General features: G+C 37.2%; 2 protein-coding genes and 1 long non-coding RNA gene across 5 annotated transcripts; all 3 read left to right on the top strand.

Moving 5' to 3' along the window:
- Positions 1 to 18,308: 18,308 nt before the first annotated feature.
- Positions 18,309 to 27,101, top strand: LOC139147420 (GLIPR1-like protein 1). The gene is made up of 5 exons (XM_070718518.1): positions 18,309 to 18,628; positions 23,590 to 23,832; positions 24,566 to 24,675; positions 25,940 to 26,061; positions 26,412 to 27,101. Exons 1-5 carry the CDS (start codon positions 18,362 to 18,364, stop codon positions 26,495 to 26,497), a joined length of 828 nt encoding a protein of 275 aa, XP_070574619.1. The 5' UTR covers positions 18,309 to 18,361; the 3' UTR covers positions 26,498 to 27,101.
- Positions 27,102 to 36,207: 9,106 nt separating this feature from the next.
- On the top strand, positions 36,208 to 85,267 carry LOC139147419 (uncharacterized). Of its 3 annotated transcripts, none has more exons than XM_070718517.1 (5): positions 36,208 to 36,241; positions 80,225 to 80,261; positions 82,665 to 82,978; positions 83,460 to 83,558; positions 84,212 to 85,267. In XM_070718517.1, the coding sequence occupies exons 3-5, from the start codon at positions 82,667 to 82,669 to the stop codon at positions 84,371 to 84,373; spliced, it is 573 nt and encodes a 190-aa protein (XP_070574618.1). In that variant the 5' UTR covers positions 36,208 to 36,241; positions 80,225 to 80,261; positions 82,665 to 82,666; the 3' UTR covers positions 84,374 to 85,267. The 3 variants fall into 3 exon arrangements, with proteins under 3 accessions (XP_070574618.1, XP_070574616.1, XP_070574617.1); XM_070718516.1 differs by lacking the exon at positions 36,208 to 36,241 and adding an exon at positions 79,617 to 79,689; XM_070718515.1 differs by lacking the exons at positions 36,208 to 36,241; positions 80,225 to 80,261 and adding an exon at positions 79,579 to 79,689 and having other exon boundaries at positions 82,643 to 82,978.
- On the top strand, positions 49,054 to 50,572 carry LOC139147418 (uncharacterized). Its single transcript, XR_011555719.1, has 2 exons — positions 49,054 to 49,356; positions 50,352 to 50,572. It is a non-coding gene; the product is annotated as an uncharacterized lncRNA (long non-coding RNA).
- Positions 85,268 to 103,799: the final 18,532 nt, after the last annotated feature.

Raw genomic sequence — 103,799 nt, 5'->3', positions numbered from 1 at the left:
CCAATACGTTTTCGATCCGAATGAGTTACTCCCATGTTTCGGCTACAATATATTGTATGTGTCCAATGGTAAGTGAACACTGGTCCGACGTAAGAAGGGCAGTCTCCTGCCTCGAGGGTACAAAGTCCCTTGTTTGGGCTATAATGTCCGTATTATATGCCTGTCTTACATAGTTTCAGTCTATTGTTTTTAGATCACGCACAAATGACCGCCATCTGCCAGTTTATTTCCATGTTAGACGAAATTTTGTCGAAAAAATAGAACAACTTTTCATCATCCACTAGCGCATTGATATTAAATCACTGCTATGCGATTTATAAAAATGGTATTTCCTATGTAAAACTTGTAATTTTATAATTTTTAAATCCCGAAGTTGTCGAGTTGAAAACAGTTCAGGTTCACTTAAAATGATGAATATGTGGCTCGCGAAGTCACCAACAAGTTAGGGAGCCTTCAGTCATTATAGAGGGGTGGGTCGGGGGAATTCTGTGCGCATCTGTACTGTATATGTGACCCTCCCCTATCCTTAAATCTACAATGTAACCCTCCCCTTAACCGTCATTTTAAAACTTGACCTAGACTTGGTTCAAGTCGGTGAATTTAAAAAAAATAAAATCATTTATAATAGTTTCTCTCGTGTCTCTCCTATTTCATACAAACCTATCCGGAATTTGGCAGCTCACGCCAGGTTTTCCCAGCGATTGAATGCGTCACGTTTGAGTCTGCGCAGTAGTGAGTTAGTTTCTGCCGGATTCACCGGTGATTCCGGGTGAAACTCCGCTGTATAGCGTTCACTCCACTCATCGCGTTCACCCTACTCATCGCGTCCACTCACGCGCGCGTTTCACATGAAAGCAGAATACAAATCATTGCGTTCACTCCACTCAAACATTCACAAATCACAGACTTGGACCAAGTCTAAACTTGACCCTTCCCCAAATCACTGCAGTATTCTCCTCAGGAATAACAGTATTAGCTAATTTACATAACAATTACTCTAATTGTTATGTGAGTTACAGACAAAAATTACAGGGGGAGGGCTGGCGTTTTGGGAGGGAGATTGCAATTTATTACGAAAGCATTTTTGAAGGGTCATGCATTGGCGGGACGGCCATATTTTGCGCAACTATAAGGCGGCAAGATGTGGATTATATAGTACTTCACCCAAAAATATCAAATCATAATACATGGGAAACTATTGACAATTTTGCCAAACACAACAAGCTATATCTGTACATTTATATATGTTTGATAATATATATGTAAATGTACTTTGCTTGAAGTGGGAAGTAAAACGTGCATGTGTGTACAAGAAATTTGATTTTTGGATTTCATTGAAAATGTTGATTTACTATACATGGTAGTCTATGACAAAACTATGAATATTTTTTCCCAATGCAAAAATAGGTAAATCTGTGTATTTATGTACTCTTGATTATTCATATTAATGTACTTGATTAGACTAGGGTGGTTACAAATGGATGTGTGTGCAAGAAATTGGAGTTTGGAATTTCACCGAAATGTTGATTCACTATACATGCTATTCCATGATGAAACTATGAATATTTTTAGCCAATACAAAAGAGGTAATCCGTGTACTCATGTATTTTTATAATGATGTACTTGATTAGACTAGGGTGGTTACAAATGGTAACAAATTCGATTGCAATTTTGCTCGTCAAAGCTTGGACAGTATCATTCATTACAACATAAACAGTATAAAAACGCAATAAATCGAAGTTTCCCGAAGTGAAAATAATAAGGTGGTGTTTTCAAGGCGTATTCTGCCTTAAGAATATTTCACCAATTTTTATAATTTTTATATTGTTACGTGCAGAGAAAACGAACAAAAGGGTGAACTCAGCAGTTAACGTTTAAACAAAATTTATTACGAAAAAAAAACTAATTGCTAAGTCAGGGATAGAGTACAAGCTTTAAAAGTGTACAGACTACTTATCTCAGCTGGGACGGCAAAGCTCCAGTCTCAGAGTTGTAACAGTCAGTTGAATGAATGAACAGTCCTTGCAGGCTTGCAGCTGCACAAAGTCCACAGTATAAATCCAGCGTTGACAGTGAAGGTCTTGAAAAGTCTTGAGAATGACTACTGCTGGAGTTTATAGTAACACACAAGAGACACGATCCCAAAAGTCTGACTGGAAGCTGTGCACGTCCCTTTTATAAAGGCATATAAGAACAATCTAGAACTTTTATTGACATGCTAATTACTGTTCTAAAATTATCTCCCTTACACAACTAATCAACTTTCCAGAACATTCCAAACATGACTAATTGAATTCAAGGTTGTGAGGTCATCAAGGCAGTGACCTTGGGAATGTTCTAGACTAATTGAACTCAGGTCATGATGAGTGTGGGGGAAATGACCTACATAACACACCCCCTCTTCAAAAAGAAAATTTTTCAATGAAAAATCTTTCTTTTACAAATGTAATCTTAAAAGTGTGAACAACAATAAGTTCTAAATACGAGAGAGACAGTCTGCAATTAAATTGTCTCTGCCTTTGATATGTCTAATATCAAGATTAAACTCCTGTAACATTAAACTCCATCTTAGCAATCTCTGATTTTTGCCTTTAAATTTCTGCAGAAAAACAAGAGGGTTGTGATCAATATAAACCACTATTGGCTGATTTGAAGAAGTAACATAAACTTCAAATGCTGTAAAGCTAATATCAAAGATAAACACTCTTTTTCAATTGTAGAGTAGTTTCTCTGGGATTTGTTAAATTTGCGTGAAAAATAGCAAACAGGATGATCTACCCATGACTATCCTCTTGCAATAAAACAGCACCAGCAGCCGTATCACTAGCATCTACAGCTAATTTGAATGGCAAAGTGAAATCTGGTGCAGACAACACTGGGGCACTTTGCAGTATGGCTTAAGTGTATCAAATGCCTGTTGGCATTGCTCTGACCAAACAAACTGTACTTTCTTTTTAAGTAAGTTAGTCAAAGGCTCAGTAATTGTGGAGAAATTTGGACAGAATTTTCTGTAGTAACCAGCCATACCGAGAAAGCGCATCAGTTGTCGTTTGCAGTTTGGTATGGGAAAACTTGAAATGGCACTGATTTTGGCATCAACAGGTTTTACCTCACCCTGTCCTACAGTATGTCCGAGGTAAGTTACCCTTGCCCATACAAACTCAGATTTGGCAAGGTTGACAGTCAACATTGCTTTACTCAGTCTCTCAAAGAACTTCCGCATGAGCTTGATGTGTTCCTCCCAGGTGTCACTATACAGAATGACGTCGTCAACGTAAGCTGCACACCCGTCTAGCCCGGATATGACGTCGTTGATCATCCGTTGGAACGTTGCCGGAGAGTTCTTCATTCCAAATGGCATCACCTTGTACTGGAACAATCCGTCTGGCTGTAACAAAGGCGGATATTTCACGAGCACGATCTGTCAGAGGGACTTGCCAAAATCCCTTCAGTAGGTCAAATTTCGTCACATACTTGCTTTCCCACTCGGTCGATGCAGTCATCAATCCTCGGGATTGGGAAAGTGTCTGTCTTTGTTAAAGTGTTGACCTTCCTAAAGTCCGTGCACATACGATAACTGTGATCTGGTTTGGGAACAAGTATGCACGGCGAACTCCAGTTACTTTTACTGGGTTCAATAAAGTCATTGTCCAGCAGGTATTTGACTTCTTCCTGGAGATATTTTGCTTTTGTTGGATTCAGTCTGTATGGATGTTGTTTTACAGGCTTACTGTCCCCAACATCAACGTCGTGATAGATGACGTTTGTCCTCGTTGGAACATCTTGAAACAGGTGTTTATATTCGTGGAGCAGTTCTTTCACCTGTTGTTGTTGTTCTGGCTGGAGGTGTGCCAACTTTGTAGACTCCAGCTTCTCCAGGATTTCTGAGTTCTGAAGCTTGACCGAGCCCAGCTTTGAGTTTAGAGTATTTTCACTCAAGTCAGTTTCAGTATCACTATCTTCATAATGGCCAGAACTGACTGTACTGACAGGCTGAGTTATAGTAGGATTATCCCTATCCAAATATGGCTTAAGCATATTTATGTGACATAGCTGCTTTTGTTTTCGCCTGTCAGGTGTTATTATGATGTAATTTAAATCACTCAATTTCTTATCGATTAGATATGGCCCAAAGTAACGAGCATGGAGTGGTTTGCCAGGAATTGGAAGTAGAACAAGAACTTTTTGACCTGGTTCAAACTTCCGTTTTGAGGTGTTTTTATCGTATTTGGTTTTCATTGACTGCTGAGATGACTCAAGATTTTCTCTGGCTAATTCACATGCTTTAGAGAGTTTTGTACGAAAATCTGACACATATTGCAAAATATTCAGACAATCATCATCGTCTGATAGGAATTTCTCTTTAACGAGCTTAAGTGGGCCACGGACTGTATGTCCAAATACAAGCTCAAATGGGCTAAAACCAAGAGACTCCTGAATTGACTCTCTAACAGCAAAGAGCAGAAAATGAATTCCTTCATCCCACTGTTTCTCTGTGTCAAAACAGTAAGTCCTAATCATGTTTTTCAAAGTTTGATGAAATCGCTCAAGAGCACCCTGACTTTCTGGATGATAGGCGGATGACCTATACTGTTTAATGCCTAGCTGATCCATTACTTGTTGAAAAATACCAGACATAAAGTTGGAGCCTTGATCGGATTGGACACATTTAGGGAGGCCAAATAAAGTGAAAAATTTGACTAAAGCTCTCACTATAGTCTTTGTCTTTATATTTCTCAGTGGTATGGCTTCTGGGAACCGAGTTGATGTACACATAATTGTCAGCATGTACTCATTTCCTGATCTTGTTTTTGGTAGGGGCCCAACACAGTCTATTAGTATCCTACTAAATGGTTCTTGAAATGCAGGAATTGGCTGTAAAGGGGCCTTTGGAATGGTCTGATTTGGCTTTCCTACCATTTGACATGTGTGACAGGTTTTACAGAAATGTGCTACATCCTGCCTGAGATTAGGCCAATAAAAGTGACTGAGAATTTTGTGATAAGTTTTCCTTACTCCCAAATGACCAGCCCAGGGGGTTTCATGGGCTAGGCGCAATATTTCAGCACGATAGGGCTTTGGAACACAATTTGATGTTTTATAGCCCAATCGTCATCAACCAAGACATCTGGAGGTCTCCATTTACGCATGAGAATACCAGATTTTGTATAATAGGAAACAGAGCTATCTGAAGTTTTACCTTCATCATCTACCCTGTCAAACAAAGACAAAATATCTGGGTCTTTGTGTTGTTCTGCAATGGATTTGATCTAGAAAATGTCTGACTTTGGTCAGCAGAAGTTTTACTGGAAGTTTCAAATCCACGAGGGATAACGGAATGATCCGTGTCAAACACCTGACTGAGAAAGGTGTCATTTAAGTCAACATCTGTGACATTATTTTTGAGAGTATTTTGATTCTCGGAAGTTTTCTTTGACATGGCTCGAGTAATGGCACATGATGGGAAAAGGCCGGGAATGTCTTCCTCTATTGGCTCTGGATTTTGATCTAAACTAGGATTATCAGTCACAAGTGGATTAGTAATGACCTTGTCCCCAGCAAGGTCGTTTCCAAGAAGAAGGTGAATCCCTTCAAAAGGCAAAAAAGGCCTAATACCTAAAGCCACAGGTCCAGAAACAAAGTCCGAAGACAAATAGACATTATGGAGAGGAACAGGAATGTAGTCATTACAATCTACCCCCTTAATAAGAACTTTAGAACCTGAAAATGACTTTTCAGAAAACGGCAGGGTATCTGCCAACAAAAGAGACTGGGAAGCCCCGGTATCTCTTAAAATTTGACAGGGGTAGCGGGGAGAGAAGAGAAATCACTAGAAAGTGATATAAAACCATTATGAATAAATGGCTCGAAAATACCCATAATGCTATCTTGAGAAGAATTGACCTTGACCTCATTAATTGGGGATGAGAGGGGTTTAACCTCAGAAAATGTGTTGCACACATTATTAGACTCTAATTGAGTTGATGAAGAAATAAAGCCGTGGTGGCTTAGATCCACTTTGACCACTTTGACCTTCACGTTTTCTTTTCAATTTGAAACACTCTGACATTAAATGGCCGTCTTTCTTGCAATAATTACAAGAAAGTGTACCGAACTGTTTGTCAGAAGGAGATTGAGACTTGGGATCTGATGATGTGGGAGTGTTACTTGAACTCTGTGAACTGTTGTCATTTGATTTCCTACTCTCCTTTGAAAAATTCTTGGATGAAAAGGAGGAGTTAAATTTACCTGCATTGTTTCTGTATGAAAAGGACTGGGATGGTTTGCTGAGAAATGAAGATTTGTGGGTCAATGAATAATCATCGGCCAAACGTGCAGCAACCTCCAATGTATCTGCCTTTTGTTCATTGATAAACGTCTTGATGTCACTCCGAATGCACCTCTTAAATTCTTCAATCAAAACAAGCTGTCGTAATTTGTCATAATTCTGACTGACCTTTTCAGAAGAGCACCAACGATCAAACAGTTGTTCTTTTGTTCGAGCAAATTCAACATAAGTTTGATCCTTCACCTTCTCACAATCCCTAAATTTCTGACGGTAAGCTTCAGGCACCAACTCATAGCCCTTGAGAATTAATTCTTCACAGAATCATAATCTGAAGCCTGCTCTACTGACAACTGAATGTAAATTTCTCTGGCTTTACCCACCAAAGCACTCTGCAAAAGCATAGACCAGGACTCCTTAGGCCAATTCAGACTCTGAGCAATTTTCTCAAAATGAAGGAAATATTTATCAACATCCTTTTCTTGGAAAGGGGGAACTAACCTGAAATGCTTAGTGATGTCAAACTTGTCTGAAGGGAAGAATTTTCCTGATTGTCCAAGCTCTAAACGTCTCATTTCTAACTGTAGTCGATGTTCTTCCAATTCTCTCTCCTTTTCTCTCTGTCTTCTTCCATTTGTAATTCTTTGTCTTTCATTTGTAATTCTTTGTCTTTCATTTGTAATTTTTCCTGCCTTTCCCTTTCTTCCATTTGCAATTTTTCCTTTTCTAATTCCAATTTCTTAAGCTCCAAATCTGCCTGTATTTCTAATTCTAATTTTTGAGTTCGAAGGAAGACTCAGGCTCATAATCTTTTAAGGCAGACTCCTCAAAATGGCCAGAATTAACTAAATGTTTTGCAATCTTGAACTGAATTTCTCGCTTGCGCATAGATCTTTTGACATCAACTTTAAGGAAATTTGCCAGTGCTATGAGGTTGTCTTTTCTGAGGGAATTAAATGTGTCCTGATCAAGGTCATCCATAAATTCGTCTGGCTTGAATTCCGCCATGATTGAATTTCGCTGAGTTCACAGTATACAGTAGTTTTGAAAAGGCTGTCAAAATGTTTCAAACGGCTCAAAATATTCGTCTCCCGGACGAGCCCCCAATTTGTTACGTGCAGAGAAAAACGAACAAAAGGGTGAACTCAGCAGTTAACGTTTAAACAAAATTTATTACGAAAAAAAAAACTAATTGCTAAGTCAGGATAGAGTACAAGCTTTAAAAGTGTACAGACTACTTATCTCAGCTGGGACGGCAAAGCTCCAGTCTCAGAGTTGTAACAGTCAGTTGAATGAATGAACAGTCCTTGCAGGCTTGCAGCTGCACAAAGTCCACAGTATAAATCCAGCGTTGACAGTGAAGGTCTTGAAAAGTCTTGAGAATGACTACTGCTGGAGTTTATAGTAACACACAAGGAGACACGATCCCAAAAGTCTGACTGGAAGCTGTGCACGTCCCTTTTATAAAGGCATATAAGAACAATCTAGAACTTTTATTGACATGCTAATTACTGTTCTAAAATTATCTCCCTTACACAACTAATCAACTTTCCAGAACATTCCAAACATGACTAATTGAATTCAAGGTTGTGAGGTCATCAAGGGCAGTGACCTTGGGAATGTTCTAGACTAATTGAACTCAGGTCATGATGAGTGTGGGGGAAATGACCTACATAACAATATCATATAAATTTTTTGTAAGTTTAATAATTTTGTTGCCTAAATTCTCTCGAATAGAATTATTACATAAGTCGGTAGTTCCATCTACGATAGTTTTATGATTAATGGCAGTCCAGGAATTAAACCTGAATAAAAGGAAAAGACTCTCAAATTTTTCTTGTACGTTTCAACATCTTATGGCAGCTCATTTTAAAGCTCCTGGATTAAGAAAAAAACCGTTTCATGAAAATCAAAAATGTTTTCCCTTATAGAAATAACTTAGAGATGGCGGCCATATCGACATCGATCAAATATTGGTCAATATTGGGTAATTTGTTTCTCAAAATCCAACGCCAACATTTGGGCTGAAATGTAGATTTTTTGAAACCCCCTGCCGATATTAAGGGAGTTCGTGCTTTGCGGTTCGAACTATCCAAGGGACACCTGTGCTAAAATAAGGGGAGAGTGCCGACCCCGGAGCTTCCTGACTGAGGCTTTCGGCCAGCGGCGTCATCGACGTGCTTTGTAACCGACTGTCCGGCATCGAAAAGTCAGATAGAAAACGGTCACGGTTCTACAGACAGGCTAGTCTAAGATTTCGTCAGTCAGTTGCACTGTTGTATCATGCTGAGAAAATTACGGACTACATGTATCTGCAGTCAATTCCATTTATATTGTGGTTACATATTTATTTATTTGTTTATTTATTTATTTAATTTTTCTCAACTTTTGCGAGAGGTGTCCTACCATTATATCAAGTTTGTCGAATTATGAGTGTGTCTAATAGTGTAACCATGTTGAAATCTTATTCCAGCTATGTATTAAGTATGTTGCCCCAACAGATTAACGATCCGAATGAATATAGGAACGGGTTTTCCGAAATCGATTTTCATATGTAGTACTTTCAAGCCCGTCCTCACGGGTGAAAACATAAATGTCCGTGATTCAATGAAATGGAATTTGCCCTAGCCAAATAATACAATCCTCCCCCTAGATGAAGCATTAAGTTAGGTGCCGGATGAGAAACAGTGTCAAGAAAACGATTAATGAATTTCACGAAAACGTGGAGCTAACTCTTTTCTAGATCCCCGGCAAATGCACGAGATCACCTAGGTAGGACTAGGCCGTGTCAGGAAGTTAACTGTGAATGGAGGAATGAGTCTGCAAAATTTCGATGACAGATACAATAGATAATAGTGTGCTTTTGTGAGGCCAATCAACCGGAAATAGATTACTAGTATTACTCCATCAGCAATACACGTAAAAAGTCAAAGCGCCCACATGTCTACTTCAAACTCTACAAATGTTACACAGCCATAGTCAAAGAAAGTGATTTACTTTTTTTTCTTTATTGTGAATTATTCAGTTTCTTAGCAGTCGGTCTAAAGACTGAATTTTCAGTGAAATATGCAAATCATAAATATTATCTCCTTTTTTCATGGGTCGTGGTGTATGTTCAGTGTTTCAACGGATTGCAACCAGAGAATTCATGGGCGCACACACGCCGGAGGCGCAAAATGTTTTGCCCTCAATGTCAGCTTGACAAGACAAAGCAAATCAAGGCAATTCATTCGCCTTTGCTTCACAAAAAAGTCAGAACGTTTTCCATTCAGTTTGTCAGCTTATTTTTATGTAATTGTTTGTCTAAGTTTTGCACTACCGTTTGATAATATGAGGTGATGTTACGTGAGAGTAGACGATGATAGATGCGTACGTTGGTATGTGTGTGTGTGGGGGTGTGTGCGATAGGGAGACAGACAGAGATACCTTATACGGATATCTATATTGTAAGTCATCAACGAAGACTTGTGTTAAGAGATGAACAGCAAATATGGCTCCTTGTAAACGTCCTTAATCATTTATAGTCCAGTCAATTTATGGTTAAACCTAGGACTAATTGCAACAGAAATTATTTCTTCACCATGACTTTCCTTATGGTCCTAGAAATGACATACTAAAAGTATAGGAAAATCTAAGCGGTGCAAATAGGTCTAATTTGCATATATTCAAATTAGCAAGTATTTACCGATAAAATGACAATAGAGCCCAGAATTACGCTATCTACATTGATTTTTATTGATTTTTTTTCTTCACTGACAACTTTGGCAGGATCCTGAAAGTTACCTACTAAAATATTATCAAAATGGCTGTTTCCAAATAGAACTAATTTGCATATTTTGGAAGAAATTCACCATTTATAGGTATGAAATGACAATAAAGACCTGAATTACGCTATCTACATTGATTTTTATGCAGTTTTTCTTCACTGACAACTTTTGCAGGATCCTACAAGTTACATACTAAAATATTATCAAAATGGCTGTCATTCAAATAGAACTAATTTGCATATTTTGGAAGAAATTCACCATTTTTACGTATGAAGTGACAATGAAGACCTGAATTAGGCTATGTACATTGATTTGTAATGATATTTTCTTTCCTGCCAACTTAGGCAGGGTTCAGCAAGTTACATACTAAAATATTGTGAAAATGGCTGCCATTCAAATAGAACTAATTTGCATATTTTGGAATAAATTCGCTATTACTATCTAATTACGTCGAAAGTCACACGTAAAAATCCAATCGAGAACGATGTTTTTGGTATTTTACCTTCTTGTTTGCAAACTTTAAGAGATGAATATCAAAAGCCTAGAAAAATACAAATCATGTATATTAGTCTAATTTGCATTTACTGTCTAATTTGCATACATAGGTCCAGGATCAAGTTATAAAATTTTTGTTCTTCTCTTTTATTTGCTGAATAACAAGAAAAGTTTACTTCAACTTTTTTCATTTGCATTATAAAGACAAAGGAATGAAGTTTTACTATTTCTGTTGATTAAGATATGTTTATATTTGTATGAAATATAATGCATACAATATTATTATCTGTTATAATCGTTTTACTAAAATGTAAAGAGTAATTTTAAACATCCTTTACTCGAATTATGTTGATATCAATCAAAAGTGACAAGGCCCATGTCTCCTGCATACTGTATTCAACAATATCATACAAGAAAACTGTGCAGGAATATGCAGAATTATGAATGCCTGAGCTCCTTAGTGTCAGAAACACAATAATGCAGTTATGAATTAATAAAGGAAAGCCCTTATGATTGACTGATTTATGCTTGTCAGGCATACTTCCTATCACGCAGTTCTCATTCTCATTGACACAGTCACCTGTAGAATTTTTCTCATGGACAATTCATTCTTCATCTTCCTCCTCGTCTTCATTGTCATCGTCGTCATCTTCTTCTTCCAATATTGCGGCATTAGTACAACCAGAACCCTTACACTGGCCACAGACAGCTGAACACTCGAGATTATGCTTTCTGCAAGTGCATTTTAGGCTGCTGCAGTCCGTTGAACAGTTGCATCTAACTATATGCAATAGCTTTTCCGGGGCTGCTTCTAGATCAGTCATAACTGGAGTAAGGTGTCCATCAGTGAACACCCAACCCCATTCTTCAGCAGACAAGACCTCACCAAATCCTTTCCATTGTTGTACCTGGAAGTAAACACGTAGGCTGTGGTATTTAGCTGCTGCAGATGTAGGAGGCAAACTTTGTGGTTGTACATGTGATAATTTCGTTGCAGCCTTTTCGCAAAATCGCCTGTATCGAAGTTCATCAAGCCTATCTCCAGTCTTACCATTGTAAAGACATACCAAAGCTTTCTCTCCCGCAACTATGACATCCTCCATGGAAGCAAGGGGATGATCAAATACCTCGGCCTGCTCACGAAATTGGTCACTTGTGACAAACTTCTTGAGAGAGGCACCTTTTCCAATTCCAAAAAGACGTCATGTTGTGTCACATCCAAGAATTGCATGAATGAAAAGAATGTGATTGCAAATGTTTTCTCCAAGCTGCTCCTTTACAATCTTGATATTCCATATTCGGAGTTTTTTTGTAATTCCCTTTGGTTGAGGTTGGAAATGCAAGTCAAAATCCTCAGGGTTTGCATGGTAACAAAGTAAGATCAAGAGATCAGTGTCATCCCCTACAAGGACTGTGTTGGTACTCCTTGCAGAATCGACAGCTTTCTGTACAATGAGTAGATCAGCATCAGCTTCAGCATGATATACCTTGCATTTTTCCCTTTCCAAAGATTGTCCAAGCAGTGTAATAAACCTCTGTTTGTTGCTTGCATTTGATAGAAACATATCTTTCTTCATTGTGAGTTTCATATTCTCAGAAAATGTGACAGTTGCACCAACTTTACCAGCTGCCCGTCGCTGCTGTGTCATGTGCTTGGTGGAGGTCCTTTGATAACCATCAAAAACAATTATTGCTTCACCATACCTCTTCTTTACATAGTTGCAATATATTATACAAATTTCATTGTACGTTGGGAATCCTCGAGGCCAGGGTACACGGTGAATAAGCGCACCGCCATCAAGGACATATTGGACTTTACTTTCCGGCCCTGCAGAATCAGCCAATGATACCATAGCCCATATGGCATCAGCAAGTAGAGGCTTCTGTGGTTGCCTTAACATAAAAGGGAAGAATCAAAAAGTGCAGTTGGGTAACTGCACAGCTCATATTTAAAGATATCTTCCATATTATCAGATGTCTTGCAGGTCATGATAAGCCGTTGAAACAGGAGAAGTGGATCAACCTGAACTTTTTGATCATCAATTTTGACAGATGATTTTACACCAAGTGTGATGACCTCACTGCGTTTGAACGTGAAATTTGCAACTGATTGTTCATTCATAGCTTTGAGGATTCTCTCCCCTATGTCTTTAGCCCTATCAACATTCACAGAACTATCTGCATGGACACCACTCATAATGTTCCTAAATCCTTGCTGAGGAGTAAAGGGATTTCTGTCAATGAAAGAACGCAACAGGATGTTGATGTCCTTCATATCTCGTAACTGTCTTGCTTTTGCCATTTCTTTGTTTTGCTCGCCAGTGCTATATTTTATGCCCGTCAATTCCTGCATAGCTCGATTAATCTCAGCGCAGGCTGGCATTGACAATAGCCAAGTCAGACGTTGTTGTTCAGTCATACCACGCCCTCTTGTCAGACCACCACTTGTCTTTAAACTTCTCATCAGTACTTGCTCTATTGCAAGGTCTGTGGATAGGCCTGCCCATTTCCGATCGCTTCTTCTAACTACGTGGTATCCTTCCTCAAAGCTTTTGTAAACATCTGGATGTTCCTCTTCAAGGCAATACATTGATTGCAGATATAAGCGAGCTGATTTGCTGTATAGATTATGACCCGAAGCAGCTAAATATGGTAGCATTTCTGATACTGATTCAAGATGCAGATCCCATTTACCAGTACGTTCTGCCTTCAAAAACTTTCTAAGAATGTCTACCATGTCCATATACTGTAACCAGACTTTAGCTGTTCTATTAGAAGTCATTGACTCTTTATGACGATTGAGTTTGTCTCTGATTCTTTCCAGAACAGGAGCTGCAGTAGCCTCCTCTGCTGATTTTGTCCCATCCATTACTTCTTCATACACTGCTTTTGCTTCCCGAAGGTCATTGTTGTCCAGTGTTAATTCATATGATATAATAGCTGGCTGAAATTCAGGATGTGTTTCATCATCCTCTCCGGGAATTTCATCTTGGTGATTGGCAATAGTAATTTCCATAGCAGCAGACAGAATGAGTGCGTTGAGAACTGCATCAACCAGAAAATGTGCTCTTACTGCTCGTGCAATTGCTTTGCCGGAGAAAATCTGTTCAACTGCTTTTGGAGCATATATTAGTTCAAGGACTTCTCGTAGACCAGAACCAGCCATCAGATACCCAATACTGCCTAGAAAACTCATTTCAGTGTGCAATCCACCAAGGCGTAACACTGTTTTTCGTAAATCACTATCCAAAGGAGCTGAGACTACAATATTGAAAGCTTTCCACCACAGGGGCTGGTCAAATGTTATTACTGGTGTGACATTGTGTTGCCTCGCGTGTCCAGAAATGAAATTAAGAGTGGAAAAGATACATGAAATGTCACTTGCACTCATATCAATCATTGGAAGAAACACAAATGATGATTTCCCAGGATGATTACCGCGGTGAACAAATTTAACTGCATCATACCGGACCAATTTGGTCTAGATGAACTAAAGAGGAGTGATGTCTTCCATAGGTTTGCAGTTGGATCAAGAACATTTTGGGCGACCAATCATTTGTATTTAATATCTACCATACTCTGACCTTCTACCCTGTGGTACTGTATCTGAATGTGCCCAGTCGTAGATATATCATGCGGGAACACTTTCTCTCTTGGAACAGGATCACGCTCTTTAATTGCTGGAGTAACAGTAGCTATGATACCCATGCCATGAAATGTATCATATCCATCTAAGGTTCTTATATTGTGATCTACATTGTCAGCAGCATATTGGACAAACTCAGAAGTCAAATGTGGTATATTTGTTCCCTGTGACACAGCTGCATTTTGGCCAAATCTCTGTACCTCTTGGTAAGAACTGCAGAATCCATGAGAATGGAGTGTATCGATTAGAAAACGTGATGCAAAGTGGTGATGGAGCTGTACAGCTAATCCAAGCTGAAGTGGCGCAAGAATTACCCTTGGACGGGCTGCTTGGATGATGGCTTGCCCAATAGAGGCTAACTTTAATGTTTTATCATTTCCCACAAACATCATTTGTAGGAGGAGTCTGAGACTCTCTGGTATAAAATTGACACACTCCTCTTCAGACTCAATTTCATATGATGCAGGATATGATTCATAGCATGTTTTGAGTGATTTAATGTCTTCCTTTATCAACTTAGCAGCAGCTTCTATTATGTGGTTTTTCTCCTTTTCTGGTTCTTCAATGTTATGAGTATGCAAATCATGGAGAACGGACTCTGCAGTATCGCGAAATGTAACAACATTGCTTTTACCATTAATTTCCGTTATTATAATTTTTTCCCCAAAATGTTCTTTTAGTTTCATCTTCATATGCTTATGGCTATATGCTGTACTTTCTGTGTCTATCAAAAATCTGTCCATTAGTTCCGTTAGGTCGACCAATGTTATTTGCTCATCATCATTATGTTCTAGAAAATTCACAACTTGCAGAAAGGCATCGTTTCTTTCATCGTCAGGTGGTCTTCCGACTCTTTTCTTTTTAGAAACATTTTTATTAGATCTGTATTTCATTGGAACATACTTTCCCGTACGAAAATTAACACTACATGCCTGATGATACATAGCATCGGCAGCAGGCAGATCATGCACACTCAGAATTCTATCTCGTACACTATTTGCCCAATCATCTTGTCTTTCACTACATATTGCTAGAACTGAATCTTTATAGTCAAGAGTGGTAACAGGAAACACATCTTGACACTTTTTTCTCTGTTTTTCTAACTTTATTTGAGTGCCACAGAAGAAACAATCAGTACTAAAACTGAAGGCTTCTTCCGCTGATCGTAATGTGGTGCGTTCATTATTTGTTTTTGCACTCTGAGTAGCCTCTTTCTTTGCTTGGGCAATTTTAATTGAATTACAGTGTGTACGACGACATTTTTGATGTACTTGTTGCCCAGGAACTGTGTTAATAGTTGGGTCATTTCGTTCTTCACTTGCTCTGTTAACACTTTGACTCCCTTTTTCACGTAGGGTGACTATCTGTAAATTCTCACTACGAAGAGGTTCCTTACATATGACACATGAAGTATTCGCTTCCATTGTCTGTTATGTACTATGATAGTACGACTGACAGAAAACGAGAAGGAAAACTATCAAACCTAGTTGTTAGAATTATCAACACGTCTCCAAGAAGTGAAAATGTGGCAAAACATATATTTTAATCCACTTTGTTACAGCTACGGTACCTTATCGTACTAGAGTGTTTCAAATACTCTAGAAAAGTAGTATGTAAAAACGCCTCTGCGGTACTGTAGACGTAGTTCACTTTGAATATGCTTTCAAAAATTACTTACTTTCTGAAGGGGACTTAACTAAAATATCACACGTTCATACCTTTATACAGGCATTGAAGACTGAGTCGTGATGAATATTATCAGTTTTTATTTTATAATTAGAGCAGATGCTTAGGAGTGCACATCTTCTTGTTGAAAGAATGCAATGGCTAAGTTCCTGAAACCTTTAGAGAATTTCTAAATGCATTAGTCTGTGTTCATCACATTAGGTTGAGGACAGTTGATTACCTAATTTAGCCACAGGGAGGTGGAAAATTCTTTTAACCACAAGAATTAGCACTCGTCCATAAAACTGAATCTCTTAAAAAACGCACGATGAAGAAATAATCCCTAAACTTCTAATGATATTATAACATATAATTATTTATCATCAATGAAATTCAGTGGTAATTGAAATGTTATCATGAAAAATGACCAATAACCTTACATTCGGTGAAGACTAAAACTTGACCATGAAAACAATTTGAATAAATCAATGCATTAATTGTCATGTTTGTATCAGATTTATCTTTGAATTTATTTAAGAACTTAATATTCAAAAGATAACAAAGGACTAAAATCACAAAAACAGTAAATGTTAACGACTGGCTAACGGGAGCGTCAGGGAATGAGGGCAGTTGCCAATCCAATCACAGAAACTTTATCAACAGCTGGTTAATATCAATGCTTGCTTTTAATGTTAATTCAAATTAGGCTCTATTGTACAACTTTGGTTTTTATTGTATTGACTTATAGGATGTCATTTCTCGCAAAAGTGTATATTGAGAAAATAATTTGTTGCATTCGATCCTTTTTAAATTATCGTTTACTAATTTTACTAATTGTTAACTTTACAGGAAAATGAGAATGTCATGGCAGCCGCGTTTGATTAATGACAATAATGAGATTTTCTTAAAAGTAAACCAAATTTAATAAACATTTTTCAAACATTAGAATAATTTCCACCCCGTCAACTGTACTCAATAAATTTAACAAAAATCATTTAACAGCTGCAATTTATAATCACAATCTCCCTTGAATTTATGCAAATTAGGACCTGGTACACAATTTAGATTTTGTTTGATTTTTAGTCTGTCATTTCTGCAACCTTCCCTAAATTGCATGTTAAAAAAATATTTTCTGTTAGAACTAATCCAATGTTAAATTTAGTGATTCAATTGGTAGGCTATAAGGAAAATTTGAATTTTATGGCCGCCATATTGGATTTATGGAAATGAGTTTTTTAAGTAATAGTATAACATATTCAAAAACACTGCCCAAATTGTAATAACAATAAATATTCACCAAATATCCATAATAATTCAAGTTTAAATCCCTTCATCACATAGAAAGTGCTTACTGATAATGAAATCATGCAAATGATTCCCTTTTGTGTTTATGCAAATTTGAACCTGTTGCACCCTTTAGATTTTTTTATACTTTTAGGATGACATTTCTCGGACCTTCCAAAATTGCATGAAGAAGAAATAATTTCTGTTGCAATTAGTCTTAAGTTAAATTTAGTCATTTCATCAATGGATTAAAAGGAAAATTTGGATTTTATGGCCGCCATATTGGATTTATGCAAATGGGGAGTTTTTAATTACAGTAAAATTTATTCAAAAACATTGCCTAAATTGTAATCACAAAAAATAATCATTAAAAATCCCTAAAAAGTCAAGTTTAAATCACTTCATTACACAGAAAGTGTTTACTAGTAATAATATTATGCAAATGATTCCCTTTTATGTTTATGCAAATTAGGACCTGTTGCACCACTTAGATTTTTCTATACTTTTAGTATGTCATTTCTAGGACCCCAAGGAAAGTCATGGTGAAGAAATAATTTCTGTTGCAATTAGTCCTAGGTTTACCCCTTTTTTGGCTTAGATTGACTGGACTAATAGGAAATCGGCCGAGTCATGTATTTCTTCAAGCGTGCTTGCTTTTTATCGTGCTTTCTTCTACAAAACGTAATACACGTCGTCGCTTTTATAGGCCTATAGGAAAATGGGCCGTAGACTGAGCTGATATGTATAGCATTGACCAAATAGGAACTAGGGATTTATAAGTAACGAATTTGTTCAGACCACTGAACAGGGTAGTAAGGTGAGTAAAGTAAAGCAAAGATTAGCTTCCGTGAATTTAGCAGTCCAAACTTCTGTATTTGGAACCTTCAGGACCCCGGTTTGAGGAACATTTGCTGGTTGTAAAGGGGTACAAAAGTTGTTATCGTTTAGTCAGACGTCAATTGTGTCACTTCACCGATGAATATGAAGTGTTCCATTAGAACCATTTTTTCAGTGTAGGGCTGTTCAAATATCAAATTCCCTACTCCTCAAATGCTACAATGATGACTTGACTGGTATAGTACACAAACGATTTAATGAGTCGCGCCCCCTGGCGATAAATGTCCAAATTGAAAAATTTGCCCACATTTAAAAGTGACACAGTAAACACTTCCTTGTTTGAAGTCACGCGATACCCTGCTCTAACCCACTTTCGCAAATATGACCTCAGGAGTACATTCGCGGATTTTGCTGCTTTTGGCTGTGACCACTCTGTCGCTGATCTCTGCAGATAACGAACCCAGTGTTGAGAAGTCAAACAAGTCATTTTTCAATGTAGGAAGCCAAGAAAACGGTAAGGGATCAAGTCATCAACGTCGAGTCAAACGTTCCACCGACTTCACTTCGGATGAGATCAGCACCATGTTAGCACGGCACAACTATCACAGAACAAACGTCAACCCCACAGCAGCCGATATGAAGTACATGGTAAGAGTGTCCTCTCACTGAAACTATGAACTGTATACAAGAACTTACGATAAAAGTGCAATCTTTTTAGAGCTGATCTATTTTGGCAATTTTAATATTTTAAGTGGCGCAATTTAAAAAAGGGAAACAAATAGCGGAAATAAACATGAACAGTGATAGACACTCTGTCAAGACTGCTTGTGAATTACATAGTGACACAGAAAGTGACACCGAAACTAACATCGAAACAGACAATTGTTGTCACCCAATGAACATTCGTATACTCAATCGACAAAACGTTGTAACTCAGCTAGAGATAGACTAAGAGGTATTTTTTCGTATCCGGACTGTCACAACACAACACACAGTAAAGGTTGTTTTGCATGTAGCTGGGTATGCCAAGTAGGGCAAACATGTTTCCCGAGGTATCCAGGGTAAACACTGTCGAGGATTATTTTTCAAAGTGACACTCTTTCCGAATGATATAAACAAAATCTAAACACAATATACGTAGAATTCCAATACCCTCTTCAAATTGCTTCATGCAACGGTTAGGAAGTGCGACCACTTGTGTATGCTAAAGGCTGTATCAGGGACTCAAGGGCTTATCGCGATGACTACAGATAGCTTTGGTCTAGCATTTTCTATCGTCCATGTTGACCTATTGACATGGCATGTACGTATCTTTTCATGTAGGCGGAACATCGTTAAAATATGTTGAACAATACTGACGCAAGATAGCGCATTAACTCAAAGTGTTGCCAGTTTTATCGATAAATTAAACCTTGTTTTGTTGTCACTTTCATCGTCACGGTTGTTGAGTAACCGTGTCAAAACTTGCCCCGACTCCTTATGTGTTGTTTACAGCTGTAAAACGGAGAATTTTCTGCAGCTCGCGATTACTGAAATATCTGGAAAGTTACATGTAATCCTCGCCAATGCACTACATCGAACATAACATGTCACAACCCAACACCGTAAGAGATATTAATCAATTGAAGAGATGTCGAAAATTCCCAACACAGAGGCCTAGTATGAATATTATTATTTGTCAGTTTGATTATCCTTTAGTACTGTGATTTCTGTAAAATGAGGTAATTATTCGGACATTTACACTGCGTGGAGGGCGAGTCTGAAACAACATTTCAAATGATAAAATAACGAATGCACATGTTCATAATTTATGATTGAACGATTGCTGATATGTCGGCTTTCTCCCAGTACTGAATCACTAAATAGGATTTCGATGAGTCTCGCCATTCACGATTATTTAACGGCGATTGTTGTGATGTCACATGTTGATCGACTGCTGTGCGCAACGACAATTTTCTCAACTCAGTTTTGCAAGATCACATCAAAACTGGGGGATAGGTTTCGAGACTTTGGAGTCAGGCAAGCGTACGAAAGAACTTGTCTTTATTGTCAATCTCCTGGCACCACAACACGTGTGGGATGACATTTCCCTGATTTCCCTATCACGAATCCGCGGAAAACTGACCATGAACACTCCCATGATGGACAGAAAGTCACGAAGGGAAACGTTTCAATCCATTCCAAGGAAACCTGACTCGTCTTCAACTTTGAAAATATGTCAGGGCTCGAAATTAACTTTTTTTCCCCGGTAGTCCCATTGGGCTACCATTTTCTGAAGTTGGTAGCCCAGTGACAAGGTCTGGTAGCCCATGCATGTGTGAAGAGTTATTTGTAAAGGATATTTTTATTTATATCTGGACAATGAAAGATTCATTTTTCATGATTCTATCCAGAAAGTGAATTTTCTAGTCACTTGACATCAATACCCGCAGATCATAGCCCTAGGAGAACGGTATAGCATGTGTAGTGGACAACGGTGACGCCTTAAAGTTTGACGAACTATTCACACATAAGAAGAGCTTATATGCAAATTTTGATATTCGCCATGACAACGACTTTTCACTCAGCACGTGTAAACATAACATGGCTAAAATAAGTTGGCTATGAATTTCAGGATGACAACTTGGTACAGTCATATTCCTAATACTTTCGTGGCAATTTTGGCTATATTTCTCCACCATAGTACACTATCATGGGATGAGACTCGTACACTTCGGAACCGTCATCTTTTTCTTTGCAGTTTGAATAATTTTGTGTTTAATTGTGATTGATACATTGTGATTACATAACCATGAAAATGGATTTTCATTGGCCATCATTTCCCGAGCCTGTCATCCAAGTACATCAGTCCAGATAATATTTTATTGAAAGTTTGTCGCAACAAATTCGATTGCTGTGTCCAGCTGCGCCGACAGTATGAGCGTCGGTCATCTCACAGAGACCAACATCATGTCGCCCACTCGGTAATTTTATGTCCCAGGCTTTGGTAGTCCGTGTGGGCTACCATTGCATAGGTTTTGGTAGCCCCAGGGAAAAGTTGGTAGTCTGTGGACGCGGGACTACAGCTAATTTCGAGATATAGTCTTTTATAACTGAAAAATTGGACAAGTAAATTTAAATTTAAACCGTTATTTTGATTTCCCGCCTTTTTTGGTAATATTAAAAAAAAAATAGCATATGGTGTCCCAGTGGAAAACATTCAGCACTATGTATATATTATATTGGACTACTCTGTTTTGTCTGTGAAGATTCCAATGCATATATGCACTGCGTACTGTGTTTTTGCTTTATCTGCATGAGGGCGCCATTTTATGTTTGGGCAAACAGTTATTATTTTTCTTGCTCAAAATTTCACATGTAGTCCCAGTAGACAGTTTATTCTACCTGTATAAACACCCCTAAATGAGTACATTCCCATGAACTTGTTTTAGTTTGGAAATAAAATCACAAAAAATAATGCTAAAGGATACAGCTAACGGGCCTTAAAGTTCCACGATATCAATGTTGCAAGTATGATCGCATTGGGAGACCTGTGGACGGAGATATGGTATCGATGCTGCAGGGATTTAGCAAGATCTAGTTTGTACAAATGTACAAAGGGCAAAGTTATCATATCATGCGTATCACTTTACCGTTTTACTTCAGTGTATAATCTTTACGGCCCTGATACGGCTTTTGCGGCCCGAGGTCGTACGGTGGAAGGGCCCGAGCGTGCGCGGGGCCGTACGCTGTACGACCAAGGGACGTAAAGGTTTTATCATATACCTTATGAAATGATAAATGTGTGGTTCACATAATATTCAACATTGTTTAGGCGATAAAAATGCGTGCGATATAAAAACTTCATCGCCATTTGTGTCAATTTTTCAGAAAAGCGATGGCCGCTTCGGTCGCGAACTGACATATATAATGACATCATTTGTTTACCGCAGAATTCTAGAACGCGCAGAGCAACATGCATACTGGTACGTGCCCAACAAAGATCTAGGCTGCATTCGAGGTGTAAGAAGGACAAAAGCGTGATGTCAATGTATTGTAATTTATTCTGAACACGCACTTAGTATACACAGGATTTCACTAGAATTCAGAAATATAAGCCGATGTCACCACAGGGGACTCGTGCTTGTTGTTTATTTGTGTCTGTTTGTTTGTGTGTATGTGTTTGTTTTTGTTTATTTGTTATTTTTAATAAAATAACAGCGAAAAGCTGTTTTGTTAATATTTGTCAATAAAGAGCAGTTTATTTATTTGTTTGTTTGTTTATATATTTGTTTGTTTGTTTGTTGATACGTATTTCCGATGGTTAGGGTTAGGGTTAGGCTTAAGTTAGGGTTAGGGTTAGGGTTAGGCTTAAGTTAGGTTAGAGTTAGGGTGTAGGCTTAAGTTAGGGTTAGGCTGTTAGGTTAGGGTTAGGTTAGGCTTATTCACTCCCTCTCAATATATGGAGGGAGTGAATAAGCCTAACCCTAACCCTAACCCTAACCCTAACTTAAGCCTAACCCTAACCCTAACCATCGGAAATACGTATCAACAAACAAACAAACAAACAAACAAACAAATATATAAACAAACAAACAAATAAATAAACTGCTCTTTATTGACAAATATTAACAAAACAGCTTTTTGCTGTTATTTTATTAAAAATAACAAATAAACAAACACAAACACATACACACAAACAAACAGACACAAATAAACAACAAGCACGAGTCCCCTGTGATGTCACCGGCGCAGCTCCACTGTCGCCACGCGCCACTAAGCTTACGATCTGATCTCGCGCTGGCTTTGTGTATACGGATGGAACGTTTGCAGATAGCAACGTGCGTAGTAACCAGAGTCAAAGTAGTTCAGAAATGCACGCGATTGCCCATATTTGGGCACCGGGCCGGGGCGTGATACGTAAAAAATGCACGGATCTGAGGGCGCTTTCTCCCACACAGGCACGTGAATGTAGGTATACGATAACATGTATTATGTTCATTTAATTGAAAAAGTGAAGATAAAATGACACAACCGAAATTTTACAAAGTAAATGGGTTGATATTGTTGATAAAGAGAATATGGACGATTAATTATCGCTAAAATTGAACAAAATTAAGAAAATTTCTCGCCTCGAAAATTTTCACGGTTACTCCCCAAATTTTATACAACTTCAGGAAAAGAAAATCTAAAACAGAGCCAAATAACCAACTTAATATAACATGTCGAATTATCAAGCCATGTCAAATTCTCAAATTCTGTCAAATTCTGACATGGAACTGTTCTTGGACGAACGGTAACGAAGACGCCGCGAGGGCAACGCGCAAACAAAACAATGAGCTTATAATAGTCCTCGGTTCGACCTTTATTGTACAGTCTCAGAGTTAACATTAAAGAGAATGTGAAGAGCACGGCCTGTTATATATGACTGATCTCTGAAAGTTGTACGGGGCATTAGTTTAAAAAGTTATCTTGTTATCAAGCTATGACAATCGTTAGTTTTGTTTGTTTTTGTGCCTTTGACTTGCAAGAAATGAATAATACAACTTTTGCAAAGATAAAACTGAGTCAAGCAATCAGAGAAAACTTTAAACGTTCCTAAAAGCACAAACGAAAGTTTTTCTTTTCAGTCATGGGACAATGACCTGGCAGCTATGGCTCAGGAATGGTCCGAAGGATGTAAATGGGGACATGGTAACCCGCCAAACAACTCCTCATTTCCAATTGTTGGTCAGAATCTTTGGCTCGGAGGGCCGCACTCCCCTTCGGACTCGATCGACGTTGAGGGCGTGGTGGATAGTTGGCATAGCGAAGTGAGTGATTATGATTTTGACTCAAACACGTGTTCCAATGTGTGCGGTCATTACACCCAGGTAGGTCACGAACATAACCGCTGTTTACCATCTTTGTGTGAAGCTTGGCGTTACGTAGAACCGAGACAAAAGTAGAGATACATTTATTGTGTAATCACCCATAATCACAAATTAAGGTTTTTGGTTCATGAATTTAAGCGATTACCATTATTCAAATTTACAGCTCTATGCAAATGTAAGAAAGTCACGCTATTGATCGGACGTGCCGTGTTTAGTCCCAGAATCTAAATACTTTGCCATGTTACAGGCGTTCATTGTCTTTGAATCTTGCATATGATATCTGTGAATATATAGCGACTAAACTTGAGTAAAAAATAAACTGAAAAAATGTTCCGTTTTTCTTTGTCGGAGAATGCATATGTTTCAAAATGTGTTTCCTGTACGATCATTTGACTCCCATCATGACTAGACTCCCATCATCATGCCTATCATGATTATTCAAATTTATCATACAGTCAAAGCGATGCTATGAGAATTCCAAAACTTCCGTCATCGGTAATCCCCTATTGTGAGCCCACGGTCCTGTAACTTCCCGTTTAAACTGTTGCCGAAATTTTATCGCGATTTTACAGAATATGGCGATTAGTTTTACAATTATGCCAACAAATTATAATATTGAACAATTTGTTTGAAGATCAGCCATTCGGACAAGGTATATAATTATTAAATCTATTCATAAGTGAACATATACCTCATTTGGCGCGTTTCGTCGATTTCCACATTTCCTCTACAGGTGGTGTGGGCTTCGTCGTATGCTGTTGGTTGTGGCATCGCTCACTGCCCGACTGTGACGTCATCGAACTTCGTGGACGCCTTCCTGGTCACCTGCAATTACGGACCCGCGTAAGTATAGGGAGAGTTGCCAGCATGATGACGTTTTTAGTTCAATAATAATCCCGAAATTTTCCCCGCGCTCAGTTCACTTTCTTTACTGCTCGATAATTACGAATTGGACGTTTACCACGATTCGTTGCCCGTCTTTTGGTCGAAGCAAAATTTAACAACCATAGAAAATGCTACAAATTTATTGTAGCAACATTGAATATTATATTAGAGAATTATCTGAAATTTATTACTGAATCAGATGTTATTATTCAACTCATTCGCAATGCCCTTATTTTGAAATAAGAACCAGTATTCTATCGGTAATGGGTAGTGAAACAACTTACGGTAATCCTCTCTGAAGAGATGCAGACCTCTTATAACCTTTAATCTCTCCTTTAGCTGTCGCTTGTGATTTATATTCCGTTATTTTTATCCTGATTGTAAATTGCAGTGTCTTTCTCTGCTTCCAAAAACGTCATATACACATCTTCTCAGAACAGCCTGTGCTATTTCCGTACGGGTAAACGTTAGTGTTGACGACTTATTTCACCAATTTGAAATTTCATTTGTGAAACACTGACGTTTGAAGACCTCAAAAGTGCCCCCGACCTCAGAGTGGTCCCCATGTTAAGTGTCCGGTAAGATAGGGGGTTAAACTCAAGTCTGGCCATACCTACCGCATAACGGACGCTTTTGTAGTCACGTGGACATTTTTGATGTAATATAAGCTGCTATTTAATACCTTAAGTTGGAAAGAAATTATACAAAATCAGGGATGACCACAGAATTAAAAAATGGGGAGGGTTAGTGTCCATATAAATCATGACTTATCTTTAAAGTTATATTTGAAGTCATATCGACATCTGGAAGTCATTCTAATCGCTGCTCTTAAATACATGTTGGGTATGAAAACAATTTGCAGCAGTGCTGTGGCGTATCGATCGCGCTCGCGGGTCAAGTGTTCATCACCACAGAACTGTGCACTGCCAAGCCAGGCCATAGACGTTTTTGGTAGTTTACTTTGACCGGGACTATGACACCGATCGGTTCACGACCCACTGTCTACTTCTGCTAGCTACCTCGATAATATAAACATGTTGCATATATTGGTGTGCAGGAGCAGCTAATACTAATCAAATGAAGAAAAGCAGTATTTATCGTAAAAAAACTTTCTGGGCAAACATATAACCATCATTAGAGATAAGATATAATTTATGCAATAAATGACCAACGGGGATGAATGCAGCAATTTTAATATGTACATGCTTTTGACGTTTCACAGAGGAAATTATCCGAGGCAGCCTTACACAAGCGGAACTCCATGCTCGCTGTGCGATGATGAATTAGACAGTTGCCGAGAGGACCAGTGCAGTGAGACCCACATCAATACAAACCTTAATCAAGGTACTCACAAGTTGTCACTGCAATGATTAGTGTGATAACCTGTTCGTTTCCTTGGAGGAAAATATTGCATAACAAAATGGGGAAGATATGAGAGAATAAATGAGACCAAGATATGGGAACGATTTACAATATTTTCCGTGACAATCCGCCGGTAAACTCATTTACATATTTTGAAGAACGTCAAAATATCTGTTCCTGTATTCATTGGTTTTTGGATGTTAATTTGTCAAAATAAAGTACCCTAAGTTTATGATAGCGATGATATACATGCTAATTTGATATGAAAAATGTAAACGACACTTCAACATGAGTCGACTGAACGAACGGTGTTTATTGTTGTCTTCCACCAGATTCCGGTACCATTCCTGTGGATAGAGCGACATCTACGGCAGTTCTATTGGCAGTTCTGTTCTCTGCGGCGTTCTGTATTTCCTAATGCAAAGGATCTATAGGAGTGTCGGCAAGGCTTAAAAAATGCACGTATTTTGTATATAAGTTCGGGGTTCACATACAGGAAGATGTCGGTCAGGTGTATCAAATAATACTGAACCATTTCCTTATTGCGCCGCCACAGCTATAGTAAATCTTCTTACGTTCCATAAGTATACATGGTTGACGAGCCTCTCTTACCACACAGTGATATTTACAGATTTACAATTATTGCCCAGCTTCAGAAGAAGGTCCCTAGGCGAGACTTCTTTCTGTTGCACACCAGTGTTTTGGATGTAAAAGGAATGCTTTGCAAGTTCCCAAAATCCAATTAATTGTACCTCAGAGGGGTCACTTAATTCGGTTACAAATTTGGTCATCAAAGCTTGGGCAAATAATTCGTTACAACATAAACAGAACAGTATACCAATACAATAAATCGAAGTTTTCCGAAGTGAAAATACCCAGGTTGTGTTTTTAAGGCGTATTGTGCTTTAAGAATATTCAACCGACTGGCTATCTTCAATATTGATTTCGTATTTGTATATTTTTTGTAAGTTTAATACTTTTATTGCTAACATTCTCTCGAATAAAATTATTACCAAAGTCGATAGTTCAGTCTTCGATAATTTTTGTCACAAATGGCAGTCCATGCAATAAAAAAATTAAAAAACTCTCTTTATTTGGAAAAAAATATAGCTTCCTTTTCGTTTGTCTGTTTGTTTTAGCGTGTCATAGACAATATCCTTTGGTCAGAATTCTGCATCGCAATGCTTCGTACATTTGCATGGCAGTGCCAGTCCGCGTTATTATTGGGTTCACAAAATTTCAGGTCAAAATACCTATGTAATTCAGAAGAACTAAAACCACATAGTGATAACAAATACAATTGTAAAGGTCGGAAGTTGTGCATGCTTTAATAAAGTCGATAAGCCCGCGTGTTTTCTGATATGTTTTCGATCCAAATGAGTTACTGCACCATTTGATTCGATTGTCTAGTACAAAAAATGATCTTGTCTCCGGTTTGGGACACCACCCTTGACGTTGCCTAACCCCATGCTCGTCGCGTGCTCAACGAGTTCCCTAGTGTAACTCGGACTTTATCCATTGCTAGGCCAAACGATGAATGAAATTGAACATTTTTGTAATTTTTAGGACAGGATCGATACACACTATCAACTGAAAAATATCAACCATATCAATCAATAATTAATTAAATCAATCAATCAATCTATAAAAAAATCCCAAACAATATCGACCCTCTCTATCAATTCATCTTCGGAAAATCAGTGAATCATCTTAAATATTAGATTACTGTAACTGCTGAATGAGAATGTCTGCAAATGAGCGATCAAAATTCTCTGTTGTCCTCGTGGACTGATATTTCAAAGCATCGAAAGCATCGATCAGGTCGAGACGAGAAAGACAATAAATCAGCCCGACGAAAGACATCATGTAAAGTAAAACTTACTGACAAATATGCTCGAGCCTTGCAACGTCATCGTGATATTAGTATTTTCCCCTTTTATATCGAAGAAAATTTGAATGAAATATACTTTCTTTCCGATTGTGTTCGTCAATTTGTCGAAATTTTTGTCATTCCTAATTTACCTACTCTTTGTCTTTGTCGATCGATCGAATCAATTTCACCCTTAATGTCCTATCCTAATATGTCTGATTACTATACATCTACCATCGAGAACAATAGAATTTAGCGTGCGCTAAAAAAGCCGTACGGAACTCGCGCCCGTTCCGTACGGCACGGTTTCAAGGCGCCCCATTCCCTGCGGCTGTATCTACGCGTTCACAGTAGAACGGTTTCAAGGGACCCCTTGGACGAGTGCCAGAACAAGTCTCGCGCGCGCTCTGTACGTACGTATGTGTGTAGTGCACACACTCCAAAACTTGCAGAAGCGCGTCCGAGGTAGCGTTCCACACTGGCGCGATAAAATCGGAACAAAAATTGTTGACATTGCACGAAAACGGTCACTACTCCGACATTTTGATGCCCCGATCAGGAATGTAAGATGTATAATAATAAGGTTATTACGAAAATACCGCAAAGGATGCACTCGGACATTGGCGCCTCGCATCGCCCTCCGCTTCGCGTCGGGCGATACGCTGCGCCAATGTCCTCGTGCATCCTTTGCGGTATTTTCGTAATAACCTCATATTACTGTATCGTATACTAGTAGTCTCTTGTGACGTGTTCCGGCAAACAAACACAGACATGTTAGGCCCCAGTATATATATTGTGCACTAAAACGGACAATTTGCGAGATGTTTTGCGAAAGGACGAATAAATCAAGTGTCATTACGCCCGCGGCTACACCAGGTCATTCTCAGCATTAGAGATACCTACTGAAGACAAAGTTTGCCTATTTGAAGACGGGAAGGTCTAGACGGTAGCTATGGCGGTTCTACCCATCAACAAAATTGCTTGAGTAATGAACATAACATCCCTTTTACGACAACACTTTATACACGTTAATTCTACCATGAGCTAATAATTTAAATGTTGATTTTACTTGGACTGTATTTCCAAAGATCCCCTAAATGCAGCATGCCGTCATTCACACGTTAGCCACTTCGAGTTACTTATTCATAACAACTTATGGCAAACCTAAAAATGTCGAAGTTATTTTGTATTCATTTAAAATATACATCACCAGGGTTTTCTCTCGACTGCGCGATTGCGCATAATTGCGCATTTCGAGCCTTTTTCTGCCCTTTAAAAGTTACTGACTGCGCGAAAATCGCGCGCAAAACACAGCATGCAAATACGTCCGTATGATGGTGACTCAAGCACACAGTGTAGTGACCTGTAAATTTGCCGTTATTTCTATTCAGAATATTCCCCCGGAAAAGATAAAATAAGCTTATCGGATCGCCTGTCATTCAATTTTGGTGACGTGCATAATGTGGAGTGTACGCATCGAAAAGAAACACAGTAGGCCTAAAGGACATAGTAGTGCTTCAGTCTCCATGGATACCAGTGCCATTTTATGTTCATGTTTTGATAGAATTGGATAACTTTAAACAGTCCGGGTCAGCTCCAAAATTGGAGACTCATTATGATAATGTATTCCGGCATTCAGCCAATCATCGACCAGATTACATCATTAATAAAGTACAGGTCACGCTGGGTCACAAATTACCCACCAAGTGTGATCGGCAGTTTTGGGCCGCTTATTAAGCCCCTGTCTTGTGAATTTCGACGAATTTCGAAAGTCAACATAATCCACGTGTTCTGCAGAAGGTCATGTCCAACAAGGAGTCCGATTAGTGAACAAATATTCGAAATATTGACGATTCATTTCTACCCCCAGTTTATCGATTTCGCTCAAGTACCGAGAATCATTTTGTGGATGTTCGTCATCTCTATTAGAAATACTGTTATAAAGGTATTTGTGTAGGTACGCGTATAACATTTTGCAAGAAAGAAGAGCAATGTCAGAGCTTTAAAACGATACCTGTTTTGTAGTTGTCAAACGCAGACTAAAAATGGTACGCGATTTTGAAAATGTGTTGACAGAGTGGCCACACAACTGTTCCCCATACGGTAGAATTTGTATCGCTGCCATCTCCGATACAATGGGGTATTCTTAACGATCTGTGTAGGTACACGATTTATATTTCGCAGGACTTCAAGCCAGAGTCTAGGAATCACAGCGATATATGGGGTTTGGTTGTCTTCGCCAGAATAAAACTGGTACGCGATTTTGAAATTGTGTTTTGACAGAGTGGCCACACAACTGTTCGACATTATGACAGAATACGGCGCGGGAGTTCGATACAGTATGGCGTACGTAACGAAGGACGCATGTGGAGGTTGCCAGGAAATACAGTTTTTACTGATGGCGCGCTGGCCGCTGATTGGCTAATGAGAGGGGAAATATTATGGTATAGCGTCTCCAATTTTGGAGCTGACCCGGACTGTTAATCGATTTTTTCTGGTAATTCGGTATTTTTAACCGGAAGAAACTATTCAATGAAGCAAATCAAACAGATTTATAGATGTTATTTACTAATTGCAATGTGCTGAAGAAGAAAATAAATGTCAAAATTGGGTATTTACAGTGCATTATTGTCTCTAGTCACTAAAATTGCAAGTTTTGCCACGTTGGAATATCGTGAATGGGCATTTTATTGTAATGAAATAATGCACAGCCTTAAAAAGAAGACTTTAAAACGCGCACACATAGTCATATTGTCATTTTCTCCTTAAAGTAAATCATAAAATGGATTGTTGATGACTGTCTATTTTTATAATTTACTTTTTAAATATTGTTCTATAAAATAATTTTGATAAGACGTATTTTGAAAAATTGTCTATGCCTCCTTGTCTTACTTATACAGCAAGCATTAGGCCTACTAACAATCTATCAGGCCGTGGGCTAGAGGGGACGTCTATGTGCATCTCCCCCAACCCCAAAGGATAACAAACCTGTATTTTTCAGAAGCCTTGGGATCCCTAGAATAAGAAATAGGATTTTAACAGGCAAAATATAGGGACTCAATAGCTGTTACGGTCATGTTTTGAACACAGGCTCTAGAGTCAATGCAGGCGAATCGCTAGCCGTCACTGATACAATAAAAACAAGGTGAGCAACAGCGGAAGGCATGCACGGAGACCGAGTAAATTTCAACAGACGGTTTCGCCCTCTTTTATCTCAAACACAACTTGCTTATTGGGGTCGATCGATGCTCCAGTTCATCAATTCATGAATACTCACACTAATATCCAAAATCTCTCTGTTAAGTCTATGAAAAAGCTGTGTTTTCGGAGCAGTGTCAGCTAGGAAACGCTATAATCAAACATGACCCGCACTGACTGGGATCAATGGTCATGACCCACAAGTGGAAGCTTGTGATTGGATGACGGTTTTACGAACGTAAATTCAAAATATCGGTTAACTTTCACTTGTCCGCACCACAAGCTTCGCTATGGCAGCGTATTCATACTGCTAAGTAAGATTTACAGTTTTCCTCATTAATGTTTTCACTTCTTATCTTACTTTGAATGAAATTTTCTTCAACATTCCTGACTTGTTGCCATACCTAACAGGGGGTTTGCACCTAGTGCAAGTGGGAGTGGAAGCATATATTGTACAGGCTACTGCTATAGTATTTTGTTTTCGTTTTGATCATGTTAGTACAATGTGAACAAGCGAAATTCGTGCAAGCTCTAAGAAACATTATTTTCTCTACGCGAGGACTACTTTAGCTCGTTGTACCCTCGAATTAGACTTGCCGATTCTCTTAGATAAAATTATTTACATGGTTTACAGAAATCTTTGTGACGGCGTCAGATATAATGTGGAATACTACATTTCGTTCGTATCAGGAACTCATAGCAAGAACTTCTTGTACTGTTGCAAATACGAAGTATTCTTAGGTCAAACAAAAAATATTGTGCTGTTCCGATAACCCGACCTACTCTATTTTTTATCTGCCGACCCTAATTTTTTTGAGCTACGTAAACAAGGAACTAAAAAGAAAAGAAAGAAAAATCCGTAAAATCACACGTTCGATACTTGGCATTTGATTTTTGCTTGAAAGAGGATGTCTTATGTTTTTTCCTTTATATACCTATATGGTACATTTTATCTGGAAATGTTATGGCCAGTGTTTGAGCGCCCTGAACCCCTGAAAAATGCATATTTAAGAATAAAAATATTTTGTAAAAAGAAAAAAAAATCCTGCCGACCTACCTATCTTATTTTTGAAAACCATGTTATCTGTACAGAACAGCACAATTTCTTTTCTTTTTTCTTTTTTTTTTGGGCCTCAAAGATAATTGCCAATTTACAGTGATACTCTACGAGGTTGCTTGTCAAAATTCGCGGAAATCATTAGAAAATCTATAAAAAAATACTATTAGTAATTATGACTACGTGTAAAAGTGTCATTCGACGTTACAAACTACTGCTCCACACGCACGCAACGTCTGGTTATCACAACAGCGTGCGGAATTCACGCTAACCCGATGGTCGGAGACCAGCAGTTTCCATGCCGGACGTACCAGTAACTCTTGAAATATGTCTTGCTGTTCCTAAAGACGGGTCAGTAGCTTTTCCTATTGTACAGAAGTTTACCAGAATGTTTTGCTAAGCTAAATACCTGACAAAATCATTCAAAGATACGGCACTGCATCAAAGCGAAAGACATTACATGTGTTAGGGTGGAGATCTCGTCGTGATCATAAAAGAATAATAGTTTAGCGTATCGATCGAGTTGCATGTGTCGAGGTAAACTGGATTTCGATGAAACTTCAACATTATATGATATCGGATATTTGCAGCTACTGGGCAACACAATATCGAAATTAGTTTGGTCAGATCATAGACCCTTGACTAAAACTAAGGTCAGATTTGAAGATGGTGAAACCTCCATATATATTGGATATTTACCCACCTTTTAGACAAGTCTAGTATCGTATAATTAAAGTCGGACTATCGAAGTCGGGCTTGGCTAGACCGCGGGGCCAAATCTGTAAGGTTTTGATCTCCCAGATATACATCGATTATTTACCCCCGATTTGACAAGTATAGTATCGAAGTTGGAGCCGTAATGATGAAGTCGGGCTAGCAAGATCTGTGAGGTGGTAAATGCAAATCTCCGACTTATATATCGGACGTTTGTCCCGAAATCGCCGATAACATCGGTGATTTTAAATAGACCACACGTGCCCGAGACACGAGATGAGTCATTCTGGTGACGATATTGGGGTCCCAATCGCCGATAAATATCGAGTAAATATCTTTGATTTCACAGTCATTCCAGAATTGCCTAGTATCGTTTACTATAAAGAGTCCTAAAATCGCCGATATGTATCAGCCTGGGGTAAAATATAGGCAATTTCTCAAACCCGTCGTGCAGCGACAAGAGGCAAGTCATTCTTGTATTGTCTAGTATCGATTTTAGACCAGATATATAGATCGTTACGATGACGGATACATGTCGGACGTCAAACTTCGATACTAAAAAGTAAATGTCCGATATTTAAACATTGTGCATAGTACCGTCTTCATTGACCTTGATGGCCATTTGCCTCAAGTTGGTCACTGTAAAGATTACGCTTACATTTTAAATTTGTGATTTGTCTTTTGACATGGGTCTGGACATTTCAGTATTATTTCTCTTTATCGGTTGCCCTAATTTTTTGTATTCCCTTCATTGACTTTAATGATGAGTCCCTCAAAAGGGAGAAGTCAGAATCGTTATTTGAAGAGTCAAGTGTTGTATTGACTCCATTTGTGTGTGATCCGGCGTTTGTGCTGCCAAAACTTACCCATCCCTGATCGGAGTTTTGGATGCTTAGCATTTCCATGTTGGGACGTGTTTCAAGCCCACGCTTGTGCTCTTTTTCTCAATGTTAGAAATATTTGTCGTGAAAGGCTATTTTAGGAAATGAAAACGTTTATGTGTTAGTGCTTAACCTTTTACTGATTTCATGTTTTTCAACACTGAGATCAGTTGCCCCAACTTTCGGTTTTGATAGTCATCTTCATTTGAAGAATTAAAAAAGAATAAAAGAATTAAAAGGCATAAAAAAACCAGTTTTGATGTTAGGATTTTGAACTGGTGTCTTTATCTATTTTTCAATCCCATATTCTTGGCCCCTAGACTGAGCGCAGGTAAAAATCTCCACTATATTTGGATTTGACCTGATGATAGGACCAGTTGATTTCCTTCAGGGCCAGTGATTTTTTAAAGTTACTGGCCCGCTGGGCCAGTAGAGATTTTGCACGAGTTTCGCACACTGCATGACAAAGACGTTACGGATACTGATCGAACGTAATTACATGTAACTAAATCTCTCGAGTGTAGCACCCCTGAAACGGATGACGTATCCCTTAAAAGGAACAACCAATCAGAACATTCGTGATAGGTCAATGTGGGTCATGTATGATAACAGCGTTTCCTAGCTGACACTGCTCCGAAAACACAGCTTTTTCACGGACGTAACAGAGAGATTTTGGATATTGGTGTGATTTTTCATGAAGTTGATGAACTGGAGCATCGATCGACCCCAATAAGCAAGTTGTGTTTGAGATAAAAGAGGGCGAAACCGTCTGTTGAAATTTACTCGGTCTCCGTGCATGGCTTCCGCTGTTGCTCACATTGATTTTTATTGTATCAGTGGCGGCTAGCGGTTCGCCTGCATTGACTCTAGAGCCTGTGGTTTTGAAGGGTACCGCAAAATTACGATTTTGTGACCAACATGGATTTTTGTCAAACCTGTCTTCTTGTACGTCATCTGCTGAGCTTACTGTTTCACAAGACCAAGCTTATGGGGTATCATTAGAAAGGTGATTTCTTCTTCTTGAAAACGCGGTATATAGCAATATGCAATATCTTCTATAATTTTCATGAAATAGGGCTATAGTTTACCCCATACTCCAAAATTTATGTCGCAAATTTCTGTCAAAACTAATCTAAATTCTACCAATTATTTACCTAGACATAATACAAAGGGCAATGCTGTGTATTAACTTTGAGTTATTTGCTACAGGTACATGTTAGAAACTTGAAATAAACTTTTGACAGAAAAAAATATTGGGATCCTGATTACCAGAAAAAATCAATTTAAAGTTATCCTATTCTATGTCATCATATTTTGTTACTAAAACCTTATTCATTTTAGAAAGACCAGTATCTAAGCTTTCTAAAACTATAAAGTATATGGCATTTCAAGCCTGTTTACTTCATCAAGGAAAGAATGTTGTACCCCTACCCCTAGCTTTTGCGCACCCCATACAGATACACGCAATTCAAAATTGACTCCAGAGAAGTAGTGTATAGTTAAATATCTAATTTTAACACCTTTTTTCTTGCTTAGTATGTCGGAACAAATAATTTAAATAAAAATGCTGTCAAAATTTTGCTTAATAAAAAGTAAATCACAATTGTTACATGGTATTTTGGGTAAAAAATTTCAAAATTGTCAAAAAAATTCATTTTAAAGTTGTCCTATTCTATGTACACAAATTAATTTTGCTAAAGTTGGTGTTTCTCAGAGAGAGCAGTATCTGAGTTTTCCAAAAATGTAAGATTTGTGCTATTTCATGCCAGTTTACTGAATTTAGGGGAGGATATAGTACCCCTATCCCTACCCATTTTTCGCCATTTTTTGCGGTACATACGAATCAAAACCCAGTGCAGACAGGTAGTGCATCCCAAAATATCCAATGGTTACATCTTTTTCTAGTTCAGCAGATCCCCAAGAACAAAAAAATACCCATGTAGTAGGTTAATGGGGGAGTGGGTGCACGGTGGGCTCCTCCAGCCCATGGACTAATGATGGCGTTGTTGATGGTGAAGATTTACACGAGGACAACGAAGACTGTAACAACAATATGATAATGATGATGGTGACGAAGACGACGACGATGATGATGACAGAAATTTATACCATAATTACACCAACTGTGCGCTTGAATGTGTTAATTTTCATTAATATGATTCAAATTTCATAAGGACGAAAAATGGCAAATGAAAGACATCAGCATTCTGTAGGATCGTTAAACACGGGTTTCGGGGTTTCTGTACACATTATAATAACGCGGTACAAAGTTTACCTACATGCCCCTCCCTGTCAGGGACTTCAGTTCGCCTGTCAGTGACAGAATTGGGTAAATCTGCATGTGAATAATGTGCATATGCAATCTATAAACAGAATCCATATAAGCGACAGTAACGTATACGTTTGTCATTCAGCATCCTCAGCATATACTGATATTGACAGGTAAGTCCTAGTTACAAAACATTACTGGCTATAGGTTTACGTATGGTGTATGACCGTTGTATTACTTATGTTCACTACTCTACTAGGGTCTCTGTAAATTGAATTTACTATGTACCGTCTGCAGAGTATCGGATTCTGTAAGAACCTTGAAAACGGCATAGGTGTTTTCTGGCATATTGACCCTTGAACCATTGAAGATTCTTTTGTTATTATATATAGAAACTTTTCTTTCTGTGATTGGTTGTTGTATTGCTAAAAGATAACACCTCAAAAAAAATCTACAAAGACTTGTAAACTTCAAAAAAGGTGGTAGTGTTATATTGGGATTTGTAAAGTGGGAGAACGTTTCAGTTTTATGATGTCTTACTATAACTATACACTAAATACCCATTTGATTCCTTCCAGTTTGCGTTGAATTGTACGGCCTAAACCCAAACCGACCCCAACTTGTTGTTTTTACTAATAAGAGACTCGTGTTCTTTGTCAGATTGATGTGCGTGTTTGAAATTGTTTTGTTTGTTTTTCTCAAATTGACGAGTCAAGTCTTCCTCTTTTCATTAAGTTACCATTCCAATCGCCTAGCATGTCATATTTTTGGATATTCATGTGGTGAACAGAAAATTGAATTAATCTCTGACAAAGACAGCCGTTGCGCACCAAACTTAGCGGGGATATATTCGTCTTCAATTTGATATTTGATAATGTTAAATGCAACGTGCAAGTTGAAAGCAACCTCAAATGCCTGTGATCAGATTTTGGAAAGGGAATAATAGCGAGAGATTAAATTCAGTATCTTATACCTGCTATGAAGTTAGCTGATTATAAAATACCAATAAACTTCTAATGCCTGGATATGTGTTTGAGATTAATAGCGGCCCAGCTCTAACCGACTTTTTTAATGGTGCGATCGGTCGAATTTAACGATTCTCGCCAAATCTGCAACTTGTTTTTTCCTTTCAGTAGTTCTGTAATAACAAATTTATTTCCACACAATTTGCCGTTGATTGTATTTATTTAACATATGGCACGAATCACTGCACGAATCACTTTAGACAAATCAGTTCACCATAAAATTTCTTTTGTGTACATAGAACAAATCGAAACATTAGAGGTCAAACAGATCTTGCCCGTTGCCTGTATTTGAAAATCTACCAGTTTCATTTTTACAGTAAGAATAGCTAGTCTGAACAGACCTAAAGGTGATTTTGTACAACGTGAAAAATCATATGTTAAGTAACTTTCCATACCGTAATGTTTTTGAATGTTTTTAAGATGAGGCTTTTCATGTACTTTAATTTCCAAGTTATTACCGTTGAGCATTTTATTATCTACATTACGAGTGAAATATTGCATGTCTCGATATTATGAGTAAACCAGTTTCTGTAAACATTCTTAAAACATCCTGGGCCCAGTTATTTGAACTCAGCCAATATATTCCTATAAGAAAATTTGTCTTGTTATTCTGTCGCGTGACATTGATAGTAAACGATTCCATAATCTAGCCATATTAAGCTGGTGCAGTAAAGGACATCTGTCCAAGCCCATGTTCCCATTAACGGCAAGTATTGGAGCAAATTTGTGACCACCAAGAAATATCTAATAGTTCTGCTGAAATATCTAACAGCCCCTAAAAGACTTTTATTTTGTAATATGTATTCTCATTCCAAAGTTGAAAGACTGACACACGTAAAGAGTGATTAAAATCATGATACAAACAATTAAAATGCCTCATTCAAAGTGTATGATCTTTATTGCCAAACAAAATAGTCGTTTTGTGTGAATAGTATTTAAAGAACATCATGTGAAAAGTCATAAAATTTGACCCAGCCAGAGATGAGTTAAGTTCTTTGGAAATCTTGAAATTGGGAATACGGCAGAAAAGGGTGATCTGCATACATTTGCATGATTTATACTTCTGTCTCACCCAACTTACGACTGCTTTGCAAGCTAAAAGGTGAACCCAACCAATATTGGAATCATCGGTGGACACATTACTTAAAATTGAATAAATCTTTTCAAAAAAGCGATTTTGAGCAAAATATGTTGTGTTACGTGCAGCATCACCTTAAATAAAATATTCTTTACAAGAATGCCCACTCCACCTGATGCACAAATGACATTTTTATGATCTACAACTCTAGGTGTAACCACTGATTTGAATGGACTAATTGGGCCTGAAATTAGTCCCCTTCAAACAGAAATTGTCGGAATTTATGTGCTTCATTATGTCACTATTGTTGGCAGTGGAACGTTGATATTCCACTGCAATACCGAAACAGTTGATTCCCGGATGCTGGGTGAAAGCTCAACCATTTGTTTCGGCATTAGTTGTGCGAAGATGCTTCCCTTCTGTTCACTTGTATAGACATCCACTGCCAGTGCCAGTAAATGTGTTCTCAGAAACACATAGCATGTCCTTCAAAATAGTTTTGAAGTTCATCACAATGAGTCGCTCGGCGTGCGATTTCCATTATCTGATGCGCAACCGTGAATATCTTTCCTGTGTTCTCTTTGAAGTTATCGCCCATAAGACTTTCACTTTTGTATTCATGCTTCCAAGTTGAACGTTAATGATACCCATGCAATCATCTCGAGTTCGGATTTAAGCGCAGTTGACTATCTCTGCACCCTCAACACCAAGACCAGATTCAATTAAATACAGATAACAGTAGACAAAACATCATATTCTGAATCCAGGTTACTTGCAAGTATTGAACTGTGACGTTCGAATGACACCGCATATTTTAGCTGTCGTGCAAGCCGTCTTTCTACCTGATCTATCTATCACTCACACCAGAAATTTTCCAACATCAATTCGTCAATAGTGGCCCGGACAGATCTCTTTATCCCTGCAAGAAGTTTTCTTTGACTATTGTCAAAACGGTCAAGTCTGCCATTGAGCTTGCCAATGATAGGCACGATATAATGATTGTCAACATCGTCAGGAGACAGATTACTTACAGAACTCATTCAATAACGAGTATTGACTCCAGAGTCAGTAGGTTTATTCGTTAGAGGTTATTAACCACCAGTCATATCTGCTTTCTGTAGACATTAACTACAGAAACACTAAAAAAGGTACAATTTAGAGACTTCGCGACCTGATAGCACATCCACACGCTTACTGTTCATTTGATGAGCAAATCACAGGTTTGTTTGCTAAATACGGCACGTTCGAATTCACTAAGTTGCGACGCTTGTGCAAATGCGAAGCAATCACTCAGCAAAGGTTTACAGGGAGGTGTACTGTTCCAATATATGCTTTTAGCGAGATGTAAGATATAGTCATCATATTCGATTAGGTATGTAAAAACTTTGTTCAAATAAGATACTTGATTTCACTATTTCTTGTGCTTTTGCCACTGGTAAAGTATTCAAGAAAACGTTTTTTAACCATAAATCAATATTGAAAAAAATCTTTCCTTCCCTGAACATAATTCCTTTCATTTACGTTTCAGTTAAGAGGTTTCTCGCCGTGAAAGATGTTTCTTACAACAATGTGTAACTATTGTTCTATGGGAAGGAACATCAAATGAGCACCAAGGACTTCGATTATGTGTAATTTGTGATGGCGTGATAATAACACAACCCTATCTATCAATAGGCTGCTATCATCGTGTGCCCTATTTGATGAGTTACTATAGTTGTTTCACTGATCATTTAAAATGTGCCACTTTGTAAATATCACGAAGCTACTTAAGATTAGGAAAAAGTTATTGAAGTCTGGTATATTAGTTATTTGAATCCTTTATATGGTTATTAAGTAAGCATCTATAGTCCATTAAGCGATCGCCTACAGTACAGCCAATCAACATGGAAAAATCAATGTTTTCCGACCGTACACAATTTGCCTATTATATTATCGTTATTCCTTTATGTTCCTTGGATGATAGCGAATTACTCCTGCATGTATTTATATACAAGAAAAACCTAAACAAACATTTGCATTCCTATCCTTATATTTGTACAGCAGTTTTAATTTCAAAGCACAAGAATGAAATCCACCATCGTCATACTTTGCGCATTTCTTGCGGCCGAGATTGGTGCCAAGGATGGGGCGATATACTCTCCCCCGTGGCGTTGTGCCCTTGAAAGCGTAATTACTTACGACAACGCCATATGGAACGTGCTTGTTACACAACTTACCGACTGTCTCGAAGATGTAATGGAGATACCTAAACTTGTTGAAAACGAAACACCGGCGAAGACATTCAATGTATACGATGACATTGGTCCTTTCATAGAAAACACTCATACTTTACGTCTGACAGCAGTGGCAGTGGATCAAGTAGACACGATGGATTTGGTAAACGCGCTATTCAAACTTTGATAGACTGAGATACATGTAACACTAATGCTGCTAACTCTTTCCCTTTTTAATTCCTAATGAATGTTTTGCCGAACCTTATGAAATAGTTTCCATCTTTATCTATTTGCACCTTGTTTTCCCACTACTTGTTTTTTCGATGTATAGCACAGCCCTAGCCCTCTGTGTTTGTGCTTCTCACTCGACAATATCAGAGAACCGGGGTTTGTATTTATATGTTATGATGTTTCTTTGTATATGTGCTTAGTATCTCAAGCCATTATGACTGTTTTCTAACTCCCTTGTTCTTCTCTGTACATTTCCTATAAAAGTGCCCGTGATAGTCTTGGTATGTGGCTGAAATTATTTACTTGATAGCATAGAGGAGTAGAGTAAAGGATATAATTTCTTACAACCAGAACAATTCTATATGACCTAGGTGAATTCATTGACATTTTTTCCTGTTCAATTGCAGGGTGAAATTTTGCCTGAAGAAGGAAATGATGAGTGTAAAGTCTGCACCCTGAACTATTACAAAGGTGACATGTTTGAAGTGATATGCAATCCCGTTGATGTAAGTTCACCCATATAACATTTATTCATAAATCTTCATCAGTAAAGATGGGAGCGATACGGAAACTCTTCCAGTAATTGTACAGTAGCGTAATTTCTAGCAGTTGTCAGTGTGTCATTATATTATATTCGTTGGTTTTAATGCAGATCAGGAACGATCAATTGCTTAATATTAACTCGAAAGTTGTAAAATTTCTCTCGTCAAAACTTTATATTTTCAGACAGTGATTCCCACTAACAGATGCAGTTGGTAAATCGCTTTTCAATTCATGCGTAATTTTGAATACTTCAATTTAGAAAACCAGTCGAGCATCTGTACTGCGGACAAGGACTGAAATTTCTAACAGCGTTTAGTGTGTGACATATATCATATTCGTTGGTTTAATGCAGATCCGGAATGACAGGTTTCGTCATTGCTGTAGTTAATATTTACTCGAAATTTGTAACATTCTCGTACCGACAATGTATAGTTCTTCAAACAAAAATCGTTCACAAAACGCTTTGTCAATTCACGCGTAATTACGAAAACATCAATTTAGAACGCTGCGCTTTGGTGGTACGTTGATGATCACAGGTATACTTGTAGGATGGAAGAACTCTTTAAACACAGTGTGCCATTAAAATCCCATTGTTTTACGATAATTGGTTGCTGCGCTGCTTGTGTGGACTTTGGAGCTTGTTGAATACGAAATCGTGTTGAGGCATGTCGGCTACAAAATTTGCACCGGCTTGTTTTAGCGGGAATGTTTTAACTGAAAGGAGATATAATATAGGGGCAGTGGTTATTGTGTATTTCGAATATCGGTCAATTTAGATAATTTGTTTCTGTAAATAAATAGGATATTTACACAATGACTCATTTTTATTCTTCATTTAGAAATAACAACGTTTTTAAAGTTTCCGGGGGAAATTTAACCTGGAAAAATTAACCTTTCATTTTAGAGCGTGTTCCACCTCAGAAGAAATATGGTTCTAACGTATTACAAATATTAAAAATATTGGTATAAAACCATTTAAACCAAAATGAATCTTGTATTGCTAGTGTCAAAGTTTAAACAGGGATCCTGTGATGTAATTTGCAAACAACATCTAACAACAAACAACAAAAAGCTGCAAGATACGGTCTAAGATTTGTTATCTCGAAAATGGTATGACACTTAAAATTGTTATATTGAACTGTGCGTTTTTCGCTTCAGTAAAACAATTACGTCAAATTGTAGATGGTATATTCACAGGTACTTTTTCGTTTTGCGTGACTGAAAGTTTAAGGAAGAATGTATTGTAAATATTTTATAAGGGTAATATGATGAAGTCCTAACATGCCATGATTATACCCATTATCATATACCCATGACCGTATCCGTGTCTGCTCTGACGCGTCGTGACGTGGAACGTAAAATATCAGTCTGATACGGCACGTATACGTCATCAATTGTTGTTTATTTCCGATTTGATGTTATGATGTTCATCTTGCATTCAATCAAAATTTACCGATATAAAACGAAACATATTACTTAGTACATATGAATTTAACGTTCCATTTATTTCAGATCTAAAGAGAGTTACAGGACAGGTTGTTGTAGAAAATTAAAAGTTGATGTTTACAATCTGTTGTATTTCGCGCTACTTCGTCGTTCCTGTTCCGTCAGCCATGTTTCAGCAAGAGTTATTAAAGTGAATTCAAACTTACAATATTGTCCGTGTAATAATATCCACCAGAACACCGGGACGGTGACCAGAATTAGTAAATTGGCTCCATTCCATTTCTGAACTGCGGTAAATTGCGCTGAAATAATCCAGTTTAGACCGTATACACTCGACATGATTCGATCGACGACTTGATCAGCTGTTGTAAACAAACTTGTATCAATGCGCTCAGACCAGCGGCAGAATATAAAACAATGTCCCTTCGAAAGACTGACAAAAGCTAATAAAATTTCTTTATTTTTAATTACCTTTTACATAAATATACGGTCATGGGAATATGATAAATCGGTTATCCCACGATATCAGCGCTTGGTTGGGACGTATTGCCACTCGTGAGGGTGCGCGCCGCATCACACTCGTCTTCGACTCGTGTGATGCGGCTCGCACCCTTACTCGTGGCAATACGTCCCAACCAAGCGCTGATATCGAGGGATAACCTCATATTATCCAGTATCCTACAATATCATCGGAGGAAGAATATAAACAGTAACATGATTGCATCGGTTAAAAATATTTCTGTTTTCTGCTGCTTTCTTTATGAGTCCAAATATCAAATGGTTTTGTCTTTTATAGTACTCAGCTCCTAATGAAAAATTGGTTTCATTATCGTCAGTCACTCTGTTCGAAAGTCTTTACAAATGTGTTACACTCTCTGCTTTTTGGATGCAGGTGTGTCCTGACCGTCTAACCAAGGTGCTTTATTGGGGTCAACCGGAAGGCACGAACATAACGTATTCAAGTCCCGTCGCGTACTGCTGCTACCAGCGACATGGAGTTACCGAATATTTCTATTGTAAAGACTATCACCCTGAAATCCGTATGGTAGAATAATCAACATACCTACTCAACTGTTTATGTTGTTGCATCACTCTCCGGTTAGAGAACGAAGACAGAGCTCCAGACATTTAAATGTGACCAAGGTATCGGATGGTCTGACATCAAATCACATTTTGCAGTCTACACTTATTGATAGTTTTCAAATTTGCATAAAAAAATGATTCTATTTGACGTCTAGGTAGAGACAATGAAACATTGTCAATCTATTTGCGAGCATATATGTGATTGTATTGTCATATATTCATTCGAATTACGGGCATTTTCTTTACTAATGTTAACGTTAAGAGCACTTTATTGCAAAACACTCTTCGCAGATCGCTGACACCATAGTGACCTATCAATAAACTGGTATGAACCCTAGTAATTAACTGTCACGCCCACTTGTTAGTGTTGTGTTTCCTTAATAATGATGTGACTGTCAGGAAGTATTTTATTGAGTAATTGCCAATATTTAACAATTGACGTTTAATGATTATTAAACCACGTATAGTATGTATTTAAGCGCCAGCTACATTGTAATTCGTCAGGAATAAAGACGAAGCACATAGCATTGATATCGTCATTTATATGTGTTTCTCTGATAGATGTGTGTGGAGAGGTCGTAGTGTGTTTTGCAACTTAGAGCATGTAACTAATTCCAGTCCTGCTGTGTTAATGTGAAGTCGCTGATACACGTAAATTAAAACGTCTTGCCGAGTGAATGATAAAATGTATAGCCTTTCATTCGGCTTCGTCGGACCATAGACTTAAAGAAGATGGAAAAAAGTATGAATGGTGCAAGTTACACTGACTACTAGAAGAGCTCACACTTAAGGATATACATGAAACGTGACTCGTGGTCCTGAAAACCAAAATATGTCACATTGCACTCTAATGTTCCCGAACACTTTTCCTGTATGAACGAGGCATTGTCTTGAAATCTTAAATGGTTGAATTGGATTCTACATTAGGTTTAATTTACTGACAGCATAGATGATACGTATGTGTATAACGTATAAACTTGTCTACAAAACTAATCATTTCAATTCAAAAACATTGTAATGGGTGTGATGACAATTTCTGGTACATGCGACAATATGCCGACGTAGAAAATAGAAAACAGAATAGAGTATAGAAATAAGAATAATAATCACTTATTGAACGTTGTTGCTGTGTTGACGAACCGCCGTTTTGTCCCTTTAAAATGAATAAATTTTTACCGCTTTCAAACATAAGAGATTGGTGACAACCATTTAAAAACCCGTGATAATAGTTGACCGATATTGTGGAATGGCACTAACATTGAAATATTATGTATTGACGAACGTGGAAAGTAAGCTGCTGTCCGACCATTGCGAGACTGAGTGAAATTTTTCGGATAAAAATCATAACAAGTACATGTTACAATGAAAGAAACATATGTAACCAACATAGTATCGTTATAGTATGATAGTTTTACAGAAATTTTGACTAAAACTTCTTTGCACCAAGGCTGACGGATACTGAGCTCACACTGAGCAATCTTCAAACCAACAATACACGGGAATTCGATTTTTTTATGAAATATGGAAGGGACTCTAGGGAAGCTCATTTGGTTTGAACCTCTGAGTCACTCCTTTTCAATCAGTATTGTTCAGGTCACCAGGTGCAACTGATTGCTGCCAGTAATATGTTGCTTTCATATCAATGAGGCGCACATATCTTTGGAAGGCTAGTTAAAAGGAGTATTACTTGTGAATTTGGTAGTATTTCATCATTCTTGTTTCTCGAAACAAGTACGATTTCTCATTTATCTTCCCATAAAAGTATGTTGAAATACAAAGTCCTAGCAAGGATAACACAATCAACACTAAATGTCTAATGTGAATGAAGTAGCTACATGAACTATAGTCAGGACTTAAATGCTGTTCTAAATGGCAACATTTAATAATATAAACAAACGGACCGATCTGACTAATTGAGCACCAGGCATTTCATTAAATCTCTTTATAAAACAGAACAAAAAATAAAGGAAAATACAAAAAATGTTGCAGATAAGAAGGCTTCAAATATCCTGACCCTGTGCAATAATTGCACATTTCGAGTCATTGTCTGCCCTGAAAAAGTGACTGATAGCACGAAAATTGCGCCTAAATCACGCAAACAATGAAATCCAAACATATGAGGGTGACTAAAGCGCATAGTGTAGTGACCTGTGAATTTACTGATGCTTCTATCCAGTGTACGAATCGAAAAGAGCTATCAACGACGTAGATGCGGTGCAGTCTCCATGGACACTGGTGCAATCTTATGTTCATGTTTTGATAGTGGTAAAGTTTAAAAGCAGAACTTGAAACATGTATCAATGACGGGAGTATGGAAAATTCCAGCTTTAGCATTGTGTAGGCATACTGCAGTGACAACTCGATCTCAATGAAACCGCGTGTATTTTTTATGGATTGAAACCCCCAATGCGCATCACATCGTGTCCAAGGGAACAAATGCCTCAAATTATAAGTCGTGAAAACCTGTGGGTGACAAATCAACAGAAGATGGAGAGCAGCCGAGGACAACACAAGCTGACAAAATCATGATGTCAATAATAGTGCAAGTGTTGCATACGGCGTAGAAGACGCAACTGAACTGGGTGGCGATCGTAATGATATTTGGGAAGCGCTCCGTAGGAAGGCAACAACAACAACATTGCCCCCATAAACATCAAGTCTGACGTCAAAATGTGATGAATGTGGCACAAAGTACTTCTCTCAACGCACATGCAGAAAAAACACTGCTGTATGTGTACCTCAATTAATCAGCGCTGATTAAAAGAAAGTACAGTGTTTCATTGAGCTACATATACGTGAACTGTTTTCATGTTTTGTTTGCAATGAAAGATGGTACACCTGTTTTGTCCGTGAAGCTTCATTGAAAGTTGTCATGCTGCATACTTCAAACTTGTTAGCGAACAACTGCTCACATTATCAGATCACTAGAACAACTTTATTTTACTGTTACTGTAATTTGGTTAGCAACAATTAACGGCAGGGGGGGGGGGGGGGCGGAAGAGAAAATATGTGGTGCGTATATTTTTACAGGCCCCCCCCCCTAACACCAGCAAAAATTTTAGTGGCCCCCCATCACCGGCAACAAAATTTTTGTGGCCCCCCTTCCCCAAAAAGAAAGATTACAAAGGTACAAAGTTGTACACATATATATAATCCTTATAACTTTTAATATATGCTTTAGTGAAAACAACATTCTTGCATTCTTGAAATAAATAATAAACAAATAAATATATAAATAATAAACAAATAAAATAACTTTACTTCAACTGAGTATCTGTATGATGTTTTCAGATGTTGGGGAAAAATGTATAACATGACCGTTGCGATTTCAATGCACTTTCCACAACCCAGTGTCTGCCTTTCTATGACTACCCAAGATATTCAATGTTACTCCACTGTAATGACAGTCTGCCTTTGGAATAGTCCTTCATGGGCTAACTATAAAAGACCCATTAATGCCATTTTTTCCTCCTTTTTTTCAGTATTTTTTTCCTGTGTGTCCACTACGTATTGTAGTTCTGAACTGCCTATTAGCCAGTCCACATTCCTGTGTGGAACAGGTTGAATGGTTATTTGAGGAAAAATAGGCAGTCCATAGCAGTCCAACCTGCCACATGCCAGTATTGGAAATATGACATGTTAAAATTTGAACATTCATCACTGGCTATGAATGTGAAATCAGACTCAGCCATGTGAAGTAACCATTCATTACCAGTCCTATTGATATTCATGACAGAAGGGAAGATTCGGTAAAAATTTAGACATGCATTAATAAACTCCAAGGACTGACTTGTTGTCAACTCTCATGTTTTCACATCCCTATTGTCTATTTAATTTAAATAAATTAGGCGGCACTCATGTGTAGAGTTGATTTTACTTGGGTTAAGTTTTTCAGGTGAAATTACTCATGTTTGCACTATAGAAATGCCACATGGGTCACATTTACCAGTTAAATTGTTCTCAGACTTAAATATTTAGTGGCTACAGAAGCAACGGTTTGCCATTTTAAAGTGACAGTATAAAGCTGTAAGTTTTTGATTTTGTTAATATTTTTGTTATGTATCAACTGCACTTACTTCATTGGTTCACATAATAAGTTGAATTAGCTCGTTGATATTATCAATACAACCAACATACACTTTGTGTGCATGTATATTATAAAAGTTCACTGTTATTGTGTTCAATTGAAGTTTAGTCCAGACCAAAATGTGTTGTCCAACAATAACAATGCTGACTGTACATAATACAGGTTGTGAAGACTGGATATTTGAAACGTGTTTTAGAAAATAGAATAACACATTAGCAATACTGGCTAACATGATTTTGAAAAGAGAGAAAAACCTGTAGTCGATGTACGAAGAACACAATTTCTGCCAAAATTATGAAGTTACAGCCTATCCCTTAAATATAATTAGCATTGGTTTCATTCATCTCCATTCAAAAAAACGAGACCAGGGATTTTCAGTATAAACCAATGAATATGACAAGAGGGAAGTCATGCAGATGGCTGCAAACGTCTGTGAGCAGCCTCTAAATTTAGCTGCAAAATTGTAGCGCTACGGTGAGGCGGTCGGTGATTTTTGGTTTTTGCGACTTCGCTCACCAGGAGCGAAGTCGCAAAAACAAAAAACCACCGACCGCCTCACCGTAGCGCTACAATTTTGCAGCTACCTCTAAATTAAATCAGCAAAGATCAAATTTTAAACATCGTTTATTTTTATTTTCAAAATGTGCAATAATAAACATGTTCACCGCTAAATATTCCATATGACAGGAACCTGCATTCTATTGAAAGGTACTCACATTTTCAGACGTAATATGGTTGGATCTGTCATTAAATTTTTCTCATACGGTCCACGTTTCGCGTACGTCCGTCAGCAACTGGCTATGATGTGCAGTCATGTACATGTACGTCAGATCATCACACAACGACGAACACACTTGCGACGGTTCTGCATCTGCCATTGTAAAACTTTCGCGATTACAACTTACATAAAACTTAATGGAAACGCAGTACAGGTACTGTTCATCCCCAAACCGTTCAAAAGTCGAGCCGGATGGACTAACGGTTCTGACGATGTATGATGTCGTGACTTTGGAAAGAGTTGTGTTGGAAGAGTGGACGGGACGCAACAGGGTATGAACGTAAGGGTCCCGTAAATGAGTACGCTTGGATTTAACGAGGCTGATCAGAATTGCAACAGGGTTCACTTAGTGTGTTGGACGTCCGTATTTTAACTGATCTCTTCATATAAAGTCAATTTTTGCTTATGAGAAAAATCTAAAAGAACAGTTTACGCGTACTTGAAATGTCAAAAGTTTGCGACGATCACGACCCTTGACCTTTCGAATTTGACCAATGCTTTGTGTTCCCACACGATCGTTATCGGATATCACTCCTGGATATCACATTGCATCTCTCAAATGAGATTGCGCAGATTTTTTGAAGTAATGGCTGTTCAGACCAGCTGAATCTTACGAATTGTGGCTGATTTCTCGGTCATTTCTTCCCCCAGTGACGACACATTTTGAGTCAAAACAGCAAGTGAGTTAGGTCTAAGTGGTAATGTTTCAGTTGGCATGAAGGTAAAGTGTATTTCCCCGCGACAGTGTTGGATGCAGTGACCGAGATAGCAAGTCTTCGTGGACGATAATTTTCCATTCATCCGGTAAGTATTTGAAATGCATATTTATAAAGGGCAATTACGAAATTAGTATGCCTTATAGAGAGGCTTTTCTCTGCACATTGATGTTTTCCTGGGAAGCTTGGTTTTGTATATGGCCCGACATTTTTAACCTGAGCTTTAGGGGTGAAAAGAAAGTACGTATCTGTATACCTGGAGAGGGCGGAGGGAGGTGTACAGTGTGGCCATTAACGCAAAACATAGCTCTGCATGGCGCAGGGCTGTGTGTGTTACCGGCGTTAAACGGCCTGCCACAGGGGAGGCCGTGTAACGCCGGTAACACACAGCCCTACCATGCAGAGCTACGCAAAACAAAGCTGGGCTTGAACAACGCCTAAGCTTAGTTTGCGTCCATGGTCTCACACAGTGCAAAACACTGCTATAAAAAAAATGGGCAAAATGAAAATATTTAAAAAAAAACCAAACTACCGGTAGATCGTAGGATGAACATGGCTATGTAAACTTATGATTGTTTGTACCACCCGGTCTTACTTGCATTTTTTCCTTCTTTTGTACATGGTTACTTTTAAAATCCATTGTTAATATGATATTGCAGGTAAGAAGCCCTGTATTGAAAGACAGAAAAAATATTTAGAAATGTGATAGGTCTTAATTTTCAAGGGACAGCAGCTGTAATTTTTAATGAGTTCAATAACTTGTTTGCCTCATGTATTAACATACTTTCTTGTATTGATTCAAATTATGAATTGTTATGCCCTCACTTTGTAAAGATGTACATAAATTAATCGGAATAGTGGCTGTGGCAACTAGTCAAGTCAAAACAACGTACACAAGCCCAATACATTTCTAGACATATATGTTACACTTTCAATGTATTAATTTTGCACTCGCAAAGATGTATGTAAAAAATTCCTCTATGTGTATGTAACAAATCACACACATGTTCTGAAACTTTATTGTAAAAGTTGTCATCTTAATAAATGTTGCTAAGTTCATTCTCGTCTTTCTGTTTATTTCAGTGTGCATGTCAGCCAAGGCCCAAGAGAATTTGGCAAGAATAATCATGACTTACGTAAAGAAGTCTTCAATGTCAAATTTCAAAACAAATAGGACATGAAAGACGAGACTTGGCCAGAGCTAAATGAACTCTTTTAAAAACTAATCTTTGACTAAATCACTTTTCACTGTGTCTATGAAATTTGTTGAAGCCAAAAATTTATTAAATTGGTCATCAGACTTACAGATATGTTTGTGCTTTTTATTTTAAACGTTTGGAAAGGGAGTCTGCTTGTGTTTGCTGTGTTCAGGTGAGTCAGAGTTGCTTTTAACTCTGTTTGGCCTGTCTTAGTTTTAGGCAAATATGGTTAAATTACATCTCCAACCAATTGTATCATATAATTCACCGAAAGAGGCTGTGTAAAAGTACTTGATTTTAACTGGAATTTGATTTCACTTATTTGATGTTTGCTTACACCTTGCAAACATGCAAATGTAACAATGTTTACCAAATTCATAACGGCAACATCAAAATAAGTAAAATCGGGTGTCAATCAGTACTTTTCATGGTGCTTTTTTCTGCCAGGATGACCCTGTCATTCATATGTGCATTCAAAATACATTCGTTCACATACATGTGAGTGGATTCAGAATAACCATTCGTTCACATGTATGTGAATGGCTAGCTCATTTAAATATTTCGGCCTATACACATGTTACCCACGTGCTTCTGAAATGAATGTGGACTGCCTGACTGCCTATTCCCTATGCACATGCATTAAGCCATGCCAACTAGCTATGTGAATGCTAATTTCACATGGTACTGACAGGCATTCCTGTTCTGTAAGGGTAATTCCTATAGCATGATGAAATAACCAGTTTCAACCGAGCCTCTGTATCATTACCAACCATTATTACTGTTGACAAATGAAGTCAATTTTCAATAATAATATTGCTCATTTTACACATAACAACTGCATTGTGAGGTTTAAGACTTGGTATTTCATCATGCTACAAGAATTTTAACAAGGAACTCCAGCTTCAACAAGGAACAAAAATGCTGAAAATATTCTCTGTCTGTCATGGTGTAAAATATTTTGGTGGCCCACCCCTTACTTTCCCTAGAATTTTCATGGCCCACCCCAAGAACACTCATTTTTTTTCGTGGCCCCCCCATTTCTCTTCCGGCCCCCCCTGCCGTTAATTGTGCTCGGTCCCTTATTATGAAAATGGCGCCAATTCAAGTACGGACATTTTTTGTGAAGAGAATTGAAACCAAGCTATTTCTGCTATTTCTTTTTTCCTGTTAACAGACTAAAGATTGATAGTGGGACAAGGTATGTACCTGTTACTAAAATCTCTCTTTACAAATTAATTTCTGCATATTTTCAGATATATATACATGTATATATGTTTTCTTATTGTGATTTGCCAAGCTTCAACCCAGTCTGTACCTATTCTGTCATATTGCTACACGAAGACAATCTCTATTAAAACATTCAATTACACTAAGGCATTACGGCACTGAAAAATTGGGAATCCTTAAGACGCCAGCATCCTGTGACTGTCCTTCATATCCTGTCAAATATAATCCGGTTTGCAATGTCATCACTCGATATCTGAACTTGGTTGAACAACAACGCCTTCACAAGATATTGTCTTGTGGACCAAAGTTCAGGGAACATCGCAGGATCAACTGGAACCATAATTATAAGGCAGATCGCGCCTCAGCGACCGATATTCGGACTCTCAAACGTTTACAATTCTTCTCTTATCTAGAACTTGTGAGGGCTCATTTTGAAGCCACTGGAGAAAGCAAAACTTTACAGGTTTAGTTTTTAGAAAATCGATAATGTTATGTTTTCGCCATAGAGTTAACACACGGTTGTGTTTCTCTAGTACTAAATTTTGCACGGTGACCCCTGATTTTTATTCTTAATTTTGAAAAAGAACGATTGAAAGATCCCTGAAGGAAAGTTTGAGCAAAAGATTAATTCTTTCACTTTCGAGGCATATACTACCGTAGATCATTATGGACTTTATTGAGGATTATGCCGGGAAATTAGCTAAAAGGGAGGATGTAGAGGTAGACGCATTGTCAGAATGGGTCAAATCTGTGAGGAAAATAGTCGTGGCCACATGGGTCGTCCCCACTGATGAAGCTTCCAATAACATTGTATTTGTCCGTAAGAAGTATTATTTTGAATATTTTAATACTGAACTTGGAGTAACTAAGACTCCTCCAACTCCACTTACAGACAGTCAGTGTTCAATAAATTTGAAATTTTGGCAAATCATAAGTCATTCGTGGATACTTTTAATATAGAACCAAGGATGACCAAGTTGCCTAGCTTATACTGGATACCAAAGCTCCACGAACACCATACAAGATAGGTTTATCGTAAGGTCTTCAAAATGATCAATACCGGAGTTATCAAAGACATGAAAGATACTAACTTCTGTTCCTTGTACCATTAAAACGGGGACTTCAGACATGATGTGATATAGTCCTTTGTTGAAGTGGTATAAATCAAATGTGGATATTAAAAAATTCGAAGGAACTCTTGGAAAATTTGAAATCAAGATCTGTTTCAAAAATAACATCTATTAAAACTTTCGATTTTTCCACACTTTATACCACAATACCACGTGATAAATAGAGAAAAACCGCTTGAGAAACACCATCAACCAAGCATTTTCCTACAAAAACAGTTCATGCCATTACAAATATGTTGTATTAGGGTGTAATTCTACATATTTTGTTACAAATATTTCCAATTCTTACGTTTTTGATACAGAGGAAGACATTATCAGTATGCTTGGATTCTTTATCGACAACATATTTTGTTGAATTTGGAAGACACATTTTCCAACAGTTATAGGAATTCCTATGGGTACTAACTGTGCTCCCTTGCTTGCTGGTTATTTCTTTCCTCATATGAGGCAGAATTTATCCGTAACTTAACCAGAAAGAGGTATCTGTAGCTAGAACTTTTAACTATACATTTAAAGAACGATGTTATGTTAATAAATAACTCCAGATTCGGTGACTATATTGCCACGATTTATCCTCCAGAATTGAACTAAACGGCCTCCTCTGCTTCATGTCTGGTTATTCTCCTAGAATTTGACTCTAATTGTTACCTTTCTACTAGGCTATATGACAAGAAAGCTGATTTAAACTTTAGTATCATCAATTTCCCACACCCTATCAGTAATATCTTCCACTATCACCATCTTATTGGATATACAAATCCCAGCTTATTCGATATGCAAGAGCGTGTAGTTCATATGGTGATTTTGTAGAGAGACATAGCTATCTCTCTTGTTTCCTTGCTTAAGAAACATTTCCATAGATAGTCGTCATATATTTTAACCAAAATGTCCAAAGACTTCACGGTTTCTTTTTGATAGGTTCCTAGTGTCATTATCTGTACCAGAACCTTATTGATATTAAAAGCTATTAAGCAATGGGGCATTAATTTGGCAACCATATTTAATTTATAAAAATTTTCAAAGCGCCTTTCAAAACAACGACAAACCAAAAGTGTTTCTACTAGCCCAAGAAATATATTTACACTTTAAAATCACTGAAATCGCTTATACAATATGTGGTATATGATCGCAAATGTCTTTTGTATAATTGTTGGCCGCCATATTGGATTTATGCAAATTAACAACTTGCCTGTAGAGAACATTGTACCTCCCAAATTATTTGTCCATGCCAAAGAAATATACTTTTAACTTAAAAATCACTGCAATAGCTTGTTTATTACGTGGTATATGACCAAAATGTATTTTTTAGGAATGTTAGCCGCCATATTGGAATTATGCAAATTAACGAACTGCCTATACACAACATTATATCTCCAAAATGATTCCCCGTGCCAAATAAGTAGTGTCAGACTTTGAAATCACTGAAATAGCTTGTTTAACATGTGATATATGGCCATTATGTTATTTTGTAGGACGGCTGGCAGCCATATTTGATTTATGCAAATTAGACATATTTCCCCACGGTAGATTCGAGTAAACTTTTGATATGTTGTTCTGGGTACCTCTCAAAAATGCATTCTGAAGAAAAAAATTCTGTTGCAATTTGTGGTGGGTTAGGTGCCAAAATCTCGTAGATTGACTAGACTATATAATATACTTGTACTGATATCTGATGATTTCACCATCTTCAACCGTAAATGGAGCCCATTTCACGTATCTCAAATGTTTTGTTTTGGTTGGTAAGCTTTCGGGTGCCGTCGGATATAAGTTCAATCATTCGAAAGAAATTAATAGAAGTTATTTTGTATACAGTGGTTTGCTTTAATGCATCGGCATTACGCGAACTACACATACTGTCTATATTGAGATGTTGCCCACGCTATCAGGTAAGTTATCAACTGAGCAGTTATTCCAGTCGATCTCAGAGAAATCAACTCTGCCGAAGTTGAAACATTATCTAACAGGAAGTCAGACGTAGTCAAAGCAAATACACCTGAAAGCAAGTGATATGACTTGGACAGTGCTTGGACATATGTTGTGGTGTTGTTTTGACTACATCTGACCTCCTGCTAGACAATGTTTCGACTTTTGCAGAGTCGATCCTTTAATGATCGACTCATATTACCATCTAGCTGATATGTTTACTTTGTCTTTGCCAATGGGTCAACGCAAACCACTGTAACACCTCTTTGATAGGTTGGCAACCATATTGAACATACTCAATCGAGGTGTTCTATGATAGCCGATATTACTGGGAAAATGCTTATTATGTTGATTGACAACGTTCATTGTTGTTAATTATGGTTAATTGTTAACAAGTAAAACGCGTCGTCCACAGCGTAATTTTGAATATTCCAATATGGCTACCTCCTATCAAGAGCGTTGAAATGATCGTTGATCTTATTTTTTTCAATCTTTGAATGTCAAGTTCATGGTTTTAAAATTTTTAACCCTACGTGGATTTAAATTTCACATATACAGTAGAGAAAAAAGATTGTAATTTTGATTGAGGGCTGAAAATTCCACCTGTCCACATGCACAAGTGATTTCCAAACTACCTGTCTCTTGGCCTCAAAATATCTGCCCGGGACAGGCAGACCAGCATTATTTCGAGTCCCGCAACTGAATAGTGACAAAATAAGACAAAAGGATGGGTACTGTAGACATAGATTTTAAGATTTTAATTATTAGAAACAGATGTTGAAACAAGCAAAAAAGGTGACATCTCAATGAGATCTATGCTCCCCTGAGGTGTACATACTATTTGTTTTGATATGACAAAATGCAGATGTATATTTCGTACACATCTTATTTGAATCAGTCCAAATTGAGTCACACTCTTTTTCTCAGATGGTGCATCCGCTTGACTCCCTTTCAATGGAGATGTCAAAATTCTGACTGATATGTTTCATGGATAGTTCGTGGGTTTCTTACTTGCTTTTGGGAAAGTGTCTTTTCGCAATCGAATCTTTACATTCCCAGAGAAGCAAACAGCAATAGCTTGTAGAAAAGAGGTTCGGTAGAAGACCTCCAATAATGTAAGTCTACCGAAGTGATATACATTCATGAAAATGGATTGTTTAGATTCTATTAATTTGATAAGGCTGCAATTGATGGCTAAATATCCAATATATTCTATAATAATGGAGCCGGAGCTGATAGTAGGCTAAAATAATTAGGAATCGAACATGATACCTTAATAATTTTGAACAATATCTGTACCCTGTTTATGAAAGCCTTTTGTCAATCGATTGTGAAAAACACAAAAGAGTAGAGAAGCTGTTCTTAATATTAAGTCAAATGATAATTATGAAAGAAGTGCAGCAATGAACATTATGAAAATAATTTACAACAGCCTAAGACTACCATGATTGCCATTGTTTTTTGGTTATCACATTTACCACGACTGCTAGGTTCTTACACACGCGGTTTCGTGCAATATTGTGGACAATTAGATGGAATATATATAAATAATAACACATTGAATGAATAACTGGTGTGCTGAAGTGATCATTTGTCAGAAATATACATTTTCATGCTGAGTTTGGAACTATTTTTACGATGAGGTAATATGAAATGACTATCAACTGGGATTATGTTGAAACGTCACAAGGCTCTCTTCTTCTGCTTTCTTTTTCTTTTTGTATTTTCTTAATTTAACAGTGCAAAACGCTTATTGATTCTTTGGGGAATTCGTTATCTGGCAGCAACAATGTAAATTTATCGGAATGGTACAAAATTATGATTAAAAAGAGGATACCTAGGAGGATTTGTTTTCAGTATGCCTATGGTAATAAATAAGTCTTTTGTTGCCCGATTGTTGTCTTTTTAGCATTTTACGAGGATAAAAGAAACCTGAATGCAGACCCTAAATATTGCCATTATTGGTGCCAGACATTAAATCATGAAGATTGCTATACCTCATGAAAATGTGACAACCTAAAAGAGTCATTGGTGGAGAAAAGTAAGGCAACGACTATATGTGTGCCCTAGTTTTGCGCGAATGTTTAATTATATCATAGATCTAGGTGTCCATGCAAAATAGCGAAACATTGAAACTATATCCATTTCGATACACTAACTTGCAAAAGTTTCAGTAGTAGTAACATATTTACAATCGTGGAGGCGCAGAAAATTCACGACAGTTTTACAATGCTTTTTTACCATTAAATCCTACGATTTTATTTACACAAACAGCAAGTAAACTTTTACTAGTAATGTTCGCACTTATTCATGTCCATCAGAATAAATGTGCAATACATACTGTTTCCTTTGGAATTCGTCATCTGAGGTACCAGCAATTTACAGGAATAGACGGAATAGGCACAAGGAAAGCAGTGACTACCTCGAAATTTCATTTCAATGGGATTTTCGCTTACCAACTATAGTTGACATTCTTGTCCTGGAGAGAGCGCACCTGTTTGTACCATTTTTACATCCCAGTAATGCCTGAATATGTTCAGAACTACTATAGGTTTCTACACCACAATGCCGGTGTAAGCTTTGCGAGTTAGGGAGCATTCAGTTATTACCGCCGGGGATGGGCCGACAAAATCCGGAGGGGGGGGGTTTCACCTAACTTTGAAAACTGCAAAGGTGGGGTCATATATTTTTCAAACAGCTCAGGGGTGGGGGGCACTAAATGTTCGTAAGTATGCGTCCCGTCAAAAAGCAGTTTCACTGTTAAAAAATATTCTGGTAGATAAATATGATTCGCTGCATGATTTCATTCTCTGAAGTCATTGAACTGTAGATCCGAACAAAAGTATAATTATCTGTCATATGAGCATCTTGCCTTGGCAAGTCTGAGGCTTGTCTTATTGTAAATCGAGCTCACTCAGGACAGTGAGCAATTCCTATTACTTACATATTAGATATATAGCAAGTTTTGTTAGGGCAAATATTAATTAAAGACTACTTTTACCATGAAAATGAAATTATGCTATTAGGTGAAATTACAATTAACATCATAATTGTTGTCCACATTCAAACTTTCAAATACCCTATTTGAATCAAGTACATTTATATCAATTGTAAAACACCTATAAAAGCACAGGTTAATTAGTTTAGCATTGTAAAAAAAAGTATTCATGGTTTTTTCATAGACTCCAAATGTATAGTGAATCAACATGTCGGTGAAATTCCAAAATCCAATTTCTTGCACGCATACCAACTTTTAACCATCCTAGTCTAAGTACTTCAAAATGAATTTTCAAATGTCTATAAATACACAGATTTAGCTAGCTTTGTATTAGAAAAAAATACTTTTAGTTTACTCATAGTCAACCATGTATAGTGAATCAACATTTCGGTGAAATTCCAAAATCCATTTCTTGCACACATATCAACTTTTAACTACCCTAGTCTAAATACTTTAAAATGAATTATTACATATCTATAAATACACAAATTTAGCTAGTTTTGTAGTGGAAAAATTATTCATAGTTTCCTCATAGACTACTATGTATAGTGAATCAACATTTCATCACATGAATTCAGAGATGTGTATTGATGAACAGTCATTGATTTAGCATTGGTTGATTTATAGTTGAGTTTGTAGTTTTAGAACTTTCTGAGTTTTCTTTCAATTAATAGTTGTAGACAGTTTCTTACATAGATTATGTTAATTTTGTCCCATAGTTTACGTTAACCATGTCGATGAATAAAACTGAATATTGGTAATCTGAAGAACTGTGTCGACTGAGCCAATTATATTCTTGTAACAATAACAATAACACGAATGGAACTATTTTGGATAATTGGATGGTGAGGTAATGTCTGTTTAATCTGCAAATGTAAGCTTATCTGCTTTTCTTTTTAAGTTATACAATTGTTTTTATGAGTAATTTGTAATATTGCGACATTCAGCAACAGGGAACCTAACATTTTTGAGAAATTTGAAAAATATCAAGATCCAATTATTCCAAATTAGTTCCAATCGTGTTCAACGATGATGGTAATGACGATGACGATGATCATGGTGATGACACAAATTTATACTTTAATTTCACCACTGTGTGCTTGAATGTATAAATTTTCATTTATATGATGCAAATTTCATTTGGACGAAAAATGGCAAATAAAAGACCAGCATTCTGCAGGATCGTCAAAAACGGGTTTCATAGTTTTCGTACACATTATAATGACGCGGTACAAAGTTTATCTTTAAATGTCTTGCATGCTCCTTCCCCTGGGGGACTCGAATAAATAAAGAATGGTTAGCCAGTCAGTAACACGATTGGGTAAATCTGCATATGAATAATGTACATATGACATGTACTGACAGAACCATATAAGCAACAGTAACGTATACATTGGTCATTCAGGATCCTCAACATATACTGACATATTGACAGGTAAGTCCTTTTTACAAAACATTACTGGCTACGGATAGGTTAACGTATGGCCGGTGTATTATTTATGTGTACTACTTTACCAGTGTAACCTACGAGGTTCTGATGTTCGTAACTTTCCCTAATTGCTTGGTACGACAAATTTGATCTATCTAGTAATCATATTTTATCGATAGAGTTCGACATATTTCCCTCTAGCGTTTTAGATACCGCTTGCAAGTCAAACAAGCGAAAGTTGTCATGAATTCCCACCGCTGTGCGGCTTTTAAATGATCGTAAACTATTTTGTGTAATTGATTTTGGTATCGTTCTGTATTCGTGTATTTTTTAATATTTTAAATAATTTATGTATTGTATTTGAGCCACACTTTTTAATTGCCCATATTTGGGATGAATAAAGTTTTATACTATTGAATTGAATTGAATTGAATTGAATTCCTCACGAATAGCCCGGGCAGATCTCTTTACCTCTGCACGAAGTTTTCTTTCATTATTATCAGTTATGGTCAAGTCTGCTACTGAGCTTGCCAATGACAGCCATGATATAATGATTGTCAACATCGTCAGAAGTAGGGTTACTTACAGAACTCATTCCATTATGAGAATTAACAAAAGAGTCAGTAGGCTTGTTCTTTACAAGTTTACCAACTGGCATATCTTCTTTCTGTAGAAATTACATACGGAAATACTTAAAAAGCTGCAATTAAGAGACAGCACATCCACACGCTTACAAATCATTTGTTGATCTAATCACGGGATTGTTTGCCAAATATGACAGGTTCACTAATTTGCTACGTGTGTACAAACTCGATGCAAACACTCTATAAAGGTTCAGAGCGAGATGTACTGTTCAAATATACTCTTTGAGCGAGATGTAAGATATATTAATCATTTTCGATATGCTATATAAGGTATTCAATAAAATGCTCCTTAACAGTGAATCGATATTACATAAATGGTCCGTCCGTACCTTAAACAAAGTTCCTTTCTTTTACGTTCGAGGTAAGAGGTTTCTCGCCGTGAAAGATGTTTCTTACAACAATGTGTGACTATGTTCTATTGAAATGAACAAGACATGAACATAAAGGAATTCGCGAGTACCTAAATTTGTGATGATGTCTCCCCATCAATACGTTGCTGTCATCTTGTGTGTCATATTTGATGAATTACCAACAATTGTTTCACAGATCAACCAAAATGTACCACTTTGTAAATATCACGAAGCTACTTAATATTAGAAAAACGTTATTGAAGTCTGGTGTATTAATCATTCAATACTTTATATGGTAATTTAGCAAGCATCTCTAGTCCTTAGATTTTTCCATTGAGCGACCGCCTACAGTCAATGAACATGAACATATCGATGTTTTTGCGGATTAATACACATTTCATCTAATGTATATCGTTATTTCTTAATGTTCCTTGGATGACCATGAATAAACTCCTGCGTGTACATGTATGTCCATTAAAGAAATGCCTAGGCTAATCAAACTTATAATTTGTACAGCACTTTTAATTTCAAGGCACAACCGTGCGATGAAATCCATCACCGTCATATTTTAGGCATTTCTTGCGACTGAGATTGGCGCCAAAGATGGAGTGTTTCACTCTTCTCCTTGGATTTGTACATTTGCAAGCGTAAGAACCTACGACGACTCTACATGGAACGCATTTGTTACACATGGTGTCGACTGTCTCAAAGACGTAAAAGAGATACCTACACTTGTTGAAAATAAAACACCGGCGAAGATATTCAATGTATATGAAGACATTGGTCCTTTCATAGAAAACACTCGTACTTTCCGTGTGATGGCAGTGGTAGTGGATCAAGTAGACACTATCGATTTGGTACCCCACTTTTCACAAAATATCAATACAGATACTTGACTTACAAAACCTGCCATTTCTTTGCTATTTTTTACATCTTTATGCATGTTTTGCCGAATCTTTATGAAATCGTTTACGTCTGTGTATATTTGTAACTTTTTTCAACTACTTGTTTTTTCTATGCCTGGGAATTATGGCAGAGTCAATATCTCTATACATATGCTTCTCAGTCGAGAATATTTTGGAACGGGTTTTTATGTTTATCTTCTTTCTATGTGCATAGTGATGCAAATCTTTTTGGCCTGTTTTTCTAACTCCCTTGTTCTTCTGTGTACATATTTGTCCCTGTGAAAGTCTTGATGTGTAGCTGAAAGCATTTACTTGATAGTAGAGAAGAGTAGAGTTAAGACAAGTCTCCTACAAGCAGAACAATTCTATATCACATAGCGGAATTCATTAGCATTAATCTTTACGGCCCTGATACGGGTTTTGCGAACCGAGGTTGTACGGCGGAAGGGCCCGAGCGTGCGAGGGCCCGTACGCCATACGACCGAGGTCCGCAAAACCCGTATCTGGGCCGTAAAGGTTTTATCATATACCTTATTGAACGGTTGTGATATGTTTCAGTATTTATCAATAAAATTTTGTTAAAGTTATGGGCGTAAATTAAAAAAGCATGAGCCACGCAACTTTGCGGATTAATATGTACGATGTTGTCATTTGTTCTGTTGTGGAACGCGTCACGAGCTTGTTCTATGCGAACGCCAATGTCACTACAGAATGAGCACAGATGAGTAGTTGATCCTGCTCGTTAAAATACACTTTCTCAGCAAAACATTGAGAGGAGACTATCAAGCACTTGTTTTAAACCAATTTTGATCGGAATAAGATTCGAACTGTCTACAATTTGCTTCAAAACTACGAGCGAAGCGCATAGAAACGGGTTCGAATCTCGCGCTGACGTGCTTTCGAATGGAATGTACGTGGATAGCAACGCGCGTAGCAACGACAACGAAAAAGTTCGAAAAAGCGCGCACACTACCTTATTTGGGCAAAGTGTGCCTGGGCGTGATACGGCAACTTATTACACACCTGTAAGAGCGCCTTTTCCATAGGTTTACATGGGTACGTGAATTTAGGTATATGATAATATTTCCCACTCAATTGCAGGGTGAAATTTTGCCTGACGAAGGAAATGATGAGTGTATAAAATGCACCTTGAACTACTACAAAGGTGACCTGTTGGAATCGATATGCAATCCGGTTGATATAAGTTCACTAAGATATACATGATATATCACAGGTACTTTTTTTTTTGCTCGACTCAAAGTTCAAGGACGTAGGCCTAAATGTTGTAATATTTTATATAAGTACTGTGATGGAGCCCTGACATGCCATGATACCCAGTATCAAGTGAAACTTGTTCAACGTACCACACTGATGAGAATATTGTGGTTTATTACAAGACCATTGGAGGAAAAATATAATAGTAATACCATTGTACCGGTTTCAAAATGTTCTGATTCTGCCGCCTTCATTAAGAACTCAGATGTTACATTGTTTTATCTTTTACAGTACTCAGTGATTAAAGAAAAAATGGTTTCATGATCGTCAGTCACTTTGTTTGAAAGTCTTTACAAATGTGTTGTACTCTCTGCTTTTTGGATGCAGGTCTGTCCTGACCGTCTAACCGAGGGGCTGTATTGGGGTCAAGCGGAAGGCTCGAGCATTACGTTCTCAAGTCCCGTCGTGTACTGCTCCTATCAGCAACGTGGAGTTACCGACTATTACTACTGTAAAGACTATCACCCTGACAACCATATGGTAGAATAAACAACATAGCTACTCAGCTGTTTATGTTGTTGTAACACTTTCCGGTGACAGAACGAAGACAAAATCTAGACTTTTAAATGTAACCAAGGTATACGATGGTCTGACATCAAATCACATTTTGCAGTCCACAGTAATTGCTTGTTTTGAAAACTTCATTTTATTTGATATCCACCAATAGACAATAAAATATGAATCTATTTGACGAACATATTGGTGATTGTATTGTCAAATCTTCATTCGGATTACGGGCATTTCCTTTAGGAAGATACATCCTAACATTAACGTTATATGTTAAAATCAATATCATTACTGATCACTTTTCGCAGATGGCTGACGCCCTAGAGACTTTAAAGCAAAATATAAGATGAGCGTTGATTAATTGTGAAAATTTACCCAATGACAGTTGTCCTTACACTGAAAAAAATAAATCGGGAAAAAATTAGGGGTTGAACATGCAACATTTGGCACAAGAGAATAAAAAAATACCCAATATTTACAAACACTTGAAATTGAAATTGCCGCCATCCTAGTAATCCCAGTAATGTATTCATTCCACAAACTTTAAAATGAGATCCTGCAAGGGCTCATGTCATTGGTGAAATTGCGAAACAGCGAAATAACGAAAAAGGGAATGAACATACGAAGAAGAAATAAAGAAACCGAAAAATAAAAATCAGATTTGCTTAGGCGTAAAGTAATTTGTTTCGTGTTGATGTTTTGACAGCAAAACAGCAAACGTCTAGATAAGCTGATATTATTACTTACAAAAGGGTTCTTGTGTTGATTTTCTCAGACCCCCGACAGTGAAAACTGATGAAAACTGATATATATATATATATATATATATATATATATATATATATATATATATATATATATATATATATATTCAAGATGCGTGAGGCAAAGTTGTATGATGAGAAAATGAGAACAAGTGTAGCAAAGTGTAGCGAAGATTTATAAACACCTCGACTGAAAACTTAACGTGTAAGAAGTGTTCGTTTATGTTGAATAGAGCACTCTGTAAAATTAGTACATTCAGGTTCTTTGATGCATTGTCAAAAAAAAGCAAAGTATGAAGGGAGTCTATAAAAAGTTCGACCAAGGATCTTTCAGTGTTTAGACTTCAGTCCTACATTTCTATTGCTTTGACATACATTTGTATCACTGAGATGTACGGACGATTTGGCGATACCTTTTGCTTTATATTGGCAAGGCATCATGATTCCTTACAGTGGTTTGTATCTTTTCGTTAAGGGCACAGATAACACCATCAACCGCATCAACACAAGAGTAAGAAACTAGGACAAAATGTATTTGCAGCTTTCTGAACACGTGGCGATTGGACTGTAGCCTTGCGAGTCGGATCTTTCTTATTTGCGCATCTATTACTAGGACGTAAGGTGTAGCAATAGATATGCATGAATGCTAGTTTTAGAGATTGTCATCTTATTGCGTAGAACCTGTAGGTAATTGCATAATTTTTTTGTGATACCGGGGCAAATCTTTCTCCCTCTTCGTCAGCAAAAAGCTCTGAGTCTGATACGTCACTGTCACTATCTGTATTTTGAACAGTTACCAAATAATTTATGATCCTACTCTTAGTTTTTCTGTTCTCGCCTGAGTATATCACAGGTAACTTCTTTGATTGTGTCTTCCTTGCTCCGTTTGGTTGACAGAGTGTAAAAAATTAAGCATTTGTTTGGATTGGCCATAGTCGCTTGGCTTTTCTCGGCAGCAACAACTGGCTGGTGTTGGTCACCGCGTTCACCCACAATTTATGCGACAGCCTACTTCTAACGTGACAGTCTACAGTTCTGTTTTGATATTTATGTGCCCTCAGACTTGGAGAGTTAATTCATTTTCGCGATGGTTTCATTTATTGTGTCTTAAACTGGGGTCGAATATATTCATGGTCACCCATTCATTCAGCATCTTTCGACATGTCAAACAATATAAGTGGTATCTCGCACGAAGCAAAATTCATGAAAAATGGCAGACTTTGTCCTTTTCATCAACGTTGACAAAACGTGCTAGGTACATTGAAGATACTACGATATAACAATATTCATGTCATTTCGACAATATTTTAGCTAATAATTAATTTTCGTATTTAGGCCTAACGAACTTTCCCAATTAGAGATGTATATCTGGATTGACTTGACAAAAGGTGACGAACTTTGCTATAGATACAATGATAAAATACTATCAAAAGTAAATTTGGATTTTCTAAAACATCTTATCAACTAATTTTCATATTTAAAAAACCTTTTAATTATCTTGATTGACTTCATCAAAGTCGATGAAACCTACTCTGTACATTGAAGAAATGTGAATATTGATGAAAGTTGTTAGCATTTTTACGTCAGAAAGTTACTAATTTGCATATTTTAATAACTTTCCCAGTTAGGGATATAAGACTTGAAGGACTTTAAAAAGTCAAAGAAACTTGCTATGTATATTGATTAGACAATTATGCTGTACGATTGAAAGATAATTTGCATTCTCATGTCAGCTTATTTATAATTCGTATTTCTAATAAGCTTTCACATTTTGGCATATATAGCTGGAAGAACTTGACCAAAGACAATTACACGTGCTATATAAAGTGGTGATACAATGACAGCAGTTAAAGAAATTTAGTTTTGGTATAGAGCTAATTACATAATTGCATAATTAATTACCATTGTAGTAATCCTTAGTCAATATTAATCATGATGTTGATCATAACACTTTCAATGAAGTTGCAAATATGTGGCAAAAGTTTAAATTCACAGACAACGATAATATATACTGAAACACGTGGGTATTTTCAGTTCATATCTGGTGTGTTTGTGGGAATCACTGTCTGCACTCGTGTATTAACATTTAAAAATGAATCATATTTTCACTGAACCGGAACTACTTACAGCTAGGCGTACGAGTGACATTTGTTAGTATGTTCACATACATAGAACAGCTGAGCCAACAGGAGGTTGACACTCCGAAACATCATTTATATGTATTGTCAAATTTTATTGTTTGCATTCAGTTCTTGAACATTGCACTTAAGTACAATACAGTTTTGCCAAAAACAAACAAACTAACTCATTGCGTCCAACACTTTCTCGTTCACAGTCGGTCCCATACGATGTTTTTATGTCGTTTACGCTGCTTGAGAGTACAGTCGGTCGTGGTCGACAGTGCATTATGACAGAACCGCTATACAACAATTTTAGTGTTGACAAGTTTAAAACATTTGGGAAGTGAATTGTATCGGAGTATAGCCATAAATGAGCCACAAAAATCCGACTAGACTGAAGAGACTCACGACAGGAGATACACATAGGTGAGATTCAGGATTCCGTGCAGGTTTAACCAAGTGTTGTAAGATACTCCTAAGAAAATCAAACTTTCGTTTACGTTGTTAATACAGGTTTAGATCTATTTAGGCATAGCAGTAACGAAAATATATGGGTAGACTATGTTAATACCTTTACAATGTTTTAGTCGAATTGCAACAAAGTGAATGAGTAACGACGCTGTACTTACGTCGAGTTTTCCCGATCCGCTCGCAAATTCCTTCTAAGATGGTAAATTTGGTATATTAGACATCAAAGGACATGTATAGTTCGTGGAGATAAACTGACTGGTACGGCTACTATGTCCTCCTAGCATCCATAGCGAAATGTCGTAGAGCTACTTGCTCTGTGCGGTGAGCGGTTTACTCGATCGAGCGTGAAATCGAAAGCTGGTGCGAGTACTTTGACCCGATTTTTGGCGGGCCTAATAACTCTCGCGAAGGGATGAGCTATTTTTTAAAACGCAAAAAACACTCATTGAATACCCTCCAACGTATGTTTTAAATCTGCTCACTCTGAATGTTTACCATCAACCTTCCCTTGAAGTGGAATGGCCAAACTGCATAATAATATCAACAAGTGATACGGTTGCCATCACTCCTTAGCAACAAACGTTATATTAGTACAGCCAGAAGCAAGCAAGGTCGATTGCAGTCGATTTCGTCGCTAATTTTGGAACGTCCCTAGGGAAACAGTCATGACCGAAGTATGCATGTATAATAAAGGACATGTTGCTGCGCAACTCTTCAAAATACGGACACATCACTCAAATACGACGCCGTATCTATCAATCGTCGTGTAAAAACCCCTAAATATTTGCAAGAGTACAAATACTGGAAGAGTTTTCGTATTATTCCATATAAACTTAAGTAGACACATGTATAAAATGCTATATGTGTGAACGTACATTAACCGGGTCTCATATCACTTCAAACATGCATGTTACCTTTGTAGTAGTTCAAGGTGCAATCTAAACACTCATCATTTCCTTCTTCATACAAGAATTCGCCCTACGATTGAGTGGGAAATAATGGCGATAGAATCTCCTATGTGATATAGAATTGTGTTGGTTATAGGAAACTGTTTCTTCTTTAACTCAACTGCTCTTTAAACCATTATGAAGTAACATATCAAGACTTTCACAGGGACAAAAATGTACAGAGGAACAAGGGGCCAAAAGCCTTGTATTACTAAGCATATAGACCTATACAATGCACGATTCGGGGCACAATCTTTTTTTCGTCGAGGTCTCCGCTACCCTTCGCTACCCAAAATCTCATTTGCATAAATGAATCGTGCCTCGAATTTTGCAGTAATTGCAGAACTGACGATGATTTGTTCTTAGATTGGTACCTTCTAGTTGCCGCCTTACTTCTCTGCGGCTAGGACAATCAAAAGCGACGCAGACTTCCTCTTGTTGAAATGAAGCATACGCTAGCAAATCATATCTTTTTATGTAGGATTGAAGTCGTAAACCACGACTCTTCACATCGCTTGGTTTATCTGAACGCCTTGTTTGTGGACATATAATTGTGTGCCTGACGATGTAGCCTACGGGGTTCTGGCGTTCAATAACTTCACGTATTTGCAAAGTAGTACAACGAGTTCCAATACAGACAACGGGCAACATATATTCGACCTCTTATGTTCCGATTTGTCCCATGTACATGAAAGAATTTAATAGTTAATTGTAAAAGTTGCAGTGATTTTTCTAAAGAGTTATTCGTGTCATATGTTATATAAATACAATCAACGGCAAATTGTGAGGAAATAAATTTAATTCAGAACCACTGCAAGGAAAAAGCAAGTTGCAGATTTGGCGAGATCCGTGTATACTTTAAACTACGTCAATTACTGAGCCCTTGTACATACAGGGCCCATATTTTGTCAAAAACTTTAGGAATATTCAATGGACACGAATGGAAATTCAGTACACTTGACTATGTTAAAACCTCCGGTACACCTGCTTCAGTCATTTGACAAAGCTTTCACAAATACAGCTGTTGCCACGCGTCACATAAAACTTTACTGGGCTTATCTTTATTAATAGTTACACAGTTATTAATAGTTACGCAGTTTTTTTGCCAAATAGGGCAGGTTCACTAACCTGCTGCGCATGTACAACCTTAAGGCAAGCTTTATCGAGAGGTATGCTGTACAATAACATGCTTTCAGTGAGATCTATAATATTTTAATCATATTCGATTGGCTAGGTATTCAATTAAAAATGTTTAAAAAAATAACGATTCATTTCGCTATTTCTTGTTTTCTTCCACCGGTTAGGTATTCACTAAAACGCTTCTTCACCATGAATCAATATTGCATGAATGGTCTTTCCTAACCTAAAAATAATTCCTTTCATTTGTTTACGTTTCAAGCAAGAGGTTTCTCGGCACGAAAGATTTTTCTCACAACAACAATGTGGAACTATAGTTGTATCTGAGGAGGCATCACATGAGCACCAATTATTTCGAGTGTGCCTAAATTTGTGATGATGTCATAGTATAACACAGCCCTTCCCATCAAGAGTTTGCCATCATCTTGTGTGCTCCATTAGTAATTAATGTCTCAATGATCGTTCAATATGCTTTGTAAATACAACCAAGGTACTTTACATTAGGGAAAAAGTTATTGAAGACTAGCGTGTTAGTCATTGAATCCGTTGTATGGTTATTTAGAAAGCATCTGTAGTCCTTGGTTTTTTCATGGAGCGATCGCCTACAAGCCAATGAACATGAACATATCAACGTTTTTGCCGATTATACAAATTTCACCTAATATATATCGTTATTTCTTAATGTTCCTTGGATGACCACGAATAAACTCCTCCATGTATGTCCATTCAAAAAATACCTTAGCAAAAATATGCTTTCCTTTACTTATATATGGTGAATCTAGTCATTTGCATACGTTAAAGGGTTATTAAGCAAGCATCTTTAGTCGGGAGGTTCGCCTAATCATACACATTTCAACTAATATAACTAATTCTTTATATTCCTTTGATAACCGAGAAAAAACTCCTGCATGTAAGTCCATTCAAACATATGCATTCGTTTCCTTATATTTGTACAGCACTTTAATTTCAAAGCACACCAATAAAATCCAACGTCGCCATACTTTGCACATTTCTTGCGGCCGAGATTGGCGCCGAAGACGGAGCGTTTCCCCCTTCCCCATAGCCCTATACATTTGCAAGCGTAAGGGGGTACGACGACTCCATATGGAACGTGTTTGCTACACAGGGTTTCGACTGTCTCAAAGACATTATGGAGATACCTAAACTTGTTGAAAATGAAACACCGACGAGGTCACTCAGTGTATAGGACGACTTTGGTCCTTTCATAGAAAACACTCATACTTCTGATGTCTGTGGTGTTGATCAAGCAGACACGATGGATTTGGTAAACAGGCTATTCAAAATATCATAAGCTTAATAACTCAACCGGCCATCTCTTTGCTTTTTATACATCTTTGTGAATGTTTTGCTGAACCGTTATAGAATCGTTTGGGTGTCTCTTTATATTTGTACCTTGTTTGTCCACCACTTGTTTTTTCGATTTCTGGGAATGTATGGCAGTTCGTATATCTGTCCCTTTTTACGTGTGTTCGTTCTCGATAATATCTTAGTCAGGGTTTTAATATCTAAAAATTACGATATCTCTTGGTATATACAGTTCTGAGTAAGCTGTCACAAATCAAGAGTAGCTAAATGCGCCGATATTGAGTTTATTATTCTCAAAAAGTTCGAGTCTTGGAGTTGAAAGGTTCCGTTTTCGGAAGCGTCGGTGATGAAAACCTCTCAATCAAAAGAATGGAACAAAGGTATGCATGAGTTAAAACTATGCCAATTTATTGACTTTATACACTTGCTTTCTCAGGATTATCTCCATGCTTCTTAAAGTCATGTCTCTTTTTTTCGTGACGTTTGACAGATCGCACCATTAGATCCTCGACGCTTAGAGCTGGCCTGCGATTAATCACGAACACACCTTAGAAGTTTAATGTCAATCTACAATCAGCTATCTTCACAGCAGTACTACAATCGTATTGACTTCCTTCGTATTGACAAAGATATGAAGTAAATTGACGTCGTTGACATGCAAATATCCAACACACATACAACATAAACAAAACAATTTCAAACACAAACATCACTCCTGCCATCTGAGAATTCTGATTGCTTCGTCTGTAATTGCTAATTCAGCTGAATGATGTCTCATTCAAATGGCTTCATATTGATAGAAACATAAATTAACGAATGGCTATATAATGATGTAATCAAATACCTAATTGAAAAGTAAATTTTACGACTGGATATATTTTCTAGATTAGATATTTAATTTAATATCTTGTTTTTATGAGCTTCAATTTACTTCAAACGCAAACGGGGTTTAAAAACGGGATCAGGTACATCTGCGTTCGTTTGCACGTTGCCTTTAATGTTTAACATGCAAATATATCCCGGCTAAGTTTGGTGCACAACAGCTGTCTTGGGCAGAGCTTTACTGATAGCCGCAACAGATCTGCATGTGTGTTGGATATTTGTATGTCAACGACGTCAGTTCGACGCTTGAATTTATCATTGTAATTTATCAAAATACGTTGCATGCTAGGCGACTGGAATAATAATTTAATGAAAAAAAGAAGTGTTCACTCGTAAAACTGAGAAAAAACAAACAAACACATAAACAAAACAATTTCAAACACAAACGAAGAATACGTTGATGCATAAAAAGAAGAAAAGTTTGTATCGCTTTTGTGTTTAGGCGGAAAACGTAAACGCAAACTGACAGGAAGTAAACGAGTGTTTCGGTGTATATAACATATGAATAGGACATTATAAAATTGGGGCACTTTACACCAAACATCTGTTGCTTGAATATATACGAAATAAATCGTGGTGTTTTGAACTTTTGGCCAAACAGTTATTTAAACTATTGCGTGCAAATTGCAATGTTTCAATGATGGTTACTTTAGGATTAATGTACTCCTGCCAAGGATAATTGGTTTAGTTTCAGCTTTTACCAGAACCCAAGCGTAATAGCCAGTATAACAAAGCAATTTAGATAACGTAAAAGAGTTCGATACCATCATGGTTTGCATAGTTGTTAAACTGTCTTCCCTGGCTCATTCTAGCAACTATAGTGACTATTTTGGCTCCGCCAATGCTGCTTTCAGCTTAAATGTTGATTTTTTGAAGCACTTCCTCATTCAAAGGGGGCTAAATTTCACATTTTGCCATATCTATGCTATGCCGCTTCATATAAGTATTGAGAGTTATTGGAGATACTGAATTATGGTGTGAAAAATTCAGTTTGATGACTATACTGAAAAATTATTTCAAGGAATGGTTTTTAATATTTATTTCACATTGACATTTTTCAGAAAAGGGAACTTTAGTAACACGTATTTTCTTCAAACTACCGAATCAACACCATGACTGAAAGCGCCTATGACTGCTGTTTAATCTTTTTTTCTCCCATGGTTTTATTTTTCTTTGCATTTTTATATTGGTTTGAAGCACTTCCTCACGCTGGAGAGGATATTACACATCTCCTTACCAAGAATCCAACGCGATAGGCATGAGACTGAGGTCCAAACAGATAGGTACAATGTTACAACGCATATACTGTTGTTGTAGAAAATAAGATGGAATATTAAAAACATACGAACAAAATGTATGAAGAACATTTCATCCAAGTGATAGTTTGTAAGAAGTGCACAGTCATTATCACACAGAAGTATTGGAATGTGTTTACGATGGAATGAAATGGCCATCGACTCGGATTATGTTTGAACTTCACCGAATCTTTCTTTTTATGCTTTTTTGGCTGTGTAAGATGCCATATTACGTCTCATGAAGCACGTGTTTCATTTTTGAATTCAACAAAGCTAAGTTACCGCTGAAAATCAAACACAGTGACATTATAGCAGAAACAGAGTATTTGAAAGGGTCCAAACAGTTATAGTGCCACACCCTAATTTGACCGCGCTAAAGGCTTGTGGATTCTTTGCGAAATTTTATATCTGGCAGAAACAATGGCGATTCACCGAATTTATATTTAGGGAAAGAGAAAACTAAGGATGATTTGTGTATATATTCGACTACCATTTTTAAATAATGTCTTTCGTTGCCTCCTTTTGTTGCTCTTTGGCATTATTGACCAAGATAAAAGAAACATGAAAGCGGACATCAAATCTTTTTAGTTTGGGCAGCAGAAAATGAATGACTAAGAATTGCTAAATGTTGTTAAAAGGTGATATCATAAAAAAGCTGTTTGTGGAGAAAAATAGGGTAACGACGATATGTGTGCCCTAGTTTCGTTTAAATGTTTAATTATATCATAGATCTAGGTTACCATGAAAAATAGCTAAACATCTAAATTACTAAATAAGCAGACCTACGTATGATCAAGGAATCGCTGAGGTCTGGTCGAATTCGGTGAACAGAGCAATGATGTGAGGCTTATTGCAGAATTTCATAATAAGTATGCAAATTAGCTATTAATAAGGATCTCTTGTTCATAAAATTTACAACTGAAGTAGACCTATGTATGATCAATACGTGACAGAAAGCAAATCAGAATCAATGGTCTCAGTATTTATACATAGCCTAATTACAAAAATTTATTAAAGATCCAAATGAGCTCATAATTAGAATTCGTGCTCACCACTACTTACAAAATAATTAGCCCTACATATGATTAAGGAACTGCATAGGTCAGGTGAAAATCTGTGAACTCAGTATTGATATAAAGCCTAATTATACAAATTCATTTTATATGCAAATTACCTTATATGAGGTAAGGGAAATGTTTAATGTCTTCAAAACACGTAATACTCTAGCAACGTGTCCACATTTTGACTCGTTTGACTTATTCTTACACAACACTTAAATACGACGGGGCATTGATCAAATGTCGAGTAATAACCCCTAAGGAGCTCAATCGTCAATATTCAAAGACTCGGATACGTCTTTTTTCATTTTGAAGACGGAAGGCATGCCTAGAAATAGTCATAACTTCTGTATTTACAGTGCAGTAACAAACCTTTGGCAGGAGATAGGCAATTGTGTCTACAATGTTAATGTTGTATTTATATCTTAGAATTGGTTGTGTACATAGAGATTTTCTCGCAGTAGTGCAAATTATCTGGATATGGTTGTGCATTCAAGTTCTATCACATGATATTTTATCCACAAATGGTTTTCGTTCCTTCAAAATGCAGCCGTGCTGTAATGGTAGTGAAAAGAAATATCTGGACTTTATTGAAGTGGCACTCTCACTCGGTAACATTTTTAAAATATATTTTTAATGCCAACAGTCGATATTTGACGTGGCGACTGCGCGCGGATCGCGAGATATCGATAAAAACATGTCATTTCCAGAGCGTATTTTTCACATTCCGAAGTTTTACGATCGTTTCTGATTATGACGCGAAATCCCACAAAGGTTTGTTGTTGTGCTGATTGACGATGTTCTAGGGTGTCCATGATAAGTTCGAACGACGCAATTTTACCTCCCAGTGCGAAGATTTTTATACAGCATTATGCCTTTACCACAGGTCAGTTTTTGAAAACTTCTTCTTAGCTTTTGTCGTTTTTATTATTCTAAATCATTTGCATTATATTTTTAACCAATACCACATAAACATCAGTTTTTACTTGTAAAATATTAGCCGCCTCCGATGACTACATTTTGTCGTCTGCCACACAGTACGTGTGGTTCGCCGCGCGCGTGGTATTCGTCTATGCATACCACGCGGTGGCCGCTATGTATCAACCGCACTTAATGGGCTAGTCACCTACGCGAATTCTGGTGGAATCAGCAAAAATTGTTTTTCGTTTTTTCAACAAGTCAGTAAGACTCAGCTTTCTCCCACGGGGCATGACCGATCACCGACGCAAGTGGTACTGTGGCGTACAGCAGCGTCATTGTAGACTCGTACTCCATAGCTTAGTTGACAATGGCCCCAGTGCCGAACGTTCGATGTTCGGAAGCTGAATTTAGGTGGGCCACCGGAATTCAAACTTTTACTTTTTTGAAGACATGTTTTTATCGATATCTCGCGATCCGCGCGCAGTCGCCACGTCAAATATCGACCGTTGGCACTAAAAAAATATTTTTTAAAAATGTTACCAAGTGGGAGTGCCACTTTAATAGCGCACAAGAATAAAGCTACAGAAAAATGCAACGTGTTGATAAGAAGTTGGCACTTACTAAATTCTTCAATATTCCATTCGGTTTCGAAGTATGATCAGTGTTTAGCACAAATATGTTTAATGAACTGTCCACACTGCTCCCTGGTTACTTCTAGACACGATCAGCTGTTACTATTAATATTAGGTTCGATGATTTTAAGAGCTATAGTATCCTTTACTTCAAGACGTTCAAGACGTTCAATGAGCAAATTGACAAACAGAATAAAATTTTAAATGGACAACGTCAACAAGAATTAATCCAACAACCATGGATTGTGGACTGCCCCTTTGACTCACTTGTGTTGATAGTAAGCTTGCCAAGATAAACGGCTGTCTTGTATTTTTTTATTTCAGACATCGGGCAAGAATACCTATATTGTTTGGTGATCAATCTTCTTTATTTTGAGCAAAGAATGGTGCTTAGAAGAAAATCTTGATGCGAAAGTTCATTGAAAGATGAATGTAACATAGATTTTCCATCCTTTGAGACCGATCACAAAATTAGTATTTAAAACTTCTAACGTATTTCCTGCATTGCTTGTAAGAATTACTTTAACAATGCATTTCATGTCATGAGAACTATCTGGAGCTAAAATTGATTTGCGAAATTTCGACTTGTAGAAAGACACTTGATAATCCGCACATAAGTATCTCACATGCTAATATATCAAGCAATGGTACTGTTGACTGCTGGGTAGATGTATAATGGAATACTTAAGGAAAAATAACTGAATAGACAAAGGCGCGAAAGAATGAATGAAAACTACACTAACAAATAAACAAACAATTGACTAAATTGACGATGATTAAATAATAAATAAATAAATAAATAAAACAAACAACAAACAAAATAATAATAATATAATAATAAATAAATAAATAAATAAATAAATAAATAAATAAATAAACAGAAAAATCATCAAATGAACTATAACTCTTTCGATTGAAAAATAGAGAAACCTTTTACATTGATTTCCAAAATAGCTTGGATTTACAACTTGCTTAGGTGATTAGAAAAACGTGTCTGATCATGACGCCAACCGCATCCTTTGCAAACGTTCTCCTTTGACAGATTTTGTAACAATTTAACCCAATACGACGTTCACTGTTCTCACTCACAGAACACGCTGAGTGTAGGAACCACCAATCGTAATACCGACCCGTACACATTTTACCGAGAAAAAATCTATCGTTAGCGTTCTGTGCAGTTTTATCGACGGGACATGTGATAAAAGCAATATAAGAATGTTCAAGCAGTCGAAGGGGGCCTCATTTTGAAGCAAACGGAGTCAATAAAGTTTTCCCCTGCTTAATTTGGTGAAATTGAATTTATTTCCCCTTATGGAAGTAGCAGAGGGATGGCGGCATTTTGAATTTCAAATATTGATAAATATCGAGTAATTTGTCTCTCTAGTGGCAAAATTTGCACGCTGACCTTCAGTTTTTATTCCTGAGTTTGAAAGAGAATTGTTAAATTTGCTTGAGGAAATTTCGAGCGAAAGTTTAAGTCTTTAAGGCAATATGACACAAACATATGTTTAATGCAACGCTATGTTATCGCTGTCCAAATGTTATTATCGGCGTGAAATTCAAAATGTCCATGCTTACAGCCATAGCTAATGTACGGTGCTGGCTATAAAATTACTGTTTGAAGAAAATCACAATCAATGAAGTTACAATACTTACAATCAGAAGTTCCGTAGGAAATTCACTCACTCGGTGATGTTGATTAATCTACTGGCTCCAAGTAACCAACTGATGCTCCTAATATAAATTTTGTAACAGAACGTGATTTCAATCATGTCTTTTTTGCATGATCATAACCATAAAATAACGCTGTTATTATGATTGACGATGAAATGAAAGAACCGAGGAGACTGGGACAAGGAAGAATAAGAACTCTTTTCATGATCATTAATAATGGAAGCAGAACACAAAAATCCAAAATCAAAAGATTGAAATTGTTCGCACTACGTCGATCAACAAAAATAAAAAACAAGCAAAACAATAGCAATGCATACCCCAAACACCTAATATTCATCAGGGTGTCTACCCCGACTGCATCCTGACTTTACAAACTTGGATTAATCGATGTCCATAATACAGCCGGGCCACAAATTTATTCGGAGACATGGTGGTGCAAATATGGGACAGAAATGTGTCAAAAGAAATTAAACCTATCGATAACAATGTTCGAAAACATAGACGACTGAAAATTTCAAACACCAAAAATACATAAACTGTAGAATGGTGACAATAACTAGGTGATATCGATGAAACCAACCACAGTGCGGACTGATATAGTCGCACCGCAAGAGTGGTCGAAACAAACACAAGATAGTTTATTATAGTGTCGGCACAAAGAGTGTGGGTTTGTGCAAAGACTGGAAAGATAAAAAGTTTCACCAAACCGATTGCTTACGCTGACTTTTCTTTGGCAACTACAGTATTTAAAGGGGTAAATATATGCTTTCAGAATCATTTATACATGACAACAAATTTGATGTATAAAATGCCGGACGGATGATATTTTACCCAGACTGAGAAAGAATTATTGCCGTGTTGATATGAACTTACTTAACCTAACTATAAATATGTTTATTGGTCTTCATCAAACTTACTCTAGCTCCGATCCATTCCGACAATTTGGTCAACTCATTACAATTCCGGGCCCCAACTGTGCTGTACCTTACACAATAACTAAGCAGTCGGAAATTGTGAAAGTAATTCAAAGAAGGTGAAAATTCGTTTTATTTTAACTTTATTAATCAGTCAGCGATGTTATTGCTAGGTGTCTGTGTTATGCGTACGGTGATTTTGACGTCATTACTCATTGGCTGTACCCGTTGCAAAATTGCACCCTGTGAAGTTTTAAACTCGAACCCTTCCCCCTTTGCAGAGGGCTATCTGACGTTCTTTAAAGTTTAAGTTTACAATGTGCATCCTTGTTAAATATCCGCTTATACGCTAATAAACAACCACTTAAATTGACGCGTGTGGTTGATTTCTTTATATATATATATATGAAGTTTGACGTAAGTCAATGTGTCATTCGCCACTTTTGATAGTTGCCGTGGAGATAACACCAATTATAGATATGATGGCGTTGTTGGTACTGGTGAAGATTTTACCGAGGACGGCGACTATGGCGAGGATGACAATTACGTCGATGGTGATGATGTTGATTATAATGATGATGGTGGCATGGACAATAATGATTATGATGGTGATGACGACAACGACGACGACGATGATGATCATGATGACACAAGCCTCTAAAAGTACAGGTTATCGCACGAGTAACGGTGCGTTTACGGTTGTTATGGCCGAGTGACTTTTACAAACTGATGAGACCAAAAGTGTTGTGATAACAACCGTTAACCCACCGTTACGAGTTGTGATAACCGACTTATACCACGACAAACACACAAATTTGGCCAGAATTGCGATGGTTGCCTTTGCGATCATTTCGAATGTCACTTGAATGACGACCGTTCATTTACAGGTGAATTAGAACCGAGTACTAAAAGGAGCATCTGTGAGGAAGGAAACTGTATTTGGCTCTGTTATACAGGCTCACTTCTTTTTTTCTAATCGTCCCTTGCAAGTTCAGGTGGTGCTGAATGGGCTATTATTTTCTGATTGGCTTATTTTAGTTTCATACGCTTAGAGATTAATGTGATTGGCTGAAATCAATTAATTGTTCATGGCGTTCTCACCACGTGCACTGCCCTCGCTAAATTTCTCAGTTTCTGTTTGGCTCCTGGAGAGCAGACATGGACGCTGCTCAATATACTGATATTTTCGACTATGACAGCGATATTGAACGTTTTGTGTCACAATATGATAAAGCAGATAGCAACGAGGAAATAGCGGAGGGGGAAGCATTCACCCAGACCAAAACACAAGAGCAATCACGGTTTGCAGTTTTAGTCGGCGCGGAAAATGTCGGTAAAATTCAACGTTTACGTGTGCCGCAGAACACGAGGAGAACGATTAATTGGGGTGTTAGTTACAGTCTGCGATACCTGCGGATGAGGAATGAACGTATCAGTAAATCAGGCTGTGGAAGTAGTGAAGTGTTTACATTTGAACCTGCATTATCGTATGATATCGAAGCGAGGGAACTCAATTCTGGCTTTGTCGTTTCGTGGTTGAAGTTCGTCGAGCGGATGGGACATATTATATCCTTCGCAAAGTTTGAGAGCTTTGTGTCGTAGCATTCTGCGATATTTGAGTGTAGAATGTTGTCGGCGAGACCTGAATTTTATGAACACCAATACGCACATTTTTAAGGATTTCCACCATACAATTGACCGAATTATGAAAACAGTGGTATCGGGGTCGACAAAAACAAGCACCGCCGTACACTTGACTTAAAGAATGTAAGTTGTGGGAGAAAGTTTTCTCAGTCAATTCTGCCAAGTTGCACTGTGTATTTCTACGTGTCTAAAGGAATCTGCAGGTTGTATTCTGATTCGCATTGAACATGGTCCAAAAAAAGATGCATATCCATTTTTAGAAAGTGTTTGTCAGTTACATGCCTTTCAAAAATTACATGGCTTTTTGTGTTCATTGTATATTGCTCGAAAAAGATGAATATCCATTTTTAGACAGTGTCTGTCAATTATATGCCTTTCAAAAATTATGTGGCTTTTTGTGTTCATTGTATATGCGTATGAATGGTTGGAATTCTGAATTTTCAGGTGGTTTCTACTTGCATGCAGATTTTGTTATCAGCCACCCTTTCTTTCATATATTGATAAGTTATCACCACCCTTTTTTGATATGTTAATTATGTCTATTCATAAAAGTGTGGTGATATCTTATCAACAAATAAAAAAGTGTGACCGATAATATAATCTGCATAAATACAATCATAGAAAACGTGTGTGTTTATGAGAATAAATGCACTGCAAGAACAATAGGTCACACGACCTAGAGTGGTATAATTAAAAAAAAACCCGTTGTGTGCTTGAATGTGTAAATTTTCATTTATATAATGCAAATTTCATTAGTTAGAAAAATAGTAAATGAAAGGAATCGGCATTCTGCAGGGTGATCTAAAACAGGTTGTAGAGCTTCCTTACATATAATAATGCGGTACACAGAGTTTACCCTTTAATTTTATATGCATGCTCCTCCCCGTCCCTGACTTCGAATGACTGAAGAATGATTCTCCGGTAAGTAACAGGATTGGATAAATCTAAATATGAATAATATACATAATCTATTAACAAAACCAATATATAAGCGACAGTAACGTATACATTGGTCATTCAGCATCCCCAGCATATACTGATATTGACAGGTAAGTCCTTGTTACAAAACATTACTGGCTACTGATATGTTTAGGTTTGGCTCATAAAAGTCAAAATACTTGCTCAATATACCGTGGTGAATATGAAGGTATGCCTGCAAATTTTCAATTCAATTCAATTCAATTCCATTCGATTCAATTCAAGTAAAAAGCGAAATTTGCCGGTGTATTATTTGTGTACTACTCTACTAGGGTCTCAATTAGCGTTTCATTCAAAGTAAATTACTATGTACCGTCTGCAGTGTATGGACGTTTAAGCTGCATGATAGCATATAGTCAGGAAACTGCGACCCTTGACGCCATTGAAGATGCTTTTAATTTGTTGTTGTGTAAAGCAACTTTTCTTTCTGTACTTTATTATTGTATTGGTTGGAATATTAGCTCTAAAATAATGCACAAAGACATAATAAACTTCATGAAAGAGCTGGTAGGGTTTATTGGGAATTTTATTGGGGAGAATGTTTAAATTTTTTCATGTCCTACTAATATGTAATATACACTAAAATATTAATTTGCTTCTTTCAAGTTTGCGTTCAAGTCTTCAGCCTAAAAGCCAAACCGAGGTAAAGTATTCTTCGTCGGATTGATTTGCATGTTTGAAATTGTTTTGTTTGTCTATTTCTCAGCTTTAAGAGTTAACGCTTTCTCGCTCCATTAAGTTACCATTCCAATCACCTAGCATGCCACGTATTTGGATATATAATACAATATCAAATTGAATTGAAGTCGTTGACATGCTAATATCGAACACACACGCGCAGACCTGTTGCGGCAATCAGTAAAACTCTGCCAAAACAAAAGCAGCTGTTGCGCACCAAACTTAGCGGGGATATATTTATATTGATCGATCTAAAATGCAACTTTACTATCTGCAAACCTCTGGCACACCTGTTGCAAGGTCATCTGACACAGCTTTCACAAACACATCGGATGCACACCTATCTTTACTGGGATTTATCGTTATTAATACAAAACAGCTTTTTTTGTCAAACACGCAGGCTCGTTTACTGCTACGCTTGTACAATTTTAAGGCAAGCTTTTGCTTAAGTTTATAGGGATGTGTACAGCACAACAACATGTTTTCAGCGAGACGTAGGGTATTTTCACCACATTCGATTACCTATTTATTAAAACAATATTCAACAAATGATAATTCATTTCGTTATTTCTTGGGCTCTTCCACCAGGTATACATATTGATAAATATTCAATAAATGATCTTTCCTAAGCTGAACATACACTCGTTGCCAGTTTAGTGTTGATCAAGCCTACTTCATACAGACAGAAATTCTGCTCGTATAGAGACAAAACAGACCCTGCTAAGGTTTTTTAAATAAGAGCTAACGATTGGTAGCCCGTGTTAAAAACGGAGACATAAGATGCCACTTCCATTCATGAAAGCCACTACTTGATACTTAGTTTATTGAGGCAACACACTTTTATGAGCTCACTGCTATAGTATCAAGTAAAATTGTGTGTTCCATACAGACAGTGTTTCCGGGGAAATTGAAATAAACAAGACTTATACATGGAGCAGTGCATGGGAATGTTACATTGTATCTCAATCTTGGACGCAGGGTGTCAATCGTAAACTCTCATTTACAAGCCCACACAGAGCTAGTTTTACCTTTGTACAAGTAGAATTTCTGTCTGTATCAAGTAGCCTTGATCAACACTAAAGTAGCCACGGTTGTAATTCCTATCATTTACGTTTTAGGTGAGAGGTTTCTCGCCGTGAAAGATGTTTCTTACAACAATTTGTAACTACTGAAAGATGCATCATATGAGGACCAATGACTTAGGGACCGTCTCAGATTGTCGCAGAAGTTCAAGAAACGAAATTTCTTCGTTTAGATCAAAACCCCCTCCCCCTCCCCCTAAACGAAACTTCAAAAGTGCGAAATGTTATGTCTGCCTGAGAGTACAATGTTGCATTTTGCTATAGCTACTAAAGACGTATTTCCCTTGCCACATTACAATTAAAGTAATCGATCAGATTTGAGTACTAACAGGGCATTTTATCGCATTAAAGTTTCATTTTATTTTACTTTCCCTTTTTGCATCTCTTGTGCTGTTCTTTGTCTTTGTGAACACGCAATTTGTACTTGGTAGGGGCGGTAAATAAGCGAGAAACTTTGACAAGGGGGCCCAGGCATGTTCAATCATATTGAAACGACTATGACGAGGTGCATAACAAGTGAGAATAAAGACATCTAGTGGTTAGAGCAGACGCTTATAAATAGCACATTTTTAAAAAAATGATACTTTTTGTCTTTGTATAATTTGATGAATGAAATGTTTAGGATACAATGTTCCTATCGGTAAATTGTGTTTGGGGCACAAACGAGATGGAAACAGTTACAAATTTGTAGGCACGAGTGTGCAGTTTTTCTTTACTTTAAAATAAACACACGAAAACTTGTGATCAATAAACGTGCGAAAGTGAAGTTCACTAATTGAATGGAGGTCAAACCCCCTCCCCCCCTAAACGAAAAAATTTCGCTTTTTGAACTTCTGCGACAATCTGAGACGGTCCCTTAGATTGTGCCTAGATTTGTGATGGTGTCATAATGTAACATAACCCTCCCTACCTAAAGGCTGCTCTCATCTTGTGCTCTCTATTTACTTCATTAGTAATTATTGCTTCAAGGATCATTTGAATGTACTGCTTTGTAAATATCACGAAGCTTCTTTACATTGAGATAAAAGCTATTGATATCTGGTTATTTAGACATTTGTATCAGTTATAGGTTATAAAGCAAGCATCTGTAGTCCTAGGATTTTTCCATTGTGCGATCGCGTACAACCTCATGCACATCCCATACACAATTCATCTAATATAAATCGTCCTTTCTTTATGCTCCACGAAAAAAACCTTCTGAGTGTATGTCCAAGTAAGAACTAAGCAAGCAAACATATGTATTCCATTCTTCACATTTGTTCAGTACTTTTAATTTCCAAACACAGAAATGAAATCCATCATCGTCATAATTTTCGCATTACTTGCGGCCGAGATTGGCGCCAAGGATGGAGCGTTTCACTCTTCCTCGTCGGTGTGTACCTTTGCAAGCGTACGGGTGTACGACGACGCCATATGGAACGTGTATGTTACACAGGGTGTCGACTGTCTCAAAGACGTAATGGAGATACCTGACCTTGTTGAAAATGAAACACCGGCGAAGACATTCAATGTATACCACGACATTGGTCCATTCATAGAAAACACTCATACTTTCCGTCTGATGTCTGTGCTAGTGGATCAAGTAGACTCGATCGATTTGGTAAACACGCTATTCAAAATATCACCGGAGATAACTAAACCTGCCATCGCTATGCTTTTTCTCCATCTTTATGCATATTTTGCCGAACCCATATGAAATCGTTTTCGTCTGTATCTGTTTGTACCTTGTTTGTCCGCTACTTGTTTTTTCAATGCCTGGGAAATGTATGGCAAATTCTATATCTGGTCCGTATGCTTATTTCCTGCTCACATCTGAGAAGGATTTTCATATCTATACAGTATAAAATCGCTGTGTATGGATGCGTAGTAGTGCAAGACCTTTTCGCTTTTTTTCCATTTCCCTTGTTCTGCTCTTTACATTCTTTGTTCCTATCTGGGCTAGGTCTGTAGCTGAAATTATTTGCTACTTAACAGTATAGAAGGGTAGAGTAAAGGAAATAGTTTCCTTTAACCAGTAAAATTCCATATATAAAATATATAAAATTGTAATTTCATTGCCATTATTTCCCACTCCATTGCAGGGTGAACTATTGCCTGAAGAAGGACATGATGATTGTTTAAACTGCACCCTGAACTACTACAAAGGAGACATGCTTGAAGTGATATGCAATCCGGTTGATGTAAGTTCACGCATATATCAATTTCTTCATAAATCGTCATTGGTTGATATGGCAATGATACGAATACTAGTCCAGTATCTGTACTGCAGACAAGTGTGTAATTTCTAACAGCGTTAAGGATTTGACATATATCATATTCGTTGTTTTTAATGCAGATCTAGAACGAAAGGTTTCGTAATTGCTATAGCTTAATATTTACTCGAACGTTGTAACATTTCTCGTACCGACAATAATGTATACCTCCAGCTTCACCGATAATGTGTATTTCAAGGCAAAGATTCACCGATAATGTATATTTCAAGACATATATTCCCACAAACAAAAACAGCTGGTAAATCGCTTTGTCAATTCATGCGTAATTACGAATACTTCAATTTAGAACACTTCGCTTGACTTCATGGCTTGAAGAACTTTTTAGGCGTAGTTTGCCGAAGAGATTCTGTATCCCTTGTGTAGATAATTGGTTACTGTGTTACTTTTGTGGATTAATTTTGAAGTGTACAGATTTCAATATTTTCTTATGTCTTCCGCCTTCTTTACGATTCAAATTTGCATGGTTTTGTCTTTTACAGGACTCAGCGACTAATGAAAAAATACATTCATGACTTTCAATCACTCTGAATGTGTAATGCTCTCTGCTGTTTTTGATCCAGGTTTGTCCTGACCGTCTAACCGAGGGGCTGTATTGGGGTCAACCGGAAGACTCGAGCATTACCTTCTCAAGTCCCGTCGTGTACTGCTCCTACCAGCAACGTGGAGTTACCGACTATTACTACTGTAAAGACTATCACCCTGACAACCATATGGTAGAATAAGCAACATAGCTACTCAGCTGTTTATATATATTGCAGCGCTCTCTGGTGAGAGAAAAAAGACAAAACTCCAGACAACAAATGTAACCAAGGTATAGGATGGTCTGACATCAAATTGCATTTTGTAGTTCACACTAATTTGGTGTTTGAAGTTTTCATTCTATTTGAATTCTAGATATAGACAATAAACCGTATTAATGTATTTTGCTAGCATATTGGTGATTGTATTGTCAAATCTTCATTCGGATTACGGGCATTTCCTTTAAGAAGATACATCCAAACATTAACGTTATATGTTAAAAACAATATCATTGCATATTACTGTTAGCAGATCGTTGACTCCCTAGAAACTTTAAAGCAAAATGTAAGATTGTTGTTCATTAAATGTTAAAGTTTACCCAATGGCCGTTGTTATAGCGGTGAGAAATAGATCATACTGTCATTGAGGCAATTTTGGAGAAGGGATAAAAACCTGGTTTAAGCTTCAAGCTAGATTGATAACCTTGAGCCTGCCCGAACATCTAGAAAGTAAACTTTGTCATTTACTTTAGATAGGCCTAACCTCGGACGATACTGGTACAATTCGATTCCTTTATATCGCACAGAATTGGAATATTCGAAGTTCTGTTACCTGGCACAATTTATGTATTTTCCTTCATTTTTTGATCTGTTTATAAAATACTTTACTGGAATGACTGGTACTCAGTTAGTCAAATCAGTCCGTTTGTTTATAATATCAAACTTTACCAGTATTTATAAAAGCATTTAAGACCTGACTATGGGTAATGTATCAGCTGTAACATTGCACATTAAACATTTAGTATCATACTAAGACTTTGGATTTCAACATACTTTAATTGGAAGATAATAAATCGTAATTGTTTCATGGGCCAAGAAGGTATCATTATATTATTATTATTGTTATTGTTATCATTATTAATTCCCTTTATTTCGGACTAAATATAACCATAGAATTCTCAGTACCACAATAAATAAAGGTATAGATGAATAAATATCATAATACAGTCTGAAGAAGTGACATTTTAGTGATGGGTTATCATGCAAAATAACCACAACCGCTCAATGGAAAAATGATTTTATCCACATTTTGCGGAGATAAGAAATGAAATACATGTCATCATAAACTTTGCGAACACTCGTATTTCCACTGCGTGATAAATGGTCTATAAAACCATACATTTGTTTTCTAAGAAGAGCATCAACGTTGCACACCCCATTTGTGACAAACATAGAGCTGGCACTACTTCGTCTCTCATGACCCCAGAAAATACGGGCGGCATTGTTGTAGGCAACTTTCAGTTTTCTCATGGCATCAGCAGAATATTTGAACCAGAGTTGGCCACCGTACAATTGAGAGCAATACACTTTAAAAATTCTACATTTCACTTGAGAAAGAGCACAAGGAAAATTTCCTTTGCAGCATATTTGCTGAGACATAGAATGCTCTCCTTAGTCGCTCAATATCGCTATCGTCTCTAAAGTTATGTGTTAACAAAACCCCAAGATATTTCTTTCTTTCGAGAAACACAATTTTGACACCATTGAGGTAAACAGTGGGAATGTACTTAACTTTAGATCTATCTGGCGTTGCACACAAACATTCGGTCTTTTTCGTATTGAACACAATGTCATGGTGTTACTATAATATATACAAATGATGACTAATTTCTATATCCCTTTAACGAAGGGACTTATCAGACAGATATCGCCAGCATAAAAAAGGTGATTGATGAACATGCCACCAATAGTACAACCTGTTCGTGAAGTTTCAAGCCTATACCTTAAATCATCAATATAAATATTAAATAGTTTGGGTGACAATATTCCACCCTGCTTAACGCCATTTTTCACCTTGAAATCCTCTGAAATGCAACAGCCCAACGGATAAAAATACATTGAGACCTATACCAAACAAAGATAAACCTGACAATGAAAATAAGCACTTTACGAAAAATCAGCTTTTTAAACACTGTCCAGTGATTATTACGATCATCAAGTGCTTTGGAGGTATCCATGAGAGTTACAATTACGTTGCCACCATGTTTCCTATAATCGTGAATTAGTTCTTTCAGAATGAAAATGCGCATGTCACGTTGCCTTATAAATTCAAATTGGTAATGTGAAGTTTCAAGAAAGGATTCAATTCTGTACATTAAAACTAATTCCATAATTTTCAATGCAACAGTCGATAATGCAATAGGCCGGTAGTTATTTGTGTCATTTGTATTCTTATTCTTATCTTTAACAATGGGGACTAAGATGGTATCAGAAAGTCTATTAGGACAAACAGCATGAACAAGTATCGAAGTGAAACACATGCTAAGCAAAACTGGCACTTTGTCACTGGCGTACACAAAATGCTGTGCAAAAAGTGAGTATTGGCCAGCAGATTTACCTGTTTGTAGATTAGTTATTGCATTTCTAACATCATTGGGTAAAATCCACATCACCGGGTAAAATCCACATCACCTTCGCAGTTATCAATCATGTCTATAACGAAATTCTGGTCACTTTTAGTATGGACAACATTAACAAGATTACTGTAATACTCACGCCACATTTCTGCAATTTGCATCGCCACTACAGCCACTTATGGCTTGGACGAAACCTTTGCATTTATTTTATGAACAGAACGCCAAAAATTACCACTGTTACCAGAGTGAAGACTCTAAGCCGCAGCATCGGCTTTAATTTGGTTTTCATTACGTCGACAAACTCGCAAACTTGAGTTCTACGTTTGAATTCAAAAAATGGACCTCTTCTAGGTTTTCCACAATCACGCCACAAAGTGAAAGCATCGAGAGCAATAGAGTGGATTTATTTCAAGTGATCATTCCAACCTGGCACCTCATTATTGTTACTCTTATGCGCATTGGGAATTACGTTTTTACTTGCGGAATACAGACTGTCAATAACGTAATTATAGAACTTTGAAATACTTTCAACATGTGATTTATCACTGCAATGTACACTCTTACAACCTTAAGCATTTGTAGGAATGGATATGTTACAGAGAAGCCTTTCAGAGATATCGGAATAAACCTTCGCTGGTGGTCATTAACGTTTTACTCCTTTTAAACTAATTTTCCAAAGATTTGTGCACCTCATTCACATGAAAGCAACACATTAATTTTTTACAGTAGTAAATCAGTTGCACCTGAACAATATTGATAGAAGAAGAAATTAGGTTCAATTATCTTTACGAAACAAAATGAGTTTCCTAAGAGTCCCCTCCATAATACAAATTGAATTCCCTTAGATTAGTTAGTGAACATTGCTCAGTGTAAGCTAAGTTTTCGTCAGCCTTGCCGCAAAATTCTTTCAGTCAAAATTTCTGTAAACTATCGCACTACGACAATACAATGTTTGCAAGAATGGTACTTTGTTAGGGTTAGTGACATACGTCTTCCGTTCATTGTAACACGTACTTGTTATAATTTTTGCCCAATATTTCACTCGATGTCGCAATGGTCAGATGGCAACCTTTTGTGACATGTCCACCGATATATCATTTTTCAACACAAGTGCCAATTCGCAGTATAGGCTTGCCTTGGTCTCTAAACCAAATGACACAATCAGAACAATGCAAGGCAGTAATCCCTCGAAAGTCCATCTGAAAGTTTAAAAGATTTCCTCAATTTCTTTTCGGGAAATGATAACTCATTGATTAAGATCAATAATCTAGGAACATCTTGCAAATTTGGGACAATAATCGCAGTCATACCCATCCATATAATCCTATAACACAAGGTCAAGATTCGCAATACACTGTCAATTACATAGATGCAAAACAGCACAGAACAGAATTTAAAGCTCAAGAACATACAACAAAGTCAAAGTCATGTAAGAAAGATATTTGGACCTCTGGCCAAAAGCCCAAGAAGTGATTTCAGCTGTTTCGAAAATAGTAAGCGTATCCTGCCCCACATGTGGCACCCGCCATATATCAATCTGTAAGTCAAATAGGTAGTGGTCATCAACTAAGGTCCAATGTCACTGATGCCATCAGCGATCATTTATCCAGCAGCTTGTGATACCTGCCAAGAGAGCGTTGAACGTAGAGACAAGTCTTTTTCTGGTAAAACGTTGATTTAACAACTTTGTAAGAGAGGTTGCTATGTCTCTCTACAAAATTACCATCTGAACTGCATGCTCTAGCATATCGAATAAGATGAGAAATGTATACCCCGTAAGCTGGTGACAGTGGAATATTACTGATGAGGTGTGGGAAATCGATGATACTAAAATTGAAATCATTTCTCTTGTCATACAGCCTAGTAGAAAGGTGACCATCAGAGTCAAATTCAAGGAAAATATCAAGATATGAAGCAGAAGAGACCGTTTCCGTAGTTTCTTTTTACCTCAATTCTGGAGGATAAATCATTCAATACTGCAGTTGCCAAAGTCGGTACAATATTCTGTAAGAGAAGTCAGCGTACGTTCAAATGCAACAAGCAATATCGATATGGTTGCCTGCATTAGATTTGTATGCTTTCAGTTGCATTACTTTTTGAACATTTAAACTAAGAACTCTAAATATGTTGTGTTACAACCCTAACTAAAGTTTCTGTTTACTTGATATATTTTTGAGATATTTCTTTTGCAATAAAGTTCTTCGTGTTGTTGTTTAAACATCATGAATGTACTTTAACTTTGAATTCTGCAATTGACGTTTCTAAATAAATTGTGATCTGCCACAATCTGGTGCCGAAATCCGGTAAAGAAGGACTGCTGAAGACGATGTGAAGACCTCCTACCTCCATTACTTGAAGATTTCAAGAGATTGTGGAACTCAAGACAACTAGACGCTACGATAAGAATTCAGATCCTGATTTTTATTTGGCTGACTCTGTTCGTTTACTACAAGACTCCAGCAGTTATAGGTCCTACATAACTGAGCAACTGGCAGAAAAACTGAAGCTAAATTTGGCAAGATTGAAGAAATTCTCTACTTTTATTTTGGACCGACTGCCCTTAACATGAACAAAAACAATACTATAATTATTATCTCAGCAAATATGATATTAATAATTACTGGAATCATCCAAAGAATGTCTATTGATCCGGAGCTTTGCCAAAACTGGGAGTCACTATGTGATGATATTTTATTTGCCGACTCTCTTCCAAATGGCGTTGAAACTTCTACCAACGAGATGCTCATGGGAAATGACTACTACTAAGATATGATCCGGATACAAAAACCAGGTTCATCCTGGCTTATACCTATTGGGCTCTAGATTAGGAAGATTAGTCACCGGTAGAATGAGTGGAATACCTAAACACCAATTGCGAGAAAGTGACGCTTTCTCGCAATTGGTGAGAATCTCTTATCATTCTCACTTCTACTGGTGAGAATTTTTGAATTCTCATCGGTGATGAGTCAGAAATCAACTCCTAAATGAGATAATACATTCTCACCGGTGAGAATGGAAATTCTCGTCAAGCACGGTGAGAATGGTAATTTTTACAGTGAGAATCAACCAGACTCACCATTCATTGATGAGAATCAGCTTGACTTGCTGTTCACTGGTGTGAATCAATCTGGCTAATTCTCACCAGTGAACAATGAGTCTGGTTGATTCTTACCGTAAAAATTACCATTCTCACAGTGCTTGGTGTGAATTTCCATTCTCGCTGGTGAGAATCTATTATCTCACCAAGAAAAGCATTTCTCATTGCTCACCGGTGAGAATTTGGAATTCTCACCAGTTGCAGTGAGAATGACAAGAGATTCTCACCGATTGCGAGAAAGCGTCACTTTCTCGCTCCAGTCTCGCAATTTTTTCCTATGGTGAAATATGCTGACACTTACCTTTCTTTGTTCAGCGCAAACTCGACAATGACGCAACCAACAGAATGCCATGTATTGAAACCGTGTATCAAAAATGATTGTGACGTTATTTTATTCGTACGCTAAACCTCATGCTGGTGTAGCGCCGGTGCCACACTGGCCTGGTACACACCAAACAATATAGCGGGATAATTTGCCATACATAAAAACGTGTAACAGGATGTTGTGATATTAAACTAGTAGTGCAATTTTTGCGAACGGTAATCGAAATACAGCTAAACCCTCTCTCCCCCTTTGCATGCGTGTTTTTTGCATGAACATTTGCATAAATTGACGCTTTTATAATGACGATTGTAAACTTTTTTACTCGTAGCTTAAGTATAATCGAATATCTAATGGTTGTTCTGTAACTGATATCAAATACAAGTGAAAACACGGTAACGCTGACATATTTATACTTATTTGTCACCCCTTGTCTTATTTGTTTGTTTTGATTTTGTTTTGAAGTACTTCCTCATTCAAAGTGGGCATTAGAATTCAACTCTTTACCAGTTGGTACCATGCCACTTCATATAAGTTCATGGAATGTTAAAGGAGATAATGAAATGTGACAAATAAATAACTTTACTTAAGATTGTTTCGGGGCAGACATTGTACTTCAGCTCCATAACAATATATCAATGCAACTCAGGCAAGGATGTATGTAATGTTACATTTCAAATATTGTGGAAAATTAGATGGACTATTTAATAAAAACTCGAACACATCGAATGAATAACTGGTGTGCTGAAGTGATTAGTTTTAAAAAATGTACATTGTTATGCAGAAGTCTTGAAAAAGCGTTTTACAATGAAGTGTTAAAAAAATGGCCATCGACTCAGATTACGATGAAACGTCACCTACAGTGCTTTTCACCTAGGTACCGCAACTCAGCGTATGAGACGGACACAATCCACGTACGAAACACACGATTAGCTTGGGTATCACGGACACATTTCAAAGCCACCGACTCGTCGATTTATTACAGTAAACCAGCATGGGGCAGCCGCTGTCTAGACTGAGAGATAAACAGTTGACCAGACTTGATCTACAATGTAACTCTTTCTTGTACAATTTCAGCTAAGAGTTCAAGAGGTGAAGGTATTCTCAACAGAAACTAACTAAAAAGCCACACATTGTAGATCAAATGTATCTCTCAGTCTAGATAGAACGGCTGTCCCATGCTGGTTTACTGTAATTAATCAATGAGTCGGTGACTTTCAAATGTGTCGTGATACCCAAGCTTATCGTTTGTGTTGTACGTGGATTGTGTCCGTCTCGTACGCTGAGTTGTGGTACCTAGGTGAAATGCACTGTAGTCTCCCCTCTTTTGCTTTTTTCCTGTTTTTTTTCGCTTCTTCATTTCACAATGCTAAATGTTTATGGATTCTTTGGTGAATTCTATATCTGGCAGCTACATGAACAACGGAAGTTAATCCAAGTAGTGCAAAATTATGATGAAGAGAAGATAAAAAAGTGGATTCGTTTTCAATATGCCTGTCGCAATCTTTCTCTAAATTAGTGTTTTTGTTGCCCCCTTTTGTTGCCCCTTTTTGTTGTTTTTTTTAGGCATCATTGATCAAAATAAAAGAAACCGAATAAAGACCTAGAATATTGCCAGTTTGGATATTCGGCAATTAATCATGAAAACTACTATATCTCGTGAAAATATGACATCATCAAAAAAGTCTCTTGCGTAGAAAAAAAAAGGTAACGACGATAACTTTATTCATTGCGATACACAAACTTGCGGAGTGTTGGCTGGGCCTTCACTGGGTACACTTGACGTATGCGACAAGGTTTGATAAAAGTATGTATTTTCCGTTTAACTCCAGTGAAAGCTTCGACATTAGTCACAGATTTACAGTCGTTATAGGCGAAGAGAAAACTATGGAATTGCAATTCTTCTTTAATATTTAGCATGCAATTTAATTCAAACAAACATAGATTAAACTTTAACAAGTACAATTCGCACTTATTCATGTCCATTAGAATCAGCTCATGTGCAACGTTTGCTGTTTTCGTTCGCAATTAGTCATCTAAGAGACCAACACCGAACGAAAATAGACGCAATAGGCACAAGAGAAAGAGTCACTGCCTCTAAATCTGCTTTTAATGGGATTTTCGCGTACCAAGTGTAATTGACATTCGTGTCCTTGAAAGAGCGGAACTACTTGCACTGCGTTACATCACAGCTAGGTCTGAGTTTGTTGAAAACTGCTATTGTAGGCTTTCATGCCACAATTCCGGTCTTTGTTCTGCGAGTTAATGCAGTAATTTCTGGGTAAGCTGGCTAATACTGAACGCGACAATGTCTTACTGCATTGTGCTAGTGAACAGTGCAGTGGTAGAATATCTTTTATTGGTTTGAGAGTGTACAGATCGCTGAAAACTGTGACAAACATGCATATTCTATTTCAATGAAATAGAATATGAATGTTTGTCACAGTTTTCAGCGATAATAACAGAACAAAACAGAACAAACTCATGTTGTATTTTTGGTTCCTATCCCAGGGGCCATCATTAAACAGGGTCAGTAGCACTATTCAGGTAGAACAGCAAAATGTCTATTTCAGGAATTTGTAGGTTAGTTACATCAATATAACAACAGACATACCATAATTTTGACTTGGTTTACAGTAGTGTTGTTTTACGACTTGATGCAAACACACACAGACAATTATACGACTAATATATGTTCAGTAGATTTTTGATCGGATTCGAACTCACAATTTACGACACCCAAATACCTAGCGAAGGCATCACAGTCAAAAGCTGCTTTGCAAAATACGATCCACACCCTAAAAAATACACAATACAATTCAATAAATAAAGTACAGTACAGTACAATACAAACATTACAAAACAGTTTCAGAATGACCCGAGAGTGATTCAGAGTATGGATTATGAGTATGTAGGAAATAATATTGAAATGTATGGTGATAGGCTGACATAATTCAATAAAAGCATGAATGCAAATGACATTTGCAATCTGTTTTGACTGTTACTTCCTATTTGTATTATTTGTAACTCTGAATTATACGTCAATTTAATTTTACAAATGATCTTCATGTTGTGAATAAATGTATTCATTTCAAACACGGTATTGCAGAACTTCGTACTGTTTATTGTACAGATTGCTGTTTACTTGGCAAACTCAGAAACATTGCTGGAGGTTTTGTGTCTATGATAGAAAATACTTCCTCAACTCTATTGCAACATTCTCATATTAATGGCCATGCCGTGCCATGCCGCCAGTCTGACCAAAGTCTTGTAATAAGGTAGATAATGGCAAAAAAACAATGAAAAGTGGCGATTTCGACACGCCGTTAAATTAGATAAGGACAATGAAGACATATGATTATGAGAATTAAAAACTCATTATTACGAAGATTAAAAACTAATAATTACGAGAACTAAAAGTACCGTAACAATGAGAATTTTAACCTGTATTAAAACTCGCGATTCAAAAACTAATACTCTTCATGACGAGAATAAAATAACTCGTAATTGATAAAACCTTTTAATTACAAAAATTGAAACTTGTAATTACGAGAATAACAAGCTCGTAATTACGAGAAACATAAATTTGTTAAAACCAGTGCTTGCAAAGGAGGTATCCTGTCACCGATATTTTTCAATGCTTACATGGATGACCTTGGCATTCGCTTACGTAGATGTAACAATGGTTGCAATGTAGACGGTTTGATGATAAACCACTTCATGTATGCAGATGACACTGCTTTAATAAGTCCATCAATTGCAGGTTTGCGTACACTAGTTTCAATTTGTGAAAATTATGGAGTGGAACATGACATTGTATATCACCCGAAAAAGTCAGAATGCATGTACTTTATTCCTAGTTCATTTCGGCTTTCTGTTTACCTGGTTCCATCTGTCTATTTGAGCGCCAAGAAACTGAATACCGTTTAAAAACATACTTACCTGGGATATGTATTCTCTGATAATTTGTGTGATGACTATGACATTAAGATACAGACACATAAATTTTATGGTTATGCGAATTCACTATTACGTAAATTTCATAGTTGTAATAATGCTGTCAAGGTGACTCTTTTCCGTACATACTGTACCAACATGTATTGTTCACAATTATGGTGGAATTTCAGTCGTCAGTGTATGAACAACCTCAGAGTGTCTTACAACAATGCGTTTCGTATTCTCATGAGTTTGCCTCGTGATTGTAGTGCAAGTGCAATGTTTGTTGAAAATTCTATTCCATCAATTCAAGCTCTGCGACATAAGGTTTTGTTTAAATTCTCAGACAGATTAGAAAATAGTGACAATAGCGTGTTAGCCACAGTTCGAAGATTGGATGCATTTGTCTATTCTAGCTTAACACGATATATAGAAAGTCGATGTACTTTTTAACCTAGTTTGACTTTTGACTCGTTTTTTAGCTGTTGTGGCAAGTTTATTTTCTGTGTCATGTCCTTTCTTTGTTTATCCATTTTATATGGGATGCAACAAATTGTATTTTTAATACAGAAAAACTGAAATTTTCAACCCTAAAATTGTTGCCATGGAAACATGGGGCAGTGAAATCGATATCATATTTGGTCTTTTCGACCCAAAATACCCTTATGGTGAAATGTTCACGGAAATTTAAGGTATTATTATTTCTATATGATACTTATATTAATTATTATTATTGCACGAATAAGCTTACCTACTTGTTCTCCCAAAACGTTCATTGGAAGGACTGGAATGTATAGTGGCGTAAAGAACATGTAAGCCATTTGGGAATCCACTTTCTGCAGACAATAAACTAGTTATCATCTGGATTTACAGCCATATGCTCACACAGGCGTTGGTGAAATCTCTCCAGCATTCGCGTCAATGAACAAATTTTCAGTCTTCCAAGGGAAAGTTTTCCCTTAATAATATTCCCTATATAGCAAACTAGCCCGCACCTGTGTTGAAGTAGGGACCCACTCTGTTAACATTCAGATGTCGGCTTTAGTCTGTGTAACAATCTTAATAGCCATGAAGATTGACAGGGAAACGCAAAGTTTTAACATTTGATATATTGTGTACATTTTACATCATTATTACTGTTTGGCAATCATTTAACACTGATAATCCAAGAGCTCTATCAGCGAAATGAATGTACCTCATATGTGGTCACAGTACTCAGGCATTACCGGGAATATTTTGGTACGACAGTGCCCGAATTATTCCAGCAATGTAGACGTCGACATTAAATTCCGGCATTTGAATTTTACAACAGGATCATCGTATGCACCTCTTCTGTATGATTTATCAAGTTTCAAAATCCTAGCATTCATTTCATGTTTGTTAGACACTACACCAGCACGCCTCCTGTTTTCTATTTGGTGTGCTCCATTCGTTCCAGACTTAACGTTTAGGTCATCTCTTACCTAGCTCAGCGAGCAAGATTTTCACTTTGTGGCTTGCTTATCAAGACCGTTCAAGCAAACTAATGCATGGGAGAAATTAGAACCTATGCAAAGAACAGAGTTTGAGAGTGCCGTATTGTAATTTTAATGCATACACATCAGCGATCTTCAAAAGCAATTAGGAACATCGACATTTGCCACTAACAAATTTCATTTTATTGCCAATATAATCAAATTCATTCATTACACATCACTTGGGAATATTGGAAATTATATTCTAAGATAACAATGCACACTCGGCAAATGTCAAAGCAGTAAGTGTTACTCAATCTACGGTACGATATGGACCTCAGGGAGATACTCTTTGCAATAGTAATAGTCGCGCCAGCGGCTTACTGACTACGCATGCGCTTATTTATAATATACTATGCGAGTAACCGGAAGTGTACCCTTCTTTCGTGCGCGCCGCCATGTTTTTTTTTTTGAGTACTCGTAAATAAACAAATACGAAACAAATTACTATTATATAACATGCCTTTTATAAAATATACCTCTTTTATTAGCCAGTAAATGTTATTATGCACCTTGTCGCTGATACAAAATATCGTTAATATAGATAAAGGGAGAAAACTGTCGTGCATATGAACGCCGGCATACGCAAAGAATGCTGGGATTGAATTATAGAAGAGCGCCTCCTGTGTCAATAATTAGATTCAAAAATTGCCAGTTTTTAGACGGAACGCTATAGTTTTCAGCTTGCAAGTGGAAGGTGGGCAGTGCGGGTACCATTGCAACGACAATGATTGCATAATACGTCCCTTGTTTAACGCAATAGGCTGTTATCATTGTAAAAATTGCCAATTTTTGTCCAAAATCTTTACACGCTACAGAAAATCTACACCTGCCCTGCTGCAGGGTTTGACGTCGTGTACGTACGTGAACTGCTTTCATCAGAGGGAAACTGGGCATACCGGTAGTTGTCATATAAACGTTTATGAAGTAACAATTACAGTTTATCATGAATCAATACACATAACATTGCCAATCTTTAATAACCCCTGGCGCGACACCAAGGGCTGAGCCCTATATAATATTATTCCGTATCTCCACGTTTCTGGTAGGAGCAGTACACAACAGGACTTGAGTATGTTACTGTCGAGCATTTTGGTTTACCCCAATGCAGCCCACCAGTCAAACGGGCCGGGCATTCCTGAGTGATTAAAAAACACATGACAGGTAAAAAGTTACTGACTAAAATCGGCGGACGCGACAAACTACAATCTTTTAGATTTTTTCATTCCAGCTTTCGTAGCAGAAGACCAAGGTGGCAATAGTCGAATTGTTTAGTTTTTTAAAATGTTATTTAATCAAGTTAGAAAGTTTGCAATTGTTTAAAAAAGTAATAACATATTTCAAAGAGGAACCTATTTGACCTGATAAAGATCTGTCAATTGCTTCAAATCATTCAAAGCATACTTGAAGAAATGTGTGATATAAAAAAATGTTACTTTAAAAGGACTAAATGGAAATCGTGAAACGTTAGCACAATGCTGTCAAACAGATTTCACAATTATCAGTTCCAGAGCAATGCGCCCTCTTGAACTCCTGGTTTTGCTCGACTTCTTAGGTCAATTCATTATTAGTCGGAATTTGAGCTTTCATATTTGGGTTACCCACCATCGATTGCATCGGGTTACCCATAATGCATCGCGATTACAGGTACCCAATGAACGGTGCTTAGAGACAGCCTCTGCTAGGCTATAGGCATCAAACAACTTTCCGATGTTGACACAATTAAAGAATTCGTATTAAAATCTTCATATCTCTTTTCAACAAGTCGATGATAAATAATTTCCTATTTTATAACAATATGTGCTGATATTCGATAATTAGCCCACCCCGCCTGGTTTGTTGTACCTAGATACGTGCCCTGCCCTATATCTGGTTTGATGCTTGATGGCTATAGCCTAGCAGAGTCCCTCAATCAATATTGGTCAATATACACAGCTGTATAAGTAATAAAACTCCTCATATAAGCGTCCAGTACTGTCGAGTATTTTTACACTGTGATAAATATATGTAGGAAGTTCGGTGCAAAGGAAATGCAGAAGAGTTATAAGTGCAAATTGTTACAACATATATAATTCACTTGCACAGACTAATTTCATACCCCCTCCTCCCAACTATGCGTCATACACTTATTTTTCTAATTAAAAGTCCCTCCACCAATATTGGTCAATATACACAGCTGTATAAGTAATAAAACTCCTCATATAAGCGTCCAGTACTGTCGAGTATTATGACACTGTGATAAATATATGTAGGAAGTTCGGTGCAAAGGAAATGCAGAAGAGTTATAAGCGCAAATTGTTACAACATATATATAATTCACTTGCACAGACTAATTTCATACCCCCTCCTCCCAACTATGCGTCATACACTTATTTTAAGACCAGCATCTTACCACACGACTATCTAAAATGTTCTTTTTTATCACGGAGCCAAAACATTATAAATACTGTTTTTAATGAACAAAATTTAGCATTATTGGTAATTTTATCACTTTTAGACGCAATATTCATCAGCCAATTAATGATTTATACATGATGTTATCTGTTGTTGTTTCTTGTCTTAGCTTATATTTTGGTTTCATTATCAATTTTTGTCATGGTTATACGTTCTTGTTTTTCATTTTTATCACGTTTCTCATTTCTTTACGAAGTGAACCTGTAGCTAGGGCAACGTTTTGGTTCATAAACAAACAAACAAACAAACAAACAAACAAACAAATAATAAATAAATAAATAAATAAATAAATAAATAAATAAATAAATAAATAAATAAATAAATAAATAAAAGTCTGTAGACAGACACTGAGACGGAGTGTGTCTGCTATTTGAGCGTAATCTCTACAGGAGAGAAATCAATTCCAACATTTGGTCTCCAACTGCATGAACAATTGAGCCTCCAGTAGTAGTAATTGATAGGCGTTGTTAAAATTTATGAATAGTTGTACGAATGTTGATGGATTTGATGTTCATGGCTGGATGGCTTAATTTAGATCATTCCCCTTTGTGAGTATATGAGGCAAATGAAAGGGGTTGAGTTGGTTGACACAGGTTTAGCTGATCTACTACACTGTACAAACTGGTGCTGTGTTGTGAGTTTTAAAATCTTGTCAGCTATAACAGCGGTTAATAAACTAGGAATGGCCTTACGACAATCTCAACGTAAGATGCTGTAAGTCCTAGCGCATTCAATCAAGAAGTGGGACATCGTTTTGAATTTTTCCAAATGTGCTTTGGTTGTACAAAAGTATAATACGACTAAAATATGGTCAGGTCTGAACTGGAGTGTTGCAGTAGCTGTTTGAGGAAACATACGCCAGAACACTACAACCATTTTCAGTATTAGATAGCGAAGCCACTGCAGTGAACTGCAATAAAACTGCTCACACTAATTTGTTTCAGCTGTAGCCAGCTGGCAAAGTCGACAACATTGTATGCCCCATGCAGACAGTTTGTCCGGGGAAGTTGAAATTAACAAGATTTGTACATGGACCAGTGCATGGTAATGTTATATTGTATCCTAATCTTGAACACAGGGTGTCAATCATAAACTCTCATTTACAACCCGAGCCTCAGACAGAGCTAGTTGTGCCTTTGTACAAACAGACTTTTTGTCTGTATCAAGTAGCCTTGTTCAACACCAAACTGGCCACGGCTACAGCTGAAACTAATTGGTGTGAACAGTTTTATTGCAGTTCACTGCGGTAGCTTCGCTATCTAATACTGAAAATGGTTGTATTTGTATAGTGTACTTTGCAAAATCAACCTGACTATTCTAGGAACACATGTCATCTGCAATTTGACGAGCAGGCAAGAAGGAAGTTGGATTGACTGGTAAAATATCATGTGCATGTACTTACCACAGTTCCGTTACAGATCACCTCAAAAATGTCACCTTTGTAGAAGTTCGCTGTGCATTTTAAACATTCATCGGTTAATTCATCAAGCAAAATTGGACCCTGTAATTGAGTGAACAAAAAGAAACCATCGAGTTTTCTGTCTAAGTTCAAAGAGAAAATTAGAAAAAAAATAGATGAAAACTTATACATTGATAGATGGATAAAGCATACATACATACATACATACATACATACATACATACATACATACATACATACATACATACATGCATGCATGCATGCATGCATGCATGCATGCATGCATACATACATACATACTTACATACATACATACATACATACATACATACATACATACATACATACATACATACATACATACATACATACATGCATACATACTCAGACAGTGATGTAGACTATGATAGAGGATGAAAGAGACACATGCGGCCATAGTCGTATTCAGAATAAGTAGAAAAGGTACATGGGATACTATAAGTTGTTTACCAAATCGATCGTGTCAACTTTTTCCTCTACCACGGCCAGAAGTCGGAAGGTACTTGTGTCACCAATGAATGAACCAATGTCTTGGTAAGCAGTAAACGTCTTCCCTGGAGTTTTATTTTCCAGGAGTTTAGGTATCTCCATCAGTTCATCAAAGCAGGGAGCACCTTGTGTTATAAATATGTTCCATACGGCGAAGTCGTATACCTTTACATTTACAAAGCTGCATACCCATGAGGAGGAGTGAAAAGCTCCATTTCTTCCACCAACCTCGATTGGAAGAAGGATGCACAGCAGAACGATGGCGTAGTTCATATTTGTATCAGGTAATTAGAAATGCTTTGGAAAAACAAAATTATTCATTTATATTTTTAATGATGCTAATACAATGAGTTGTTTAACATCTGCGAGCAACCTATGTCGTCCCTTAATGTTGCGGTGTTTTATGAAATCAAAAATACAAAGGCAATGATGTGGATAGTGATAATTATAGCAAAACTGATGATAAGAGTGGTATATCGTCAATGCGGTGAAAATTAAGAGGAAATCACGACTGCTACAGTAATTACGACGAGGACGAATGGTGTTGAATAGCTATGTCGGTAATGGTAGTGAAGGTGAAGATGATGATAATGATGATGATGATGATGATGATGATGACGATGATGATAATGATGATGATGATGATGATGATGATGATGATGATGAAACTAGCTATCGAATGCTAGATGCAAAACTTTAAAGTGATAAATATCATTCCAGGCAAATAGTAATTCCAGAGCGACGACATCACTTGACCATGGTTATTGAATTTCCTTTTTGAAACAAGACTTGATTATCAAAATGGCCGCATTTGCCAGTTTTCTCAATACCTCTTTGAATCAAACCCTTTGTAATATTTATAATCGACAGTGATTGGGAAAATGATATAAGACGATGATGATCATTCATGAGGAGATGCAGATCGTCTATAGTAAATTTGATGAAAAAATACTGATGACATGACGATGAAAATGGATCAACGCAGAATAATAATGCAAAACCAAACTAACGAAAACGAACCACGTAAGACATAACTGAGATTGCTAAATGTCATTTTGTTTCAGAAACGTTAATGAATTTCACTATTGATAATGGTTTAATGTGCACAGTTTTTACAATTTGCATTTTTCAAGTTTCTGCTGAAAATTTGTAGCACCTACCAGACAATCGGTAAACAACACTCCCCCCTTGCAGGAACCTACTTGTCTGTATCAATATGCCCTGTCGTTGCGAAAGTTTGAATGCAGCTGTTCCGTTTCTGTAAAGTCTCTGCGACAAAACAAAGCTATCCACATCTTACCAGTGTGCCAATTTGACTATGAATAATTTTCTATAGATACTGTCACTGATTTTTACATTGTTATCGATTTAGAACCAACACCCCACTGTAACAGGCGACACTGACTAATGTTTTTCAGGAGACTTGACTGATGTTCTCTCTGCACAACGCCAGAGAAAATTTCGGCCAATTTGTTTGCCATCGCAAGAGGCGCAGAAAAAACAATGGTGTTAGAAAGCTTTACATTGAGCATACAAAGTTAGTCACACACGCATCTGACGAGTAAATTATTAAGAAGCACCATGTAACTTAAAATGATAACATTTTCGATGGATATTTTCAGTGTTTGAGATTTGCTTCCTTATCACAATTCTGGCCTTTACGGCAGCATTTTCTAGATAAACTAGCGAATGCTAAACAAACATAAGTCACACTTGATATTGCTAGAGAATGGTGCAGCGGTAGAATATTTTTGCCGGTGTGCGAGATATAACAAGCATATGCTATTTAGAAGCAGGGATTTTAATTTCCGTTCAATGGCCACAAACATTATTAAACAAAGTCTGTCGTATTATTCAGGTACAGAGCAGCTTCAGCCATAAAAAGCGACAAACTCACACAAACTGTACGTTTTAGGAATTTTTAGAATTATGACACCGATATAATAGGTGATGTACCATAATTTTTACCCGGTTTACCGACATGTTCCATTTTACTACTTGAGGCCTTTCTGTATTTTCTGTTTGTCTTTGTACTGAATAGTTTGTCAAATAAACCAAACCAAAGAGAACGCCCGGGTTGCTATGTAGTGTGTTCAAATCGTTCCCAGAATTACATGAGAGAAAATGCCGAGAGAGTTTGACCGGTTGACCTCGCTGTTAATTTTATGCAGGAAATTACAATAACAATGCTTGGTCGAATGACGCAGTGCCTTGAGGGTGGGATCACCAGTGGTATATGGGGAGGAGTACCTTCCCGATGGTGATAAGTGGTGCAGATTACCGTCGCCTAGGTGACTGGCGTATACGCGTGCCAAAAGACACCTATGGTTGATTTCCTGTTGACCAGTCGGATGGCAGAGTTGCAAATACCTGGACTGAACCATTTGGTTTTTTGTGGGTGTCGGTGGTACTTTGACAATATAAGTAAAGATGCACATATATTGAGTTTATTGTCTGTTTATGAGCGGCCAGTATTCCAAACAGCATAAATAATGTGCATTTGCCCTTGAAGGAATAAATAATTTTCGAATAAAACATCGCGAATGTAACTACATTCCTTAAGCTCGACGTACACTTAAGTGCCCCAAAGAACCATGAAATCGCCCGACTTTCGATTGAAGAGATGAGTTTTGCCAAACCGCGTATACAGAAAAAGTGGCAGATGACTTTATTTTTAGAATCATAGACAGTATAGCGAGATGTAAAAAAATTGAAAGAGGCTCCCCACTTAACTATCCTAAATGTTTTTGTGTCGAGTTTGTGTTTGATTCGTTTCGAAAATGTGTTCCTACATTCTTATTCGATTGTGTGTGTTAATGAAATGTTTGTTTCGCTTTGGATATTTGTAGAGAAGTTTGGATTAGTGTGTACGGTAATGTTTTGTTTGTGTGGGGAAAGCTTATGGCGAGACGCAGCCGGACCTATGTTGTTACAAAAGTTGATAGAGTCGCCCTTTGATGCTTGCGTTTCGAAACCCGAGTGTGGTTTCTCATCAGTCGCAGTGTAGATTCTTTCCTTAGTTTGTGTTTGTGAAAATTTATTTTAATGCATTTTAGTGGTCTTGCTTTCCGATTAGCGAGGCAAGTATATTAATTTTGGTCACGTTGTGAGTCCGTTTGGTGGTTCGGTTTGTTTGTTCTATATTTCTTTACTTCGGTAAATTTTGTTTTGACTGGTGTGTCTTTTAGATTTTTGCGGAGGTTTGTGAATTTTTAGGCAATAAGTACCACTGCGGGGTACGGATTTTATGTTTATTGGATCAAGATACTTACAAGTATCCTGGTTGATGTGCTTGTTCTCGTACATTTTAATTAATAGTTCGTTTACTTTGTTTACTGTTTGTTCTGGCTTGTGTGTATAATACTGAGTGTTACGTAATTGCCTTTCGCATTCGAGTACGTAATCGTTTGTGTTGACAATAACGAAAAACCGACCCTTGTCGAAGGGTTATTTTCCCAAAATTTGTCCATTGTTTGCAAGCTGGTTTATCGCGATTCTTTTGGCACGCGACATGTTTGTTTCCTTGTTTGAAAGGGTATCTCTAGAAGTGCGAGTTTAGAAGCTTCAGATAGCTTTCAAGTTTTTGTTGTTTTGTTGTTCGTGGAGTCCAATTTGACTTTTCTTTGAATTGGTGTTGTTGCGATTGTTTGTGTCTCACGATGTAGCGTAGTCACATTATACGACTTTATTTGTTGAAATCCTGAGGTGGTTTTATTCTGTTTG

This window comes from Ptychodera flava, chromosome 13 (genome assembly GCF_041260155.1).
Source record: "Ptychodera flava strain L36383 chromosome 13, AS_Pfla_20210202, whole genome shotgun sequence".
In the NCBI taxonomy this organism is placed as follows: domain Eukaryota; kingdom Metazoa; phylum Hemichordata; class Enteropneusta; family Ptychoderidae; genus Ptychodera; species Ptychodera flava.
The sequence above is the reverse complement of the archived record's forward strand: the minus strand, read 5'-3'. Positions and strand labels throughout refer to the sequence as shown.

Excerpts from the sequence above, each read along its gene's own strand:
- LOC139147420 (XM_070718518.1), top strand. The coding sequence starts at position 18,362 with ATGACCTCAGGAGTACATTCGCGGATTTTGCTGCTTTTGGCTGTGACC. Across the intron at positions 24,676-25,939 it reads ACCTGCAATTACGGACCCGC|AGGAAATTATCCGAGGCAGC; the intron begins GTAAGTATAGGG and ends GACGTTTCACAG. Across the intron at positions 26,062-26,411 it reads CAATACAAACCTTAATCAAG|ATTCCGGTACCATTCCTGTG; the intron begins GTACTCACAAGT and ends GTCTTCCACCAG.
- LOC139147419 (XM_070718517.1), top strand. The coding sequence starts at position 82,667 with ATGAAATCCATCATCGTCATAATTTTCGCATTACTTGCGGCCGAGATT. Across the intron at positions 82,979-83,459 it reads AAGTAGACTCGATCGATTTG|GGTGAACTATTGCCTGAAGA; the intron begins GTAAACACGCTA and ends ACTCCATTGCAG. Across the intron at positions 83,559-84,211 it reads TGATATGCAATCCGGTTGAT|GTTTGTCCTGACCGTCTAAC; the intron begins GTAAGTTCACGC and ends TTTTTGATCCAG.